The sequence below is a fragment of the Salvelinus sp. IW2-2015 genome, linkage group LG10 (genome assembly GCF_002910315.2).
Source record: "Salvelinus sp. IW2-2015 linkage group LG10, ASM291031v2, whole genome shotgun sequence".
Lineage (NCBI taxonomy): Eukaryota > Metazoa > Chordata > Actinopteri > Salmoniformes > Salmonidae > Salvelinus > Salvelinus sp. IW2-2015.
Window position 1 is genome coordinate 16,062,533 of NC_036850.1, and position 101,230 is coordinate 16,163,762.

The window sequence follows — 101,230 nt, forward strand, 5'->3', positions numbered from 1 at the left end:
CTCCAATCCTCCACCAGAGCCAAGACAAAGCAAAAGTCTCATCAGATCAAACCCAGACCACTGATAAATGACCATTTGTAAATGATCCGACTGAGAAACGATTTGTTCAAAAGACTTTTACCAGAATCCACATTTTATTGCACACAGGTATAATAAACCAGTGAGAGACATCAGAAAGCTGTTGCAGTGGCTTTTATGCGTTTCTGGGCTTGTCAGTCTTGCACATACACTGAGTGGACAAAACATTAAGAATACCTTCCTAATGTTGAGTGGCACCCTCTTTTGCCCTCAGAACAGCCTTAATTCATCAGGGCATGGACTCTATAAGGTGTAGAAAGCGTTCCACAGGGATGCTGTCCCATGTTGACTCCAATGCTTACCACAGCTGTTCAGTTGGCTGGATGTTCTTTGGGTGGTGGACCATTCTTGATACACACGAGAAACTGTTGAGCGTTAACCCAGCAGCGTTGGCAGTTCTTTACACAAATCGGTGCGCCTGGCACATCCTAGCATAACCCTTTCAAAGGCACTTAAATATTTTGTCTTGCTCATTCACCCTCTGAATGGCACAGAATCCGTCTCAATTGTCTCAAGGCTTAAAAACGCTTCTTTAACTTGTCTCCTCCCCTTCATCTACACTGACTGAAGTGGATTTAACAAGTGACATCAATTATGGATTATAGCCTTCACCTAGATTCACCTGGTCATTCTATGTCCTGGAAAGAGCAGGTGTTCTTAGTGTTTTGTATACTCAATGTACATGTATGTAAGTCTTATGCCCATATTATTAACAAATCTCCCGTCGTTATAGTAGTTCTGGGACGCTTGCCTAAAATAAGTCATGGGTTTCAGGTCTTCCATGTTTGATGTAGGAGCTCCATGGACTAATATTCTGTCTGGAGATGGACCTGCTTTCATTTCCTCTTGATGGTTTTTAAAAACAACAAATAATTCCTTCACCTGTCCTGAAAGAATTTCCCAAAGAAGGTACTCTGTCCTACTTCTCCTACCCTTCAGAGGGAAGCCTTGACCCCCTAGCCTCCCATGATTGGCCTGCAGAGCCAGTGCTGCAAAGCTGGAAATATCTACATCCTCCACCACCCTCTTGCTAAGAAACCAGCACATATACTGTATTTACATTACTCCTCAATCATACAAATGTTTGCTGTACCGCTCTGATAAGGCCAAAATAAACAACATTAAGGTAACCACAGTAACATTACTGGTTAGCAGCAGTGAGAGACAGGGAACACTTAATCTGGTGATTTACCTTTTTCTGTGTGAAACCCCTCTCTGTTGGCCTTTAAGAAGCCACAGTGTGTGCAACTGGCTGAAGGCCTCTTCTTTTTTACTCAAATCACCCGAGAAACCCTCAGTGAAACTCAGCAGTTTAAACACTGTGCCCAGGTGCCCAAGCATTACCACTTGTGTGTCAACAGACAGCTAGGACAGAGGATGAGAAAATCTCTCTACACTCCCCGCCCCCCCCTTCTCTCAGGCATGGGTTCAGTGCTTGGTAAAGATACCAACATGCTACAGGAAATACTGTTTGGATTAATATAATTTATAGTCCTGAGAATAGGCTCACATGTTATGAGAGGCAGAACAGCCATTTACACTCAAACCCTCTCTGTGTCACAATGAAGGGTGGCATGAAGAAGGCAAAGTCTAAACCTGTTCAAACAATCTCTACAGGCTTGATGGTTGTGTGATGTATGTCCACCAGAGGGCGCTGTTCCCTGAGACCTGTGGGAAGAGAGGTGGACAGAGGAAGAGGATCTCTTTCAGAATCAAACTTCAGATAGAATTGAGGCCTTAGAGATTTAATTTGAGGGGGGATTATTCACATCCTAGACTGTATCTGGGTGTTCAAAGCCAAATGAGAAAGGTGACTCAAACATCCTCCCATCTGTGTCAGTTCGAGCACTGCTCTTCATTATCATGCAATCCACCATAGACCAGGAGATCTCCAGCGTTTCCTAAAACTCAGGTAACAGGATGCCAACCATGACCTTGACTGAGTGGGGCCTTTGTCCAGGTGCCACGCTACACTGAGAAGCACGGGGGGAGGGGTTCACATTTACCTAAGCAGTATTTCAGAACACCCTCCTGCTCCGCTCGTACCCCTGCTTTGGAGTTTATTTGGCGAGGGGGGAGATCCTTCGAATCCTGGTCGCCACGGTTTGTTTCCCCTAGTGACTAAGGGGGGCACTATGTGGAATCCCTGAACGGGAAGCACTGAGATGGTGAGGGAGAAATGTAGCCAGAGGGGGAGGGAGGGAAGGGGTGAATAGGGGGGTAATGGGGTACAGACAGTGTGACTGAACCAAATGAGACTGGGTTAATATGGGTTGTTCTAATAGAACATGAAAGATGCTCCACATACAGTAGATAGAAAATAAGACATCCATGAAAGTTTAGGCTGGGAAATGTAGAACTGCAGCATATAGGACTTGACGGTGAACAAGCGGGTGGGAGTATCACAGAGGGCAAAGTGGCAAGTCTCTTGGGGCTCAGCCATTGGAGTGAGGAGCCAAGGGGGCAAAAGGGCGAGGTCTGCGTAGCTGGAGGGCACAGGGACCATCACAGCACCAGAGGGAGTGCATGCCCAGGATTCCAGTCTCAAGGTCTACAGTTTGTTTGACTGGGCCAGGATAGTCCTGTGCCAACACACAGTGGAGGGGGCGGAAGTAACTGTTACTGCTCATTATCATTCTAACGCAAACTACTGAATTGTGTATGCTAAACCACAGAAAAATGTTGTTGTAAGGGAAACTTTAAAACTATGTGATTCCCCCTCTGATTGAGTTCGCTGGTTACTACTGACAGGAAATGGTTCTCTCAAATTGCATAGTTTTCTAGAGCCAAGAAAAATGATTCTGAAAATAAGGACTGAGGTGGTTAGGGGACAGGTTTGGGGAGGCTATGGTGTTGATATGGATGTATGTAACCACACACACACACACATCTTGTCTAGGGGTAGATCAGGTTTCTCTCCTGCACTGAATCTCTCCATCCACATGCTTCATAAATGATGGGGGAGTGAGAGTTCTGAACTTCATGTTCACTCAATGTTCTAAGCACTTCTGATTCAGCCATCCCTCACTTCTCTCCCTGATGCGTCAAACCTCTGTGGCACAGGCAATGGTGCTAGTTTTCAAATCGTCACAGGTAATGTTAAAGTATCCCCTAGAAGGTTGAAACGTCACTTTACAACCCCTACCGACATGTTAAGAGTAGCCCCTGTTTTCAGTGTACCTTCATGCCAGGATTTGCACTGCAACATGCCCATTACAAATTACTGGCTTTTAAAAAATGTGTTCTGGCTATAAACATTCACTCATGCCTTAAAAATGGAAGAGGTAAAACAAGCTCCCTTACAACCTATAATTTTCTCAGTGTGGCTAAAAGAGACACTTCTCTGAGTATATAGGTGGTCCATCACTGGGTGCCCAGGGCTGTAATTTCCCCCCCAGGCCACGGGCCTATAAAGAGGACCTTTAGCTGTGCTGTGATATTAACAAGAAAAATACCACACTTAATTACATGTTCAAGTCTGAGAGCAAAACCTGCACCCCGCATCCCTGCAAAAGGCCAAATTATAGCAAGAAATACAGAGGGGGCAAAATCTGAAATGATGGGCCTGCTTGCATAAATCAAACAGAAGCAGGCTCACTTCCCTGAACCAGACTGTAGTCAGGACACAGAGGCAGCCAGCTTGACCACAGACCTGGTCAGGGGGAGAACAGCTACAGCATACTGTAAATACTGCACATCATATACTGTAGGTGAAAACTAAATGAGGAATGAGACCATGGGTGGTTATTTCTAGATACTGGTAGGCTACAATACAGGTGATTATTTCTAGATTGGCTACAATACATGTAATATATACTGTGAGGCTCAGTTTCTACTTTATTTCATGTTTTTGTTTGTCCACCTGGTCTCAGAGGACTTTGTATTATTCTGTACTTGAATCCGAGACAATCAATTTAGATGAATATGTTACGTTAGGTATGGTACATATTAATTTGTGGATGTCCATCACTCATTTCGTATGATATGTTACGAATTTGCAAAATGTACAATATGCTACGCATTTGCAAAACATGTTACGAAATCTAGCTAGGTGGCTAACGTTAGCTAGGCGTTAGAGTTAAGTTTAGAAGTTAGGTTAAAGAGTTAAGGTTAGGGTTGGTTAAAGGGTTAAGGTTAGCTAAAAGGGTTACGGTTACGGGTAGGGTTAGCTAACATGCTGAGTAATAAGTAGTTGAAAAGTTGCTAATTAGCTAAAATGCAAAAGTTGTCCATGATGACATTCAAAATCGCAACCTTTGGGTTACTAGACGTACGCGTTACACGCCCACCTATCCACACCGACCAACCACCCAATTTTCATTTCTGCCTTAAGTAAACCATCTGTCTTATGTAACCATACCAAACATAACATATCATACTAATTTGAGTGTCCCGGATTCACATTTACTATATTACGTCTAGTCTGTGAGAGCAGGCTGTTATTGTGACATTGTCTGTACTAGGGCAGTTGAAGGTGTGTAGAGACTACAGATGTTAGGAGTACTAGAAGAAAGATAAGCAGTCTTCTGACTACACCATTAGCAAACGGCTTCGGTTTAACGCAATCTTTTATTTGAACAATAAACAAAAAGAGTAGAATGCTGAAGGATTAAGATTAAAAGACAGCATATAGTTTGTTTTCAGCTTGATATCCCAACACAAGCCCTCAGCAGACAACCGTGTTAGGAAGCACAAACTAAACAGAACGACATCATTGAAGCGATTCGCCAGCACATATCCTGACCATAATCATAAAAAAAGACTCAGGGATAAAATGTGTACAACAGAAAGCTTTCTGACAGCTTTAGTGTCTGTTTCAAACCATCTTCTTCAAAACATTCTTCGGGGTCTGTTTCAAACCAACATTGTCACAATGAGTGTATCAGATATGACCACATAGCCATCAACACAATTTAACTAACACTTAAGGAGTTTTATAATGATCTGAACAGATCAGCTCAATTTCCTCATATGGAATGACTGAGTCATGCTGATTGAATGAATCATGAGCTGTGGCAACAGAACTTATGATGCAGAGGTGAAACCAAAATTAGACAGAAGCATTAGCGCAATTATGAAAGGCAACAGGGTCAATGTGAAGTATCCTTTGGTTTCACTTGGGGATTTTTTAAAAACTTTACATACCCATAAGTAATAAGGAAATGACTTGAGGGAACCAAATTCTGCATGGTTTAGACAACGAAATTGCAGTCACTTTAACATAACACATTTTCAGGACAAAATATACAACACTAATTCATGTAAGGGAATTGTGTGGGCAATTTAAATGACACTGCTCCAAACTCAAAGTATGCAACAGAAAATGCACATGGTAAGATAACTTTTTCCATTACTCAGAGTTTCCAGTCACTTTAAATAAAAGGGGACAGGTATATTGAATAAGTCTCTGCTACCATCAGTGAGAGAACTACAAAGTGAGAAATGGGATAAAATAAGCTCTTCCTGTAAGATCTAAAATGCATGCCCTGCTATTCTGTGGGAAAAATTATTTCACACTGCCCCAACGTTCCAGTGGTCAGAAATGGGAAAGTGTGAGAGCTGCCTTACAAAAGGACCCATTCCCAGTTGTGTACCTCGCTTTATCCAATGGCCAAGTGTGTGTGCACGTAGTGTGTGTACGTGAGAAAGTGTATACTGTATGTGAAATATCTTTAGAAAATAGTCTGCTTTACCCATTAAGGATATAGAGTATACAAGGGTAAACCACCATGCCAGTTATGTTCTTTTTGTAAAGGATTAAATACTGACAGATTCTGACATTGGTTTGTTTGAAATGTCCCTTAAGATTAGACTACGGATCAAACTTAGTGGAGGAAAAATAAAAAATAACGACGAAAGAAAATATGATCAAGCAAACAACTTGTCCAATTTTATTCATTGTTGTGCTTTACCTTGGGTAATTTCGCTCAAATATCAATTTAGATGCCATATAGTATAATTCTGGGGAAACGGTCATGGTGTTATTGAACAAATGAAAAATAACAAAATAACATTTAAGCGAAACTCAAAAACACAATCAATGAATAATAATGACGCAAAAAGCAAGGTCTCAAACAAAACATGATTTCCTTTTGTGCGCATTTATTGTGGGGGATTTCATTTCTAGAGCCAAGCAGCAGATGTGATCCCACTTCCCCTCAACATGGACAGTCTCTCTCACTGGAGAGGAACTGCACTCAGCCACAAAAGAAGAAATGCAAAGGTAAGGTACATTCCCATAAAACTTTACAGACATTTGACTTACAGTTGTCACACTCACTGGGTTGGACTCGTACATTGAGTGGAGATTTGGATTAGAAAGCCTCGCATAGCGAACCTAAGGCAGCCCCCTTTTTCTGGTGAGTTGGGGGGTAAGGGGTCATGTGGCTGTTGTAACTCTACAAAGGCAGGCCGCCTATACATAGATGGAACCTTCAGACCAGAACAGGGGAAAAAATTATAAATGAAGGATGAGGGGGGAAAGGATAGGTATAAAATGAACAAGGGTCGGTGCTTGCGGTGGAATCTCAAGTCTTCATTGGCATCTCTCCAGAGACGGCACGTTCAAGAGTTTTGGAGAGAAAAGAAAGAAGGGATACTGGTCTGTAGTTGTTGACATCGGAGGGATCGAGTGTAGGTTTTTTCAGAAGGGGTGCAACTCTCGCTACAATACTATAGTGCCTATAAGAACACCCAATAGTCAAAGGTATATGAAATACAAATGGTGTAGAGAAAGAGTCCTATAATAACTACAACCTAAAACTTCTTACGTGGGAATATTGAAGACTCATGTTAAAAGGAACCACAGCTTTCATATGTTCTCATGTTCTGAGCAAGGAACTTACACATTAGCTTTTTTACATGGCAAATATTGTACTTTTACTTTCTTCTCCAAACTTTGTTATTGCATTATTTGAACCAAATTTAACATGTTTCATTATTCATTTGAGACTAAATTGATTTTATTGATGTATTATATTAAGGTTAAATAAAAGTGTTCATTCAGTATTGTTGTAATTGTCATTATTACAAATATATAGTAAAAACAAAATTGGCCGATTAATCGGCATCGGCTTTTTTTTGGGTCCTCCAATAATCGGTATCGTCGTTGAAAAATCATAATCGATCGACCTCTAAACCATACCATACTAATTTGAGTGTCCCGGATTCACATTTACTATGTTACGTCTAGTCTATGAGACCAGGCTGTTATTGTGACATTGTCCGTACTAGGGCAGTTGAAGGTGTGTAGAGACTACAGATGTTTGGAGTACCAAAAGAAGGCTAAGCAGTCTGACTACACCATTAACAAACAGCTTCGGTTTTCCACAATCTTTTATTTGAACAATAAACAAAAAGAGTAGAATGCTGGAGGATTAAGATTAAAAGACAGCATATAGTTTTCAGCTTGATATCCCCACACAAGCCCTCAGCAGACAACCGTGTTAGGAAGCACAAACTAAACAGAACGACATCATTGAAGCGATTCGCCAGCACATATCCTGACCATAATCATAAAAAAAGACTCAGGGATAAAATGTGTACAACAGAAAGCTTTCTGACAGCTTTAGTGTCTGTTTCAAACCATCTTCAAAACATTCTTCAGGGGGGAAAGAAAAACAAATCAAACCAACATTGTCACAATGAGTATCAGATATGACCACATAGCCATCAGCACAATTGAACTAACACTTATAAGGAGTTTTATAATGATCTGAACAGATCAGCTCAATTTCCTCATATGGAATGACTGAGTCATGCTGATTGAATGAATCATGAGCTGTGGCAACAGAACTTATGATGCAGAGGTAAAACCAAAATTAGACAGAAGCATTAGCGCAATTATGAAAGCCAACAGGGTCAATGTGAAGTATCCTTTGGTTTCACTTGGAGATAAAAAAAAAAAAGACTTTGCATACCCATAAGTAATAAGCAAATGACTTGTGGGAACCAAATTCTGCACAGTTTAGACTACGAAATTGCAGTCACTAACATAATACACATTTTTCAGGACAAAATATACAACACTAATTCATGGGAAGGGAATTGTGTGGGCAATTTAAATGACACTGCTCCAAACTCAATAAAGTATGCAACACAGAAAATGCACATGGTAAGATAACTATTTCCATTACTCAGTTTCCAGTCACTTTAAATAAAAGGGGATACAGGTATATTGAATAAGTCTGCTACCATCAGTGAGAGAACTACAAAGTGAGAAATAGGCTAAAATAAGCTCTTCCTGTAAGATCTAAAATGCATGCTCTGCTATTCCGATGTGGGAAAAATTATTTCACACTGCCCCAACGTTCCAGTGGTCAGAAATGGGAAAGTGTGAGAGCCGCCTTACAAAAAGACCCATTCCCAATTGTGTACCTCGCTTTATCTTATGGCCAAGTGTGTGTGCACGTAGTGTGTGTATGTGAGAAAGTGTATACAGTATGTGAAAGATCTTTAGAAAATGGTCTGCTTTGCCCATTAAAGACATAGAGTATACAAGGGTAAACCACAATGCACCAAGCCTTCAGCAAAGTAATGTACCAGTTATGTTCTTTTTGTAAAGGATTAAATACTGACAGATTCTGACATTGATTTGGTTGAAATGTCCCTTAAAATTAAACTATGGATCAAACTTAAAGGGAAAAATATATATATGATCAAGCAAAGAAATTGTCCAATTTATTCATTGTTGTGCTTTTACCTTGGGTAATTTCACTCAATTATCAATTTAGATGCCATATAGTATAACTCTGGGGAAACGGTCATGGTATTATTGAACAAATGAAAAATAACATTTAAGCGAAACTCAAAACACAATCAATGAATAATAATGATGCAAAAAGCAAGGTCTCAAACAAAAACAAACATGATTTCCTTTTGTGCGCATTTATTGTGGGGGATTTAATTTCTAGAGCCAAGCAGCAGATGTGATCCCACTTCCCCTCAACATGGACAGTCTCTCTCACTGGAGAAGAACTGTACTCAGCAACAAAAGAGGAAATGCAAAGGTCAGGTACATTCCCATAAAACTTCACAGACATTTGACTTACAGTTGTCACACTCACTGGGTTGGACTCGTACATTGAGTGGAGATTTGGATTAGAAAGCTTCGCATTGCGAGCCTAAGGCAGCCCCCTTTTTCTGGTGAGTTGGGGGGTAAGGAGTCATGTGGCTGTTGTAACTCTACAACGGCAGACCGCCTATACATAGATGGAACCTTTAGACCAGAACAGGGAAAAAATTATAAAAGAAGGATGGAGGGGGGAAAGGATAGGTATAAAATGAACAAGGGCTGGTGCTTGTGGTGGAATCGCAGTTTTCACTGGTATCTCTCCAGTGTTCCAGAGTACTCAGAAATCCTTAGAACTAACAGCCACCCAGGGAGCCAAACAAGGTGACACTCACCTAGATTCAGATGTTACTTTTTTTCCCTTTTTTTTTTTTTAATTTTAATTTATTTATTTTTTAAATCTTAAAATATCTGCAAGTGTGCATTAGCACATCCACATCTTGTTATTGATCAGATATATTATACGTGCACAGTAGCTTCTTTTTTTATCATCATTTAAATCCTAAAGCGCATTAAAATTGTTTTAGATAGTCATTCTAATTCTACACCCAGAAAACACAAGGTTCTTTCAAACAAAGCTGTTTAGTTTCAGCACACGRTAGCAGCACCTCTTCTCCTGTCATTTTTTCTATTTTTTTGATGGCTCAAGTTTTACCTAGATTTAAAAGCATCAGGAAAGTGAGGAAGGTGGAGAAGTAAGAAGAGATGGTGGCCATGAAGAGTATCTTGCCTCTGGAGTTAAAGAGACTCATTCGATAACGTTTTGTCGTTTGCTGGTGCTGGGCCTTTTCCCGACGAACTCCGGCAAAATTTCAACAGGTGTTTAAACTGCTGCAAATTCATTAGGACAACAACTCCCCTTGCTAAAAGGCAAAACTGATTATTTTATGCCATTTTCAAAACAAAAAAAACACAAAAAAAAAACATTGAGTAGATAAACTAAAAAATTACAACTTCTCTCCAGCAGTCCAACCGTCCATCTGCAGCCTCGTGTTGTAGATAGATAGTTCGACCTGTGGGTAAAGTACCCACTGTTCCCAGTCTGAACGAGGCTGTAGGTTCAGAAGCGAGTCTCAAGGTCCCCTCCCCTCAGTCCATTCAACAGTCTCTCCTCGCAGCATTAAAAAAAACAGCAGTGGCGCACAGAGAAGAGGAAGCCATCACAGGGAAATTATTTTACAACGCGTCCTTTTCCCCCTAATTCTTTCAAAAAAGATAAAAGGAAAAAAAGGCATTGTTGGAAAAGCTGGCTCTCTGGAAAAGCAGGGATGAGGGGGAGGAAGAAGAAAATCTTGCAATAGAAGAAGTTGGGCAGTGTTCCTGTTCATTAGTTTGTGTGTGTGTTCGAATGGATGCATGTGTATGTGCACTTGAGTGTGTATGTCTGTAGTGGGAGTGTGTATGTGTAGTTGAATGTGTGTAAAATGAGTGTTCCTCTTTGTGAGTGTGCATGTACGCGTGTGTGGTATCTACAGCAGGTCGACGCGACGGTAGTACAGCAGGTAGGCAGTGCGCTCAGCAGTCTGCTTCACCACCTGGTACTGGTTGATGACCTTCACTGCCTGGTCGTCAATGCGCAGCCAGCCGTTCAGACCGATGTGGAAGACATCCGTGGTGTAATGSCCGCCTGTAGCGCTGTTCCCATGGTGATAGACAACTGCGACAGGGACACACAAAATGGAAGCTTTTCAGAGGCGGAAATCAAACTGAAATGAGGAAAAATGCACTTACTATGACATGTGGTTGTCTCACCTAGTTATCTTAAGAGGAATGCACTAACTGGAAAAGAGCGTCTGCTAAATGACAATGTCCAAATGGAAAAGTCATTCTGTTATCTGGTTCTGGCTACACAAGGTCAGAGCCAGTAACTAACTACTGATATCAGCAACTTTCTGGAGCAMCCTAGGCATGTAGACCAGGGTTGCTAGCCTTACAGAGAGGCCTCCATTTCAGTGTGTTATTGATGTAGGCATTGAATATCATGTTGTAAGCATATAGTTCAAACTTATATTACACTTCTTTCACATATCTGATCAAGTGTCATAAGAATTCTTGGGAATGCATCAATCATGACCAAATGTAGAAACCTAAGTAACTACAGCAGGAGAATGTGGAAAGAAAATAACATAGTCCATTCTGTGCCCGTATTTACAGGCTGGCAACACGTGTTCCAAATGGACTTAATGCCCTTAGTGTGAAACACTACGATACCATGAAGACCACGTTTAAAAGTGGGCTTCGGATTTAAGCCACAGTGACAGTTATTACCAGGCAGAAATAAATCATTAAGTTGAGTAAACATGGCAATCTTGTTAGATACGTTTGATTTGGACACAGAACTAGATTCAGGCGGTAACTCATTCGTTGTACTGAAACCATAAGCTACTATAGGCAAGGAGTAACATCATTACCCCCTCATCTGACAACAGATATGTGCAACCACAACTGAATGATTGGTTTAACTGGAGGGAAACAAGAAATRCCAGTGTGTAGTTGAGACAACTTTCCCCCCAAGTGCTCGATTGCATAGGTTCACCTTTTCACTGGCGCCAGAATTTTAAAATGGCACGATTGAAGTTTACAAAGGCGCTTATATTACATATTTACTATACTGTTATGTTATCACATTACACGCTGACTAGCATGAGACATTTTCATCAAGACTTTCTCCGTCCCATGGGCCAGATGGTCAGAGAGAAGGCAAAACTTCTACCTCCAGGATCTTACAGTAAAAGATTAACTGCACCGCTATAGCAACAGTTGCCAGGGGTTACTCTACTAACAGATTTTTGACAAGTGAGGAAAGCCTTTTTCTGCTCTGAAAGGAAAATAAACAGCTGAAGACAATTTACTTCCAAACTACGGGGAGATTAACAGGACCCCCATATCCACAGTGGAAGGTTGTCTTTGTTTGAACTGGTCAGTCAGGTGTGAAGGGAGGGGAGGAGGGGGCAGGAGAACTACATGCTGAATGAGCTGCTGGAAATAACAGTTTGCTGAACACTGGCCACTCACACCTACACCAGCACAGTGGAGATGTTTTCATTGAGCAGGCAGAGCTCCCTCATGAAGGCCCACTTTTATTCCCTTTGGCACTGCCAGGGAGGAGGTTATAGGGGTGGAGGGGGGTCAGGGTTGTGGTAAAGTCTGGGGTAATGCTCTAGTCTAGAAAGACGTCCTGGGTCTAGGAGGAAGAGAGGAGTGGGAGAACATGGTTTTACCGATGCATGGTTACCACTCTTGCATCATTTCACAGCTGAGATCAACACTAGCTACCTCAGGCATCATTCCACAAGGAGCCCTCTGGAATCATAGCAACTGAACTCTTCACTGTGCTTTTCCACTGTACCTTTCTCCATAGACAAGTCATAATACTATCCAGTACATTAAACAGGTATGTTCACACTAGAATTTGGTAGGGAATAGAGAAGTTTGCAGAAACAGCATTTTGCACCCACTAAAATTTTCTAAACATGATTTGACCCGTTGCTAAGCCCCGCGCCCCTTGGTTACTGTTGCAAACTCGGATAACATTTTCCCAGGAAGCCCAATTCCCCATTAAACCACTGGTGAAATCCCCTCACAATGATCTCAAACTGTGTTTCTAATACACAATGAAATTTAAAAAACAGACTACCGCTTGCTCGTCAGGAAACTCTATGTTGTGGTGGACTGTCAGTATAATTTCTTCACAGGAACCTGGTAAAATTATGTTTGTAGTGTAGCTAGCCACTAAATGGCTCTGAATTCACTGTCAGCATGCAGTCAAAGCTATAACCACTTTTGGAGCTAACTAGTGATTTCAAATCTTATCCCGATGTCGACAGCAGATTCATAACATTGCTAACTAACATACATTAAGTGCCTAGCTAGCTAGCATTAGCAACGTTTGGTGGTCAATGAGACAGAGCTACCCAACCAGCTGAGCTAGCAAACAATGTATCAAAAGCATAATTTCCAATTTGAAAAATAGGCTCTGTATTTCAGGAATCATAGTACCAAGTATTACTGGTGCACTGTTCTATTATTTAGCCATTGTAAAAAATTTAATTAAATAAAAACTCTGTTTTTGCTATAGCACTCACTGGTTTCATGAGATTTAAGCGTGAACTTGACCGAGGAGTCGGATTTGACAACAATTGCTTTCCATTGGAGTGCTGCAATTGGTTGCTGAAAATTCTTGGGTGTGGCTTAGCGAAGGGTCAATTGAGATTTGTCCAAAACAAAAAATTGTTCCAAGAGCAAAGTTATGGCTCGGAGAAGTTTAATCTGCTTCTTATCAAAAACACAGTTGGCGAAGCGAGCCTTCCAAGGTAGCTCAACTCAAGAGTATCAATTTTATCAGTCACTGAGATAGCATGTGGAGTAAACAGAGTATGAAAGGAAACTAGAGGTCGACCGATTAATTAGGGCCGATTTCAAGTTTTCATAACCGGTCATTTATTACCGATTATAGCCAATTACATTGCAATCCACGAGGAGACTGCGTGGCAGGCTGACCACCTGTTACGCGAGTACAGCATCAAAAGGACCTGTGGCTGCAAGGAGCCAAAGTAAGTTGCTAGCTAGCATTAAATGTATCTTATAAAAATCAATCTTAAAATAATCACTAATTAACTACACATGGTTGATGATATTACTAGGCTAACTAGCTTGTCCTGCGTTGCATATCATTAATGCGGTGCCGGTTAATTCATCATCGAATAACAGCCTACTTTAACTTCGCCAAACGGGTGATGATTTAAAAAGCCCAATCATTGCACAAATGTACCCAACCATAAACATCAATGCCTTTCTTAAAATCAATACACAGAAGTATATATATTTTTAAACCTGCATATTTAGTTAAAATAAATTAATGTTAGCAAGCAATACTAACTAGGGAAATTGTGTCACTTCTCTTGCGTTCAATGCAAACAGAGTTAGGGTATATGCAACAGTGTGGGCTGCCTGGCTCGTTGCGAACTGTGTGAAGACCATTTCTTCCTAACAATGACYGTAATTAATTTGCCAGAATTTTACATAATTATGACATAACATTGAAGGTTGTGCAATGTAACAGCAATATTTAGACTTAGGGTTGGCACCCATTCGATAAAATACTGAACGGTTCTATATTTCACTGAAAGAATAAACTTTTTGTTTTCGAATTTATAGTTTCCGGATTTGACCATATTAATGACCAAAGGCTCGTATTTCTGTGTTTAATATATTATAATAAATCTATGATTTGATATTTGATAGAGCAGTCTGAGCGGTGGTAGGCAGCAGCAGGCTCGTAAGCATTCATTCAAASAGCTCTTTATAATGCTTGAAGCACTGCGCTGTTTATGACTTCAAGCGTATCAACTCCCAAGATTAGGCTGGCAATACTAAAGTGCCTATAAGAACATCCAATAGTCAAAGGTATATGAAATACAAATGGTATAGAAAGAAGAAGTCGACGCATCATAATTCCTATAATAACGACAACCTAAAACAAATTAACTGGGAATATTGAAGACTCATGTTAAAAGGAACCACCAGCCTTCATATGTTCTCATGTTCTGAGCAAGAAACTTAAACGTTAGCTTTTTTAAATTTTATATGGCACATATTGCACTTTTACTTTCTTCTCCAACACCGTGTTTTTGCATTACTTAAACCAAACATGTTTCATGATTTATTTTGTTTATGTATTATATTAAGACAAAATAAAAATGTTCATTCAGTATTGTTGTAATTGTCATTATCACACACACACACACACACACACCACACACACACACACACACACACACACACACACTCTGATGAAGATCATCAAAGGTGTAAGTGAATATTTATTATGCTATTTTTGACTAATGTTGACTGCGCAACATGGCGGATATTTCTTTTGGCTGGTTTGGGCTCCGAGCGCCATACTCAGATTTTAAATCTGACACAGCAGTTGCATTAAGGAGAAGTGTATCTAAAGTTCCATGCATAACACTTGAATTTTCATCAACATTTATAATGAGCATTTCTGTGAATTCATGTGGCTCTCTGCACAATCACCGCATGTTTAGAACTACTGAACGTAACGCGCCAATGTAAAATTAGAYTTTTTGATATAAATATGCACTTTATCGAACAAAACATACATGTATTGTGTAACATGAAGTCCTATGAGTGTCATCTGATGAAGATCATCAAAGGTTAGTGATTCAATGTATCTCTATTTGTGCTTTTTGTGACTCCTCTCTTTGGTGGGAAAAATGGCTGTGTTTTTCTGTGGCTTGGTGGTGACCTAACATAATCATTTGTGGAGCTTTCGCTGTAAAGCATCTTTGAAATCAGACACTGTGGCTGGATTAACGACAATTTTATCTTTAAAATGGTGCCTAATACTTGTATGTTCGAGAAATTTGATTTATGAGATTTCTGTTGATTTGTATTTGGCGCCCTGCAATTTTATTGGCTGTTGGCGCTAGCGGAACCCCAGTCCTAGACAGGTTAAGAATGTGAAATGTCAGAATAATAGTAGAGGGAATGATTTATTTCAGCTTTTATTTCTGTCATCACATTCCCAGTGGGTCAGAAGATTACATACACTCAATTAGTATTTGGTAGCATTGCCTTTAAATGGTTTAACTTGGGACAAACGTTTCGAGTAGCTTTCCACAAGCTTCCCACAATAAGTTGGGCGAATTTTGGCCCATTGCTCCTGACAGAGCTGGTGTAACCGAGTCAGGTTTGTAGGCCTCCTTGCTCGCACACGCCTTTTCAGTTCTGCCCTCAAATGTTCTATAGATTGAGGTCAGGCTTTGTGATGGCCACTCCAATACCTTGACTTTGTTGTTCTTAAGCCATTTTGCCACAACTTTGGAAGTATGCTTGGGGTCATTGTCCATTTGGAAGACTCATTTGTGACCAAGCTTTAACTTCCTGACTGATGTCTTGAGATGTTGCTTCAATAAAACTTATTTTTATTTCATTTTTCTCCTCATGATGCCATCTATTATGTGAAGCGCACCAGTCCCTCCTGCAGCAAAGCACCCCCACAACATGATGCTGCCACCCCCGTGCTTCGCGGTTGGGATGGTGTTCTTCAGCTTGCAAGGCTCCCCCTTTTTCCTCCAAACATAACGATGGTCATTATAGCCAAACAGTTCTATTTTTGTTTCATCAGACCAGAGGACCTTTATCCAAAACGTACGATCTTTTTCCCCATGTGTAGTTGCAAACCGTAGTCTGGCTTTTTTATGGCGGTTTTGGAGCAGTGGCTTCTTCCTTGCTGAGCGGTCTTTCAGGTTATGTCAATATAGGACTCGTTTTACTGTGGATATAGATACTTTGTACCTGTTTCCTCCAGCATCTTCACAAGGTCCTTTGCTGTTGTCCTGGGATTGATTTGCACTTTCACACCAAAGTACATTCATCTCTCGGAGACAGAACGCGTCTCCTTCCTGAGTGGTATGACGGCTACGTGGTTCCATGGTGTTTATACTTGCATACTATTGTTTGTACAGATGAACGTGGTACCTTCATGCATTTGGAAATTGCTCCAAATAATGAACCAGACTTGTGGAGGTCTACAATTTATTTTCTGTGGTCTTGGCTGATTTCTTTTGATTTTCCCATGTCAAGCAAAGAGGCACTGAGTTTGAAGGTAGGCCTTGAAATACATCCACAAATACACATCCAATTGACTCAAATGATGTCATTTAGCAGAAGCAGAAGCTTCCGAATCTTCTAAAACCATCACATTTTCTGGAATTTTACAAGCTGTTTAACTTCTTGACGCTAGGGGTCAGATTTGTATTTATTTTTATTTTTTAAATAACGTTCCCAAGGTAAACTGACTATTTCTCAGGTCCAGATCGTAGAATATGCATATCATTTACAGATTAGGATAGAAAACACTCCAAAGTTTCCAAAACTGTCAAAATATTGTCTGTGAGTATAACAAAACTGATTTTGCAGGCGAAAACCTGAGGAAATCTAACCCGGAAGTGATTATTATTATTATTTCTTATCTGTTTCATTGCCCGTCTTTCTTCCATTTAAAGGGGTATCAACCAGATTCCTTTTCCAATGGCTTCCTCTGGTTGTGACCAGGCTTTAGACATAGTTTCAGGCTTTATTTCAAAAAATGAGCGAGATTTTTCAAAACTAGTCAGGTGTCCTTTGATTAGTTCCTGCGCGCAAGAGGGGTAGCTCTCCATTTTCTTTTTCTCTTTTATTGAATAGGTTACGGTCCGGTTGAAATATTATCGATTATGTATGTTAAAAACAACCTGAGGATTGATTATAAAAAACATTTGACATGTTTCTACAAACATTACGGATACTGTTTGGAATTTTCGTCGAACGGAACGAGGCTGTGGTTTTCTGAACATAACGCGCAACCCAAATGGCGTTTTTTTGTTATAAAAGTAATATTTATCGAACAAAAATAACATTTAGTGTGTAACTGGGAGTCTCGTGAGTGCAAACATCCGAAGATTATCAAAGGTAAGCGATTAATTTTTATTGCTTTTCTGATTTCCGTGAACATGCTAATTTGGGGATAGCTGTTCTAGCATTGATTGATACACTCACAAAAGCTTGGATTGCTTTCGCTGTAAAGCATATTTTCAAAATCTGACACGATAGGTGGATTAACAACAAGCTAAGCTGTGTTTTGGTATATTTCACTTGTGATTGCATGATTATAAATATTTGTAGTAATATTTTGCGCCATGCAATTCATCGGTTGTTTAGGAAAATGATCCCGCTAAAGGGATCCGTAGCGCAGAGAGGTTATTAAAAGGCACAGTCAACTTAGTGTATGTAAACTTCAGACCCACTGGAATTGTGATACAGGTGAATAATAAGTGAAATAATCTGTCTGTAAACAATTGTTGGAAAAAATTACTTGTGTCATGCACAAAGTAGATGTCCTAACTAACTTGCCAAAACTATAGTTTGTTAACAAGAAATTTGTGGAGTGGTTGAAAAACAAGTTTTAATTACGCCAACCTAAGTGTATGTAAACTTCCGACTTCAACTGTACACACACACACACAAAATCGGCCGATTAACCGGTATCGGCTTTTTTGGTCCTCCAACAATSGGTATCAGTGTTAAAAAAAAATCACAATTGGGTCGACCTCTAAAGGAAACCTCAGTGCGAGTCTGAACACATCGAAAGAGAATCCTATGAACGATTGAACTTAATGTTGGGATAGATCTTATGCTTGACTATATATGTTGTTGCCTGTAGCATAGGGCCAATGCCCTATTACTGCATATAATTGAATGATTGTGACCGTTTGTGTGATACTGTGGGTGTAGGAGATGTGTGTAGTTGATCATAAATCGATATATACAGTACATACCTGCAAAGAGCCTGTAGGTTCTTTGGCCTTTGAATATTTTGCTCCGCACCCCTGAAGAGAGGAGATCTGAGGAGAGACAAATTAATAAAGTACAGCCACATCACAGAGAGAAACAAAACATGTAAGATATCCCTCAGAGCACCATCAATTATAGTTATTTGGGTCTGTGTGCCATGAAAGCCAGCCTGTCTAAATAAAGGTGGCTATAAAAATACACCAGTGTAGCATTTGGTAAATCGTACGCAGAATGCTGGCAGGCAATAAAATGTAGCCTGCTTTTTATCATTTATACACTGCAGGAGACCCAACACACTGGACCCAGTTTACATTGGAACGAGCCAGGGATTCTCTCCACATTCTGATGCTTATTCTGTAAAGCTACAGTACTAATATCCTCAAGCTGCTGGGACTTGCCTTTAGGACTAGTGACTAGACGTGCCTTTAGGACTAGTTACAGATATCCCATATGGGAGAAATGGATATAGAAACTCCCTCAGATATTATGGACATGTTGACCTACCTGGCTAGGGAAATCTAAAATGGCAGGGTTTTTTGAGTGTGTGTGTGTGTGTGTGTGTGTGTGGGGGGGGTCTATAAATATTTCCTCTGAACCTCTGCTGGTTCAGGGCTTGTAGAGTAGGCTGGGCGGAGCAGTAAACATAAGCAGGCTGGCTGGCCAGCTCAGGACTGATGAGTTGTAAAGCTGTGTGAGGTCGGGTGTTGGGGCTGGATGAGGAGGCCTTTCACGGTAGGAGGTCGACCCACAAATCATCTCTCCCTGCTGCTGATGGTGAACTCCCAGCATTTTGCCGGCACCCTCGTTTAAGTGATGTCAGACAAGTGAGCTACACCTGTGTGTGTCTGTCTAACTAGGACCCAGAATGTGGAAAGACTAGTCTGTACTGGAATATGATCAGATGCTGACTGTGTGAGAAGTGTGTTATGAATTATTGCCTTTCTCACCCAGGGTTCAGAGAGCTTAACACACATTCAATAGAGTTAATTCAATAATTGGGCATGTGTTTTAAGTGGGGACTTCACCCAATGGTTTGTGTAAGCTTTTCTGTGATTCACGTACCTTTGCTGATCTCCAGGTCTACAGGGTAATCAATGTTCTTGATCAGTTTCTGACAGCCTCCAGTCTTCTCAAACACAAATCTCTTGAGGTGGAGCACCAGCACTGGAGGGAGCTCCTCTAGGGTCACTCTCCGGCTGATCTCAATCTACAAACACAGGAGAGATTATCAAACTGAGCCAGGGGACTATTTGACACAGTGGCACCACATCAAACAGCTAATATAAACCAGAACAGGATCTCCCAATTTACCCAGGGATTAGACTCTGAACAAAACCAGCACACACTGTCACAGAGGCCTACACTAAGAGCCTGCTGTGAGCTTTGATCTAGTCACTTGTGAATCCCTGGGGTTTTATACCTTCACTGTCAGAACCAGACTGTGACCCCAACTACCAGCTACTTCTAAAACGATATCAAGGTACTGTAACAACTGTCTTGTAAAATAAAAGCTGATGAGGTTGGTAAACAACACAACGCTGAGGCCCCWACTACAGCTGTTCAACAGATGTTGCCCTCACCAGTTTTGTCTCCATACAGAGGAAGCAGGCAAGGCACATTTGTCTTCTTATACTGTGGCTTTAAAACAATGTGTTTTCACCAGGCAGCGCAGTCAGAGAGGACATGAAGCATAAACAATGCTTTTGAGTCCACACGCACAACACACTCAGTGTATTAACAGAAACAAGGCCAATGGGAAGACGATCTGTCAGAGTCTGACTACTTCAGCCTATTAGAAGGGGCCCATCAAGGGGAGGAGTGCATTGTGTACTAGAGTGCTGCTGAGCATCCCAAATACTCCCGTTGAAAGAAACGAGACACCACAGTAACAAATATTCTCATTGTCTAAACACTACATTTTTTACTTTTAACTGCCAACATGCCCACATCCTTGTTTCGGATTGCAGAAGAAAAACAACAGAAATCAATTGAGGTTTTCAAAGCAGCATTCAAGTTTGGATCAACATACAAGCGATTGAGCATGAAATCAAAATGACCGATATGCAAACACATCCAATACTTGTAATGGGATAGTAGTAGCATAGGTGTACTGTGTGTAAGACCCTTACCTCCTGCTTGGTTTTAGTGGTGTAGCCCTGAACTGACTCCCGTGCCACCAGGGTCTCCAGGGCCTCCTGAACGGTGCGGATCTTCTCTGACTGGATGTCCAGCTGCAGGGTGAAGAAGGGCTGCAGGGTGGCTGACTCCTTAGAGTTCTGCTGGTACACCACCGAACTGCATGGGACAGAAATACAAATATACCCCACTTCAGACAATGAAATACATTAATGGGTTTTGAGTGTCTCTCAACGACATCTTGACCTCAGCAAACAGCATCACAGCTTTGAAGGAAAGTGGATGGTCTCTCTACACGTCTCTCCAAACTACACCTTCATGAATCATCTCCTCTCCTTCCTCAAATTCTCCTCTTTGTGGCAGAAACTGATCCTAAATGTTCAAATGTCAAAAACACCACCAACATTCATAACCCTCTGACAGCCATATAATCTCTTTAAATGGTGAAAATAAATGTCAAACTTGCTCCAATGACTCCCCTCAGCCAAACCAATTACCCTGGCTCGAGTGGCTGAAAACATGACTGTAGCTGAACTCAGTGGGTATGCATAGTTCAACCCAGACCTTCCTGAAAGTCTGCCCTTATGTTCCATTTACTTTTACTATTGATTCAGAGAAAAATTATCCTCTGAAGTGATCTGTAACCCAGTCAGGCCAGGCGTGTGCCATAACAGAACCTCAGAGAGCATGTCATTTGGCCCAGTCACACCCTCACAGGTCCTACACCCTCACAGGTCCTACACTTTCAAAGTTGTTTTGTGATTCTTTCTTTGCGAGAGTGTGCCCCCCACGCCTGGCTGTCCAGGCCACCGACCACAGGCCGGGCCACAATGGCTGTTATTCTAAAGAGAACTTCTGGAGCAGAGAAAGCCCAGAGCCAGCTGGTGGCAGGCCTGTTTGGGATGGCATTCTCAGCTGAGGTTGGAGCTGGGGGCCAGAGGCGGTGCCAGGGCAACCAGCCCAAGAGGGCCCAGATAAAGATGGCACTATACTCTCTCAGTTCTCCTGTCATACCAGGCACCTGCGCCACAGCCAATAAAAAGAAGGGCAAGGACACCACTGGTGCCACAGTTCTGCTGCTGGGCTTTAAGAAAAATAAGCTCTGGGCAGGGAGAAAAGAAACACTCAGCGGCTGACCATCACTCTGGCTTAATTTGGGAGAAGTTAGGTGTCTAGTAAAGTAGTAAAGGCTTTGGGTCCACCAAAACATTGACTTGACTATATCTTCGTGAACAACAATAAGTTTCCATTATAAGCAACACCTCACATGTAAAGAAACTATATGTGAGTTTCCTGACACCTCACAAGTCAACACAAGTAATCGGTGTTACCCTACCGGATGTGCCCTCCGAATATGTCAGTGATAGGGGTGCGGACAAAGTCAGCTTGACGGGTAATGGAGGTCTTGTTTCGGGGGCCCACTTGCTCCCATTCGTCCTCGCTCCCCTCCTCCTTATCAGCAGCAGCATCATCCACACCTGACTGGGACTCTGGGCCGTTGGGTGTGGGGGCTTCTGATCAAGACAGGAGAAGAGACAACTGATTTAGAACCACAGYCAATGGCAATCATAGAGCAGATCCAGCTTCAGCAGTGAGGCCAAAGAACATAAGGAAATTATGTGAAATGAAAAGGGACTAGATCAGTTCAGTTCATAAGCAGAGAGCACGTGTAAACAGATAATCGTATGACCTCATRCATCAGATTTAGACCAYKGCACTACTTACTCTCTTCCTGAGGGGAGAWKAGCTTTTTCAAMGCCAGCATCTCCTCATGCAGTCCRTTGAGGGTGAAGCCCAGGTACTCCTCCGCATCCTCCTGTCGACCCTGACAGAGAACGCACAACCATCAGCAMTAATGAGACCACGGTGCCAAGAGAGCCTGCGCTCTAATGCAACACCACTGACTCAGCAGACACAGGTCCTGTCCACTGTTACTGAGCTTCAGGACAGGACATCAGTGTGCACATGGCACAGGTGAGATACAATCAAAACCACATAGGGAATGCCTGAGTCAGGAGCTAACTATCTCATTCCATTTGGAATAGCTTTTTTAATTGCACCTTATCTGGTTATGAATCAGTAATGAGTCGGCATGTCTCATGCACCAAAAGATGGATATTTGTACATGTATCCATGTACTGTACCACCAGGCAGGTACAGACTGAACGTCTCAAGTGTACTGATGAGAATGTGGAATTTTACATAAAACCAGTGTCAGGAAACAGGCGATACCAAAGTGTTTCAGTTAATTTGCTCCTAGTCCCTGAACACCTGAAAGTGTGGAATGTCTGGATGGTTCAACATTCTAAATAAAACCCGGCTGAAATGTAAAGAACAAATCATTTTTTTTTGCTGTTATTGATAGTAGGGCCGGGCGATACGAACTAAAAAATAAATAATCACCTCTTGATTATTATTTATAAAGCTTCTCGGCAATTCAAGATATACATCTCAATACGTTTTCCCTTCATACGCTTTGTTGTACAATTAACGGTCAAATGCACTGCATTCAGTGCAAACAGTCTGCAATAATCTAATTCAGGGCTTGTGAAATTATACCTACGCTAAATATATAAGCCTTCCACAAGCATAAGACCCACTAATGAATTATTTTATCAAAATTGTTTGCCCTGCTTTTTTTTGCAATAATCACTGATCTGGCTTTTAAGTCTACGAAAATAACCTTTTTGTTGCAAATTTAACCAGAACCATGTATAATGCACATTCAATACCAATGACTAACTTGTAGCAAGCATTATAGAAAATTAACACAGGTCTCAATCAGTCAAGTACAAGCGCTAGTGAGTAGCCAGCTAATCTTTAGATTTCAAGTTTAGCCAACTTGGGCCTATTTGCTGGCTAACAATGGAAAACTGTTCAATTGTTATGAACACACCATTTTGTCTGTCTCCAGCTGTCTGAAAAGCATGCTAGCCGGTCCACATGTTGAAATCATGCAGCCTACCTTATTTCTCAGAATTAGAATTCCTTATATTTGTGTTTTATGCTTATTGCACATTTATAAAACACAGAATAGACATGTAGTATAACAGTCTTTGGCTAAAATGCTGAGCATTCATTTTCCAGAACCAATGTTCATTGATACTCCTGTTTTAGTAGTGTCCGCTCTGCGAGCAACTTGAGTCGAGACATAAAAAGGGTATCATTAGAAAGGTTAACTTCCTCTATTACAGTAAAATAATGTCTCAATGTGTTTCAGTGTCCATATGAACCATTCTTGGACCAAACCACAAATGCAAATGGAAGTTGAAGCCGCTTGTCAAGAGAGGAAGAAGTGATCTCTCATCTTTGTTGTTGTGAGTGGCTGAGGGAGGGGCTTGGTGTGTGTGCGTAAATGGGAGCAAAGGAAAACATGACAACAAGCAGACATAAAAAAGATTGTTAGAATATTCCGCTCTAAAACGTTCAAATGAAATCAATACACTGGATGCCCAATGTCTTTACCTTCTCTGAGAGACTCGACTTGATGAGGGTGAGGAGTCTGTAAATGTAGTTGGGTTCAAAAGGAGCACCTGGTCGAATGTCTTTTATTATCTTTTCACCAGCAGCTACGGAAAAAGCAACAAGAAACACATCAAATGAACATCAACAGGAAATAAAAGAAACTCTAGGTCTTTTAAAAGATGCTGACAGACAGCTTACCTTGCTGCTTGGCTTTAGATGGCACAGGCATATTGTTGAACTCATTGACAAGCCTTACACTGGAGGGAGAAACAAGGTCAGGGAGTTGTAATTAGCAAAGGAAGTACACAACCAACCCAATGCAGTGAGCACACATTTAACACCTACTCTCAATACTCGTAACACAGTTTTACCAATTTAGCTCAGGCAGGAATTTGTCATCGCTGCTTATTTGCACACAAACAAGACCTTCATTGATTGTGAGATTTGACTTTTAAAAACAGCCAGTCAGCTCCCAGGGAGAGAGGCTACTTACAAGTTGTCCATCATGGGTGTGGAGGTACAGGGTCTCTGGGTGTTATTGAACGGGGGAATGGACTTAAACAGGTGATACATGGGGGGGCAAGCAATCAGGGCCTGCAATGTCTTGGGGGTGGCAGTCAAGGGTAAAATCACCTCATTGGAACACTAAATACAGACATTTAATGTAACTTTGTGCATGACATGGTGTGATTCAAGCATTTCGCATGCAGCTGAGAAAAGGATACAGCGTTGATATAGCACCAGTTTCCCTTGTTGATCAGTCCTCTTGGTTGCAAAGACACTGGTTTGTGTATCAACTTCACATTCTCAATTAGTTCTGGGGATTCAAACAAGTACACATGATTTTGAACACACACCCATTACTAAATCAAAAAGTTAAAATAGAAGTTAGTTTGTAAATCTCAGGCAAAAAGAAATATCCATTTACTCCATACTGTACTATATAGACTGTGTCCCTTCTACCAACTCTGCATCATGACAGTGGCACACAAGGCTGTTTTGTCAGAACAAGGAGATACTGTGCCACGCCTAGGAAGGAATACTGTCACTGACAACACAGCTKCCATGGTAACGTGGACAGACATTCCAACATAGAAAATATCATAAAACAATAGCACATAATCACAATGTAAAAACAATGGGTTAAAAATAGCCTTTTTTTTTGATAGTTCCGCCTACGTACATAGCATATTATGAACCTCCAAATTACAGAAACATGGTTTTTATAGATAACAGGTTTGCTAAAAGTGAAACAGTCATTCCAGGAAAAGAGAAATATAGTTTGGCTAAACAGTAAAGGCACACTCCAGATAAAATCCAGTCCAGAGATCAGATAGTATACAGGGTTGGAAATCAAAATGAGACGTGGTAGCAGTGACACCAGGGTCCTATAAATAGCTTCCTGTTCAACCTCCTGTTCATTTCCTGACAGGAGCGCTAAAGTCTGAGCACTGTATTGTGGGTACAAAATAAGCCTTTCTACTGGACAGTGAAAGAAACCACGTGGAGCCTGGTTGAATTATTTACAGCCGTTGAGCACAGGAAACCATCAGGTTTACCTAGACAGAAGCACATTAGGCTGCCCAGAACCCCTCTCTCATAAATACTTCACAAGGGTGCCGAATAGATGAAAAATCCCAGTTTACTAAAAGGATGACAAAAATGCAGTGTCAACCACAGTTTACAAAGAGGCTTAAGTAACCCACTGAGATAAGGCCTCTCTGTATATTTCCTCCAGACACAGGACTATATCCATGAGGCCTGAGGAAGTCCAGGGTCATAGCACTGAGTGACAAGCAATAATCCCATCAAGACAATAACCACACATGGCAATCCTCTCTGTCACAGGCTGTTTAAAACCGCCAGTGTACCCTGTGTGGTCCCAACACCTGGAGGCTGTTGTTGGGAAGTGAGTAGTCAGGATATGATCCTACATATCCCCTTTAATTAGGCAGCTTACAAGATCAACTCATTATGCAGCCTTGCAATTTTCTTTTATATTCTGTGTGTGTGTGTTAGGAGAAAGGGGTGAGGTCAGAGATCTATCCTGCTCTAGTCTACTGCATCTGAAAATCCATAAGGTTGATGTCATGGTAATGGACTTAATTAGTGCTGCTCATACATTATTGGTAAAGCTGTAGCTCCAGCCCACCCTCTGCCTGTATTCTCATGAATGCAGTTTGGAATAAAGGCTTTCAACATGTATTAGTATTACTGCTATATACAATGACTCTCTTTGACGCCAGCAAGGCCAGTTGGCTACATGGGAGTCTCCCTGGGCTCACATGGCCTGCCATTCATTCCCCAGCTCCATTCATTGGGGCATTATTGGGGAAAATAGGGTGGTGAGGTAAAGCATGTCATGGAGATGTGTCATAGCAATCTGGGCCTTACCAAGCATTGAGTGTTAGCACCATCTGGTGCTCATGTGTATCAGTCTAACTAAATGTCCCAATGTTGACACCAAGTGGACGGTAGGCTGAACTTCAGCACATGCATACAGAACATTTAACGTGCACAAATGAATTACTATCATAATAATCAATGGGTATAATTTTGTCAACACACTAGGGCTGACCACAATTATTCGACTGGTCAATCGTTTGGTCGATAGGCTGTTGGTCAACCGAGATTTGTTTTAGTCGAGCAGAAGCAAATATATGGCACACGAGACACCCGTCTTATTCGCGGCCATCTCAGTGAACTAATCCATTGCGGAGGCCGAGACTAATCCATTGCGGAGGCCGCGGGGATGGCACAGTCCAAGAAGGCGAGTGTGGCGGCACAATGCACGTCTCTCTCCATAATGCGCTCTCTCCCGCTAATTTGTGCACATTCATTGTTTCATAACTTCATTGTGTGAATCGTTTGCTTTTGATTGTTAGTGTCTATCAATTCCCCATTACATATATCACCAGTAGTCCACACACGGCTAATTCCTATAATTTCTAATCTATAATGTTTGTTTGGTTACAGTAAAGTCTTTATGCATTCAATATTATTATTATTCCAGTCTTTTACCGTTTTCACTGTCAGAGTGGACAGGTTATTTGCAGAGCGCACAACCTATGCTACACCTGTGAGAAACCAGTTTTGGTTTATTTCATTCCATTTACGAGTTGTCAATTTAGTCATTGTCTTTTGTTTGGAGCGCTCCTGTCAATGTTGAGAAAGGATGCGCACCTGATTATGCATAGAAGTAGGCCTATAGGTTACCTGGCCTGCGCGCAAATGTAGGAATATAAATGTGCCCATTTGGGGATCTGATAGTATTTCTGATCGTCTTAACGCACCACCAATAACGAGTCGTGGAGCTTCTCAAAGTAATGATTTCTTCACCTCAAACAGCAAGCAAACAGTCTGTTTTTACATCCATTGAGAATGACAATGATTCCTCAATGTATTTGAAAATTATAAATGTCATGCTCTAATCCGTCATAAAATAGGCCTACCTGATTACTTCTTATCCCTAGCACAAATAGCCTACAGCTGTGTGTCCAGAGTTCACTGGCACGGGAAACTGAGGGACCAGAATATTTTATACAATGTTGCAAGGAGCTTCAGGCTGGACTCAAGTTAATAGCTGATGCAACATTTCAAGTTCGTTACAGACAAGCCATGCGTAGCCAATGTGATTTTAAAAAAAAAATGATATTTTCTACCTGTTGGATGCATTGTTTTCATTTGTTGGCTTTGTTGGCTTTATAGGCTATTTTTACATAGTTACTTTTAGGTTTGTATCATTTTCATTTAGATTTTTGATTAACCACATGACAATGATTTTGAGATCCGAAGATATTGTTATAAATTAAATGAAACTGTTCCACAAAAATAAATTGGCATTCCACATGAGAAAGGTTGCCAACTCCTTATGTAGCCTATTGCTGGCAACTTCAGGAGAGTAATGGCAGAATCTGCAAAAGCCAGTAGGAGCGGGAGGAGGATGTTCGGGACAGGTTAAGATTTTTGTCTTCTGGCTCCCTTGAGCTTAAAGCATCAGATAAACTCTATGCATATATAGTTAATTTTATTAAAACATGGTGTGTCTATATATGGAAAAATAAACTTTAAAAATTTAGACCAATGGATTGGTTGAAAGAACATGACTTTCGGTCAACCATGATTTATATTTATATATATTTTTTTGTCAAGACAGCCCTAACACACTCCAAAGGACATAAGGGTTAACCTGTGAGCTCTTCTTCCTCACACTATGGGGCTATCTGTGAGTACACTACCTGCAAGTTTAGGGGCCATGGGATCCTCTGATACATGGACAGGGCTCTCCTTCACCTCCCCAGCCTTCTCATGCTTCTCCACAGCAGCCAGGGAGGGAGCCACTACCTCCACCACRTTCTTCACCTCCACRTASGCCTGAGGGCTTCCAGGCAGAGGCTTGGAGTTGTGGAAGAGGCTAGCCCAGGATTTGAGGGGGTTGGCAGCGGGCGCAGCCGGAGAGGCAGGCGACTTAGGCTGCTCTGCCACCGCCGGCTGGGCCTCAGAGTCTGGGGAGGAAGCAGTCTCCACTGAGGGAGCTGGGGACTGCTGCTGGGGCTGCTCCAATGCCTCAGAGGCCTCCTTGTGTCTATCTGCACTGATGCCAGCATGGGGCTCAGCCAGCCCATTAGCCACCCCACTGTCCCTAGTTTCCTCCCCTTCTTCAGTAGTAGCAGTAGCAATGGTGGCAGGGTGGCTGGCCACAGCAACAGAGGGGGGAGGAGGGGAGGTGGGGCAGGGGCTGTGCCCACCGCTGCCCAGCAGTTCAGGGCTCCCTGGAGCCATGTTCTCAGGCTGCTGCTCTGCAGTTCTGCCTCCCTCTGCCACCCCACTGCTCTGAGAGGAGGAGGAAGAAGAGGAGGAGGAGGAGGCCGCATCTTTACCATCTGATAAAGAGGCGGCTCCACTCATGAAGTCCAAAGACGATTCATCAGGGCTATCACAAGTCCTCTGATTCACAGCAGCCGACGCATCCGTCGCTGCTGCTGTAGCAACAGGGGCTGAGGTGGAAAGTTCACCCCCTGACAACGCCTTACCAACCATGTCCTGCGACCCGAGGTGAGGGCGGCTAAGAGCGTGTCCATTCACCAACCCCTTTCCAGGAGGCCCGTCCACACCCATGCCACCGCTATTGGGACCTGAGCCCTCCAAGTAGTTGTAGTATCCTGGCGGGCGCTTTTTCTTTTTTTTCTTCTCACGCTGGCCCAGGCTGCCCGGGCCCCCGTCCCCATCCTGGCAGTTCTGGTTGCTGTCCATGGCGGAGGGCTCAGAGTCTGGGCCATCAGGTCCGTCCGGGCTGTCGGGTCCGTCCAGTGAGTTGTATTGTGCTCCGTCTGGGACGTCTGCTGCCGGAGAGAGGGCTGTGGCTGTCTGCGGGACCTTCTGAGACGGCTGGCATCCCAGGATGAACTCTGGAGCCTGGGGGTTCAGAGTGCTGGACACCTTGAAGAGAGGATCCTTCACTCCCACTGGCTCCAAGTCCATCACCTCGTCCACACCAAACTCAATGCGCTGGTAGTCTTCGCCTGCAGAGGAGGATATGTCAGTCAGCTTGGGAACATAAGACACTACACTTCTGCCCTGAAGACAAAGGTTCATAAGGTTCACACAACACAAAATGCTGCTGTGACCAATTATTCATACTTACTACTTGGCCAATATCTGGCATCCAAAACAAATTTTGGCATCATGAAATACACAACAATTTACAACTTTATTAACGGTCACAAACTTAATTGAATATATCAAACATTGACCTTGAGTACTACACAAATAAATCAAGCAATGGACAGTAAGTTCAATATCGATTAGATTTAACAAGTTGCTAACATTTCAAATTGAAAGATGATAGGCAGTGAGAGAAACAGCTGAAGGTGAACATGAGGAAAACGTTAGTAAATTCAGATCATCCCAACACTGAAAAGGGTACGGCCGGGCTATATAAGACACGACTGGTCATCCATACAAACCAGCCACCGGAAACCCTAAGGGGGAATGTAAGGTATGGTTAGAGAGTACGGTCGAGATTCGCTCTTCTCTGTGGATTAGAGTGTCCTTTGTTAGTGTTTTTACCAAAGGGATTTCATTCCAGAGTCATAATGATGAATTGAGAGTGATAAACCCTAGCAAAACAAAATACCTATTGTAATTGTTAGCTTCCATATAAGACCATTACTATGCCCTTATAAGTCCAATAAAAAAGGGTTTTCTCAATCCATCCAGTTAAGTGAGGGGGTATTCAAATCAATCACAAGTCAACTTAAAGCACTGCTGCGGTGCCAATGTGTTTAATGCAATAGAGAGGAGATATTTAACGGCATCTAAGCATGCAAAGCCTCACAGATCGTACGGACAAGAATGAGAGTAAATAGGGGCAAGGTTTAGAAAGCCACCAGTTTTTAAGACCTGGGTTTGTGTGCTTCAGCAACAAGTAATAAGCACAGAGTGTCGGACCCAAAACTCACCGCAAACCTGCCGTCTCATAGACTCCGTAATGTAAGGCACAGCAGGAGTGCAGTAACTTCCTGAATAATTCATACAAATCAGAGTAAAAATCAAGTGTTATGAGCAGGGGAGGGGTATGGTTGACAGACTTTTGTAACGTGGTCGCTCCAAAATCCCTGTTCTGCAGGTATGTTTGGACATATTTTTTACAAGTAAAATCTTATATTAAAACAATGTCAATTAAGACTTCATCTGTCACTCTCTTACATGCAGTTCAGTCAGGTAGGTCTGGATCCAACTAGCACAGACGGGCGTATGTTTGACTTTGGTCATAACCATTACATCATGTGGGGGAAAGAGTGAGGTCAACCCAGAGAGCACTGGCCGGCCTCATGCGGATGACGTTCGGAATGTCTACAAGACAAACTTAAATAAATTAGAGCAATCCAGTAGACGTTCTTACCTGAAGACTGACTGACGCAGGAGACTTTGTCATTGAAGGGGGGAAGCTGTCAAAGAGCAGAGAGATGAGATTAGATTACAAATTAAAAAGACACTTTCTAGTTAAAGTAAATAATCAAACATAGCGTTAACCTCAGACCACGACTGTTGTCAGTCTGGGCCTTCCTGCGTATCAATGACTCACATATGTGTAATGTGCACTTTGGAGGGGGGTAGATGACAGTATTGGTGATAAAAACATGTTATTTTGTGCTGTCTTATATTGTTCACACTCACTAAACTGAGAACATGAGCAGTAAACCATTGTCTTCTGTGTTTTAGACAATGACAGAGTAAATAAACACACTGGGCTAAATCTATAAACTCAGCGGTTTTGGTGTTAATGAGCTTCCAAAAGGCCATTCTTAAAACCTCTTCGGGCTAGGGGCAGTATTTTCACGTTCGGGTGAAATGCGTGCCCAGAGTAAACTGCCTGCTACTCAGGCCCAGAAGCTAAGATATGCATATTATTAGTAGAATTGGATAGAAAACACTCTGACGTTTCCAAAACTGTTTGAATCATGTCTGTGAGTATAACAGAACTTATTTGGCAGGCAAAACCCCGAGGACAAACCATTCAGACATTTTGTTTTGGAGGTCACTCTCTTTTCAATGGGGTTTCATTGGGAATCCAGATTTCTAAGGGACTTTTTGCAGTTCCTGTTGCTTCCACTGGATGTCAACAGTCTTTAGAAATTGGTTGAGGTTTTTCCTTTGAGAAATGAAGAAGTAGCACTGTTCAGAACGAGGCTTGAGAGACGTGTACTCTTTGATAGAGGCGCGTGACCTGAAAAGCACTCTCCACTTTGTTTTCCTCCGGTATTGAACACAGTATATCCCGTCTTAAATTTGATCGATTATTTACGTAAAAAAATACCTAAAGTTGGATTAGGAAAGTACTTTGAAATGTTTGGACAAAGCTTACAGGTAACTTATGAGAAATTTTGTAGTCATGTTGTGCGAGTTGGAACCGGTGTTAATCTGGATCAAACGCGCCAAACAAATGGACATTTTGGATATATATCGACGGAATTAATCGAACAAAAGGACCATTTGTGATGTTTATGGGACATATTGGAGTGCCAAAAGAAGAAGCTCATCAAATGTAAGGCATGAATTATATCTTTATTTCTGCGTTTTGTGTCGCGCCTGGAGGGTTGAAATATGATTGTCTGTGTTTGTTTGCTGGGGTGCTATCCTCCGATAATAGCATCGCTTGCTTTCGCTGTAAAGCCTTTTTGAAATCTGACACGTTGGCTGGATTCAAAACAAGTGTAGCTTTAATTTTATGTATTGCATGTGTGATTTCATGAAAGTTACATTTTTATAGTAATTTATTTGAATTTGGCGCTCTGCATTTTCACTGGATTTTGGCCAGGTGGGACGCTAATTTCCCACCTATCCCAGAGAGGTTAAGAACGACCCAGTTAACATTAAGAGCCACCGGCACTCAACACTTAACACCGTAGACTATATGGTGTCAAAACAGCTATGAGCTGGAGCAAACGTATGTGAATAAATGTTTCATTCAAAACTCATTGTCTTACCTCAACATAACATCGTGGAGTCACGAAGAACTGATTGATCTCATCGGGCTGAACTCCCCGAAGATGTACTGCAGAGTGAGAAAATATATATTTACATAAAACACATATGATTCACATACTGAGGATAATCACATGCAACCTTTTAAAATCAATATATTATTCTTTAAATACTATATATATATATATATATATATATATTATATATATACATAACAGTGGGGAGAACAAGTATTTGATACACTGCCGATTTTGCAGGTTTTCCTACTTACAAAGCATGTAGAGGTCTGTAATTTTTATCATAGGTAACCTTCAACTATGAGAGACGGAATCTAAAACACAAATCCAGAAAATCACATTGTATGATTTTTAAGTAATTAATTTGCATTTTATTGCATGACATAAGTATTTGATACATCAGAAAAGCAGAACTTAATATTTGGTACAGAAACCTTTGTTTGCAATTACAGAGATCATACGTTTCCTGTAGTTCTTGACTAGGTTTGCACACACTGCAGCAGGGATTTTGGCCCACCTCCCTACAGATCTTCTCCAGATCCTTCAGGTTTCGGGGCTGTCGCTGGGCAATACGGACTTTCAGCTCCCTCCAAAGATTTTCTATTGGGTTCAGGTCTGAGAGCTGGCTAGGCCACTCCAGGACCTTGAGATGCTTCTTACGGAGCCACTCCTTAGTTGCCATGGCTGTGTGCTTCGTGTCGTTGTCATGCTGGAAGACCCATCCACGACCCATCAATGCTCTTACTGAGGGAAGGAGGTTGTTGGCCAAGATCTCGCGATACATGGCCCCATCCATCCTCCCCTCAATACGGTGCAGTCGTCCTGTCCCCTTTGCAGAAAAGCATCCCAAAGAATGATGTTTCACCTCCATGCTTCACGGTTGGGATGGTGTTCTTGGGGTTGTACTCATCCTTCTTCTTCCTCCAAACACGGCGAGTGGAGTTAGACAAAAAGCTCTATTTTTGTCTCATCAGACCACATGACCTTCTCCCATTCCTCCTCTGGATCATCCAGATGGTCATTGGCAAACTTCAGACAGGCCTGGACATGCACTGGCTTAAGCAGGGGGACCTTGCGTGCGCTGCAGGTTTTAATCCATGACGGCGTAGTGTGTTACATGGTTTTCTTTGAGACTGTGGTCCCAGCCTCTCTCAGGTCATTGACCAGATCCTGCCGTGTAGTTCTGGGCTGATCCCTCACCTTCCTCATGATCATTGATGCCCACGAGGTGAAATCTTGCATGGAGCCCAGACCGAGGGTGATTGACCGTCATCTTGAACTTCTTCCATTTTCTAAATTGCGCCAACAGTTGTTTCCTTCTCACCAAGCTGCTTGCCTATTGTCCTGTAGCCCATCCCAGCCTTGTGCAGGTCTACAATTCTATCCCTGATGTCCTTACACAGCTCTCTGGTCTTGGTCATTGTGGAGAGGTTGGAATCTGTTTGATTGTGTGTGGACAGGTGTCTTTTATACAGGTAACGAGTTCAAACAGGTGCAGTTAATACAGGTAATGAGTGGAGAACGGAGGGCTTCTTAAAGAAACTAACAGGTCTGTGAGAGCCGGAATTCTTACTGGTTGGTAGGTGATCAAATACTTATGTATGCATAAATGCAAATTAATTATTTAAAAATCATACAATGTGATTTTCTGGATTTTTGTTTTAGATTCCGTCTCTCACAGTTGAAGTGTACCTATGATAAAAATTACAGACCTCTACATGCTTTGTAAGTAGGAAAACCTGCAAAATCGGCAGTGTATCAAATACTTGTTCTCCCCACTGTATATATATATATATATATATATTACATGGTATCTTCAATATTAACATGTGTAGAAAACGTAAGTGTGAAATATTGCTCAAACATCCAAGAAACACACTTTGAAAAAAGTCCGCTTTAGCCCTCCATTTGTCTACAGAGAATTTTACAGATGAGGAGTACACCTCTTACTGATGAACTGACACAGTTGTGACAGACCCGTTGGAGGTAAGACTAGGCCTACTGGGAGAGGCCTTTCTTATCATCAGTCTGCCCAGATTGCGCCATAGGTTTGGGTAAAAGTAAGGGACAACATGGAAAAGTGACGAGTCATGCAGCATTAGAATGGCAAAATGGCTCCCGGCAGCCCACTTCCCAGAGAACTGAGCCAAATGGAGAGACCCGACTCACTGGCTTCAGCCAATATGTAGCACATTCTAAGGTGGGAATAATGTACATAAATAAAAAAGCCTACATGACAAAGTGTATGTGATATGCATATTGGCTACAGCCTCATGTCCAAACCGATGTTGACATGGAGGCGCCAGAAAATGTAGCCAAACTTTAATGAGAATTACATAAATATAGGCTAAACACCAGTCATGTTTGACAAATATAATGAAGGATAATTAACATTAACGTCTGAAGGCTTGATTCTGTCGACATAGTCAAAGCACTTCGTTCAGATCAAATGGTCACAAGACAGGAGAGTGAAGGATCGTGCATGTTGCGCACTGCACATCACCCACCTTGAATCTGAGCGGAGGTGGCCAACATTTTGAAACGATTTAATAATTAACGGTCTTTTTTATTGAGCTTATAATATGAAGAAATAAAAATTGATCAACATTTTAAGCAAAACTGTCTTATCAGATTACAAAAAAGTTTCTGCCTCATTGTTTATTTTTATTTTTTATCTGCAGTGGTTATGAATTTTGGATCTGTCCCAGAGTGTTTTAAACTGTAGACATACTAAAGTACAAGGTTGTCATTTTAATGTTGCAGTAATTTATAGGCTACCAAAAGGTGGCCAAACATCCTTCAGGAAAGCCTTAAAGGAGCAGTGTTTATTTTGAGACAGATATGCAGTCGTCAATAAGGAGATTGCAGCCAACATTGCCGTCTGATTCTCTTTTCTATGGTAAAAAAAAATACAGTAATGCATTATATTTTGCAAAGTGGTTCCTTGTAACATACAACGATGTAAAAATGGTGTTAGACCATTTTTCTATTTTTGGACAAGTGACATGTGGTTTTGGACAAGTGACAAAAAAAAGTTTCTGTCAAGCCCTGTCCAGGGATTACTCCTTCTAGCTGCACCTTTTACACAAGGTTCCACACTAATGTGATTAACTTCTTTGGGAACGGTATTGAGTAGCTTGGATGAATAAGGTGCCCAGAGTAAACTGCCTGCTACTCAGGCCCAGAAGCTAGAATATGCATATAATTAGTAGATTTGGATAGAAAACACTCTAAAGTTTCCAAAACTGTTAAAATAATTTMTGTGAGTATAACAGAACTCATATGGAAGACAAAAACCTGAGAGAAAAATTCAACCAGGAAGTGGGAAATCTGAGGTTTTTCGTTTTTTTAAGTGATTGCCTATCCAATATACAGTGTAAATGGGGTCAGATTGTATTTCATAAGGCTTCCACTAGATGTCAACAGTCTTTAGAACATTGTTTCAGGCTTCTACTATGAAAGGGGAGAGAATAAGAGCTGTTTGAACAAGGCGCATGAGCGCGAGCTCCGTTCCCTTTAATTTCTAAAGACAAAGGAATTGTCCGGTTGGAATATTATTGAAGGTTTATGATAAAAACATCCCTAAGATTGATTATATACATCGTTTTACATGTTTCTATGAACTGTAATGCAACTTTTTAAAACTTTTCGTCTGGACTGCCTGCGCCTTGTGCATTTGGATTACTGGACTAAACGCGCGAACAAAAAGGAGGTATTTGGACATAAAGATGAACTTTATCGAACAAAACGAACATTTATTGTCTAACATGGAGACCTGGGAGTGCCATCAGATGAAGATTATCAAAGGTAAGTGATTAATTTTAACGCTATTTCTGACTTTTGTGACACCTCTCCTTGGTTGGAAATGGCTGTATGTTTTTCTGTGGCTAGGCGCTGACCTAACATAATCACAAAGTGTGCTTTCGCCGTAAAGCCTTTTTGAAATCAGACACTGTGGCTGGATTAACAAGAAGTTTATCTTTAAAATGGTGTATAATACATGTATGTTTGAGGAATTTTAATTATGAGATTTCTGTTGTTTGAATTTAGCGCCCTGCAATTTCACTGGCTGTTGGCGAGGTGGGACGCTACCGTCCCACATATCCCAGAGAGGTTAAGCAAATTGAGTTGAGTACTGGCAACAATTTTCACACAACCAAATTCCCCATATTAATAATTGGAAGCGGGGTGGTCATTCTTATTGTTTGCAGAACCATGCGGAAATAAGAAGTCAATTTTGTTAATTTTCAATGACCCACATCTGAGGTTTCAAATACTCATAAATATAGGAATCTACAAATTTCACACATACACACCAAACCCTTCTGCCATCATCAATCAGTTTGTAACCCAATTGGACCAAGGCCAATCAATGTGTGTTCATCTAAACGGGAATCTTTAGGGAAGGCATTAAAATGTCGGTACAAACCTGACAAGGCAATCCCCCTCCAGACCAGACACTAACAGTGGGATAGTACTCTAGCCAGCCACGTGCTGGCCACGGCTATACACTACTTTGTAAAAATAACCTGCCTTCCCCATGCTGGCTATAATTATCTTAATCCCAGTCGCACTGCGCAATTGAAGGTCTCTTGCACTTGCTGCACAGTGGGGTGAATTGGTCCTTCAATCGCCTGGCGACTTTTTTTGGTTTGGCTCATTACAGAATAGCAGGGGCCAAAAACATATCTGCATAACATTACAGCCTGAAAATACATTCTTGAAGTCTTTCATTAGGCAAGAAATAAAAAATTATTTCTAAACAAAACAAGTGTTGGTGGTGCATGGTGAGGGGAAGGTGTCCAATGATATGGAGCAGTAAAGAAAAAAGTTGAAACAAGCTTGCTAACCACACAGAATCCTCCCAGCGGATTTAACTGTGGGACATGAAAAGGGAGGCACAGAGAAAAGAAAGTGCAGTTCAAGCATATGTAACTCTTTGCAAATGAGGGCCCAACATTGCTGAAATGGCACTACAAGCGATAAACAGCCAGCTATAATCCAACGGCCTCAGGACAGCTAATACAATCACAACAGAAAGAATGTCCCTTTGCCTCTTTCTACAGGCGTGCCACACGTACCACACTAAGCTTCCCTCGCTGTTCGTTTGGATTGAGGATTACCACAAAATGGCCATCTGTATTACTTCAACATGCTCCAGTGAGACAGCGTGCACCCACACACACTTTTAATGAATGTGGTTACAGATCAGGGAGCAGGGGGTGGGGCTTACATTCTAAGGTGGGATCCATATGAAATATAAAGCACAATGATGACATTGTCGCTGATAAAAGGAGCTAAACTAGAGAAACTGAACACATGCTCATTTCTAATGTTAGTATACTTTACGTCAATAGAGTAGAATGATAATCATATATTGCAGATAGCATTCAATGAGGCTTCTGCTTAACAATGAACAAAAACACATCCAAAGTTTGCTTTATGAGGAAGACAGCTTTAAGGAACTGGGTGGCTTAGAGGAGTGGGGGTGTATTAGAACATATGTCAAACAAGAGCCAGTCACACAAGATGTCCCACTGGAATTTCAAGTTACCAGACACTACCAACTCCCACCTGAGGCATAGAATAACAATCCACAACCCCCTATACCTAAAAGGACTGGGACTCCCTCATCACTACTACCCAGTGTTCCCTATTGGACTGGGACTCAGCCAGCCCGGCCTCACAAATTGGAATGCAAAGAGTCACTATTAGCAAACTTGGCATACCATGAATATGCAACACTACAAATAAGGTCAAACACGTTTTGAATAAACCGATGATGCATGCCGGGGCTTGCGTATTACATTCTTATGAAGAAAAGTTAAGTATGATGAGTGCAAGTGATGCCCAAGAACTGATGCCCAAGAACTGAAAAAACGTTAACTAGACACTGAGCAGAGAAATGACAGAGAAGAACACTATAATTTATTCACGTAGGAGACACTTTAATACAGGGCGATGACATTCAAACACTACCAACAGCTGATTGGATTCTCTGAGGCCATGGTGTTGCAGGACCTTTCAAGGGTAAGACAAATGGGAGGCAACTCTGCTCTCTAAACACTGCTCCAACCTGCTGTTCAGGAAAATACCTAACCAGCCAGGCAACTCTGAGCCTCATGATCCATTTCCATAATTTTGAATCAGGAGCTCACCATTCAAAAAAATAAAGGCCACCAACATATCAGATCATGCTTGGAAATTAACCATATCCCATTCCGTAGTTTTTTTTTTTTTTTTTACTTTAACACACATTTGTCATGTGACATTAAGACAATCCACCATTCCCAAATCCATGCTGTTCACCAACTGATGAAACTGTGAAAAACTAAAATATGGGCAAATACACAGTACAATADACTTAGGTAGAAACTATACAGGCCCATGAACCATTTTATGCTTGACGTCCACAATACGTGGAAACATTTACTCAGCTGAAGATTCCTAGCACTCATTTACGAACTTAGAAAATGTTGTGATGACTTTGGTACGCAACTCTCAGACAACCCACTGCTGTGGTGTGGAACGGTGTCCAAAAGCTACCATTCCTCTACCCTTTGCTTCAATCGAGCAACCCTGAGTCATAAAGCAAAGATGTGGCTTCTGCTGCTCCTTGTGCACAACCCATACATTGCAGGTACATTCAATTCTCTGCAATGGGCATTGTCATTCAATCAATTTTCTTCTATGCCTTGAGACATTTTATAGTGTAAAATGTAATTTTACTGTGAATCATAAAATGAGTGTCTCCCTTATGTGCATTCAATGCCACTTCGCTAAATCCCTGATACCAGAGCCTTATATTAAGAATATAAAATGGTAGTGCAGTGGACACATGACCTCAGGTGCAAAAACAACCCTCTCAGAATGACTCAGAACAAAACTACCTCCCTTAGATCAATGGTTTACTATTTAGCCCTTCAGTGAGATATACACGGTTTCACACATGCACCTAATCTTCAACCCCTAGCCAGCCAGCTATCTTACGTTCACCAGCCCTGGTGGGGTGGACACTATGGCACAATGGGAATTTGACATCTAGCTTAGGCCGACTCTGTATTGATGTAATTGTTGATGGGCAAGCATGCTAGCTAGGTAGTAAGCTAGTTATGAAGCTTGGCCATCGCTATAAACCATAATTGTTGAAAATAGTTGAGTAGGATTAAAAACACTTAGTAGTTAGACAAACATGGACCTTGACAGATTACTAATAGTACATTTCTTGTTGGCCTAACTAGTTAGCTAGTATTCACACCCCTTGACTTTTTCCTCATTTTGTTGTGTTACAAAAACGGGATTAAAACTGATTTGTCATTTTTTGTAAACGATCGACACAAAATACTCTGTCAAAGTGGAAGAAAAATGTGAACATTTGTAAAACATATTGATTAGATAAGTATTCAACACCCTAAGTCAATGCATGTTACAACAGTGTTCTCCAACCCTGTTCCTGGAAAGCTACCGTCCTGAAAATTCACTCCAACCCTAATCTAGCACACCTGATTCTAATAATTATCTGGTTGATAAGATTAATCAAATTAGTTTCAACTGGGGTTGGAGTGAAAACTTACTGGAAGTTAGCTCTCCAGGAAAAGAGACTTCTGTGTTAGAATCACCTTTGGCAGCAATTACAGCTGCAAGCATTTCTGGGTAAGTGTAAAAGCTTTCCACACATGGATTGTGCAATATATGCCCATTATTCTTTTCAAAATGGTTGTTGATCATTGCTAGAAAACCATTTTCAGGTCTTGCCATAGTATTTCAAGCCGATTTAAGTCAAAACTAACTCAGCCACTCAGGAACATTCACTGTCTTCTTGGTAGGCAATATAGATTTGGCTTTGAGTTTTAGGTTATTGTCCTGCTGAAAGGTGAATTAATCTCCCAGTGTCTGGTGGAAAGCAGACTGAATCAGGTTTTCCTCTAGGATATTGCCTGTGCTTAGATACATTCTGTTTCTTTCTTATCCTGAAAAACTCCCCAGTTCTAAATGATTACAAGCATACCCATAACATGATAGTCACCACTATGCTTGAAAATATAGAGTGGTACTCGGATATATATTATTTGATTTGCCCCAAACATAACACTTTGCATTGAGGATGGAAAGTGAATTGCTTTGCCACATTTTTTGTAGTATTACTTCAGTGCCTTGTTGAAAACAGGATGCATGTTTTGGAATATTTTTTATTCTGTACAGGCTTCCTTGTTTTCAGTCTGTCAGTAAGGTTAGTATTGTGGAGTAACTACAATGTTGATCCATCCTCAGTTGTCTATCACAGCCATTAAATTCTGTTTTAAAGTCACCATGGTAAAATCCCTGAGCAGTTTCCTTCTTCTCCGGCAACTGAGTTAGGACGACTGTATCTTTGCAGTGACTGGGTGTATTGATACAACAGCCAAAGTGTAATAATAACTTCACCATACTTGACTCAAGACACTTCAGCTTTTCATTTAATGAATGTAAAAACATAGTTCCACTTTGACATTATGGGGTATTGTGTGTAGGCCAGTGACAAATCTCAATAAATGTTATATTCAGGCTGTAACAACAAAATGCTGAACAAGTCAAGCGGTGTAAATACTTTCTGAAGACACTGTATATCATACTCTCACATTTGAAACGTCTGCCATTCCTTGCATTGTAAACCAGGAGTTCTGAAACTTTTTGCAGCCGGGGACCCCTTTTGTGACAGTAAATTCATGTGGGACTCCCTCATAATCAGAACACAACTCCAATTTGATCAAAAATAGCTCACTGAGTTTTATTAAGACTTCGGTATTGCATGGTCAGATGAAACATGTCTTGGGCCCTGGGAAGGAACATTTTTAAAGGGCCGTCTCTTGGCATCAAAGAGAATTGATACCAGGTGCATACCACTGCATACCACCCTGCATACCACTGCTGGCTTGCTTCTGAAGCTAAGCAGGGTTGGTCCTGGTCAGTCCCTGGATGGGAGACCAGGTGCTGCTGGAAGTGGTGTTGGAGGGCCAGTAGGAGGCACTCTTTCCTCTGGTCTAAACAAAGATCCCAATGCCCCAGGGCMGTGATTGGGGACACTGCTCTGTGTAGGGTGCCGTCTTTCSGATGGGACGTTAAACGGGTGTCCTGACTCTCTGAGGTCATTAAAGATCCCATGGCACTTATCGTAAGAGTAGGGGTGTTAACCCCGGTGTCCTGGCTAAATTCCCAATCTGGCCCTCAACCATCACGGTCACCTAATAATCCCCAGTATACAATTGGCTCATTCATCCCCCTCCTCTCCCCTGTAACTATTCCCCAGGTCGTTGCTGCAAATGAGAACGTGTTCTCAGTCAACTTACCTGGTAAAATAAAAAAAATAAAAAAATAAAAATGTGTTAGTTTAAGCTAATTTCCAGCAATCAACATATTGTGTCATGTGCCAGAGATGTTTGTTGTTGCAGCTTGAACATGCGCAAAACCATGTAAACAAGAGCAGGAGCGTGGCAAGTATACATGCGTCGCGTGCATGTAAATGCATTGTGTTCATGCGAGAAATCTAACACTACCAGCACTTTGAAAAGTTGGTTTAATAATAATTTGTGGATATATTATAGTTTCATTCCTGCCCACGCAGACAACTGGTAGAGTAGGTTCAAATTGTATTTTATTGGACATTCCAGCTTGTAAATAGATGACCATTTCCATAATTAATAACAGCTGTTCCATAGGTTGGTGGATTTTGAAATTCACCAGTCTGGTCCCCAGCAGGCAAGCTAGCTACATGGATGTATACAGCCATATCTAGCTAGTTGACTAATGTTATTATACCTGGACAGAAGATATAGCTAGCTACCTTTCAATGTAGGATAGATAGCTAGTTAGTAGTTAGACTTCAGGCCGTGACAAGTCATTACATCTAAACAGATCATGGAAGTCTGTCCACATGAGTCAGCTTCCCTTGAAAGAAGCACAACTAGCTACGTGCTCTAAAGGGGACAATGCGCAAGTTCCGAACCGTTTGCAGAATCCCGAATGGTTCAGATTCGAAAATCTACCTAACCCGCCTCTGATCAGGCCCACTGTAGCTAGTAGCTATGTCATTAGCCACACCACCTGCGTCCGCACGAACTCTGGCTAGTTATCCAGCTAGCTATATTAAACTAGGTAGTTAGCTGGCCAGACAAATCAATTACAAAGTTTACGTTTGACCATATACAATTGTATTAATACCTTGCTTATAACTCGTCGGCACTTTTACTATTCACTCATATCTAAATGCTAAGCTAGCTAACAAACAGTTATGAAAATCAAACAGGCCTGTCGCATCAGCCAAAGCAGGTGGGCCATGCACATACACGCAGCAATTTAACAACTACAAATTGTCAACGGAAAATTACACCTGTTGGGAGTCTTTTGAATGTGGCATTTTCTCAACACAACGTGCACACACGATTTTTGCCAATTTTTAGATTCAGCTAACCCTACTTCGAGTACTGTTCGCTAATTTGAATGGAGGCTCCTCGGGCCTGTACCATGCTCGTGTTTCAATGGGGAAATAGGCTATTTAGGGCAGCATTAGCAAGCAATTTCATCACACTTTTCACCACTATATTCGGCCAAGAAACATCTACAAATGTAACATTATTTAAGACTACTTTTACATTAATCTTATGTCAATGTGAAACAGTTAAAAATCCTAGACGTATCAGCAGCGTGAAGAATTCTAACGTTACCTGGTTAACGTTACTCTGAGAAGCCATGCTCCCTGTGAGATTCTCTTTTCCAATCAGAAGATGGACGTTCTCCGGGGAAGGTGTTAGTTTTTTTTGTAATAATTATTACAAAAGACGGCCTATTTTGACATCTTTTTCATTTTCTCGACAATGGACTGACATTTGTATTTTTAGGTTGTTTTATTGCTCCATCATATCACGCTGCTTCCCCCGCCGTCGCCGCCATTTCTGTCTCGCCTCCTTGCTTCTGGCCTGCGCGCGCCGCGGATGGCTAGTGTGCTCTGGGAACGCGTGCGTTTACGTCCGGGTAGGAGGGTATAGTAGTGAACGTTTGACAGCTTGAGTAGGAGCTTAAAGAGCTGTCAGCTATATATTATTTAGGACAGACCGATTGTGTTGTTATAACTAAGATTTACTGCTATTTCAACATTCCATCCATGCACATTTGTAAATAATAATAATAATAAAATAAAAAATTAGAGGGGAAATGGGGGGGGGGGGGAATTACAAAGGAAAAAGGAAACACCTCTTCCCACTACTTTGGCACCAACCGAGCCGTCGGCCTGGGAACCTGGAACCCTTTCTCTTAAAACCACCTGTAGTTATTCTGCACTAAAATCTAACACACAAAAACGTCTCTGCTGCAGCTACTACAAATTCAATCTCCTGTGATTTACTCTCCATCTGTGCGGCTGTTATGACCATAGCAATAAACGCCTAGAAGCCAACCTTACTAAAGCTTAAACTGTTCAAATCCCTACTACTCACAGGGATAGCTCCCGAGTGGCGCAGGTGGTCTAAAATACTGCGTCACTGCAGCAGTACCTGATTCAAATCCAGGCTACATCACATCTGGCCGTGATTGGGAGTCCCAATAGTGACGCACAATGGGCCCAGCGTTGGCCGGGGTAGGCCGTCATTGTAAATAATAATTTGTTCTTAACTGACTTGCCTAGTTATTAAATAAAGGTTAAATAAAAAATAAATACATTAAAATACTCTCAGGCTCCCTCACCATTTGCCCACCATCCTATCTTTTACTTTCATCACCGCATAAGACACTTGCTGCGCTGCTCTCACCCAGGAACAGTTAACCTGTCTCACTTGCACAGGACATGTCTGATCCCCAGCAACATGGCCACTTCCTCAATTGAAACACCACTTTTTCCACCGACACTACACACCCCTTTGTCCCATGCCCTCGGAATGCTGCTTTGGTAGTAGGGGTGGAGTTCTATAGGGCGTACAGGTGAGAGGGAGGAGCTTGGAAACGAAAGAAGTGCCACGATACCGGAAAAGTAAAAGACGTAAAGAATACAATCATTCGCACAAATGAATCCAGATAAGAACCAGAATTAAGAGGTATTGTTAATTTCTTTATTCTATATTCATGAATTCGTTATGTCAATGTTTGGTTCGCTTCAACAAACAGCATACCTGTGAGCCTTATCATTCGTCACAGGTACCATGAAAATGCATGTATTTCTTTTTTATCTTCATCAATTATACTAACAAACGTTATTGCCTCTTGCCTACTGCCCTCGAGTCACAACCTGGTCTCAGAGCATTTCGTATTATTCTGTACGTAAATCCGAGACACACCAGTTATGTTATGTTTCGTATGGTATTAATTTGTGGATGTCCATTTCGTATGATATGTTATGACCTTTGGGTTGCTAGACGCTCACGTTATACTTTCGGTTTTGCCATAAGTAACAATCTGTTTTATGTAACTATACTAAACGTCATACTAAATGGAGTACCTCAGATTTACGTACAGAATAATACGAAATGCTCAGAGACCAGGTTGCGAGTCATTGTCAGCATTTTTGTTTGACGTTTTTCAATGTGTATTCAGTTATGTGCAGAATCATCACAGTATCATTAGAGTTGGGTCTGACAGTGACCCGCATCCAGGGCGGTTCTTACCTGACCAGGTTGGAACCATCCAGGGAAAACACCCCCAAAACCTGCCCCGCTTTCATTTGGCTCCTGGATGCGTCTCTTCCTATTGGCTCCAGGCTGCTTCCTCATTCTATGGTTCGCAGTGAGTCATGGGAAATGCTTCACACTGGGCAGCTGTATCACAGTGTCGCCGGACGGTACTACACCCCGTAGAATGACGAATTAGCCAAGAGACAATAAAAAGATAAGCATCCAGGAGCCAATTGAAAGAAAGGGTGGGTTTTTGGCGGGTTTCTCCTGGGCAGTTTTTGCCTGGTAAGGTAAGAACCGCCCAGGACGTGGGTCACAGTCAGACTATATTGTATAATTCGGGTTTCATCCCTGCCCCAGGACTTCTCTAGTGTAAAGGTGTATGACACCTTTACACTAATACTCAATTGATCGTGGCAATGTTCATTCTAATAATTTTTCAGAGAAGTGGCCAAGAGACCAGACAATGCCAGAGAGGAGCAGATACCTGGAGAGGGATGAACAACAGCAGGGAGAGGGACCGCACTCATGACAGAGGAAGCTCCTCACATGAAGAGAGAGACCGGGAAAGGCAAAGAGAGAGAGAGCGGCAGAATGGATGAGAGATACAGGGATGAGAAGGGCTCTGGAGATGACAGGAGGGACAGAGAGAAGGACTACTCTGACCGACAGCGGGATATGACACCCCACTCTCACAAGGACCCACCACCTGACCACAGAGGCAGTAGTCAACAAGGACAACAGAGAGCGTAAGAGACCATCTGACTGTCACAGAGTTGCTTCCACTGTTACCATCCTGGGCATTGGCAATTCCACAGTAACAGAATGATGCAGAAACTCAGATTTTTCACTTTAGAATATATGCAAAACCAAAAACAATCATTGTAAAATCATAACAAACCATACTGTACAACTCTATGCACAAGGATTACTTAATTTCTACTTAATTTTTTATTTTTACAAAAACACATTTACAGTTTGTGCTGTCAGTCTGTTACCAAACTTTGCATCTGCACTGTTCTTCAAGTAAATGTGTTTTTGTCCAACGCAGCCATTTTTAGCTCAATATCAAATTTCTGTGTAACAATTTACACGTTTCCATCTGTGGGGAAATACTATCAGGCTCTGTACAACCTCAGATATGCCTTAACAACAAGCCATGTGTAAATTAAAGAACAAACAGCAACAACTTACACCTGAAATGTTGTGGTAGAATTGTTTGTGCGTGAATCTCGCTGGTATGGTGTAGTAGGCGTTGTTTTGTTTGATTGGTTCCTAGTGAATAAATCCCAGGACCAAACAGAACCAACTGGGGAGGGACCTAGCTGAATTTGTGCAATAGAAACTCTTGTTTTTGTTGGGCGTAAACGATGGTCGTTGCGAAATGTTTTGGACTAATTATTACACCCCTGTAGTAGGAATGTAGTTGGGTAGGTTACGAATGACCTAACCAACCACATGACCAGGCCTCCCCGAGGGTACAGGGTCTTTGAGGGGATTTGAGTTTTGTATTATATCTGTATTACTCAACGTTGAGGAGTTTTTGTATTTGGTTTCTTTCTCCAAATTGGTTGTTCATCCATGATGTATGTTTAATTCACACTATGGCATACTGTATGTTCTGAGGTGGAATTTCCACTGAAATTAACCATCACTCCATTAGGCAGTGTTGGTTGAACTCGGATCAACCTCAATTTAGCTGCATAATCCTCCCTCTCTTGTGAAATGTATAACTTGACCTTCAACTCAGCTCGCTTTCTCCCCGAGACTCTTACTGTATGATAAATAATGAATTTAGCTATTCTTTATCTGTTCTATGCCAGATAATAGAGATCTTTGTAAACCTGCTGATAGTCATCTGCTCGGGAGTGTCCTACAGTAACTCCGGGTGTTACCGGGGTCTCTACCAGTACTATTATGGAGGAGGACAGGGTCAAGGAGCTGCTCAAGCTGCCTCCATACATCTTCAGCATGGCCTGTGGAGGGGCTCTGATGGTTTATGCCTGCATGGCTTTGGGGGTCCTGAGAGTCCCTGTGCTGCTGGGTGAGGCCCTGGTGAACCTCCTGATCGGCCTGGGCTACATCCCTGCCCTGGCCTTCTACTTCATCAAGCTGCAGGAGACCTACGACAACCCCATCTGTACGGAGAGGGAAGCGCTCTACAAGAGCAAAGGGCACCAGGGCTTTGCGTGTGCACTCAATGGAGCAGACATCGCTGGAGGCCTCTTCGGGTGCTTGGAGTCACTGATTTCATCTTCGGATGGTCTTGGCCATCCGTGCTTTCAGGGCAGTGCGTGAGATGAAGAGACAGAGAGCAATGGAAGATGGTAACTTATAACAGGTTTGCTCACCCCCACTGTGAATATAAAGGATACAAATCTAGGGTTGAGGTCAAACAGCTATAAATATTAGTGCATTTTATATGAACTGTGATTGATTTTTTTTWAAGTGTTGAACTGTACAAAGAGCAATTTTGTTCTGATACGTTTTAAAAACGTGCACACTTGTTTTACTAAATGTTACAGATGTGAGACATCTACAGTGTCAAATCTTAAACAGATGTATTTCTCTTACTCATGAACCCTCTTGCCAAGAATATCTTCATTTTACCTTGAAGAATAGTTATTGTCTGTGGGACTGAAAACAAATCTTTATTGGTGTAGAGTAAAGAGATCAGGGGTATATTCATTCCGCCGATTCTGTTGCTTAACGGAAGTGATCTACCTGAATTGATCCAATAAAGATCTCGTTTTTCTTCCATTTGGTTCTGAAATGGTTTCTGTAATGCAGCTCAGAAGCAAATCCATGGTGTTTCTGAGGACAGTGTCTGGCCAACGCTATCATCAGAAAGACATAGGGGAACAGAAGGTAGGGAAATGATAGAAATGCACCAAGGCCCAGGTTTTTCACAGTATAAATTTTTATTGCTACTTGGCTGAAAGTTAATTAAAAATACAGCTTTTCTGCTCAAAACTAGTCATAGCAGCATCTCAAATGAAATAATAAACCATTGCCCACTCAATTTTAAGGAGTGCAAAAGTGCTCATGGTTAGTTCTTTTCCTAAATGATAAAACACAAGGTATCTTCAAACTATTTACATCAAATATTTAACAGAATTAAAATGTAGCAGTTTTCTGCATGCTAAAATATAAACAAAAATATTAGATATGCTCCAGATATTCAAAACAATGCCTTGGCTTACAAACATATTGTTAACATTTTGTACAAAGTAATCACATATATGCACTGTATATATTTTATATATGGCATGCTTCAGACATTAAATACATTAATTAGTATCTTAAATAAAAATACAATAATCTGTGACGGTATACTATCCCTTTATTCTAGATTCTGTAGTGGAGAAGGACCTATACATTTGCATGGAACAATGTACAAAAATAAACCTCAGCTTCTTGCCATTGAGAGAAAATATTCAAGCATCTCTAGAAAAGAATGTACAGAAAGAAAGGTGAGATCAAACCATGTTTACTTTGGTCACATGTTACACAATTGAAACGTCCTCAATATCAGATTCTTTCCAGAGTTCACCATAATCATTTAACAGAATGGAGATTCATTCTGTTAAATATAATAGCAACACATGCATGCACGTGTGCATACTTTCTCACTCAGACCGCAATGACAAACAGGCAGCATGTTCTCCCTCTGAGAAGAGAAATAAAACCTATAATGGGTTTACAGAGATTGGATGAACTGAATCAGAAAAGCATTGACACCATAACCTACTTAAATATGCATACCCTCACACACACACCTGTATTTACATAGGATTATGGTGCACTCAGATCATGAACAGTAGTTGATCTCCTCTACTAAATAATTAAAGGGAATACTTTGCCATCATTGTGATGTCACCTTGATCTGTGCCCCATCTTCCTGTAGCTATACGTACGGTTTGCATATGTACAGGCACATTTATTCCTCCATCTAGGTTAATGACCTTCTCAATCAATATTGTTTCCAGCTCTTGTTAGTAGGAGTCAACTTTTTGGTTCTTTACAAAAACAAGGGAGAGTTGACTAAATAAAATGGCAAATAATACTTGGCTAAGGATCTGCAGATGCATGTTCTGACATACGGAATGCATTTTTGGCTGCTAGAGCACGAAGCATGGGTGCATTTGGGACGCACAGAGCTTAGTAGTGTTTTGCTGGTCCCCACTTGGCAAACTAGGGGCCAATTATGGAGCCTCTTGATCAACTTTTCTACATGGATCACTGCGCAGAAAGAGAATTGACAAAAGGTCAAACCGCACACGATGGCAGAACACTGCACTACACGATTCTCACACACATGCATACGCACACACAGACAAGAATGTTCAGTTACTACTCATTTTCATAGTTAAGAAAAAAGGATCCTCCTATTTTTAAGTCAGGTGTGTAACCTGTTAGTAATATATACAGGTGACACTTTGCATATTTGATGTGATAGAATTCATGTTCATAATCATCTACATTGTGTAGTGTATTTGAAGTCCAACTTCCTGTTCATTAAGAGGATTATGAGAACTTTGAATTCTCTTGTTCCATCAACCACATCAAAAGACAATCACCTCTTCATACTGTTCTTATGTTCTCAACTTAAATGCCATATGAAAATGTCAAATGTGTGCAAGCACAAATCGGTTTCTTTAGTCTGTCCTGAAATGCTATTTTTGTTTTCAGGGTGGAGGGCAAACCCACACCTGTGGTGCTGACATGTACTTGTGTTGCCACCTGAGCCACAGCAGGTGGCTTCCGTTAGCAAACAAAGCAATATTCAAATGGCCTGCTTTCTGCCACTTATCATCCCTAGAATGAGCCAACCTTTTACCCCTCAAYACCAGCTGCTGTTCCTCTCATGGAAGCAGAATGACTCAATACAAAAAAAGCCTTAAGACTTGAACAAGGAAGAACAATGCCTATCTTTGTGCTGAAAGACAAACTTGCATCCACCAGAAAAAGCAGTTTTGTAATTCTCTCACACTTTACTTTGAATTATTAGCACTTCTATTGGATACTTTCTCTTAGAGAAGACATGATATGTTTGGCTGACAGAAGCCACAACAATGACAACTCAAGCCCTATGAGTTAATGTGCATTTTTGATAAATATCTCACCTAATACTCAAAAATCAATCTTTGAATATATTCATCTCCCTATGTACAAAGTGCTTTAAACAGTGTTCGATCCTTTGAAGAGCAGATTTTGTCTGAAGTTGGGACAAAATAAGTGAATTAGACTTACGTAATACATCTCATATTATAAGCAAGCAGGCTTTAGAAAGGCAAATTCACCAATCATTCCAGTCGATAACGTTAAGAATGTAAATAGCCATTTCGAAGCCGCTGTGAGGTTTTTGAGCATCTAAAATACTGCCAATTCTACTAAACCTTTAGAATCCACCCCTCTGATCCCAATCCTCGTTCTACTGGCCTGAAACTTTGCCTTGCTCCCTCTGCAATTTGGAGAAAAGAATGCAAATATTGGATTTTTAGGTGTTCTATGCTCCTGACCTTGCCACATAAGGTCAAAGGGCAAAACCAGCTCCACTAAAATACAGAAAAAGACAGTCCCCATCATCATTAGGACTGGCAGCGCTGCATTAAGGCTATGAACAAGCATAGAGAGGGTTGTAGCTAGCTAAGCAGCTATGGTAAGTACAACATGACAACCATGCCACTAGCCTTTTCACAGTGGCATCTAGGAACACATCCTGGTCATTCTCTAGTCAGACCACAAGCCCCCTCTTACTAAGTCAGACTGTTGTCCTCTCTAGAATGGGTTAGGCAGTTTGGCACAAGGTGGAAGGGGGATATATTTTGGTCTGCAGCTTTGTTATATCAATGATGAGTCAATTAGCGGTATCCTATCCTCTAACATCGCCGGAGCACAAGTGCAACTTTATAGAAATGTCATATTCACAGTCTACTGACCCATATTATGCGGATGCCTTTATTCAAAGCAATGTCCATGACTGACATATTTCACCATGTCTGTGCTAGATAAAAGCCAGTGCCATACTGTGGACCACTCCATACCGCAGCAACACTAAAACCATTAGCAAATGCCCCAAATAAAGTCTGAACTCAAATTCTGATGCAAAATGAATGGCTTACACGCAATACTTTAGTTTCTTTTCAATCTTTTTTTCACTCTTCTCGTGACACAAAAGTGCTTTGCTCATTGTGATGTCATCACTTCATTATCCAGTGAGGTGTCTAAGTTAATGTCTCATTGACCCAATACATAAGAATACCTGGGTTTTTATTTTGTGTGTCAAAATACAGTCAATACTTTATTCCACATCTGCATCATCCCAGGACACAAATTTGAGATGGATGCAATCATTAGCTCCGGTGAGTTGATTTGTAGATAAGAGTATTGTATATTGTAGATTTTTGCTAAAATTCCACATAAACATAATCTGATAAACCCATTTTCTCATTGGTTGGATGGTATTAACCAAAGGTCCTCTGACAGCTATGGAACATATGGAGCAGACAAAGGCTTGTCTCCACACTGTGAAAGAAGAGTAAGATAACGTCCTCCTCAGCATTAGGTCAGGTGTCCTACATGCCCCTTGAACCGTTGTTCCTTCACAATACCCCATCTACTTCCCTCTAGCATACACCTGTTAAATTGATTTGATTTGGCCACTCATGTGAGCTTCACACCACCCCTCTTACTCAAAGCAGCACTTATTGTCGCCAAGACAACAATGAGCTTTTCTGTCCTGCCAACAAAAACACACTGTACTTGTTCTGAATCTGTTATACAGTAGGTGGTAGTGGTCGTACAGTACACTGGTGATATTCACTGATATATAACTAACATCTGAGGCAATTCATAGTTATCACCACCAGATGTCCCACAAACCCCTATTGAATCTGTCAGTAGATCTATGAGAATGAAATATCTAATTATTTCAATGAGTAAATCATATTATTTTTACTCTTTCTCTCTCTGGTCACTGACTTAAAATGAAGGGCATCAACCAGCTATATCTGTAGACTCTAAAGGAATTATGCAAACTATCTTTGTATCAAATAGTACACATAACTTTCACAACATACATACTTTACATATACCTCTACATGTAAAATAATATACCATGTTACATCCTTATTTTAGCAAACTACTCATGGATATTTTGTTCAGTTGACTGTGAAGCGAATAGAATGATTCCCAAACCTTAAAAAACACTTTCGATACGTTGGTCACTGGGAGAGATTTTGCACCATTTCCTGGGTACAACAAGCGTGAAACTAGAAAAACGATAGAAAAAGGGGCTACACACCTCACAGTATCTGGACTCCTTAAATGATGGCACTCTATAATGTGAAGAACATGTTTTCTCACCCATCATTTGTAATGATTACTGTACAGTATCTAGTGTGCATTGCAGCGTCTTTGAGATATGAACACTGTGAACGATTGTTTTGCCTTTATTGTCACCACTCATGTTGCTCATAAGATATAATTAATATAACAACTTTTTCTGTTAAAATTCGCTGACCATGCACTGTCACGGATACAGTGTTACAATAATGGTTTTGAAGCAGTATGCCATATTGGTTCTGTACAGGTGAGCAATGCACTGTCATGTTATTTTGAGTTTGCCTTTTTTTGAGAGCTTGATGCTATTTTTGAACGTTATTTTCTGTATTATTCCTCCCAGCAAGGCTTCAATGGTTTCCAAATGGATAGGCATCCTGATGCTAGGACTAGGCCAAGCAGGCCATGTGATTACACCACTATGTGGTTCTGCACTATACTGCTCAGACTAAATGTGTATATAGATACTAACTGTATTTCCAATATAGAGGATTATGGTGTAGATAGAAAGGGTCACATCCTCATTTTTTTAGTAAATTAAATTTTTTATCATCTGCTGTTATGTTCCTACTTGCCTCTAGCATACACAGTCTGAATCCTTGTACCACAGAGTAAGCACAGATAACCCCAGTTTCCAGTCCTGCCAGCCATGTCGGCTGCCATTGTGCAGTCATAGAGGGAGCGAGATAGAGAGCGAGAGAGATAGATAGATATAGAGAGAAGTGGCTGTACCATTGGTGGCCCCTGGAGGATGCTGTCACACAGTGATGTCCTCCTCCAGGGTTAATACTGATGATGCCGCCCCCGCCCCCGCCCCCCCCCCATCCACACACACACACAGGCAGGGACATCTGGGGCTGAGTCATCTACAGTAGGCACTTTTTCACCTTTTGGTCGCAGGACTTGTCCCTGGGATCTAAGAGCTTAAGAGCCCCTGCAGCCCCCAGCAATGGAATGATAACACACTCAAAGGGATTCTTCTACTGTTTCATTACTTGACCTTCCTTCCAAGTAAAGGGAAATGTTGCAAACAAGTTCTACAGTCTAAAACGCATGAGATATTCTAGTTCAGGCTGGGGTATTTTGGCCTCCGGTGGCCCCCTACTTTTCACAACCTCTTTTCATGGGTGTTAATTTCAGTGCCTGTTCAGCTCTGATACTCAGACAGTTCCACCAGGTTCATCAGACAGTTAGCTAAGCACCTCTCTACGTCTAACGTGACGTAACGCATTCATGTGTGAACAGTCAAGGCCCCACATGTCTTCATGACAGAGCTGAATGGAAACTTAAACTGGAATATCCCACCTGTGCCAGAGAGACCTCCTCTGCCCCCCTGGTATGGCACTGTCACAGGACTACCACAGGGTGGTGCTGTGCTCTGGCCCCCTCTAGAGGGCAGTATCATAGACTTCCTGCTGTAGGGCAGGGATAGGTTTGGGGGCGAGGTCCCGCTGGGGCAGCATGGGAGCAGGGGGGTGGTCCCACACAGGGTCTCTGATGGAGGGGGGTGTGAAAGGAGGTGGAGGTCCTGGGACCATAGGGCTCTGGCCCCTCAGCTGTTCCCTAGCATCCTGCTCTAGACTGGGAGGCACTACCAGCTGGTCCTCGGGGTCCTGCTGGGCAGGGGCAGTGAAGTAACCCGACTTCTTCTTAGGGGCCTCCACGGCTACCTCAATGAGGTTGTGGCTATCTTCCGGGGCCACCACGGAGCCGTTGGAGAGCTTCTTCCCAAAGAGGCTGCAGGTGGAGGGGGACTTCTTCAGGTCGGAGATCTCCCTGCCACACACAGCCAGCAGGCAGCCGTTAGTGGCTGACACCACCACGCTGTTCTGACGACGCATCTTTCCGTTGGGGTAGTCTGAGCGCGTCTTGTCCAGGTTGTGGTCCTTGGGGCTTGCGGCTGGCCCAGAACGGATCTGGAAAGCACAGCAGTGGATGTCCACCTCCACCTCCAGCTTGCTCCCGTTGGAGATAACCCCCTCTAGTGGAGCCTCGTCATCACTGTCCAGCCCGTTGTCAGACTGGTTACTGGAGAAGGTGGCACAGGAGGGCTGGCGCTGGAACAGGACTGGGTGGGGCCCCCCTACCCCAGCTGAGCCGGGTCCCGCGGGGGCACAGAGCRTGGCTGCAGGGTGGAGGCTACAACGCCTCTCAGGTCGGGTCGTGGGGCCAGTGGAGGGGTGCTCGTCAGAGGCCGTGGAGCCCGCCTCACTCCCCACCTCCGAGGCCGAAGTCTCGCTGTTGAACTCTGAGGCAATGCCACTGCTGGAGGAGGGTGTGGCCGGTTCCCCTGGGGGAGCAGTGACAGGGAGGGGTGTTGGAGGGGGTCCCCGGGGTTCAGTACCAGTATTGCCATGAGGGGTCTCACAGGTACAGCTGTCCTCCCCGATGTGCAGGGACACCACCACCGCCCCCACATTGTCCCGGCAGCCGTAGCTCTGGGCCAGCGTGCAGAGCTTCTTGGCAGCTGCGCGGGGGTCCCTCACGGCCTGCACGGTGCACACGGCCTCCTGGTAGGACACCCTCTCAAACAGCGCCCGGTTCCCCAGGATCAGGAAGTCATCTTGGGAACACAGGGGCTCGGTGCGTACCCATGGCTTGGGCAGCACCCAGGGAGACAGATAAGAGCATCCCAGCAGGCGAGAGCAGCATGTCACTCCACTCACCTTGTTATCCTGCAACACAAAAACACAGGAGGGGACTCAGCTCTGCACTTTGAATACAAATGAATACCTCTGAGCACAAGGCATCACATCAAACGTTAACTAACAAGTAGATCTTAATGAACACAAAGGCCCTCACAAAGACGTGCATTCACACATGCCTGACTCCCCACAGTACCTCAGTGATGATCGCCTTGCTGAGTTTGACCCTGTCCATCTCTTCGGTGCTCTGCTCCAGGCTGAAGACCTTGGAGAGGGGSAGGGGCTGGCCGTCTCGACACAGCACCGCCTGGCAGCTGCCCACGTTGGCCACCGTCAGGCTGAAGTAGCTGCCCAGCTCCGACGGCTCGTGGTGGATGTAGCAGAGCAGGGCAGATGCACCCAGCTTCTGACCAGCCATGCCCAGTTTCCTGCATCATACAACATAGAATGCAACTATCAGCACATGCCCTGCAATTAGCTAGCTTCTTTGTTAAATAAACATTAAAAGTAGACCATTATGAATATTCATTATGTTGGTATTTACAAAAGTTAATTACTAGCTAATGCAGTTGTGATTTAAGTTAATCAAATGTAAATGAACACGGGATAGTACAATTTTAGGCGTGTCTTCCCTAAGATGCAACAGTATTTCATAGCACGGGCGCAACTTTCATTGGGACGGCGGGGGACATGTCCCCCCCACATTCTGAAATTGCATTTTTGTCCCACCCAGTTTTATCTTTGGAATGTGATACAAAACGAAGCAACAGTGTGCTTTAGGACCATGCGGACGCCTGGAGCGGTCAGGTAGGTTGTTTGGAGTGTGTATCCAACTGGATAAAAAAATGTATAATAATAATAATGATGCCCCCCCCACTTCAAAAACCAAAGTTACGCCCCTGATTCATAGAATACTGAAATTTGCCTACATTTTGCATGTATTAGAGTAATACAAGCAGAATGGGTGTGTGTCTGTGTATGCATGATGCTCATACCTGTGTGAGGTGAGGAAGGTGTTACTCATGTACACACTGTCCACACTGGAATGTAGCAGCTCCTCCGACAGCACATCTCCCATGGTGCACTGCAGCAGACGAGGAACTTCCTCATTGCGGTCCCCGTCGAAGACACCATAGGCCGCCTCAACACTATCCCCAAAGCGGTCCACTGCCAGCACAGACACACACAACCTGTCCCCAAGGAAGAGAAAACACTGTATGTATAGATAAGATAAACATAAAAAGTGTAAACAAAATGTGTTTACATCTTTTGTGTGTAAATCCCGTTATACAATCTTGCTCATAAGCATACAATCTTGCTGAAATTCAAGCCAAACAGGAATAACTCATCTATACTTGAACACAGTGAGACAGAGCCCTATTCCTATGGAGGCAGCCGGGGCTGAGTGTGACACCAGACACGGCCCCCTGTGACACTGTGGTGGTCATGACCCTGTGAGGCCCTGTTAGGGCAGCAGCCAGGCAAACTGGGCACCCATCAATGATGCAGGGGACACTGCTTTATACCCATTGTATCCACAGGAAGTATTAGGCTTCACCGTCTTCCCTACTATTAAACAAGATCCGCTGCCCAGGGGCCTAGATGCCAGCCCCAACAGACACTCACCCAGGCAGTGGAAGCTGTGCTGGGGCTGTACAGTTAGATAACTAAGTAACTCCTCCATACATGCATATGATAGCCCCGGGTAGGGTTTAAAATAGGATCCCAGCCAAGAGGCAAAGCAGAAAAGAAACAGGTTGATATGGACTATAAGAAGCACATCCTCTTCTCAGACCATTTAATGTAGTGCTGCTCACAGCGATTCCCTGAAAAAGGAAATGCTTCTTAAAGGTGCTCTCTAAAACCACACGTGATCTCATAATCCCATTTATACCCTCTCATCAGATTGTCATGAATTAGGGCTTCACTCAGGCAAAATACACTTTATGATGCTCTCTCGCATACATGCTCACTCACTGTCTCATAATGTAACTCTCTCCCTCAGCCCTCCTCCCTCCCTCCCTTCTGCTCACTTGTTCCTCTGTCCGCTCATCTCAGAGTAGCCGTGATTCCACAGGGTGGAGGAGCCCAGGGAGTCCCCGGCCATCATGGCTGGCTTCTGGTCCAGCTTCAGGGTGGTGATGTGACTGAGGAGAGAGACAAAGAGATGGGGGCATTACCTCACCATGCACTGGGCCGAACCATAATTCACACTGTAGCACAGGTAATATTATTTATCTCATAGCTTATCCAAGTACACCAGCGGCCTGATACTATGCTGTGCAGTGTGACAGTGTGGTCTCTGTGTGTCACCTGAACAGGTTGAGTGTTTTGTGCTCCAGCAAGAGACTGCTGTTGCCAGTCAGGTCCAGTTCGTGCAGGGTGGCCATTAGAGAGTCTGGCAGTAGGATCTCAGTCAGCTCATTACAGCTCAAGTCGACCAGCTACACACACACACAGGGTGGAGGGAGAATATAACACACACTGTTACACGGTATAACATTGTAATAAAGACATACACATCTAAAAGACATATGCATAAACAAAACACAAACTAGGACTGACCGAGATTTCTTTAGTCTAACAGTGCACAAGACACCTGTCTCAGTGGACTAATCCATTGCGGAGGCCATGGGGATGGCACAGTCCATCACTCTAAGACATGTGATACTGAAATTGTATAGGTTTAATATGTAACAAATGAACGGTACACACACTAATAAATCGAATATTATTTAATAACAAATGCTCTTTCTCCCGCATTGGATACGGTCGCTGTCCGCGTGTTCTGAAACATAACTCTCAGTGCGCCGTAGAATTGACGCCTTTCCCTATGTCGCTACGTGCATAAAGCAAAGTTAACCAGCATATTGGGATTGAAAACAATGCGGTGGAGCCAGCAGAAGCAGAGACAAGGAAACAGCCCTTGCCTTAGCCTAATTGTCAAAAACAATTTGAGGAGATAGGAAACCCCATCTTAACTGTAAAATGTCTTTACAAATCATCCATATGCACTGCCGTTCAAAAGTTTGGGGTCACTTAGAAATGTCCTTGTTTTTTAAAGAAAAGCTCATTTTTTTAACCGACTCCGGGGATGCTGGCCTTCTAGGCAGAGTTGCAAAGAAAAAGCCACACTTTAGACTGGCAAATAAAAATAAAGATTGGCAAAAGAACACAGACACTGGACAGAGGAACTCTGCCTAGAAGGCCAGCATCCCAGAGTCGCCTCTTCACTGTTGACGTTGAGACTGGTGTTTTGCAGGCACAATTTAATGAAGCTGCCAGTTGAGGACTTGTTGAGGCGTCTGTTTCTCAAAACTAGACACACTAATGTACTTGTCCTTTCGCTCAGTTGTGCACCGGGGCTCCCACTCTTCTTCTATTCTGTTAGAGCCAGTTTTGCGCTGTTCTGTGATGGGAGTAGTACACAGCGTTGTACGAGATCTTCAAGTTTCTTGCGCTATTTCTCGCATGGAATAGCCTTCGTTTCTCAGAACAAAAATAGACTGATGAGTTTCAGAAGAAAGTTCTTTGTTTCTGGCCATTTTGAGCCTGTAATCGAACCCACAAATGCTGATGCTCCAGATACTCAACTAGTCTAAAGAAGGCCAGTTGTATTGCTTCTTTAAATCAGAACAACAGTTTTCAGCTGTGCTAACATAATTGCAAAAGGGTTTTCTAATGATCAATTAGCCTTTTAAAATGATGAACTTGGATTAGCTAACACAACCTGCCATTGGAACACAGGAGTGATGGTTGCTGATAATGGGCCTATGTAGTTATTCCATAATTTTTTWAATCAGCCGTTTCCAGCTACAATAGTCATTTACAACATTAACAAATGTCTACACTGTATTTCTGATCAATTTCATGTTATTTTAAAATTGACAAAAAAGTTGCTTTTCTTTCAAAAGCAAGGAAATTTCTAATTGACCCCAAACTTTTGAACGGTAGTGTATATCTACAGAAATAAGACAGATCCTGCTTCTGTTGCCTGTTTGAGTGTTTGTTTAATAGCCTACTGATTCCGTGGGCACCAAGTCTCACGAAACACCAAAATGTCAGATAAAGCAATTTCACAGATTCGTCTGCTTTTAATCTTTGCTATGCTGTAATTTAGGCTTTACAATTTTTGGGGGTTAGTACAGACCGGTATTACTTATAATGTATTTAGATTTGTTTACACTGTTCCAAACAGGTGGAAAAATTATATTGTAATCTAACAGCACCTGTTTGTCACACATAATATGCACCCAGCTCTTGCTCCTATACCCTCCTTTTACTTGATCTCCTTCTTATTGTTATTGTTACAATTATCATTATGAGCATCATTATAATAATAAGTCATGTCGTTATCATTAGTAGGCTTGGTATAGTATCCTTGTATAACCACCATCGAGCTGTATGCCTAAGAGCGTGTCCTGTTTAGCATTAATACCGTAACTTACTTAGACCTATATTTCAATATATAGGCTACTGTACCAATCAATCAATCATCAATTCGTTCATGCCATCACACAGCATATGAGACATTCATGCTTGAAATGCAATCAAGCATTTTAGTTTTAAAATTAAATAACAAAGGGGGCTTTGAATAATTAGCCTAAACAATAAATAAACCTCAATTCACAAATGCATGCAACTGATTTTAGTCTGCTGTAATAAAGGCTTTACCTATTTATTTATTTTCGTTAGAACAGACTCTGGTACACTTATTTAGTGTTTTTTACACTGTTCTAAATGGTCAGAAAAAATCTAATATTTTAATCTAAACAGCAACTGTTTGGCACACAACCAGTAAACATTCGCTTGTTTTGAGTTTCTTTTTCACATCCTCCACATCCATTTTGCTGTCATGTGTTACTGTGTTCAGAATTTGTTATAACCAATTTATTGATGTGATTATGATAGGGCCTGACCTATAGCCTATTGGTCACATGTGATGAATACATGTTTCACGTAAAGAGAGAAAGGTTGAAGGAATAGGGAATGTTTTTCCTAAACAAATTAGAGATCTCGGTAACAGAACTTTTCAGTCAGAAACAGGTAATGGCTGTAATTATGTTGCAGCTTCAGCATGGACAGCGCAATAAACACTTGCTGTGCTGGGGTGCCTTTTTGCTGCAGCAGGGAGGAGAGAGACAATGTGCACCAGTCACACAGGCACTCGCTGTCATTTCTTTTTTGACACAGTGTGACCATCGGGATCTTTGAGTCATTTGTGTCTTAATTATTTAATCAAACAGTGGGCTTAAAGCATCAGACAAGCTCAGACAATGTAGTTGATTTTATTAGGGTGTCTGTCTATATATGGAAAAATACATGTCAATGTTTTAACCAATCGATTGGTTGAAAGAACAGGACGACTCTCGGTCAACAAATATTTTTTTTAGTCGGGGGCAGCCCTAATATAAACAGATATGAGTGAAACTGACCTTGATCTCTGGCAGGTTGAGGATCTCGGGGAACACACTGATGTGGTTGGAGTGTGCTATGAGGGTGTGTAGCCTCTTACAGCTGGACACAGTGGAGGGGATGGTCTTCAGCTTGTTGCCACTCAGATTMAGCTCCTCCAGCAGCTCCAGTTTACTCAGTTTACTGCACACACAGAGCAGTATAGAGATGTCTCCACCACAGAACAATGGCTCATATCAGATCTAGAGAATAGCTACAGTATATTAGGAGCAATAGAAAACATTTTATGTCTAGAGACGCAATCTCTAAAGTAGTGGTTAACCCCCTGTGTAGAATACGTCCACTGATTGAAGGCATTTCCATTCTTCATAGGTACTGTATGATGGCAGTATAACTGGGTGTGGAGTTGGTTACCTGGCAGGGAAAGAGAGCAGCTGGTTGTAAGCCATGTGCAGGACTCTGAGGTTCTGGTGTCCCACCAGCAGGGCAGCGCAGTTCTCATTCAGTTTGTTCCCCGTCAGGTACAGTTCCTGGAGAGTGCTGAGGCTCTCCTCTGATTGGCTGCTGGGGGGAATTATCTCCAGGGCATTGGCTGACACGTTCAAGTACTTTAGGCTAGGAGGAGGAGCAGAGAGCGATGTATGTAAATAGGAAAGAACCCAGAATGAATTGCCAGTGATACAAGTGATGTAAATGTGTAATATCAAGTCAACATCAGATGATTTAGACAGAACTTCCTCTTAAAGCTGTTATGACAGAGGAGAGTTAAATGCTCTTGTTACCAACACTCAGGCCATAAATTTCCTTTAACAAAACAGATTCAGATAAAGGATGACAGGGAGAAAATCAATAAGAATACATCTTCTAGTGGTGGCTCTTTTAAAACACTGAGAAACAAACGTTGTTGACCAATGAKGCACTTTACAGCCGTCACACTGGCGCTCGATGTCTCAGCATGGGAGACAGAGTAGAGTAGCCCAGGCCTAATGGGTGCCCAGGAAACAGTAGAGCGTCAGGCTGTTGGTGGAGGGGGAGGGGCTCACGTTACAGTCCGACTCTCTGACTGGTCCACAGAGCCACACCCTCCAGAGCCTGGCAGACACAGCCCAGGGGACCCAGTCAGTCGACCTCTACTGGAGCAGCTAACCAGGGCCATCACATGTCTACGTGAAGTAAGACATCTCTTACAGACTGCAAACCAATTTAAGCTAGATACATCAACCACATCAAATATTTATACTATATTTCTACTGCATGATGTAAGGAGGATGTACTGTAGGGCAGTGTTTCATTTCAATATTCCCGATCCTGTTTTGTCCTTTAATTGGTTGTTGTGGTTGAATAGAGGCACAGTGCCATTGCTGCTCCGGGGTTTAAAGCAGGAGCAGTAGTGTCCTCGGGCCCAGGGGAGACAGAGCATCAGCTGCAGCCTTCAAAACACCTGTCAGGAATGGAGAGAGAGGCAGAGAGAGGGAGAGAGAGGACAAGCGCCAAAGAGAAGGGTAGGAGAGAGGGTGGTGTGAAGAGAGAGAGGAAGAGGGATTGACCCACTTTAAGGCCTTGTAGAAGAGGCTCTCCGGGAGCTCGCCTAGCTTGTTGTGCTGGAGGTCGAGTACTTCCAGGGGGACGTGGTCAAGTAGGTCAGGCAGTCTCTGGAGCCTATTGTTCCCAGCCAGCAGCTTCCTCAGACTCAGGCTGCTGAGCAGTCTAGCGGAGAGGGAGATGAAAAGAAAGAGAAAGAGCTAAAGAGAGAGAGAACATCTCCTGCTGTGAATTTGATCACTTCTGAAACTGGGGGAAATCTTGATGTACAGAAACTCCACAGCCAACAAATCCATCAACGTCTTTTTCAACTTGGCAGCCTACAGTTACCAACACAGCACAATTTACTCCAGAAAGAATAACAGAGGTCTCATCTGCAGCTACGCCGTCAAGACGAATATTATCTTGTTTGCGAAGGCTTTGGTCTATTCAAATGCAAATATAGTTGCGTTAAAGGGTAACGTTAAATGATGGGTGCTTTGAGCAGAGTGCTCCAGCACTGTCATACTGAGATCACAGTCTGCTGACAGAAAGACGACAAGCCGTACGTTGGCTTCACACAGCCAATGAAATCCTCTCATCAGCTGACTGTCAACACATCTGCTGATGTTTTAGAGGACAGTTATTTCTGGCCGGACATTGGCTAAATGATGCCCAATCTTAATCAGATTAACATGGTGCTCATTCTAATAATAATTGCAGAATGTTTAAAAGCCAAATCCGGATGATACGAGATGGACAGGTTAAACATATAGCACAACATGATGGACAAAGTAACGGCCTTTAATCTACCTTAACAAATATGCATGTTTAGAACATCTTTAGATGCATAACTAGATGAGTTGGAAGTGAGGAGTTTGAGAAGGACGAACTAGTCCTCGTAGGGAGACTAACCTGGCTGGTAGTTCAGACAGGAAGTTGTGTGTAACATCCAGCACCTCCACCTTCCTACTGTCACACACCCAGTCTGGAAGGTACTCCAGCAGGTTCCTTTTCACAGATGTCACAGTCAACACAGTGGTCAGAGGAGATATAAGACCTTTTTACCTCCAACTGTACATATACAGTGCATTTGGAAAGTATTCAGACCCCTTGACTTTTTCCACATTTTGTTACGTTACAGCCTTATTCTAAAATTGATTAAATAGTTTTTTCCCCCTCATCAATCTGCACACAATACACCATAAAGACAAAAAACTGAAATATCACATTTACAAGTATTCAGACCTTTTACTCAGTACTTTGCTGAAGCACTTTTGGCAGCAATTACAGCCTCAAGTCTTAGGTATGACGCTACAAGCTTGGCACACCTGTATTTCCATACCTGTTGCTGCACAGCTATTTTCAGGTCTCTCCAGAGATGTTCGATCGGGTTCAAGTGTGGGCTCTGGCTGGGCCACTCAAGGACATTCATAGACTTATCCGAAGCCACTCCTGCGTTGCCTTGGCTGTGTGCTTAGTGTCATTGTCCTGTTGGAAGGTGAACCTTCWCCCCAGCCTGAGGTCCAGATTRCTCTGGAGCAGGTTTTCATCAAGGATCTCTCTGTACTTGGCTCTCCTCGATCTTGACTAGTGTCCAAGTCCCTGCCGCTGAAAAACATCCACACAGCATGATTCTGCCACCACGCTTCACCGTAGGGATGGTGCCAGGTTACCTCCAGACATGACGCTTGGCATTCAGGCCAAAAAATTTAATCTTGGTTTCATCAGACCAGAGAATCTTGTTTTTCATGGTCAGAGTCCTTTAGGTGCCTTTTGGCAAACTCCAAGCGGGCTGTCATGTGCCTTTTAATAAGGAGTGGCTTCCATCTGGCCACTCTACCATAAAGGCCTGATGGGTGGAGTGCTGCAGGGATGGTTGTCCTTCTGGAAGGTTCTCTCATCTCCACAGAGGAACTCCGGAGCACTTTCAGAGTGACCACTGGGTTCTTGGTCACCTCCCTGACCAAGGCCCTTCTCCCCCGATTACTTAGATTGGCTGGGCGGCCAGCTCTAGCAAGAGTCTTGGTGGTTCCAAACTTCTTCCATTTAAGAATGATGGAGGCCACTGTGTTCTTGGGGACCTTCAATGCTGCAGAAATGTTTTGGTACCCTTCCCCCTCGACACAATCCTGTCTCGGAGCTCTATCTACAATTCTTTCGACCTCATGGCTTGGTTTTTGCTCTGACATGCACTGTCAACTGTGGGACCTTATATAGACAGGTGTGTGCCTTTCCAAATCATGTCCAATCAATTGAATTTACCACAGGTGGACTCCAATCAAGTTGTAGAAACATCTCAAGGATGATCAATGGAAACAGGGTGCACCTGAGTTCAATTTCGAGTCTAATAGCAAAGGGTGTAAATAAGATATTTGTTTTTTATTTTATATACATTTGCTAATATTTCTAAAAACCCGCTTTTGCTTTGTCATTATGGGATATTGTATGTAGATTGATGAAGAAAATTGTTTTATTTAATCAATTTTAGAATAAGGCTGTAATGTAACCAAATGTGGAAAAGTGAAGAGGTCTGGATACGAATGCACTGTATATGAAAAAAGGTACCAATATACCAAGTTCATGATGAGAAGAATAATGTTGATGGATTAATAACATTATTAACACCTCTTCCTTACTGATTGAGAAACTGAGGCCCTGGCCACACAGCACTCACCGTGATAGGTCCATCTGTGTCAGCTGGTTGGGTACTGGGTAGATGTTGACTGTGGTCAGGCCTGTGGGTAGAGGAAAAGCAGTGATCAGCAGCCAAGCTAGTGATGGCTATATGCATTATGTAACAGTAACAGTGGTAGAGGGCCTGGAGAGACAGGGCCAGGGAGGGAGGTGCTCCACTCACGGTTGCTGCTGGCGTGGAGTGTGCGCAGGGTGAAGCCACTCAGTGTTAGGGCCCTCAGCTGGTTTCTCTGACAGTGCAGGGTTTCCAGGCTGCAGATGGAGCTCAGGTCCAGGGTGGCCAAGTGGTTGTCCCTCAGGTCTAGCTGGGTCACCTGCTTCACTGCCTCCAGGGCCTCACTCTTCACCCAGCGTAGACCGTTCAGCCTGCTTACAGTACACAGCATTAACACCCAGGCCTCATACGGTACACAGCATTAACACCCAGGCCTCATACGGTACACAGCATTAACACCCAGGCCTCATACGGTACACAGCATGAACAACAAGGCCTCATACAGTACACAGTATTAACAACAAGGCCTCATACGGTACACAGCATTAACACCCAGGCCTCATTCAGTATACAGCATTAACACCCAGGCCTCATTCAGTACACAGCATTAACACCCAGGCCTCATTCAGTACACAGCATTAACACCCAGGCGTCATACGGTACACAGTATTAACACCCAGGCCTCATACGGTACACAGCATTAACACCCAGGCCTCATACGGTACACAGCATTAACACCCAGGCCACATACAGTACGTAAGGGAAAATCAACAAGGGGCTATGCATTCACGACGTGGAAGGTGTGTTCCAACACGACGCGCTAGCGGAGTGGAACTGACCTTTCAAGGAGTTGCATTTTCCAGAGAATACAGAGCCCCAAGTTGATTATCCCTTTTATACCATAATAATACTATGATTTAACACATTTACCACTAGAAGTGTTAATTTAACAATGTCAATAWTGTTTTCAATTTGACTTTGCTTTCAAAAGCAGCTCAAACATAGAACATGTAAGAACTATTGCCATTGAATTCTACCCTGCTGATATACCGTGCGTTATAGGGAAATAATGCACACTCTAGAAGGCCCTTCAAGCCAGTCAGAAATTAGTATTCAACAATACCATGGTATAAACAGCATTATAAACTGGGTGATTCGAGCCCTGATTGCTGATTGGTTGACAGCGGTGGTATACCACGGGTATGAGAAAACATGTATTTTTACTGCTTTAATTACAATCGTAACCAGTTTATAATAGCAATAAGGCACCTCGGGATGTGTGATATATGGCCAATATACCACACCCCCTCGGACCTTATTGCTTAATTAACACACAGGCCTCATACACATAGAATTAAGATATTAACATCAACATGATGTTAAAGCACTGGCTTCAGACAAACAGAACACTGGGTTAGAATGCTGACAGCAGACAGACACAAGACAGAACATAGTCAACAACTAGAAAACAAGTATTGGTGCTCCTCCTCCAAACCAGAGGCCAGTTCAGGTGAGGAGTGGAGAAAAGCATTAGTCCATCCATCCTCTTTGCCTGGCTGATGAGTTCCAGACTGCCCCTGTGTGTCTCCCTGATCTGATCTCACTCCGCAGTACCTCTACTCTCCCTTTTATGAGCCCAACTGGCCTCCTAATCCTGCAGGCACCCAGCCCCCATAAATCCAGCCCATCCCTCCACCCAATAACTAATTCTCAAGGTGAGGCAGAGAAAGAGAGAGGGCGCAAGAGAGGTAGAAAGATGGGAGGAGAGAGATGAATAATGACTAAACTTTAAAACAGTGACAGGGAATCAAGGGGGTGATACTGCAGGTTTTTGGGGGATCAACCTCAATATCAATGGCTGCATCAGAGCTGGATAGAGAGATGAAAGGCATTTTATATGAAAATGGCTGGGTGAGGCAGGGTCAGGCATCGGGGTGGGGGAAATTTGGGGGGGATACATTGAACCGCTGCTGCCAACTCTGTGAGATTTACTGACAGGGGAGATCTTATTACCATTGTGTATTGATCCTGCATTATGCATGCTGTGACTGATGAGTAGTGTGTATACTGAGGGATGAGGGAGGGAGAGAGTGAGAAAGAGACAGCGAGCGAGAAATAGGAATAGAAAGAAAGACGGGGGGCCCGTACGACGCAGAGAGTACAGACTGGTCTAGTTCCTCACCGCAGGTCGATGTTCTTGAGGTGGCTCATTCTGGCAAGGATCCCCAGCTCCAGGGTCTCCACCCTGTTCCCAGCCATGGCTAGCCTGTCCATGCCACTCAGCCTATCCAGCACACCAGGGATGTGGGGGAAGTTGTTGAAGGAAAGCCCCAGGCTGCTGAGCTGGGCTAGGCCGCCAAGCTCTTCAGGAAGGAAGCTCAACTGATTCCCATCCAGAGACAGGGTCTGCAGACTGGGGGACAGAAACAGACATATGCATTTCTTTCATCTGTTTTCTGAGGATACACAACTGTTTGGCATTCCATAATGAGAGGTGAAAACGTCAGTGTTTGTATATTTGAAAATCATGCTGCAGTAAGTGAGCTGAGAGCATGAAAACTGGCCTGATTTTAAAGCTTTTATTTAATCTCATTGCATAACAACAAACAGCTGAACTTAATGCATTGGTTCAATAAAAAATAAAACACACACACACACACACACACACACACACACACACACAGCTATAACATGATCAATAATGATTCATTGCTAAGAGGAGCATGTGGACATATGTGGCCAGAAAGGGGCTAATGTGAAGAGGCGAGCAGCGGGGCGAGTGGAGTGTACTGCACCCAGCAGAACAAAATGTCCAACCCAACATCCAGTACATAGAGGAACTGATACTCATACTCATATTGACCACCATGGAATTACACCCTACCTAACACAGCTAGAGTGGGAATATTATAATGTACTCTATACCAAACTGAAAAGATACAGTTGAAGTCGGAAGTTTACATACACATTAGACAAATACATTTAAACAATTCCTGACATTTAATCCTAGTAAAGATTCCCTGTCTTAGGTCAGTTAGGATCACCACTTTATTTTAAGAATGTGAAATTTCAGAATAATAGTAGAGAGAATGATTTATTTCAGCTTTTATTTCTTTCATCACATTCCCAGTGGGTCAGAAGATTACATACACTCAATTAGTATTTGGTAGCATTGCCATTAAATTGTTTAACTTGGGTCAAACATTTTGGGTAGCCTTCCACAAGCTTCCCACAATAAGTTGGGTGAATTTTGGCCCATTCCTCCTGACAGAGCTGGTGTAACTGAGTCAGGTTTGTAGGCCTCCTTTGCTCACACATACTTTTTCAGTTCTGCCCACAAATTGTCTATGGGATTGAGGTCAGGGCTCTGTGATGGCCACACCAATACCTTGACTTTGTTGTCCTTAAGCTATTTTCCACAACTTTGGAAGTATGCTTGGGGTCATTGTCCATTTGGAAGACCTATTTGCGGACCAAGCTTTTAACTTCTGACTGACGTCTTGAGATGTTGCTTCAATATATCCACATAATTTCTCGCCATGATGCCATCTCTTTTGTGAAGTGCACTAGTCCCTCCTGCAGCAAAGCACCCACACACATGATGCTGCCACCCCCATGCTTCACGGTTGGGATGGTGTTCTTCGGGTTGCAAGCCTCCCCTTTGTCCTCCAAACATAACGATGGTCATTATGGCCAAACAGTTCTATTTTTTTTTCATCAGACCAGAGGACATTTCTCCAAAAAGTACAATCTTTGTCCCCAGTGCAGTTGCAAACCGTAGTCTGGATTTTTTTTGGCGGATTTGGAGCAGTGGCTTCTTCCTTGCTGAGCGGCTTTCAGGTTATGTTGATATATGACTCGTTTTACTGTGGATATAGATACTTTTGTACCTGTTTCCTCCAGCATCTTCACATGGTCTTTGCTGTTGTTCTGGGATTGATTTGCACTTTTCGCACCAAAGTACGTTCATCTCTAGGAGACAGAACGCGTCTCCTTCCTGAGCGTTATGACAGCTGAGTGGTCCCATGGTGTTTATACTTTCGTATTATTGTTTGGACAGATGAATGTGTACCTTCAGACGTTTGGAAATTGCTCCCAAGGATGAACCAGACTTGTGGAGGTCTTTTTTTCCCTGAGGTCTTCTCTGAGGTCTGATTTCCCCATGATGTCAAGCAAAGAGGCACTGAGTTGAAGGTAGGCCTTGAAATACATCCACAGGTACACCTCCAATTGACTCAAATTATGTAATTAGCCTATCAGAAGCTTCTAAAGCCATGACATCATTTTCTGGAATTTTCCAAACTGTTTTATGCACAGTAAACTTAAGTTAGGTAAACTTCTGACCCACTGGAATTGTGATACAGTGAATTACAAGTGAAATAATCTGTCTGTAAACAATTTGGAAAGATGACTTGTGTCATGCACAAAGTAGATGTCCTAACCGACTTAACAAACTATAGTTTTGGCAACAAGAAAGTTGTGGACTGGTTGAAAAACTAGTTTTAATGACTCCAACCTAAGTGTATGTAAACTTCCGACTTCAACTGTATATTTTTGGCGGACTGATATAGGGTGTATATGTGTGACTGTCTTAACTCTGGAGGTTGCCTATCTGTGCGGGGACAGTGTTCATGCCGTTACAGGAGGGTTGAGCTCTGTCAGGGTGAGAATCTCACAGACAGACTCTGGAAACACTCCCAGGCGGTTATGTGAAAGGTTCGGCTCTTCAGCTGGGAAAACCTGTGGAGAAGGAGAGGTTTGAAAGACTGGACCTTGCTTTTCTGACATGTTCATTGAATGACCAAATAGAAATATTTTCTTCTTTTTGCAAAGCTTTGCTTGTTGCGACAAGTCTGATTATACAAATATATGTATTTTGTGGGCTCATTGTGTTGGTTCAGGTTGTCTCGTTCATCTTAATCGCTCCATTGGAATTTGTGTCCTCGTTACTACGGGCTGCTGACATTTTACAATTTTCGCATCGAGTCCTCTTCATGGACCGGTGGGTATCATATCCTTATCAAACCAAAATCCCATCTCTCACCACACACCACAAGATAGCAATACAAGCATTTTAGTGAATGAAGTGATGCAGAACGGATGGGGGATGGAGGTGGCCGTTATGAGTCACAACACATTTAGAGCACAGACCACATCCAAGAAGAACCTCCCACCCCCTCCTCCCCCATCAGGCTCCATCAGCCTCCCTCACTCTCCTAGCCCTGCTCTGACTCTAAATATACAGATAAAGGGAGTGACAGGAACACACAGAGAGAGAGACACAGACAGACAAGACACAGAAGAGAGAGAGATGGAGTGATGTGTACATTTTATTCCTCTCAGCTACCCGGCACAGTAGATCCTCTAGAATGTTTCTTTCCACAGCCCTTCACACACGTACACCACTTATTCCATCTCGGCCCTTCCTGTAATGCTTGCCATACAACAGGAAGTACTACAGAGGGTAGTAGATCATTAACATTTAATATAATTCTCTCTTTTGAGAATGCTAGCTTGTTCAAATATGCTCCAGTTGTACCATAGGAGTGGACATTGAGCTAAGCGCCCTCCACCCTCCACAAATGATATGCAGGCTGAACCACTGTCTCTGAGCAGACCACAAACGACAATAACAGTCAGAAGAACTTATCAGCACCGACTAGACCATAAAACAAGATCTGTGATAAACAACGTACATACTTGTAGAACATCATATGACATGCTTACATATGCATTTGGGTAAAACGGTCAGACTTTGTTGTAAACATTACCACACATTGCATGTAACAGTGAGGACAAGATTGATCTGTCGACGGATAGGATTTAGTATTGAGATTAGGGAGTTACTGGGCAGGTTGAGTTGGGAGATTTGGCAGGATTGGTATTGGGCTACAGGTTTTGCTTGGCATGTTTGGACTTCGTATTAGGTAGGGTTTTCCTGAGTAAAGTGTGTCAGTGGTTGGGTGCTCCTGCTGGTGAGAGAGTGTATTTACCTGGGGAGGTTGAGCAGTCCTCCGGGGCCCTGCAGGGACATGAAGTTGTGTCGGAGGTTGAGGTGGGTGAGGTCCTGGCTGTAGAACAGTACTCTGGCACTCCTCCAGACTGTAGCATGACAGATCCACCGGCTGATGGTCTGAGAAACCACCTGCAAACACAGGACATGTCCCTTTACTGTTTACTGCTCCCAAAAGTTCTTTTTTAATGAAGCTTAGTGATAATAGAACAAGGTTTTGACCAGAAACCACCTGCATGGAGCAAATGAGGTTTGCACACAAACACACACAGAGTAACGGGCAACTTTAATTAAAAAAGGTTGAGTCGGTTCAATAATGATTCGATCACAGAAGGGAAGTTGGAGTCATACGCTGTCTTCAGCATTACAGAACGATTTATGGAGCATTATAAATAAAGGAATACTGATAAGGTCATGTTGTGAGTCCATAACAAAACACAGCTTTAGTGTTGTGGTCAAGTAGAGTTGGCAGCATGAGCTCCACAGAGGTGTGTGGTACTTTCATGATCCTCACAGTAAGTGCTGTGTATATCCAGGGGTGGAAGTAGATTTCATTTCTTCCCGGAACGGGACCTTCTATGTGTGCAAGTGCTTTTAAAATTGTTTATAGTCCTAATCATAGAATTACATAGAATCCCTATTAATTGAATAGGATCTCTATGGGTCTAATAGTAAAGATTTGTCGTTTAACTTTCAAAATGTATAAGCTTACCTTTTAATGTGGCACACACACAGTCATGATGTTTTCATCTGATTGTCAAACAATTACTTCAAAAGGCTCATGTACAGTAGGCTACCTGCACACTTTACTCTGGGATGGTGTAATAATTTTTTGAAAGGGGGGTGTGGAAATAAATTGTTTAAGCCTCATTTAGATMTTTTTCTGCTTATAATTTCCTACTTTTGGTCGGCTACTTGTAAGCCACGGTGTCTATAATTAGATACATGCAGCTTCTCGTCAATACTTGATGCTTGCCTAGAAGACTAAATAAAGACTTTCTCACCAGAATGATGTCATAAATCATCAACAATCTACACTGAACAAAAATATATACGCAACATGTAAAGTGTTGGTCCCATGTTTCATAAGTTGAAATAAAAGATCCCAGAAATGTTCCATACACACAAATAGCGTATTTCTTTCAAATGTTATGCACAAATTTGTTTACATCCCTGTTAGTGAGAATTTTATCCTTTGTCAAGATAATCCATCCACCTGACAGGTGTGGCATATCAAGAAGCTGATTGGACAGCATGATCATTACACAGGTGCACCTTGTGCTGGGGGCAGTAAAAGGCAACTTTAAAATGTGCAGTTTTGTCACACAACACAATGCCACAGATGTCTCAAGTTGAGGGAGCGTGCAATTGCAGGAATGTCCACCAGAGAATTGAATGTTAATTTCTCTACTATAAGCCGCCTCCACCATCATTGCAGAGAATTTGGCAGTACATCCTACTGGCCTCAACTGCAGACCACGTGTAACCATGCCAGCTCAGGACCTCCACATCTGGCTTCTTCACCTGCGGGATCATCAGATCGTCAACAAAATCTTTGAAAATAATTGAAAAGCTGTGAAAACGGTCCAACATGTTTCTGAGAGTATTTCAATTAGTCTTTGATGGATATTTTATGTGRTTGAAAATTGAATACTTTCAGCTTCTACGTCGCTGATAGAAATTGCACTTTTAGGCTACACAGCACGGTCCCTAAATGCTAGAGGTCGACCGATTAATCGACATGGCCGATTAATGAGGGCTGATTTCAAGTTTTCATAACAATCGGTAATCGGCATTTTTGGACGCTGATTACATTGCATTCTACGAGGAAACTGCGTGGCAGGCTGACCACCTTTTACGCGAATGCAGCAACAAGCCATGGTAAGTTGCTAGGTAGCATTAAACTTATCTTATAACAACAACAACAAAAAAATCTCCACATAATCACTAGTTAACTAAACATGGTTGATGATATTACTAGGTTAACTAGCTTGTCCTGCGTTGCAAAAAATCAATGCGGTGCCTGTTAATTTATCATCGAATCACAGCCTACTTCGCCAAACAGGGGATGATTTAAGCTCATTCGCGAAAAAAGCACAATCGTTGCACGAATGTACCTAACCATAAACATCAATGCCTTTCTTAAAATCAATACACGGAAGTATATTTTTTTTAAACCTGCATATTTAGTTAAGAAATTCATGTTAGCCGGCAATATTAACTAGGGAAATTGTGTCACTTCTCTTGCGTTCATTGCACGCAGAGTCAGGGTATATGCAACCTTTTGAGCCGCCTGGCTCGTTGCAAACCAATTTGCCAGAATTACACATAATTATGACATAACATTGGTTGTGCAATGTAACAGCAATATTTAAACTTAGGGTTGCCACCCGTTCACTGAAAGAATAAACGTTTTGTTTTTCAAAATGATAGTTTCCGGATTTGACCATATTAATGACCAAAGGCTCATATATCGGTGTTTATTATATTATAATTAAGTCTATGATTTGATATTTGATAGAGCAGTCTGACTGAGTGGTGGAAGGCGGCAGCAGGCTCAAAATTTACTGCGTTTTGCCAGCAGCTCTTAGCAATGCTTGAATCACAGCGCTGTTTATGACTTCAAGCCTATCAACTCCYGAGATTAGGCTGGYAATACTAAAGTGCCTATAAGAACATCCAATAGTCAAAGGTATATTAAATACAAAAGGTATAGAGAGAAATAGTCGACGCGTCATAATTCCTATAATAACTACAACCTAAAACTTCTTAACTGGGAATAGAAGAACTGGGAATATTGAACCACCAGCTTCTTGTGTTCTGAGCCAGGAACCAAAAAGTTAGCTTTTTTTACATGGAACATATTGCGCTTTTACTTTCTTCTCTAACACTGTGTTTTTGCATTAAAACCAAACTGAGCATGTTTCATTATTTATTTGAGACTAAGTAGATTTTATTTATGTATTATATTAAGTTAAAATAAAAGTGTTCATTCAGTATTGTTGTAATTGTCATTGTCATTATTACACACACTCACACACACACACATATATATATATATACACATATATATTTTTGAAAATCGGCTCTTTTTGGTCCTCCAATAATCGGTATCAGCGTTGAAAAATCATAAATCGGTCGACCTCTACTATACAGGCATTTTAATCATATTTTGCCACTCCTGTTCGAGACAAAAATGTACATTTGGTCTATAATTTTACTGCGAGGAACACTTAATTCTGCAGGAGTTAACATTATAGTAGGCTACATATGAAGCCTACATTCAGTGTCCAGACTTCTGTTACTATTCCAACTATCATTCTGGCATCCATACACTGTACTGTGCAACCGCCATTTGATAAATGCCAAGAGACATCAGTTCCAAAACACAAAAGTCTTACGAATGGCATTCTGTGATTGTCCTTCATTAGGCCTACAAGTCTTGTAACCTGAATTGATGTGTACACTCTGTCTGTGCGCGTCTCGGTCTTGGCCACTCATCTCTGCCTTGGCAAAATTTCAGTGCTATCGTCGAACCAAACGGCACTATTCCACACCTCTTCAAGTTTATTCACAAATCTTTCACATGACTAATGATAAATAGTGTAATAGGCTACAGTTTTCTTGGAATCTGTTTTAATTATTATGACAGGCTCATGTACCCTTACTATTTATTTTGCCAGGACTCTGTACTGGACCACTCTGGCTTACTTTCACCTCTGACTATATCTGATTTCAGTCTAGATGTTTTGCATTGTTCAGCACTCCCTGTCCCGCCACCGCTTTTCATTGGCTATGCTCATACAGTCATTGCTCACTTATCTACATGTGCAGAATCCAGCTGAACAGCATTTCCTTCAGCTCTGAAAAGATAGACTGTATAGTTGTCAGCACAGGGAGGACTCTGTCTGTCTGGGGGTTGTAGTTTAATAAATTTCTCAGTCTGAAAACATGCTCGCTTCAATCCACCACAGGACTGCATACTGTGCAACACCCCAGACAATAGATTGGTTGCTCAGCAGAGCATGTCGTCACATTGCTTTTAGGGATAAACAAACACAAAATCTTAGAGTACTCATCAGCTAGCTTTTAAAAAGGCCATCAAGCGCTGGTCAGAGAGAGACAGATGAAGACAGTTGAGCGAGAAGGAGAGAGAGAGAAAGAGTTTTGGGGAAATGAGAGAGAATAGAAATTGAAATAGACAGAGAAAGGCTGGGGAAGTGACCTGCATGTTGACTGGACTGAGAGAGGAGAGCAGCCTGTGGGGTAGAGGCTAGCTAGGCAGCAGTGGGAGCCCTTGATGCCCAGTGTGTGTGGCTGTGGAAGATGACCCCCTCCTCCCTGTATGCATTCAGACAGCCTCCAAGCCTTTCTGTCTGGGAGGAACTGGGCACGCCACAAGGCCACTCACCAGGCCCAGCTACTCACATACAGGCCACTGTCAGAGCAAGGAGCCATTAGCCAGCCAGCACAGCCCCCATCACACAGCAAACACCACAACAATCCCCCTCCCCGATTCAGAAACACACACACACACACACACACACACACACACACACACACACACACACACACACACACTAAAACAAGGGCTTGATTGTGTCCAGCCTGGCATGAGGATTGCCCCAAATCCACCATCTCATCCACCCTTCCTCTAATTCTTCTCCCCGCATCTCTCTCTGCCCCTCCAGTTCTCTCAATCTCAATTCTCCCCTCCATCTCAAGCACCAACTCTCTCTGCTCCTCCATACCTCTCTATCCTCCCCTCCATCTTTTCATCTGAAGCACCACCTCTCTGCTTCTCCATACCTGTCTTCTCTCTCACTCCTACATCTCTCTCTATTTCTCCCTCTGTCTTCTTCAGCCTGCCCTCCCCTCTCTCTGTCTTCATCTCCAGCCAATCATGTCACCATAGGAACATCTGATGTCTAACTCTCCTAAACTGCTCCCGTAGTAACAGGGCCACTCCAGCTCAGTGATCTGCACCACAGTGGTAGGTAGGTAGGTAGTGAGGAGAGAGAGAGAGCTGGAGAGAGAGGGAGAGAAAGCTCCTTGACTTAGCATGGATCTACTACTAATTGGATTTTCATTTTCAGTTGCCTTTTTTTCTCCACGGCTCATTGTGTGCCTGCTCTGCCTGGAGGCATTCACAGAGCTCGTTAGGGCCCAGTAAGGGGCTGGGACACAATGGCCATTAATTCAGAAATTAGAGGCACAGCAAGAGGAGCAGAGCAGCCAGGGAGGGACAGAGAAAGGGGCTGAGGATACTAACTTCATATAGTTGTACTGAGACCCATGTGCAAGCACACAGACAGTACACACAGACACAATCAATGACCCATGCACCCTCCTAGCCAGTTGTTTAATCAAAGCCAGACACTGCTGGTCCTCTGTCGTCGCTGCAGAGCCAATCACCGAGGTCACCTGTGTTCCACAGCAGGACTATGATTGAATGACAGACCAGGTAGTGGGCACTCTGTAACTCTGCCCTCTCAGCATACTGCACACTCTGATTCCCAGCCCAGAGGAACCAACCAGGACCACCCCTCACTGTGTTTCATGACAGAGACCTTGCAAAATTGATCAGAGAAAACATACACAAAGCTTTGGCACGCAGATTGTCCTACATATCAACTCTGACAGGTAAACACACTTACTTTTGAAGCCTGCCGATGCCACCTCTGATAGTCTGCCAGTGTGTCGAAGTTAACAAAGTATGTCTGGGCCTGAGGTCCGGCTGAGCTGAACATCAGACAGTGTTGTCTCCTCTTCACCTCCTCCACCTGAATGTACAAAACAGAGATGTTGAGGAGGACAGACACATCCACTGATGTTCCCAAGAAACTACTATAAGGCATTATGGTGCCTACTGGCTCCATCCATATAAGGCAGAGACACATGTGCTTAAGTGTGCCTGAATGTGCATGTCTATGGCTGCATTTACACAGGCAGCACAATTCAGATTTTTTTWAAACAAATTGGTTGTTTGACCAATCATATCAGCTCTTTTGCCAATAATTGGGCAAAAGATCAGAATTGAGCTATCTGTGTAAACACAGTGTGTATTTATGCCGTTCTCATTGTGCTGTACAGTGCATCCCCTCTGTCCGTCTGTCAGTCCCAGCTGTGTTGTTGTATCTGTGATCTGCTGTTGTCTCTGTCTCTCTTTGACCCCTGGGGAATGTATGGGTTTGGAAAACAACATCTCTCCAACCCCTGACCTCTAACCCCTCACCTTTCCCCCCACCAGGGGCAGGATGTGCATCTTCCCCGTCAGGCTGTCTTTGACGGAGGCCACAATCAGACAGGTGCCACACAGGAGGACCTGGCGCTCTGCCCACTTGTGCAGCTGGGTCTTCCCCTTCCTGACGCTGAACACGCCCGTCAGCAGGGTTCGCTCCTGCTGGTCTGCGTTCATTGGACACTCTGGGGAGGAGAGGGGTTAGTTAAAGAACATGGTCACATACACTGCATTCAGAAAGTATTCAGACCCCTTGACTTTTCCCACATTTTGTTACGTTACAGCCTTATTCTAAAATGTATAAAATTGTCTTCCTCATTCATCTACACACAATTCCCCATACTGACAAAATTAAAACAGGTTTAGAAATTTTTGCAAATGTATTCAAAAGAAAAAACAGAAATACCTTATTTACATAAATATTCAGACCCTTTGCTATGAGACTCGAAATTGGGCTCAGGTGCATCCTGTTTCCATTGATCATCATTGAGATCTTTCTACAACTGTATTGGAGTCCACCTGTGGTAAATTCAATTCATTGCTCATGATTTGGAAAGGCACACACCTGTCTAGATAAGGTCCCACAGTTGACAGTGCATGTCAGAGCAAAAACCACGAGGTAGAAGGAATTGTAGATAGAGCTCCGAGACAGGATTGTGTCGAGGGGGAAGGGTACCAAAACATTACTGCTGCATTGAATGTCCCCAAGAACACAGTGGCCTCCATCATTCTTAAATGGAAGAAGCTTGGAACCACCAAGACTCTTCCTAGAGCAGGCTGCCTGGCCAAACTGAGCCACCAGGGGAGAAGGGCCTTGGTCAAGGAGATCCTTGATGAAAACCTGGACCAGAGTGCCCAGGACCTCAGACTGGGGCGAAGGTTCACCTTCCAACAGGACAACAACCCTAAGCACACAGCCAAGAAAAGGCAGAAGTGGCTTCTGGACAAGTCCCTGAATGTCCTTCTGGCCCAGCCAGAACCCAACTTGAACCTGATTGAACATTTCTGACACTCCCCATCCAACCTGACAGAGCTTGAGAGGATCTGGAGACAAGAATGGGAGAAACTCCCCAAATACCGGTGTGCTAAGCTTGTAGCCTCATACCCAAGAAGACTTGAGACAGTAATCACTGCCAACGGTGCTTCAACAAAGTACTGAGTAAAGGGTCTGAATACTTATGTAAATGTGGTATTTCAGTTTTTTTTTCAATTATACATTTGCAAAAATGTCTAAATACGTGTTCTTGCTTTGTCATTATGGGGTATTGTGTGCAGATTGATGAGGGGGGAAAACAATTCAATCGATTTTAGAATAAGGCTGTAACGTAACAAAATGTGGAAAATGTCAAGGGGTTTGAATACTTTCCGAATACACTGTATCACACGTACACAGTGCACATACATCCCACCCACACCCTGTACACAAACATTACGTTAATACCATATGTTCTCAAAAGGGGTAGTGTTATCAAGAGACAAAGACAAGGAGAGGGCTAGACGCTGCCAGAACATGAAGTCACACTGATATCAACAGGTCMCGATGATGTCACCTATGCATTAGTCAATGAATAGGACATCTCTTCCTGGAAGTGTTCTTATGTCAKYAGATCAGCCCAGCCTATAGTCTCATTATCCTCCACATAGAGAGCTGATATCTCTAGAGCATGCTTAACATCTGCTATGACACACTGTAATAACGTATCAAAACCCATTTATTCACTGGATGGAATCTAAAGATAGTTTGAAGGCTTTATAATCTATGGCTCATCCATGGTAGAGATCAAAGGTGTGGGTGTCACTCCCTCTAACATCTGATCAGAGATCACTGGGCTCTGCATGTCTAGGCTGCTGACAAGGTTGATCAAAACACAAGGTGATACAGGTGAGCATTCATTGGCCCAACTCGAGGTGTCCCTAGCTTTTAATCAGTCTCCCCTTTTCATTAACACACACACAACTTTGCGATTGTTCTCAGAGATGCTCTAACCCAGATGCATCAGTCAGGTTGATGAATGAGTCAGAATTTTGTCACATTAAAACCCTCGTTCAATCTAATTATGTAGCAGGGAGGTAAGGCTAGGTGTTGCAGCCTGAGTATGCTGCTTCTGAAGGACACAAACAGCAGGCCTCACTCCCTCTGCTTCGCCAGGCCTCAAGTACACTCAGGTTAAAGGCTGGTCAAATAAGCACAAAGGGCACACAACAGCTTTTTTTTCTCCTCTGTTTTCAATTTCCCTTGAAATAACAAGGTCTGCGTTTTTCTTAAAACCACCTCATTGTCTCCAACTCCCAGAGGCAGGCAGACATGTCCTCGCTCTCTCTGCCCTTTTCTTCTCTTTCACGTCTAAGGAGTGGCAGCCAGGGATCAAAATGAAGTCAGGCTGCTTGACTTTGTGCTGTCTGGAAAACCCATAATGAACAAGACAATGGCATTTGACAGCAAAACTGGGCCGCTGGCGCTGGCTGGGGATCAATAGAGGTTTCTGATCCCCGGGCTTCCCCTCTGTGCTGGAATTGTGGTACTCTGGTCCTCTTCTCTCTGACAAAGGCCCTAGGGGCCAAGGGCAGCCAGCCTTAGAAGGAGAGGGAGAGGGGAAGAGCAATCGAGAGGGAAAGAGGGATAGAGAGAGAGGGGGGAGAGCTGCATCAGTGTCCTCTATGTGTCTGTGTCAGTGAGGGTGAAGGAGGTTGACCTGTCAAAGACAGACTTGTAGCCCTGTAGGTGCTCCACATACAGCCAGGAAGACACGGGCAGACAGGACGCTCTCTCCCACTGGCCCCACAGCAAATCCACTACAAACAGCCACATTCCTCCCTCATCCACACACTCATCCCATTCTATCCCCCAATGAACTGCTGGTTACCAGCCCCCTCCCCATAAATCTCTTTCTCACTTTCATATCTCGCCTTCCAACTGAATTAAACACCTAATAATCACCTCCCTGTTCTTTCCACCTCACTGTGAAATGATCCAAGAACACAGCATGCCAATACAGCACGTCAATACAATCTCAGACTACTGACTCAGAGTCCCACTGAGCATTCTCACCCTCCAAATCACACACTAGAAAAACACTGCCTCATTATTATAAATAGTGTTGACTCTGGTGCAGTGGGTTGAGAGGGAATGGTTGATATTGTGTTTGTAGCTAGCGCAAGTGATGACCCAAGTTGGAACAACCCCCAGAAACACTACAGATGTAAGCCCTCTCTGAACAATGGAGCCAGAGGGCCAGACTGAAAACGCCACATCTAACTAGAGTTAGCGTTTTCTACAGCAATAAGAGGAAAGTGAAAGTCACTCAATATTTGGGGGTTTGATTGCATTTGAGACGGCAGCAGAATGTAGCTCAATGACAATACAGTGCTATTTTAAACACCGTAGCCCTAAAAAAGCCTTCAAATCAAATCTACTTCGAGATCTTCTGACTATTATGCAAGATGTAAACAGCGTTTCTAAATTGGACATCCCCCTGACTCGACTCCAATCTGAGGAGCAGGCCTCTGCACAGAGCAGCATCAAGCTGAAAAAATTTAACGCACAGAGACACTTAGCTGTGCTCTGCTCTCCCTGCTCTGGCCATGGAAAAAGGCCACCCCCATTAACATGGTTGTGTGTAAATACCCACAGCCTATACTGCTGCATTGCTACAGGGTGTTGGCAAGTACGTACTTTATCATCTCATGCTATCAGAATGACGGGGAATACAAGATCATACTTCAGCAATAAGGCCTGAGGGGGGGGGTGGCATATGGCCAATATACCACAGCTAAGGGCTGTTTTTAAGCACCACGCAACACAGAGTGCCTGGATACAGCCCTTAACTGTGGTATATTGGCCATATATCACAAACCCCTGAGGTGCCTTATTGCTATTATAAACTGGTTAACAACTTAATTAGAGCAGTAAAAATAAATGTTTGGTCATACCCATGGTATGCGGTCTGATATACCACGGCTGTCAGCCAATCAGAATTCAGGGCTCGAACTACCCAGTTTATAATTGATAATATAGGCTAATGGCATTCGCAGTATCTCAGATGTGGTCTCATCACAATGGTACGCAATTACCACACAACTTTCCCCCCTGTTGCATTAGGCCTCTATGTACAACAATTTACAGCAGTCAGCACAGCTCAAACACCCAGCCAACAGACCTGAACACATTCACAAAAACATACTCAACATTCTTTGTTCATTCTTTAATGAAAGACAACTCCACTGTTTGCAGTGTGCCCGGGATAGCGAGAACATTAACACTTCAACTTCCTCTCCCAACACAACAATAACACTTTCTGACAATCACTCTCTCATTCAATCACAATGAAAACAAGTCTCAGCCATTCACGGCAAACTGCTGGACCCAAAACAAACACGCATGCTTTCCACCATGTCAGAGTTGCCAGGAAACGTGAGTACCTTGGACTACAAGTCTGCTCCAGGCTGGTACATCTGCACCATCTAACCTCCCCTGCATATTTATTTGAATATTGAAGCTATAACTTTAAGTTTGGCTCTATACTCTTGCATTTTGGATTTGAGATCACATTTTTCATTTGAGGCAACAGTACAGAATGTTACCTTTTATTTGAGGGTATTTTCATACAGATCTGTTTTACTGTTTAGAAATTAAAGCAATCTATGTGTCTAGTCCCCTCATTTGAAGGTGTCATAAGTATTTGGAAAAAAGTACTTGTGTATTAAAGTAGTCAGTCAAAAGCTTAGTATTTGGTCCCATATCCTAGCACGCAATGACAGCATCACGCTAGATACGATACAATCTTGTTGGATGCATTTTTAGTTTTCATTCTGTTACAGATTATGTTGCTCCCAATAGAAATTAATGGTAAATAATGTATTGTGTCATTTTGGAGTCTCTTTTATTGTAAATAAGAACAACATATGTTTCTAAACACTTCTACATTTAATGTGGATGCTACCATGATTACAGATAATCATGAATGAATCGGGATAATGATGAGTGAGAAAGTTAAAAGGCACAAAGATCATACCCCAAGACATGCTAATCTCTCATCATTACCATTAACAGGGGAGATTAGCATTTGAGGGGTATGAGCCAAATTAAAAGTTTTAGCTTCAGTATAGAGCCAAATTAAAAGTTTTAGCTTCACTGTCCAAATAAATACAGGTATGTCGGGAGTGTATAATTACCCTTCACCCCTGAGCAGCAGTCAGCCACTCCCACACCGTGATTTATGATATGGACCAATCTCATTGGTCATAAAATGTGTACAGGTCTGGCAGAGCGGCAGATGTTGTTTAACTCTGTTCTCGCTCTCTCTTTCTCTGTTCTCAGGCTAGACTCCAGCAGCAGTTCCAATAGCAGCAGGGTGGGAGTCCTCGGCAGCAGGGGTAGAGAGAGGACATGCCTAATCACTAAACCTAGTCCCACTTCCGCTGCTCAGTCACTGCCAAGCCACAGGGACAGAGTACAAATCACAGTGCATGTCCTGGGTGAACCCCCCTCACACCCCTGCCCTCTGTCCCTCAGCTCTAATGTCCCTGTCTCCTGTTGACGGTAGTCTTGGCGACAGTGGTCAAGTCTTTCTTCAACAGTCACCAGATGGGCAGGGGAGTGAGGTAGGTCAAACTGTCCCCTGTGGCATTGAAACTACCGTACAGAGACACAGAGTAAGAGAGAGAGCGAGAGTCAAAGGAGGTGGAAATGGGCCAAATGCATTCTGTAGACCCAACACTTGTACATCAACTTTCCCTATGGAGTATCAGCACCTGAGAATCCCCAAACAGACTACGTTTCAGCTGTGCAGCAGACATGACTCCAGACAGCCCCGTCCGTCCATCCAGACTGAACAACTGCCTTGATGTTCTGTCTCCAACAGGGAGAACTAGAAGAATATTGCATAGATTAGGTTAGCTTGCAGTGGGGGGCCAGTGGAGGCAGAAACACAGGCTTACTGGAGCCCAGGATCAGAACAGCAGGCCATTTTTGGCAATAACATCAAATCAGAGCCGTGCAGGCCCCCTCCGTGACCTATTCTTACTGTGAGAAATGCAATTCATAAAGTCCTTAAGCTTGCTTCCATAMTAGGGAAATCAAATAAAATGTCAAACTGCTTCAGCAGAATAATGCAGACAAGTCAGACAGTACAGAACTATGGGACAGTGGCAGTGCTTACTGGATACTGAACAAATGGGAAGGTGGAAAGTCCAGCTAGCATCTTTCCAATATGCACATCTTCCCCATCCCTCTATGGTTCAGCAATAGGATGAGGGGTGATTTCCCAATAAAGATTGCAATGAAATAGACCAGACCAATCTAAACTGGCAGGATCCCCTCCCAACTCCGAGACACCCAGCTCTTTAAGCCACAGATTTGCATGACTCAAGGCTGAGGAGCCAGTGTCGGACCCTGGAAAATCTCTAGCAGTTGATTGCTGACTCACATCTAGAATCTGCATATAATATTGAGAAGAGAAGGTAGAGAGATGCAGAGACGCTGCTCGGGGGGGGTCATGTCTCATGAGTAGGAGCACTCTTCCTCTCCCCCTGGTTGTGCCATCCCTCTCCTACCCCCTCCTCCTCTCCCTCCCTCTGTTATTCAGTTCATCAGTTAGTGACACCAGGAAGTAGTGTACTGTAATCCTGCTCCGTCTGCTCTCTGCTGACCTGTCCCTCCAGGCACTGACCATTACAGATGGGTCAGTATGTAATAGGGGCCCAGCAGACCCCTGTGTGAGCAGCAGCCCAGTGGGCTCTATGGCCTGGCTGCTGGACCCCCTACGGTTTGCTCTAGCCCCTGTGTGAGCAGCAGCCCAGTGGGCTCTATGGCCTGGCTGCTGGACCCCCTACGGTTTGCTCTGGCCCCTGTGTGAGCAGCAGCCCAGTGGGCTCTATGGCCTGGCTGCTGGACCCCCTACGGTTTGCTCTGGCCCCTGTCAGCGCAGCTTAGTGCTTCAACGCTGTTTACTTAGTTTTCATTGGTATTTTCTGATAAGATCCTGGCAGATCAATAACTCATTAGTTGACTAAACTTGGTCAGCCCTCATATGATTAACTCCCCTCTGCTGAGACACTAAGGCTCCCAGGCTGGATGTGAGCTCCAGAGCACCGCAGCAGAACCAGGTACGGACCGGCTGAGGTGAAGCCAGACCCAGTGCCAGGACTCACATGCCCCCTCAGAGCTGCAGCTGTACGCCATCCCCCAGGTCTCTGGAGCACTGTTTTCATAGAGAGTGCTTTATTAAGTCAGCATTTATTCATGTTTACTCCCCCCTCCATGTTTGTTTTCATCTCATTGGAGCGCCACAGCAGGCTGTTGTGAGTGGGCAACAGGGCTGTGGTTCGGGGGGGTTCGGAGATTAGATTCCTGTACAAATAGAGCCGTGTGTTTTTTAATAACTCACACAATGTTCCCTTATCAACACCTCTCTGACATGGAAAGAGAGAAGGAAGTCATAAACCTGTGCTTAGCAAAACCCTTCAACACCTCTGCAGTGTGAATCCCAACACATTTTAGAACGGTGCGCACAGCTCTTGCACAGGCATGTACACCAACATACAGCACAGTGAACGCAAGATTCATGGTCACACCTTAATAGAAACACACTTAATTACGTATAAAGCTGAACTATTTAAGGGTGGTAAGTGCTTTGTCATGTGTCAACTGATCACCCTTATTCCACCCTTTATATAGAATGGTATATGCTTATAACAACTGATTTGTGAAGCCTTAGAAAGGGTTTACAAAGACATCATTAAGTGTCAACATACTGACAAACCCTTCCTATGATGGCTGTACTGTTTACAGCTGCGGCAGAGATCCCCTCATCAGCTCAAATCAGGAGGTTAGGTTACCCCTGACAACGGCTGTTAGGCACCTGAGAAAGAGCTATGTACAGCACAGGGTTGTTATGGAGTTCTCCAACTAACACAGCCCATCTATTTCATCACCACTGTGTGGGTGGAGAGCTCTTTAACAACCCTTTAGATGTGTGGGTGGAGAGACTTGTTACCCCATGACTGTATGGGTTGAGAGTGGAGACATTTTACCATAGTTCTGTATGAGAGTCCTCATCTGATCCAATCCAGTCACCCTGCTAGCCTAGATAGGTTGCCAGGGTACCAGTGTTCCCTGTGTTTTCCCACAAGCAGCTAATAAAAGGTGAGGGAGATCTCTCCCAGGGCTTGGCCAACCTCCGGGCCACAGGTCTGCTCTGCTCAATAACACCACGGCACAGCCAGCTCTCACAGGACTGGGCCGAGCAGGGGAGAGACCAGCGCTGTTCTGTTCCCACTGTAGCCTACACACCGTGACTGAGAATGAGGTCTGCAATGTAATGGAGAGCCGACAGCAAGACAGAGTTACAGCACTGAGAACCAACCAGACAGACAAGAGGGGCATGCTTTATTCTCAATACAAAATGCACATACACTTTAACTATAGTTTTAGTCTATTTTAGCACATAGTGACAGTACATGCACTGAAACAGCCTGAGTATGTTCAGAAGGATTTCTCTGGGAAGTATCGCGAGGCTGTGTGGTGAATACCTGAGCATGTGCAGTCAGTGGATGGGGAGGGAGTGGCTCTTTCACCACGTGTGCGTGTGACAGTGTGAGAGAAGGCTTTGCCAGCCAGAGATTGTGGTCACGCTTTCTTCCCCTCGCGCTCTAGTTCCCTCTAGTTTTCGTTCTCTCTCTCTTTCATTCTCACTGTCTCTCACCACAGCATGGGCGCGGCCACAGCCAGTCAGACAGTGACACTGACTTAGCAACACAGTGCTAGGCCCAGCCAGTCTCAACCTGGTTATTAATAGGACAGGCATTACAGAACATCAGGTCCCCACTCCTCTTCCCCTTACAGCAAAGCCTATCAGGACTGATAAGAGGATCATTAGACCTGCCACTACCACACAGGATCACAAAGAGGGAGGAGTGTGAGACTCGAGGTGTGTGAGAGAGAGAGAGAGAGAGACTGACTGAATGATATGGACACATCACACCATTGTAAATACATCTTCCCCGTCCCCCTAAGGGGACCAGTGTGTTAAAATGAACCAGCATGCCACATCCATCCTGTATCTGGTGCCATACATCACAGTGACTCAAGGTTAGTTAGTTACTGTTGGGGCTGTGACAGAGCGGTGACACTGCCAGCCAGGCCCACAGGTTGACGTTTATTGTCATGAGTCTTGTCCTGGGGGCTAAACTGAGCAATTTCCCCTTAGTTTGGCCAGCTGCAAAGTCAAAATTGACTATATTGAAAAATTCATGAAACAAAAATGTGATTTTTGGTCTTAAATAAAGGTTAATAAAAAATTATCTAGGCAACAAATTCTTATTTACAATGACTGCCTAGGAACAGTGGGTTAACTGCCTTGTTCAGGGGCAGAACGACAGATTTTTACCTTGTCAGCTCAGAGATTAGATCTAGCAACCTTTCGGTTACTGGCCCGACACTCTAACCACTGTTCCTAGGCCGTCATTGAAAAAAAGAATTTGTTCTTAACTGACTTGCCTAGTTAAATAAAGGTGAAAAAAAACAACGAAGAGTTTGGTTTTCAACTAGCCACGTGCTAGAGTTATCGGCAGGCAGACGAGCAGTATTCATTGTTGTAGTACGGATAAAGCCTGAGCTGGAATGGAAAGCTAACTGAAGCTGGCTACCTTCAGAAAACCCTGAGTGGATCTAGCTTGCTTCGTAGTTTACCACTCTGGCCCTGATAAACCAGCCTGATTCCTCTTAAAGTACTAGACAGATTGAGACTAGCTGGGTGCTGAAGCTGAGTGTCTTCACTCAGGTGTTAAAGTATAGAGAGGCGCAGACAGAGAAAGCATAATCTTTTAAGTGGAGAACATGAATTCTTCTAAGTACAAAATGCTGCTCCACAATCTCTGACAGACCGATCCGCCAGCACGATCAGGTGTGTCTTGCTGCCAGTATGAAAGCTAAAGTACAACAAGCCCAGGCCGCTTGGCTCCTGCAAACAGACAGACAGTGTACAGACCCAGACACAGAGATACAATATTAACAGATATGCATAGTTTCCTTGCCTATTGAGGTTTCTAGCATGATAATACGAGAAAGAGTACAATTTTTCCCCCAAAGTTACAAAGACTGTTATATGCATAAAAAGGTTACGCAAAAATAAACCCCAATCCAGGTGAGTGAAGCCTACTTCATTAAGTCAGGGTAGCGCTAACAGCCCTGCAGTTGGGAGAGTAGTGGAAAGACACAAACGTCATCACAAACACACCGGCACACACACTATGGACCAGAAAAACAAGACCCATCCCAGAAGCTGACAGTTTAGACTGCTCCATAACCAACAGAGCCAGGTCCATTGACAGGGCTCCAGGCCTGGTTACAGCCGAACAGGCTGAGTCCAGTCAGAACCCAGTGAAGGAGAGCCTTGACAGGCCCCCTGGGTCACTACTCACCACTGTAGAAGCGGATCATGCAGCTGAGGTCCGAGTTGGCCGCCTCTCTCTGAACCCGCAGAGGGTCCTGGTAGCCTATAGCAGCCAGGTAGTCATACACCATCTGGAGAGGGCGCTCAGAGGGGTCCAGCCTCCTACAGTGACAGAAATAGAAACCGTCAGGATATACGCCAATCACAATCAATACCCTTAACAGACACCCAGATTCTCCTCGACACGTATAATTAAATTTGTACATCTTTGCCTCCACGCTTGGAATCCAACCAAAGGGGCATAGTTCATCAACCATTTCTTGCACACATTTGCATGCATGCGCGCAAGCACACACACACACACACACACACACACACACACACACACACACACACACACACAAGCAGAGACATTCCAAGCCATCATTCCATGTGTTATGACAGGTAAGGTCCAGAGGACAGCTGTCATGCCAATCAGCAGAGCTGGACACAGGTGTTTCACTTTCAGACTTGGGGAATTGCTGAGGCTCCTCTATCAAAACATTTACAGAGTCCGACTCCGTGCCGGATGTCAATCAAGCAGAGAGAGAAACTATCTCCGCACAGGTATCAGGTCCAAAGTTTGTAGTCAGATATGGAGGAAGAGCATCCTTAATCATATGAGGCACCTGCTAATGACCAACATGCACTCTAATAACAATAGCCCATCTAAATAATGCGTCTGAATGGTATGGTGATGTGATTGAACCCCTTTCTTTTATTGTCCTGTGTGAGACCTCTGCCTTATTGCCCTAATGAAATCATCAGCTCATTCCATGGCTAATCCTGTTAAGGGCCTCTCATGCTGCTATCAAACATGAGGTCTGCTGTGCCCGCAATCTGTGACCCCCAGCCTGTCACTGGCAATGGCATGCCTTCAACACAACACCGCTGATCTGCACCTGAACACACCAAGGATATCTGCTACAGAACCACTGTGAACCACTCAATAAAATGTGTGAGGGTATTTTTCACAATGACCCACTGTCTATGGAAGCCCCAGCTTTGCCCAATATAATTCATAATATGCTGTAAATAAATAAGCCTCAGATTTGACAACTCTTTGTTGCATACAGTGTGTGATTGTGTTGCTTATTCTAACGCATCTGTAACGCAGGTCAAATAATGTTGAATTCTTATCGTTGCTAGTGAGATTCCAGTAACCAATCATATTATACTATTGATATGTTTAAATTGACAGCTATTACAATTCAGCTGTCAGAAGCTGTATGACGAGCAGTTTATTTTGAGCCAATCAAAACTAAATACTCTTAGTCCCTTTCCTAACCTCACGTTATAACACCAGTTGGCGCCAACAAAAAAAAGTTAAATAAATAAAAGAGCTAGAGCTTCACGTAACGTGAAGAGCTACCGTCATTCGATGGAAGAAAAACGAAGTTTCAAATTGTTGAGAAGTTGTATAAAACTTCACTAAAAAAAGCGAGAACTGGATATTAACACTAATTTATCTATACATACGTGCTGTGAAGGGATTGAGGGAAAGATTGGCGCCAGGATTTGGTGAGTTCTCAAGCTGCTAGCGATTAGGCTAGCTAAGCTAATTCTAGCATTTTGTGCGTGTTCATACTGAACCAAGCATACGCACAAGCCGTTAACATTTAGGCTAGCTCAGTTATCGATCAATTGAAATAGCAAACGTTGGTGATCATGCATGGCAAACTATTTTAGTTTTCATACTTTTATAAAATGTGACTAAATAGCATCAATCCATTTTGGTACACTTATGTTTTAGATTACTTTATAAGAAATTACGTGTAGGTGTAAACACTAGTACTTTTCATTTGCCCGGGCTAGTTATTGTTCAGTCCACATGAGCTATAGTGAGCTATAGTGCTATAGTTAGTGTAAAGCACTTTGACTAAGTTTTATTTTCTTATTCCTGAAAGAGATTAAAGCTAAGCACTATATTAATGGTTATATGAAAAGGTACTCATGGTATATATATATATTGTGGGATCCTGTTTGTAAAACAGGTCAGGTTTTTTGAGTATGGATTCAGTTCCACCAAGGATGCCTGAACCCAGGACATCAATAAGATTTGCATGCAAAGATTTATTTTCCTTGGAAAACACTCAATTTACACTGCCATACTACAGTGTGTTAGGATTTTTCTTACAAGGCATCATTCATTGCATTGGGATTGTTATAAGCACATGCTACACTTAAACACCTTTCAGTGTTTTTTGATAGGCACAGTCACTCACATTCTATTCCATGTCATAGTGGTTTATTAGTCAGTATTTGTGAATTGAGTGGATTCATGTTTATTGTATTGCTATTGAACTTTGAAATCAGAGAGACCCTCAGATTAAGACAGAGTTGGGTGCACCCTAGTAAACTATAGGCAGGATATATGGCCGATATCTATTGTACCATTGATGTTCTTCAATATTTACGCAAGGTGATACGTTTTTTTTGGTAAGTATTCTTATTTACAAGCCAGCATTCTTTTCCTAAATGATTCAGTAGTCTGGTTTTCATTTCCCCCTACTGCTCCAGTAGCAAACCTAACTGGTCCATTACAGTTTAATCTTAAACAGTAGCCCATAGTGTTAAGCAATTGTTACACATGACCACTTTAGAAGAAGTCATCATTGGCTCTCTCCATACATTCTAAGAGAGAGACCCACCCTAGTCGGGAAACGCCTGATAGCTAACTTCCAGCGCAGGTCCTCTATGTACTGTAGTTTATGATTACCATGACGCTAAGGCAGAAGTGACTAGTTTCCAGCCACAGCCCTTGTCACACCAGGGCGATGGTGAGGTGACACAGCGTCTGGTGGCTGCTGTGGCACTTCCTTGCCCACACTCCCTCTGCCAGCGGGGTCTAACAATCAGGATCATGTCTGCTGGTCACACACAGTCGTGGCCCCAGCACCTCACACAGGATTTAGACAGAACCCTGGCAGGCTCGGAGGGATGACTGTCAGTACAGGACTGCCTGTAGACCATTCACACAAGCTCTGAAAGCATGTATATTTATTCACAAATCCACTCGCCTCGTGGCCACGAGTACAGGAGGCTCTAAAATCTACAGTCGCTTAATCTCTCAAAAGACACCAAAAAGCTCCTTTCCTTCATTTGGGTAGCTAGATACTTTCCCTTAATTTGTTGTGTATATGTGGGTGTTCTTAAACATTATCCAGAATTTTGGTGAAGTATAGATCTATTTTAAACCTAGCGCTTTGCGCAAGATGTGTCAAAGTGTAGTTCACACATGCATAATCTATGAGCAGAATTACTGATTTACCTCAATTATCTACAAAATCCGTAGTTTGAAAGGGATTTTACTGGAAGCTGTGCAGCGCCATTTTCCCTAAATTGTCCCCCACGTATGGCCAGCCCCCTAGCAATTAGAGTTTCAGCCAATGAGCTTTAGTTCCTCTGCATTTGAGTGACAGCTAGCAAGATGCACACACAGCAGAGAGAGCGAGAAATAACGTGATGCACACATCTACACATTTTCTGGGACCATTTTTGGCTTCTAAGTGCTACTTTCAGAACTACTGGCTAAAAAGTATACAAAGTACCGGAAAAACTCTTACTATGGTGTACACATCACGGACAAATTGAATTGGTCCACCCACACAGACAGCGTTGTGAAGAAGGCGCAGCAGCGCCTCTTCAACCTCAGGAGGCTGAAGAAATTCGGCTTGTCACCAAAAGCACTCACAAACTTCTACAGATGCACAATCGAGAGCATCCTGTCGGCTGTATCACCGCCTGGTACGGCAACTGCTCGCCCACAACCGTAAGGCTCTCCAGAGGGTAGTGAGGTCTGCAGAACGCACCACCGGGGGCAAACTACCTGCCCTCCAGGACACCTACACCACCCGATGTCACAGGAAGGCCATAAAGATCATCAAGGACAACAACCACCCAAGCCACTGCCTGTTCACCCGCTATCATCCAGAAGGCGAGGTCAGTACAGGTGCATCAAAGCAGGGACCGAGAGACTGAAAAACAGCTTCTATCTCAAGGCCATCAGACTGTTAAACAGCCACCACTAACATTTAGCGGCCGCTGCCAACATACTGACTCAACTCCAGCCACTTTAAAATGGGAATTGATGGAAATTATGTAAAATGTACCACTAGCCACTTTAAACAATGCCACTTAATAAATGTTTACATACCCTACATTACCCATCTCATATGTATATACTGTACTCTATATCATCTACTGCATCTTGCCATCTTATGTAATACATGTACCACTAGCCACTTTAAACTATGCCACTTTATGTTTACATACCCTACAGTACTCATCTCATATGTATATACCGTACTCTATACCATCTACTGCATCTTGCCATGCCGTTCTGTACCACCACTCATTCATATATCTTTATGTACATATTCTTTATCCTTTACACTTGTGTGTGTGTATAAGGTAGTAGTTGTGGAATTGTTAGGTTAGATTATTGTTGGTTATTACTGCATGTGGAACTAGAAGCACAAGCATTTCGCTACACTCGCATTAACATCTGCTAACCATGTGTATGTGACTAATAAAATTTGATTTGATTTGATTTATGGGCCTTGAAATTGTAATAACTAGAATACAACAAACACTAATAATAAAATCAAAAGGTACATGAAATGACTCAGTGTTGACACTTCCACCAGGCAGCACAGTTATCCAACAGTCTTCAGGGTGTGGGAGGAGACAAAATGGCACTACTGAGATAAATCTGACATTGTATCACCTGTATGTGAAATGACTTCGATCAGAGTTCCCTTAAGGAGAGAGAGGAGAAGCCTAGGTGGTTACAGAACCAAMCCTGAGAGGTTTTCAGGCTCAAATAAGAAAGAAAGAGACATTCCTGTGCTGATCCAGTCTTTTCAGAAAAGCACTTTACCAGCATAGTACTAAACTGCCAGTGCATATCCAGCTGTATTAATAGAAWGTAGAAATGTAATTCACGTGGTAGAGGGCTCCAGCTGGTAAAATCAATACCATAGGGGGAGGTAAAGAGCATCCTACAGCAAGGTGTGTAATTCACTACAAATCTCAGTCTTGTTATACCTTGTTTTTCTTCTGCACAACACTGAACCACATGACCCATTTAGTGCATCCTGCTGAGCGTTTAAACAAAAATAGTCTTAGAGGGAGTGAAAAGCATTCCCTTGCCTGGCCTGACCAAAAAAAGCCAAGAGGAGAGCAAGTGGGTGTAACCAGATTATAGCCTGTGTCAGAGGCATCATCATGAGGAGTGAAAACGTAAAAGTGCTGTCATAAACAGCTGTCAAGTCACTGTCCGTGTCAGAATACCCGTACTTGCGTTTCTAAATAGTAGGCGATTTGGGTATGCGAAACAAATGTTTTATAGTATGTGCATTTTCGAAAATGTTGTATGCTTTAAATGCCAGGATGTCATTCTCATTTTGGCTTTTCATCTAGTAGAATTCGCTGCACACTATTGAGGAAGAGAATGGTCTTTCGAGACTCACATGTGTTTGACAACAGCTGATAATCAGGTGAGGGGACGTGCTGTATCAAAATGAACGAATAGCGGTAATCAATGCAATTGTGCATTAGATGACACATTCTAATTAGAAGGAGCCTAATATACTGATATTTGTTGTTTACTGCATTCTTTTTTTTACTAAACAATACGTTCTAAATAGCATGTAGTACGATTATTACACAGGATGCAGTTTAAGTAAGTAGTAGGCAAGACAGATTTTGGACACGGCCACCGGAACGTGCAGAATTGTGGGCCACATAGGTCAGTCAAAGTCTAGATCTATGAGCCTGCTCCTGTTCTAGACAAGCAGCATAGTTCTCATAAGCACTCAAGAAAACAGAGTACAAACCTGGCACAATGTGTAAAAATAGAATGGAGGATTCGGCAGTGCCAGAATGAGGTAATTTGTAACTACAACAGTATGAAAAGGTTTGAGACTGATGTAGCTTTGAGACTAGGCGAATAAAGCACAAAGATGTGATATTGAACATGAATGGGATTGTTTAGAATTGGAATTTAACACTGTAGCAATAAATAGAACCAATGACACTATGAGAATGCCATCTAACATATTCAAGAGTTGTGAACCTAACACCGTGGTACTAGACGTGAGTGTCAGTGGGAGAGGAGAGTTGTAAAGGTGAGTTACCTGAGCAGGTCTCCATGGAGCTGCAGGTATAGTCCCTCTACTTCTCTCTGGGCACACAGCTCCTCCACCGTGGTAGTGGTGGAGCATAGCACCAGACGCAGGTCTGCCTGGAGGGTGGAGGAGGCCTGTGGGCCCGAGGCTGGGGGCTGGGGGTCAACTGTTCCCCCGTACAGACACACACAGCCTCGCTGGGCATCCCCCTTCAGCCAATCCCGCTCCCGCGATCCAAAGCGGGTCTTCCTGGTAACACAGCCTCTGCTCCCATTCCTCTTCATGTTCCGCTGGAGAAACAAACATTAGATGAAAAGACTGCCACCACCGATACACTGTAAATATATTGGGCGTGTAAAAGAAGACAAGTTGTCTTGCAGCAGCCTTGCTCTGAATCAAGGATATCTCAAGCTGCATCATGTTCCAACACATCCAGAGGACAAATTCAATTAAGTCAATTTGTCAGGTTGGCAAAACAAAGTTCAAATGAGATTACCTGCAAAAAGCTCATGGGCATTGGTGAACTTAAAACGGGGTCCTTGCTAAATCTGTGAGCCCAACTCTGAATGACGTGTGCAGCGTGTGTCAGAATCACTGGCCTTATTTTCAAATCTGGAGAAGCTCGGAACAAATATTTACACAGGGCAAGAATGGCACTGTGTGAACTGGACCCTGGCTTTTGAGACTGGTGACCAGGCATTAGGTCATTAGTCAGACACTGATGAAGTCATCCTCCCACGATGCCCTGCATTCCCACAGCTGCCCGGCACAGGCAGGCAGCTGCTGGCATCCACACTACACTGCACCGCAGCACACACAACAGAGGAGACAGCAGGGCCCCGAGCCGCAGCTCTTCAGCACGGCAGCTCCAAAGACACACACAACAGGCCTCAATGTGCAATGACAACACACACAGCTCAATGGGTGACAGGCAACATATGCACACACTCTCCCAAAAGCAGAGAACCTCACTATGTGCAATGACAACATATACATCAATGGCGACAGGCAACAAAGGCACACACCACAGGTCTCTCTATGTGAGTCTACAAGACGGGCAAACTCATTCACAGAGAGGCTGCCACGACCCTGAGCATCGACCATTTCCCAGACAGTCATTGCCCTCATTTCACTCCATCACCCCTACAACCATCCAAGGCCAGAGGGCAAAGAAAATCTGTCGAATAAAGCTCCAACAACTCAGTGATCAGAAGATCAATTAACAAACCATGTTCTGAGATGTCAAACAGGGATAAACATCAGTGCATTCATTAAGTATTCAGACCCCTTGACTTTCCACATTTTGTTATGTTACAGCCTTATTCTAAAACACAGCCTCATCAATCTACACACACACACAAATACCCCACAATCACAAAACAGGTTTAGAATTTTTTGCACCATATTTACATAACATTCAGACCCTTTGCTATGAGACTTGAAATTGAGCTCAGGTGCATCCTTGAGATGTTTCTACAACTTGATTGGAGTCCACCTGTGGTAAATTCAATTGTTTGAACATGATTTGGAAAGGCACACGTGTCTATATAAGGTCCCACAGTTGACAGTGAATGTCAGAGCAAAAACCAAGCCATGAGGTCGAAAGAATTGTCGAGCTCTGAGACAGGATTGTGTCGAGGCACAGATCTGGAGAAGGGTACAAAAAAAATGTATGCAGCATTGAAGGTCCCCAAGAACACAGTGGCCTTCATCATTCTTAAATGGAAGAAGTTTGAAACCCCCTAGAGTTGACTCTTCCTAGAGCTGGCCACCCGGCCAAACTGAGCAATCGGGGGAGAAGGGCCTTGGTCAAGGAGGTGACCAAGAACCCGATGGAAACTCTGAAAGTGCTCCAGAGTTCCTCTGTGGAGATGGGAGAACCTTCCAGAAGGCCAACCATCTCTGCAGCACTCCACCAAATCAGGCATTTATGGTAGAGTGGCCAGACAGAAGCAACTCCTCAGTAAAAAGGCACAACAGCCCACTTGGAGTTTGCCAAAAAGGACTCAGACCATGAGAAACAAGATTCTCTGGTCTGATGAAACCAAGCGTCACGTCTGGAGGAAACCAGACACCGCTCATCACCTGGCCAATACCATCCTTACGGTGAAGTATGGTGGTGGTAGCATCATGCTGTGGGGATTTTTCAGTGTCAGGACCAAGGGAAATAGGAACAGAGCAAAGTACAGAGATCCTTGATGAAAACCTGCTCCAGAGCGCTCAGGACCTCAGATTGGGGCAAAGGTTCACCTTCCAACAGGACAATGACCCTAAGCACACAGCCAAGACAACGCAGGAGTGGCTTTGGGACAAGTCACTGAATGTCCTTGAGTGGCCCAGCCAGAGCCCGGACTTGAACCCGAGTAAAGGGTCTGAATACTTAAGTAAAATGTAATATTCCCGATTTTTATTTTTGGTAAATTTGCCAACATTTAACCTGTTTTTGCTTTGTCATTAAGGGGGTATTGTGTGTGGATTGAGGGAAATAAACTATTTAATCCATTTTAGAATAAAGCTGTAATGCAACAATTTAAAAAAAGTCAAGGGGTCTGAATACTTTCAGAATGCACTGTACCTGAATTTGTCCAATAGAAACTCATTTGCAACTGTTGGACTAAAGATTACACCCTAGATCAGCTAAATGCAGGCAAGAGTGTGCAAGGCGGTTTTGAATGTGTCACGGTCACCTTGATTACTAAAAAGAATCTCGACATGTGCACCTGCCTTGTAAACTTTCATTCATAGGCTAGTTTAACGAACCTCATGATGAGTAGGTACAGGGAAAGTATCATGGAGTAGCCTAAACCTATTGAGGTTACATTGAGCTGGGTGAATAGAATATGAATGACAGTCAACCAATATGCTGTAATAGAAATAAGGCCATGCTCATGAAAAACAATTATCATCCTCCATCATCATAATGGCACCAACCGCCACTGATGTGTATAAACTCACCACTCATTGGTTTAAATCTTGGTTGGTTGAATACACGGCTACTGTTAGTTGCAGCAGCAGCCATTCATGATTCAATGAACATAAAATGTAATGGTCCTTCCAATGAAGTTGTCTTTTCGATATTTATTATTAGTGCAATTGTAACTGGAATGTGACATTCTCCATGACAATATCACATGAGAGATTGGTGAGATAAGCAGTCTATCCATAGAAGCATGGATGAGTTTCATGTCAGCCTATGAAATTTATTTTCTAAATTATTATGCATGGGGATAATTGGCACAAGCCATTATGATTTATGTAAATGGCCCTAATGGGTTCATGAGTGACATAATGGCGGAAGAACAGCACACGAATGAGTAAGGAAACAGTTAATCACATGTCTTGTCAATTGTGCTTGCTCACTGAGGGCTCGAAACTACTGAACAATCTCAGTCCAAGATTTCGATGGGGCCTACCGGTGGTCCGTTAGCCTACGCAAAACCGAGTCAATAGGCTATTTAAGAATTTCAATGTGGATTTTATCCAATGACAAACATGTAGCCTAAATGGCGAAACACATTGAAAAGTTTACAAACGTTACTCTATCCATAATAGCTTAAGCTATTCATTTTCAGCAATAAACAGCAAGTTAAAACGTGTTTTGACATGTTCTGATCTATAGCCTAGGCTATATTGTTGTCATATTTGCAAATGATACACAACAGTAAATATAGTATGAAAAATTTACAGTAGGATAGACTAACAGCTTAGCACGACAATATGTAGCAACATCTCGAACGACTGCCTACTGTAACAGTTCAGTCAAATGTTTTTGTTACAATCTAGAAAGAGCTACAGTGAAAGGAAGCTGCTGGCGATATGGTTCGATACATTGTTGCACTCAACGCTATACTTTCAAAGCCAACATAATTATCACTATATAAGAGAACATCAATGATGCTCAAACTGGATGACGCGTGAGTATAATTTCACACGCACTTCGGCCCTGTTAGAACCGGGAACTGTGCGATTGTAGTATTTTGATAAACCTTCAAATTTGACCTGCTTGATAGTTACCTTTAGAACGCGTATCCCCGTTCCGACACGGTTTCCTGTACCATTGCGGTCGCCACGACCTGCAGCTTGATTAGATCCCGCTTCGTAAACCAGTGTGTCCGTACAACCCCTGTTATCTTCGACACCACCTTTTTTTCGCTCCATGACGGTGCCATTGACCGTGCCTGGTATATTATCTTCTTCCTTCATTTGCATGTGTATATTTAACTACAAAACCCCCAAAAGAACGTGGAACATGACTGGTAAATTCCAATACATGCGGCAGCTGAAAAATACCATTCTCGTTCGGTGCGACGCCATAACGACTCTGAACCTCACCGCTGTCAGATAGACCCAATCAATAAACATTAGAGAGGCAGGGTAACATATTATTCATAAGGCACTGCCCATTTCAGAGTCGAGGCGTACTGAATTATTCATTAGGTTTCCTATACACCTATTACACGTGTGCTTTACCGCATTAACTGTCTTGCGATTTTGATTTAATGCACTCAATGTAGTCGTGGCCAAAAGTTTTGAGAATGACACAAATATTAATTCCCACAACGTTTGCCGCTTCAGTGTCTTTAGATATTTTTGTCAGATGTTACTATGGAAAACTGAAGTATAATTACAAGCATTTCATAAGTGTCAAAGGCTTTTATTGACAATTACATGAAGTTGATGCAAAGAGTCAGTGTTGACCCTTCTTTTTCAAGACCTCTGCAATTCGCCCTGGCATGCTGTCAATTAACTTCTGGGCCACATCCTGACTGATGGCAGCCCATTCTTGCATAATCAATGCTTGGAGTTTGTCAGAATTTGTGGGTTTTTAGTTTGTCCACCCGCCTCTTGAGGATTGCCCACAAGTTCTCAATGGGATTAAGGTCTGGGGAGTTTCCTGGCCATGGACCCAAAATATCGATGTTTTGTTCCCTGAGCCACTTAGTTATCACTTTTGCCTTATGGCAAGGTGCTCCATCATGCTGGAAAAGGCATTGTTCATCACCAAACTGTTCCTGGATGGTTGGGAGAAGTTGCTCTCGGGGGATGTGTTGGTTCCATTCTTTATTCATGGCTGTGTTCTTAGGCCAAATTGTGAGTGAGCCCACTCCCTTGGCTGAGAAGCAACCCCACACATGAATGGTCTCAGGATGCTTTACTGTTGGCATGACACAGGACTGATGGTAGCGTTCACCTTGTCTTCTCCGGACAAGTTTTTTCCCATATGCCCCAAACAATCGGAAAGGGGATTCATCAGAGAAAATGACTTTGCCCCAGTCCTCAGCAGTCCAATCCATGTACCTTTTGCAGAATATCAGTCTGTCCCTGATGTTTTTCCTGGAGAGAAGTGGCTACTTCGGTGCCCTTCTTGACACCAGGCCATCCTCCAAAAGTCTTCACCTCACTGTGCRTGCAGATGCACTCACACCTGCCTGCTGCCATTCCTGAGCAAGCTCAGTACTGGTGGTGCCCCGATCCCGCAGCTGAATCAACTTTAGGAGCTGGTCCTGGCACTTGCTGGACTTTCTTGGGCGCCCTGAAGCCTTCTTCACAACAATTGAACCGCTCTCCTTGAAGTTCTTGATGATCCGATAAATGGTTGATTTAGGTGCAATCTTACTGGCAGCAATATCCTTGCCTGTGAAGCCCTCTTTGTGCAAAGCAATGATGACGGCACATGTTTCCTTGCAGGTAACCATGGTTGACAGAGGAAGAACATGATTCCAAGCACCACCCTCCTTTTGAAGCTTCCAGTCTGTTATTCAATCTCAATCAGCATGACAGAGTGATCTCCAGCCTTGTCCTCGTCAACACTCACACCTGTGTTAACGAGAGAATCACTGACATGTCAGCTGGTCCTTTTGTGACAGGGCTGAAATGCAGTGAAAATGTTTTTGGGGGATTCAGTTCATTTGCATGGCAAAGAGGGACTTTGCAATTAACTGCAATTCATCTGATCACTCTTCATAACATTCTGGAGTATATGCAAATTGCCGTCATACAAACTGAGGCAGCAGACTGAAAATTAATATTTGTGTCATTCTCAATTTTTGGCCACGACTGTAGGCGATTTCTTATAATTGCCCTAGAGGCTTATGATACTTACATTTTGAAAAATGGTATATCTTTACATAAGCACTCATCAAATTATTCCTCATAGGGAATAAGAGCAGCCAATATCCCATTTCATTATGGTCTAAATTGGAACAAGTAGATTAATGACAAAAATACCCTGTTAAAAAGGCATGTCAAGATATGTCAATAAGGCAGGCCTGGGCTAGGGGTATGTGGTTAAATAAAGGCTAAAGGTTAAATAAAAATAAAATGTTAAAAAAAAGGGGGGGTGAATTGAGGTAACCAAGGCACTCATGTCTCTTCAGGGTCATGGAAAAGCAGTATAGGGGGTGGGTCTGAAACAGCAAATTCAGCCAGGTATCTTTGAAGCACCACTTGCCTGTTGCTTCATGACTTCTCCCTTGAGTTGTCCTCTTGAGTACTGAACTTATAGCAATGTCCAGCCAATGGGTTCATCAGCAAACATCAATATACCACAACTGTAAAAGCAAACAGATGTGTTAAAGTGGTGCATGAGAGAATCCTGTCACTTCCATTCCACCTGGATCACTGTTAATTGACTGCCATGACTTGGCTTCTTCCACTACTGTAGTTTGTTTGGCTCACAGAAAATCAATACTCAACTACCAGCCCACACAGAGGTACTTTTAACAGCTTGGACTTGATAATGTTCCTCAAAAGCGAATCAAGAATCACTGACCTAAGAAACTACTCCCGCGGAAACAGATACTGGAACTTTGATCGAAATTCTCCTTGTTTGTACGCTGCTCCAACCTCACTGTGACTCAATCTAGTTTAGTCGGACAAGTAGCCTATGTATACTGAAACATGTCAGATAGGCTATGTTAAGCTGAAAACAGGCCTGTTCTAAATCAGTTATGTAGGTGAACCCCAACCCCATTTGTAACTATACTAAACAAAAATATAAATGCAACATTTTCAAAGATTTTACAGAGTTATAGTTCATAAAAGGAAAATCAGTCAATTTAAATAAATTCATTAGGCTCTAATCTATGGGTTTCACATGACTGGGAACACAGATATGCATCTGTTGGTCACAGATACCTTAAAAAAAGGTAGGGGCGTGGATCAGAAAACCAGTCAGTATCTGCTGTGACCACCATTTGCCTCATGCAGTGCGACATCTCCTTCGCATAGAGTTGATCAGGCTGTTGATTGTACCTGTGGAATGTTGTCACACTCATCTTCACTGGCTCTGTGAAGTTTCTGGATATTGGCGGAAACTGGAACACACTGATCCAGAACATCCCAAACATCAATTGGTGACATGTCTGGTGAGTGTGCAGGCCATGGAAGAACTGAGACATTTTCAGCATCCAGGAATTGTGTACAGATCCATGTGACATGTGGCTGTGCATTATGCTGAAACATGAGGTGATGGCAGCAGATTAATGGCACGACAATGGGCCTCAGGATCTCGTCACCTCTGTCCATTCAAATGGTCATTGATAAAATGCAAT

General features: G+C 42.9%; 4 protein-coding genes across 7 annotated transcripts in view; 1 reads left to right on the forward strand and 3 right to left on the reverse strand.

Moving 5' to 3' along the window:
• The window catches only part of LOC111969370 (cysteine-rich secretory protein LCCL domain-containing 2-like), an 18,805-nt gene extending 18,709 nt beyond the window's left edge, over window positions 1–96 (reverse strand). Inside the window, 1 exon segment of the mRNA XM_070445415.1 lies at window positions 1–96. This exon segment is cut by the window's left edge and continues 1,627 nt beyond it. The gene's annotated coding sequence lies outside the window, so the exon portion shown is untranslated.
• A 7,299-nt stretch (window positions 97–7,395) lies between these two features.
• On the reverse strand, window positions 7,396–45,318 carry LOC111969371 (ubiquitin carboxyl-terminal hydrolase 10). 4 transcript variants are annotated; one of them, XM_023995456.2, is made up of 15 exons: window positions 45,240–45,318; window positions 32,596–32,663; window positions 31,011–31,056; window positions 30,568–30,627; window positions 28,345–29,628; window positions 24,832–24,923; window positions 24,600–24,709; window positions 24,305–24,363; window positions 24,107–24,210; window positions 22,367–22,466; window positions 21,978–22,155; window positions 20,635–20,800; window positions 19,568–19,712; window positions 18,490–18,555; window positions 7,396–10,805 (listed from the first exon to the last, which is right to left on the reverse strand). In XM_023995456.2, the coding sequence occupies exons 1-15, from the start codon at window positions 45,256–45,258 to the stop codon at window positions 10,618–10,620; spliced, it is 2,685 nt and encodes an 894-aa protein (XP_023851224.1). In that variant the 5' UTR covers window positions 45,259–45,318; the 3' UTR covers window positions 7,396–10,617. The 4 variants fall into 4 exon arrangements, with proteins under 4 accessions (XP_023851224.1, XP_070301517.1, XP_023851225.1 ...); XM_070445416.1 differs by lacking the exon at window positions 45,240–45,318 and adding an exon at window positions 43,311–43,577; XM_023995457.2 differs by lacking the exon at window positions 30,568–30,627 and having other exon boundaries at window positions 45,240–45,317.
• On the forward strand, window positions 40,182–48,005 carry LOC111969372 (MARVEL domain-containing protein 3). The gene is made up of 3 exons (XM_070445418.1): window positions 40,182–40,263; window positions 44,532–44,672; window positions 45,689–48,005. The coding sequence occupies exon 3, from the start codon at window positions 47,163–47,165 to the stop codon at window positions 47,541–47,543; it is 381 nt and encodes a 126-aa protein (XP_070301519.1). The 5' UTR covers window positions 40,182–40,263; window positions 44,532–44,672; window positions 45,689–47,162; the 3' UTR covers window positions 47,544–48,005.
• Window positions 48,006–52,683: 4,678 nt separating this feature from the next.
• Window positions 52,684–98,002, reverse strand: LOC111969373 (PH domain leucine-rich repeat-containing protein phosphatase 2-like). Its single transcript, XM_070445420.1, is given in 23 exon segments — window positions 52,684–55,264; window positions 55,431–55,662; window positions 56,230–56,424; window positions 57,268–57,381; window positions 57,548–57,678; window positions 60,670–60,832; window positions 61,064–61,264; window positions 62,201–62,356; window positions 63,086–63,181; window positions 64,848–64,908; window positions 65,031–65,233; window positions 67,045–67,277; window positions 69,460–69,509; window positions 69,512–69,583; window positions 69,586–69,602; window positions 70,856–70,954; window positions 70,956–70,986; window positions 70,989–71,007; window positions 76,533–76,658; window positions 77,111–77,301; window positions 87,536–87,669; window positions 93,687–93,967; window positions 97,692–98,002. Coding segments are annotated over 23 exon segments (4,287 nt in total). The 5' UTR covers window positions 97,887–98,002; the 3' UTR covers window positions 52,684–53,977.
• Window positions 98,003–101,230: the final 3,228 nt, after the last annotated feature.

Excerpts from the sequence above, each read along its gene's own strand:
- LOC111969372 (XM_070445418.1), top strand. The coding sequence starts at position 47,163 with ATGGAGGAGGACAGGGTCAAGGAGCTGCTCAAGCTGCCTCCATACATC.